The sequence below is a fragment of the Platalea leucorodia genome, assembly GCF_965183815.1.
Source record: "Platalea leucorodia genome assembly, chromosome: 2".
Taxonomy (NCBI): domain Eukaryota; kingdom Metazoa; phylum Chordata; class Aves; order Pelecaniformes; family Threskiornithidae; genus Platalea; species Platalea leucorodia.
This window is the reverse complement of record NC_138824.1, coordinates 29278454-29422632: the sequence shown is the minus strand read 5'-3', so window position 1 is coordinate 29422632 and position 144179 is coordinate 29278454. Positions and strand designations below refer to the sequence as shown.

At 40.7% G+C, this 144179-nt stretch overlaps 6 protein-coding genes across 10 annotated transcripts; 2 read left to right on the top strand and 4 right to left on the bottom strand.

Moving 5' to 3' along the window:
* Window positions 1-14166: 14166 nt before the first annotated feature.
* On the bottom strand, window positions 14167-43664 carry ATP7B (ATPase copper transporting beta; the record flags this gene model as incomplete). Its single annotated transcript, XM_082337633.1, has 21 exons — window positions 14167-14431; window positions 15890-15992; window positions 16765-16882; window positions 16996-17199; window positions 18805-18947; window positions 20278-20448; window positions 21780-21954; window positions 23529-23711; window positions 25247-25441; window positions 26193-26327; window positions 26532-26686; window positions 27758-27885; window positions 28008-28099; window positions 28289-28522; window positions 29102-29276; window positions 29641-29717; window positions 31201-31362; window positions 32255-32418; window positions 33570-33806; window positions 35375-36602; window positions 43416-43664. 21 exons carry the CDS (start codon window positions 43662-43664, stop codon window positions 14167-14169), a joined length of 4593 nt encoding a protein of 1530 aa, XP_082193759.1.
* A 15039-nt stretch (window positions 43665-58703) lies between these two features.
* On the top strand, window positions 58704-64135 carry ALG11 (ALG11 alpha-1,2-mannosyltransferase; the record flags this gene model as incomplete). 2 transcript variants are annotated; one of them, XM_082303945.1, is made up of 4 exons in its annotated part: window positions 58704-58747; window positions 59829-60062; window positions 60779-61710; window positions 63864-64135. In XM_082303945.1, 4 exons carry the CDS (start codon window positions 58710-58712, stop codon window positions 64133-64135), a joined length of 1476 nt encoding a protein of 491 aa, XP_082160071.1. The 2 variants fall into 2 exon arrangements, with proteins under 2 accessions (XP_082160071.1, XP_082160072.1); XM_082303946.1 differs by having other exon boundaries at window positions 58710-58747; window positions 59868-60062.
* A 1583-nt stretch (window positions 64136-65718) lies between these two features.
* On the bottom strand, window positions 65719-92568 carry NEK5 (NIMA related kinase 5; the record flags this gene model as incomplete). Its single annotated transcript, XM_082304978.1, has 22 exons — window positions 65719-65968; window positions 66372-66486; window positions 68095-68232; window positions 69315-69446; window positions 69641-69764; window positions 70586-70654; window positions 71491-71571; window positions 73276-73380; window positions 73485-73568; window positions 74359-74478; window positions 74820-74886; window positions 76224-76423; window positions 79875-80011; window positions 81608-81689; window positions 81778-81978; window positions 83030-83084; window positions 84210-84296; window positions 87217-87287; window positions 87394-87477; window positions 89441-89538; window positions 90580-90676; window positions 92452-92568. 22 exons carry the CDS (start codon window positions 92566-92568, stop codon window positions 65719-65721), a joined length of 2514 nt encoding a protein of 837 aa, XP_082161104.1.
* A 2541-nt stretch (window positions 92569-95109) lies between these two features.
* Window positions 95110-108651, bottom strand: NEK3 (NIMA related kinase 3; the record flags this gene model as incomplete). The annotated part of the gene is made up of 16 exons (XM_082305021.1): window positions 108570-108651; window positions 107225-107454; window positions 106310-106403; window positions 105994-106091; window positions 104893-104976; window positions 104182-104249; window positions 103976-104062; window positions 102809-102863; window positions 100682-100882; window positions 100265-100334; window positions 99617-99663; window positions 98619-98718; window positions 98190-98336; window positions 96924-97058; window positions 96147-96273; window positions 95110-95176 (listed from the first exon to the last, which is right to left on the bottom strand). The coding sequence occupies exons 2-16, from the start codon at window positions 107339-107341 to the stop codon at window positions 95110-95112; spliced, it is 1497 nt and encodes a 498-aa protein (XP_082161147.1). The 5' UTR covers window positions 107342-107454; window positions 108570-108651.
* Window positions 108652-110106: 1455 nt separating this feature from the next.
* CKAP2 (cytoskeleton associated protein 2) lies at window positions 110107-122495 on the bottom strand (the record flags this gene model as incomplete). Its single annotated transcript, XM_082337621.1, has 9 exons — window positions 122418-122495; window positions 120204-120291; window positions 117457-117532; window positions 114844-115667; window positions 113566-113752; window positions 112951-113118; window positions 112329-112401; window positions 111223-111613; window positions 110107-110344 (listed from the first exon to the last, which is right to left on the bottom strand). Exons 1-9 carry the CDS (start codon window positions 122476-122478, stop codon window positions 110107-110109), a joined length of 2106 nt encoding a protein of 701 aa, XP_082193747.1. The 5' UTR covers window positions 122479-122495.
* A 301-nt stretch (window positions 122496-122796) lies between these two features.
* Window positions 122797-143904, top strand: VPS36 (vacuolar protein sorting 36 homolog). 4 transcript variants are annotated; one of them, XM_082304631.1, is made up of 14 exons: window positions 122797-122976; window positions 124231-124299; window positions 127852-127922; window positions 129230-129344; window positions 130820-130909; window positions 132749-132835; window positions 136138-136170; window positions 136255-136332; window positions 136751-136885; window positions 137822-137887; window positions 138471-138535; window positions 138999-139083; window positions 141583-141659; window positions 141743-143904. In XM_082304631.1, exons 1-14 carry the CDS (start codon window positions 122881-122883, stop codon window positions 141834-141836), a joined length of 1161 nt encoding a protein of 386 aa, XP_082160757.1. In that variant the 5' UTR covers window positions 122797-122880; the 3' UTR covers window positions 141837-143904. The 4 variants fall into 4 exon arrangements, with proteins under 4 accessions (XP_082160757.1, XP_082160759.1, XP_082160758.1 ...); XM_082304633.1 differs by lacking the exon at window positions 132749-132835; XM_082304632.1 differs by lacking the exon at window positions 136255-136332 and having other exon boundaries at window positions 136138-136194.
* The last annotated feature ends 275 nt before the right edge of the window (window positions 143905-144179 follow it).

The following is a 144179-nucleotide window of genomic DNA, read 5'->3' as shown; positions in this document are numbered from 1 at the left end:
TTGCCTGAAGTGGGGGGAGAAGGTTGGTACTTACAAGTACTTATTGTGTGGGAAGGTCCAGATGGCAAAATACTACATCAGCAGTAAAGCTGCACCAGTAGTCTACGTGCAACATAGCTGCCCCATGACACACTTAAAAACATAGTGGAACTGGGATCTTACTATGTTTTATGGGTTTTCTCAAATACCTGAGAATGGTAACTATGGGCACAGATAAAGAAAGATTCTAGCAGGGTTTAGACATGGCCTTAAACCACTACTTTTTTCTCAATTTTTTTTAATTCTTAAAAAGGACTTCTGAAGGATTTCAGGAATACTTAGTGCACCATCTGCCTGGGGAGGATGCCCTGAAGGCCTCTGGCAGGTGTTCTCCAGGTCTGGCCATGCCATCTGGAGATGATGCCATCCCAGAGTTGTGCCAGTGGGAAAGACCAGGAGGGCAGATCATTCAAAAAGGGAATAGCTGTGTAAACACTTTCTAAAGCAAGCTGCGTGGTCACCCATAAAAGCATTTCTTTGCTATGCTGGTGAGTGTTAAAGAAAACTTGCAGCGCTCATCATGGCAGTGTCACCTCTTGCTCCTCTGAGCTGTGGTGAGCAAACCCCAAGCCCTTCTGTGCTGCAGCTGGGCTCTGAAAGACGGATGCAACCGAGTGATGCGGCAGAGCACAGGCTGAACTGCGCTGTTTAAAGGCAAACCAGCAGATTCAGGCAAATCTGAAGTAATGCCTGGGAGTTCAAATTAAGACCAAGGGGCTGCACACTCCTCCTAGTGGGAGAAGCACGGCTAAGCTCTGGTGGGAGAAGCACAGATAAGCTCCAGGGTCACCAAGCCTTCAGGAAGCAGGTGTCTCTGCTAGAAGAGGGAGGCCTCCAAGTGTGCTGGAAAGAGCAGAGATGACCAAATCCATATCACTGCATTGCCTCTGCAAAGGGTCATTCTGGATGAAGGGGCAGAGTAACCTTCAGCAAGGTTACTGACGACACGAAACCAGGAGGAGTGGCTGACAGACCAGAGGGTCGTGCTGCCATCCAGAGGGACCACAACAGGCTGGAGAAATGGGCTGACAGGAACTTTGTGAAGTTCAACAAGGAGAAGTGCAAAGTCCTGCAGCTGGGGAGGAACAACCCCAGGCACCAGTACATGCTGGGGGCTGTCCAGCTGGAAAGCAGCTTGGCAGAGAAGGTCCTGGTGGACACCAAGTTGACCATGAGCCAGCAATGGGCCCTTGCTGCAAAGAAGGCAAATGTTATCCTGGGCTGCATTAGACAAAGTATTGCCAGCAGGTCGAGGGAGGTGATCCTTCCCCTCTGCTCAGCACTGGTGAGGCCACACCTGGAGTGCTGTGTCCAGTTCTGCACTCCCCAGTACAAAAGAGACACAGACATACTGATCCAATGAAGAGCCACAAAGATGGTTAAAGGACTGGAGCACTTCTTGTACGAGGAAAGGCTGAAAGAGTTTGGACTGTTAAGCCTAGAGAAGGCTCAGGTGGGATCTAATCAACGTATAGAGATACCTGAAGGGAGGGTGCAAAGAGGATGGAGCCAAGCTCTTTCCAGTGGTGCCCAGTGACAGAACACGAAGCAACGGGCACAGACTGAAATGCAGGAGGTTCCCTCTGAACATCAGGAAACATTTTTTCACTGTGAGGATGCCTGAGCACTGGCACAGGTTGCCTAGAGAGGTTGCAGAGTCTCCCTCCTTGGAGATATTCAAAAGCCGCCTGGACACGGTCCTGGGCAACCAGCTGTAAGTGGCCCTAATTGAGCAGGGAGCTGGACAAGATGACCTCCAGAAGTCCCTTCCCACTTCAACCATTCTGTGATTCTGTGAATCTAATTGCTCCCACCAGCGTGTGCTCTTAACACATTACTCTTTCACATTAAAACTTTCTTAGCAGTGAAGTGACATGGAGAAAGACCGGTAAATGTTGGTTGACATTCATGACCTCTTTCCAATTCTCAGCTTCTAGAGGCAGGGACAAGCAGCGCATTCCCGTACGGCGACAGGAGTGGCTCCGGGAAATGCATGTTCCCAATACGGTGCCACGTGATCCTCGGCACAGGACCAGCGATGATGGGAAGAGCACATCTGACGTGGACAAAGAGACAGGGCATCCGCATGGGCTTTTGTGGCTGAAACGCATTCCCCAGCTCTCCAAGGCCATGGGAAATGCTGGTTCCTGGCTCTTCCTGTAGTCAAGCCAATCTTTTTGAGTAGGAAAGCCATCTCCCCGCTCCCTGGTAATGGCTTTTGTGGTAAATAGAGTTGGGCCTGAATAACACTAACAAGGACAGCTTTTCTGCAATTAATTATTTTCAAAAGGAACTGGGATTCAGCCAAACGCTAATGAAGTCAGAGGGAAATAGGAGCTGTGCCATGCATGAAGCAATGAAAAAGCTTTTGCAGCAGTTTAAGAGAGCTCTATCATTTTCTTCACAAAACCAGATGGATACATCTTTCTGCAGCCCTTTGCAGTCACTTTTCACACTGGAGCTCTCCATTTCTTCTGCAAACGGTATCACTTAAATCCTGCACTAGTATTTTAAAAGAGAAACTAATATAAGATGAAAGACTGGTGTACAGTGGAAAAGCCTGAGCCAGAACTTGAAGATATTAATAGAGTGAATGAGAAATAGCTTTTTAGTCTGAAATAACCTGCTTATTGTGGAAAATAGGATGGGGAGAAAGGCAAAATGGAAAGAAACCCATGCAAGAGGGACTGCCTGATATTTTTTAAGCACCAGATAGAAAAAGAGATGTAGGGACTTGCAGGACTGTAAGTTGTGCTGTCATGATTGGTCTTGGGTGAAATAAATGAGAGGGTCCGGCGTTTTTGACCCTATGCCCACCTCCAAGCCAAGGCCGTGAGAACTGCTCGCTCACACGGAGCTACGGGGGAACAGATGGCGGGGGGAGCAGTACCTGAAATCCCCGTGCTGACACACTGCTAGCGATGGGATCACTGGCAGTCGGTACGTTTGAAAGGAGAACACGCGGCTTGTCGGCTCTTTTTTCCCAAAGGTTTTCAGCCCTGTTTTGGATGCACAGCCAAAGAGTACAGCTCATCCAGCACATGGGTATTTGCTCTCTGGCAGGCCGTATTCTTGAGTTTTTGCTGTATAGAAATATGCCCACCTTGTCTTTATGATCCAAATGATGTTATGTACCTTCTGTTAGGCATGAATAACATCTTCCCTTAAACTTCCACATTCATATGCAAATAAACAACACAGAGGTCTTGCCAATGTCTCCTCTATATTTCAAGAAAGCTCAGCCATCCTCCTCTTTTCCAAATCATCCAGCCTCTATTAGAAACACTTTTTATTTTTAAATGAGTTGTGTGGAATTGCTGTGTTTCAGAATCCAGGAGAGGGTAAGGCAGACAAGCTTGCTGTGGACAAACAGAGGAGAGCTGTAAAGATCAGAAAAGGGAAATGTATAATTGCCTCAATAAAAAGCGTGTTTACAATCGCTACTAAGTTATTGAGAAAAAACTAGTTGTCTTCACGCCCCCTGATGGTGGGCTGCTATTAGCCAGAATGATATAATTCAATTTACTCAAACCAAGCAGTTTGAAAGTCCTTCCCATTCCCCTGCTCCACATCCCCAGCTGTCTCTCTGTCTGAGATTTCCATGTCTGAAATATGTTAAAAGATGCCTTGCAAATGTGCACAAGGTTTGATACAGTATGCGTGGGCTTTACTACACATACAATATCAAGTTGACCTGCAGATGGGCCATGGCCATTTGCCAAGGACATGGCGGTGTCTGGCAGCTGGCTGAGAATTACTTTGAATATCCAGAGGTTCTGGGCAAATGCTCAAAGTCTTCCAATGCCATCCCAAGTTTCTAGGCAGAAAAAGAAACCACCGCGTGTGGAAAAGAAAGACCCAGGCACGTGTCTGGGGATAATACACCCGAGTCCCGCTCTTCTAAACAAGGTCCGCTGGGCCACTTCAACCTTGGCAGGGTGAAGGAAGGGGAGATGGACCCGACGTCAGTGCATGATGGCCCAGGCCAGCAGCGTCAGCATTGCTCCAGTCTGTGTGTCACATGGGACTGAAAAAATAAAGATGATGCTGGGTTCTTCTAAAACTGCACATCACCCGCTGGTGATGGTGGAAGCCACCTTCAGAGGCAGCAAGGCGGCTTTTTCTCTGTTAGTAACACAGGAGAGGTGGTGTAAGACCCTGGTGACTTAGGCTTGGTTTCCCCAGACTCTGCCCTTGAGCTGCTGTGCATGTGCAGCCTCTGTTGCATCTCCGCACACAAATCCCAAAGCGTGTTACACACGGGACACCAGGTAAACTTGTAGGGGGAGATGAGAAACAGAGAAGTAAAGCATTGTCACAAGTGACAAATTTAACTGCCCTGTGTGCGTCCTCCTGCCAGGCCAATGACTTAAGCTTGGAGTGGCCTTATTAAGTAAATGGAAAGATAATTTTCTTTCTGTGGCAATAGAAGACCCTCAGCAGAGAAGAAACCATGGTCATCAAAGGACCGAACTCTGTAAACAAGAACCTTGGGATCAATAGAAAGCCGAGAAGAAAATAAAAAAAAAAGGACTAATGTTCTCTAAAATAACAGAGGATAAAATGGGATAGCAGGTGATGCAGGTGAAGCAGCCCTTGGGGGAAATGTGCTAGCACTTTCTACTTATTGCTTTGGTACTGCCCGGTAGGCAAGCGATGGCGTGAAGAGCTGGAATGGCTTGGAGTATCACAGCTTGCTCTGTGCCCCAGCACCTGTCTGAACAACTAACCAGAATAAAGAGGAGATATCATTCGCCGTGGTTTGCCATTTCTGTCTCTGTTCTTTCGGTTCTTGGGTGTTAAAAGTGCTTTTTTTGCTGAAGTCAGTGTATGCATTGCAAAACCGCTGTCGCCATTCACAGCACCAGTTGTGCATGTGTACAGCATAGTAAATTAAATGGGGAGAGTGCTAATCCTGGTGTACGTGCAGTCATTCTCATTACACCTACTGCCACTTCTAAACGTGTTTTAATTAACAAAGTAGTAAGCGGAAGAAGAGCATTCAGAGGAAGGGCTGTCATTAGCACAGGTGGGTAAATGTGATGCACGGATAACACACACACCTTGGCAGAACTTGTAGTCTGCTCGTTTCATTACTCTTCAGGTCTCCTATTACAGGGTTTTCCAACGTGTCCCTTTTCTGACTTACTCATACAAGACGTTGAAAAAGATGGAAGAGCTGGTGAGGATGGAGAGCGGGAAGAAGTTGTTGCAGAAACAATCATACGTGTCTGAATCGGAGACTAACAACTCGTCTGCTGGTGAGTTATGCTTTTGTTCATTTGTTTTTATGAAGCTAAGTGAGTTCTTTTAAATTCAATTTTTATTTTATTTGGTTTTTTTACAAAACAAGCCAAGCAATCAGGCAAGATGGTGGTGAGGAGGCAGGGCTGAAATGCAAAACGTCCTGGTCCCTGCTGGGGTCAGACACCGCTCAGGTCACTTCAGCTGTGCCTCAGTTCAGCCTTGTGGAGGATGCAATCAACACTTTGCTCGTGGATGTGGCTTGATGTTTTATTGCTGTAAAGCACCTTTATCTCAGGGCTTACATTTAATAAACGTGCAGGGAATTAAATAACAGCAATGGTGGTGCTGCCAAATCAGCAGTGTGCTTTTCTGTAGAATTTAACACGTTTTCCAAGGAAGAAAATAGTGAGGCTGCTTTGGGCTCGGCCTTGGTTCCACCTCCCTTCCCAGCCCTCCCCCTCCGCAGTGCTGTAGAGGCCCTGCCCTCTCTGGGCCAAGACCCCAAGATGAAAGTCTCCGAGCAAAGCTGCTTTTCTTGTTACTTTAAAGATTGCTCAAGACTGAGCCTGTTTTTCTGCTGCCTTACCTTTGTCCAGCCTGCTTATTATTTAAGCAAGAGAATCTTATCCTGCAACCTAATGCACTCAGAAGGGAAAGGTCTCTGTCAAATTCCCATTTCCTTCCTTCTCTTTCGGCACGTGGAGTTGTTGCCGCAGCCATAAATAACTGGTTAATGGCTTCTGCAGGGAAAGGGACTTGATCTGCTGCCTCCTTCACTGCAGAGGTGCTGTGTGAAACCTGCCATGGACTCGCAGGTTTTGGGGTGCTCCCAGCTCCAGCTGTAGGCTGTAGTGGGTGCTGGTCAGACCCTGGCACCCCTCTGAACAGCTGAGGCTCTCCACCCTCTGGGATCCCCCAGCAAAGTGCCCCGGTGGCCTGAAAATCTGGGTGCCCCCTCCCTACAAAAGCAACCCTCACGTCCCAGTTTCTCTCTCTGCTCATCACGGGTCGTGGCGAGCAACTCCTACCCCGTTTAAGGTACCTGTGTCCCTTGCAAATATTTCTCCTCCTTGTAGTTTCCCTTTCCCACCTTATCCAATAGCGCCATATAAGCCCATATTTTATGGTCCATAGACCATTTAAGTCATACTTTCCTGGCTGCACAGCCGTTATCTGTCACAGTAGTCACGAGCAAAAATCAGGCACCCTGTTTTCAGACTAGACAGGAGTCGCCTGGTGACCCTGACCCTGCCAGCGAGGCCAGGAGGGGGCTATAGCAAACTTCCATGAAGGAGGAAAATAAGTTACGGCAGAGGTACTCTGGCCACAGCATCCCTCAGCGAGTGCTGCCCGTTGCGGGAGCTTACACCCAGCACCCAGCGCCGGGTTTCTCAGCCCACCCATCCCGGCGGTGGGTACCTGCACCGGCAGAGGCAGGCAAGTGCAGGCATTTTCCACCAAAACTTCCTTTTCAGCAGCTTCTGGCGAACTACGGGTATAAACTTTCTCACTGCAACATGGCCTTGGCCAGGGTAGCATGGGCCAAGTCACCTTTACAGCCAAAATCTGCCTCTCCCATGGGCATGAAGTAGGCAGCATGCTCCCCAAAAGCCTTTCCTACCTCCCTTTCATCCCTAAGATGATGATACGCTGAATGAGCTCCATGGTCTGTAAAGAGAACGATAAAACAACAGCCTCCAAGTTACTTGTGGCACGAATATATTGGCAGGTGTATGTGGTTTTTTTAATCCTCCTGCCATAGCGAGAGGATAAAATTCCCAACACAAATGGCAACTCTGCAGCAAGTATCTGACATAATTACAGTAATTATATTGTCTCCGCACTCTCTTATAAATCAGTGACAGTATATATTTAATGAGCTCTTTCCTCTTCAGCAGGTTGCTCCCAGCCGCTCAGATTTGCAACTGCAATGCAGAGGTATCTTAAAATACCATTAACCCTTGGAAGCGGTGCCCCGTTCTTCTCTGGTGGAAGGCACAGGCAGGCTTCAGAGCAAGCCCTCACGCAGGTCTGATTTGCCGTGGTGAGTAAAATTTTGCCAGTTCTGCCCGCGTGAGCTGGATGCGGTGGATGCGAGCACTGTCGGGACATAACCTGCTTGTAACCTGTGTGCAGGTTACAAGCGGTTCAGCCCACAGTGATTTATGTTGTATAGTCTGACACCATGTCCTGTAGGAAAGCTAAAGTTTTTCTTGCCTTTTCACAGCAAACAAATATTTTTGCAGCCCCTGGGCTAGCAGGAGATAGTCCATGGGCTTTGCCCATGCAGAGGCACCTCTGGAGGCACAGCAGGACACGTGTGGCAGTGCCAGTGCTCTCTGTGCACGGAGCAGGCACTGGCCCGGGCTGCTCAGCACACCCCATGCATTCCGGTCAATGGGGAGGTAACACGGGTCACTCCGGGGACGTGCCACATCTGAGCCATCTAAAATCCAGCACTCCTCTGTAGAGAAGCCTGTTACATTTCCATGCCAGGGACAAAGGCAAAGCTTATCATGCCTGTCACCGGGAGCACGTGATGAAGCGATCCCCCCACCCCGGCAGGAAAGCCGGCACACACCCGTGCACTAGAGCACCTACACCCGACCTTCACTGCCAACTTGGAAGTCCTCTGCCCTCCGCGGCCAAGAGCCTTAGCTGTGTCCCCTGCTTCAGCCCCATAAACCAGCCCGCTGACATACAGGGAATTTAAAAGCCAGCTCTAAACACTGAAAACGAGTGCACACAGGAGGACCACAGCCAACTCCCCAGTGCCCGGTGCCCCTGGCGCAGCGGGGAGGCCCCCCCCAGCAGCGGGCTGGGCACCAGCCCCGGCTCACACCCCCGCAGCAGGACTGCACCTGGTCCCCCAAGGGGCCTGATTAAATCCATGTGTGCGTTGTGCAGCTGGCCCATGCCTCCGGCACCGTGCGCTGCCCGCTGGGCAAGGGAGAAGTTGCAGAGCTGCAGGACAGCTGGGGAGTACAGGTTTGCTGGGCAGCCCCTCCATGCCTGGCCGGAGGGGACGTGCCATCCTCCTGCCACCCATGGCTGGGGGATAGGGTGCCACCTCCAGCCTTTGCCCTAACGCATCACCCCTGTGCACGGGTAGGAGAAAGGTGGAGAGCTTGGGACACCGACACTCAGCCAGGTGTTCCCAAACAACAGAAATGTCTAAAAAAATAATAGAAGTGGAGAGATAAATGCCAATTTTAAAGCGATTTGCTTTAAGCAGAACTGCCACAAACCATCCCCTACCAACACAGAGTAATCCCACTGAACTTGTGTATCCCTAACAGCATCTTTGGCACTGCCTGGGAACTGCTCCTCTTCCTCTCCAGCAGTCGGTGTCACCTGGGAGCTTCTCACGCTGCTGGGGGCTGAAGGCAAGCAGGGTTACAGAGGTTTAAATAATAATACAGAGCTACAGCGCTTCATGACAGCGGCATTGCTGCTTATCACAGCAGTGACATGCCATCTGCCAACCACACAGACACATCCTGCACCGTGTCCATCTTAAAATGAGGTGACAGTGGAGGAAAACCAGTTTGGTGAACTTCTTTCAAACCCAATCTCTTTATTTATTTTAAAGAAAGTCATTTGAATTTTGGGTAGCTCCCTAAGTGTGTGGAGGCCTCAAATATTCAGATTTATGCCTAAATTTTTTTTTATATCTATCATGAGACACGTGCAGCTGTAGTTCAGGAGAGCATTGAGCATGTGCCTTATCTTCATTGACTTCAAAAGGATTTACGCTTGTGTTTTGGTGCTCTCCTGAACAGAAACACATTCCTGGAGCCTTATGGTGGATCTACACAGTGACTTCCCACACAGTAAGAGTCTGCTTAAAACAAAAACCAACGAAACAAGCAGTCCTGCACCCTCAGCTGCCTGGGGAGTTTAAACTCACATTGCAAAGTGCAGGTTTGTTCTGAGGGCACGGGCGCCATGCTTCACCTTCCTTGAAGCACTGCTTTTCTTCTTGAATCTGAACTTGTCAAAGGAAAGAAAAGCTAACAATAATTTCAGCAGACAGCATATGTGGAGCTCAGGAATTACTTAAGTGTCAAATAATACAAACAAGGTAGCAATTCAGACCTCAATGCAAACAAACACTTGCCTGAATTCTGTTCCCGGGCTACATTACAAGTCAGCCCAAAATTTAGGCACACTATATTATTTGACTTAAACTGCCCCCTTTGCGTTTTTTTCCCCCGCTGCTAACCAGCATTGAATGTATTGGCTATTCAGATGTTTTACAGATTACGGGGATTCTCTGGCTTGGGCTGGCCCCGCAGTGACATCTCGTGGTCCCCCGCAAGGTGAGGTGCTGGTGGCCAGGCGGCACAGGCCCCCGACCTGAACCCCACACCAGTGCCCCTGTACCGCAGCACCGCCCAGCACTGCCCAGCACAAATCTCCCAGGGGACTTTGCCTCCACCTGGGGCGGCTGAATGCCCGAGTCGGGAAACAAACGCCTCCTCCTGCCATATCTCTTCCCCTTCACCTGCAGCACCAGGGGAAACGTCAGAAATCATCCTTTTATGCATGAAGATAAACGAATCGTGAAAATCAGATTGTTGCACAGAGAGCCTGTGGGTGGACCGTGCTTGCCTGCAAAGCCTGGGTGCTTTTAACTCGAGACAAGGAGAGGAATTAATCTGCCTCCTCCCGCCTGTCTGAGACTCACATGCGAGCAGGATGCTTTGCCCTTCACCACTTCTTCTTTTGTTGTGACTCTCAAACGATTTCCCACTGAAAACCAACACGCTTGCTGTTGGCGTCTTAGTAGAGGAAATTAAATCCGACATTTCGGTGTTATCTGATTTCCCATCCCTGTACACCACTGTAAAATTTTACCACCTACTCGTTTGTTTTCTTCACACACAGGTGCCTTTAGAGAAAATACAATCCTTGGAAGAATATTTAGTCAGAGAAAGATTGTAATCAGCTTGGATAGAAATCAGACAGTTAATTTGCTTGAAAAAGGGGGACGGGAGGAGGAAATGAAATGGAATAATTTCTTTCCTGTGAACTTAGGGCACCAAAAAATTTCATGGCAAAACTATAGCATGAGAAGGAAAATAGTTGAAAAGTTTCACGGGAAACACTGCTCCTAAGCTATTGCACTGAAAAAAACATGAAGGTCAAACTAAAGGATCTGATTCATTAGACGTCTTCTGTGTTCATAAAAGAAAAAACAAAAAGTTACAAGAAAAAACTCACGTACTTTTCCCAGGGCAAAATAACTAGACGTCTCATGTAATCATCAGATATATCAACATTTAGGGTGAGACTGGCAGTAACTGCATCATGCCGGGAGAACGTGCAGAATGTAGACCGCTAAGACCAAAACTGGGATTTGAAAAACTCCTCCACACTGTCTAATCCACCAAAATACTCAGTCCTGGGAAAGAGGAGAAGCGTGGTGTACTGGCGAGCAGCCAGGGCACCGAGCTTAGGGATTACCCCACGACCCCGTCCTCTCGGGCACCTTCCTCCAGCCTTTTTACTGGGCCTGGTTCGTAGCACGGAGGAGCAGCAGTCACCTCGCTCTGCCCAGGGCTCTGCCAGCAGACGGTCCCGGTGAAGGCAAGAAAGCTCGGTGAAGGCAAGGAAAGCTCATAATTATGTTATGCAGAAATGCAGATGCTGTCCTCCGTCTTGTACGCCCCTCCAGTGACTCAGCTCAGGTTTAACAAGAGCACATGATCACAAGTGTCAGGACTAGCACTTGTATTTCTTTTTCTTGACTATGTGTAGCTATTCTAACTTCCTTATAGGCATTTATGCAAGTTTCACAGCAGTTTACAGTCTAAGACATTATGCAAATATAGTAAGGAAACCTTAATATATTTTCCAGTTCATTTCAAGTTATTAAATAAAGTCAAAGCCGATATTTCTTCCAGTCCTTTGGGACCTCTTGAGAGCAGGATAGTGTGATCAGTCCTCTACTCCGATAATTTTCCAGTTCACATTACGTTCACAGAAATAAGAGAAAGGCCAGCTGGAGAGAAGGTCAGGAGATTGTCCAGGGCAGTCTCCTGCCCCAAGGGAAGACTCACCTCTGGCTAACGCGTTTTCATCAGATATGTGCCTGATTGCCATGCACATCCGAAGAGCCCCCCTTGGCGATCTCTTCCAGTGCTCCATAATCTTTCCTGTTACACAGTTCTTCCCTAGTGACTAATCCAAATCTTCTTAGATTCAATAAGCCTATTATTTCTTGTTCTAGCCACCACGAACATAAAAGACACTGAAAAGATGAAAGGAATAAATTGTTCTCTTTGTGTTTGGAGACTTGTATTTCCTTTGAGCATTCTGTTGGCAAACCTACTCAAACTCCTTCGATCTTCTTACATTTCTCATTCTCATGTACTTATGTTCTTATGTTTTCTAGATTTCTCTTAAATCTCATTGCTCTTCTCTGAACCATCTCTGGTTTTTGCTAACAAGTATGACATATAAAACTAGACCTGATACTTCAGCTGACGCCTCTCCAGAGCTGCACAGAAAGAGGTATTTTATGTCATATGGATGATATAGTATTTATACATCTCAATGTTTCTGTTCATTTTGCAGCATCGCTATGTTGTTAGAATGGGTCACAAAATGAATGCTAGCCAACTACCTGACCTTTTTCTACCAAGCTGACCTTTAATTCCTCTCTTTCCTGTTTGCAAAGTTTATCAGTTCTGTCCAGTTTCTCAAGATGATTTTGAATCCTAATTCCACCCTTCAACATGCTTGCAACCTCACTTGCCCCAACATACCATACAAAACTGTCTCTATTTTCCCTGCTATATATCCTGCTAGAAATAGATCACAAAGCAGTCACAAAATCTCTCTTGCGCATATGCATCCTGCAATCCAACAATCGCTGCTTATGCTCTTTTTTTTTGCTGTACCTCTCCAAAAAAAGAAAAACAAAGACACAAAGTTATTTGTTTGTTTGTTTGTTTTTAAAAAACACAGTATTTTTACTGTAAGCACTGGTAAGAAAACATAAAACAGTGAAACAGTAGACCATCTTCCCTACAGGGACATGTATAGGAACCTATGGCATGTTTGAAAAGTGTGTGTGCTGTGAAAGTAATCTCTACACACGTAAAGAGATTTTTACAGTTTTAAAACTGATTTGTAATTATATTTAAGACAATGCTGTCGATGTTTGCTAAGGAAAGTTCAAATATAATATTAAGAGGAAAAGAGAATAGGAAGACCTGCTCAATGCTTTAAGCACAGTTCGTTTCCTCTCTGATTTGTTTTTCATTTTTATATTAGGAGGAGCAGGATTTGAACCCATGTTGGAAACAGTTCTGCATTTAAGTCAGTGAAATTAAGTGGTTATTTCACATTGCTTAGCACAGTAATTCCTGTTCTTCCACTTTTTAGACTGTAAAACTCCAGTCTGCTTGCTTCAGAGTCCCACAGCTGAGCAACGCAGCACCCCGGGACTGGATTCAGTGTACCAAAGCCATTGATTCCTACTGTCCTGACTAAAAAGTGTTAAGGGATGAATTTGACATTCACAGTGATAAAGTTACTGCAAGCTTTGGTAAAGACATTAAAGTGAAAAAAGGGTTGTTCAGCACCTTGATTTCTCATGAAACTAGAGCAAAGAAGGAAATTGAAACCAATACAAAACATGAATACAAATTTACATTAAAATTCAAGCTATTACAGATCTTCTTAGTTCAAGTCCTTCTGTCATCAGAAAAGGTTATTTCTATGATAGCAAATAGAAGCCCCATATTTTAAGGCCATTTTTCCACCTTTACCATCTAAACTTTTGGCTCCATTTTAAGCATCCAGCAAGCCGGGGTTAACTTATGCAATAAACTCACTCCATTCAGCCATGCTGGATTCACACCAGTGCTAGTTCTGCTCTCAGTCGCACCATGGTAAATACCACCTTTGCTCACACTGGCGTAAACTCTTCATTCTGTCAGAGGGAAGAGACAGACAACTGCCCAACTGTCAGGAGCTTCACAGGGTCTTGCAAGGTATCCACAGGAAAATGATATGCTAACTTGGACCAGGAATTGCTCTGCCTTTGTGGACTTCGATAGGAATGGAAAAGTTCCTGGTGTCTTAAAGGAGTTTGTCCCAAACAGGAATATGTGTAAACATAATAATAACTCATAGAAGATACCTTGTGCAAAGAAAGGGGAAAGAAGAGTTCATGTGGAGTAAAAGAGAAAATCTAGGAGAGCAATGGGAATGACAGCACAAGTTTAGCAATGGAAATGTGCATCAAAAGGATGCGATACCTGAAAGCAAGTGAAAATCTTTGAAAGAGACCTTTCAGAGAGTTATAGTCAGTGAAACACTGTAGCATTTTTGGTCCAAGAAGATGCACATGAATCCTAAATACAAAATGCTCTCACAGTGATGTGACTAGTTAGGATTCCGTGTAAAAATACAACTTCCAACCACACAGCTCCTTATGCCGTAGCTATTTTCACTTGGACACAGAAATTAATATTTGGCAGCTCTGAAAATACTTTTGCTTCATGTGCTCTTGAAAGAATAAAGTTGGAAAGAGTGAAAAGTATGAAATTTGGTGCCCAGCAAACAGTCTAGAAGAGAGAAACTCTTTTAGACTCTGAAAATTACAATTTTACATTATTTCATTAATTGCTGTGTGCAAAGGAGACAGTTCATTATAGAGCCACAAATTCTTTCCATGACTAGAAACAACTGGTGACCTGAAAAAAATCCACAATCCCTACAGTCCAACATCAAGCTGAGTTGCAATTGTTTTGTGAGCTGAAGGAATGACTTCACTTACAACCTTGAAGCTCTTGATGACGTAAGTTGGTCCCTCCTGTCACTGGTGAGGAGGAACGTTTCCTCCTGTACTAAGAATACAGTGCTTCAGATGTACTGTTCTTCATCTGCTCCATTCATGAGCAATGACCACTTGTCCCCTTCCTCCTCAACAAAACCATTACGTCTCGGCAGCTTGTCTGAAGTCAAGGAAGAGAGAGACACTTGGCTAATTTGATCCCAAGGAGCCAGTCTGGATGAATCCCTCCGCCTATCATCCATTCCAATATGAACACTGATTTGGGAAGGAGTAAGTGGCTTCATGCAGCCTTGAGCTTGTGCTTCGTAACTTTCCGTGTCTGGCTTCTTATAACTAAGAACAGAAAGAGAAAATATGTTTAGTACCAAGAGGTCGATGTGTAGAAGTGTCTTCGGCATTAGAACAAATCAGAAACTTCTGACAACCTAAATGTTACCTGCACTTCAGACACAGTGTTAATGGCTAAGAGTACTGGTCACACGGCATTAAGACATTTCAACAGTAAAAGAGAAGGACTCTCAAACGGAGGGTCTTTAAGAAAAATGATGAGTTTGCTGAATTATGAAAGTGTTTGCAGTAGACAATGGACTTGATGACCCAAAAATCACTTTGTGATTCAATGTATTCTAGGTCAAAAAAAAGCCCAGCAATGGCAAGTATGCATGGTCTTCTTCACATATATGTATTATCATGTTCTTTGGAATCTGAAGTTCTGTTCAGCTGATGTGAAGCTTCAAGAAAGATTATTGTCCTACAGAGTATACTGTAATACAGCTTCCATAAGTCTGAAGCCAAATATGTTTTGGAGGGTTCTCAATATCTAACTACAATGGTGTCTGATACTTAATGTAATCAGCACAAGATCAAAAGAACTGGAAAATAAAGAAATCCCTTTATACAAATTTCTCATCCTTTGGATAACTACACACAGAAAGTTTTTAGGATGAAAAATCTGTAGTGGTAGGGCTGATTCTGCAAACAGACATGAGCATGTATCTAGTTTTTATTCTAGATTGTGGTCTCATTGAGCATTTGCTGCATCAGAATCATGATGCAGCAACAGATTTCCTATATTAGTTTATACTATACTGTACTATACTATACACTACAGAAGACCCCAGCTACAGTAGAAATATTTGAAATTTTGGACTAATTTCAGACACTGTAAAAAGTCTTATTTTGAAAGATGTTTGCTCACAATGCTGTTAAAAACAGGTCCACTCTAACTGCACCCAAAAAGGGCACCCAAAAAATGTAGCATAAAAAAATTAATAGAATTTGAAAAATCTTGTTATATTTCAGAAATTGGTTCGCTTCCAAAAAAACAGAGCAAGATGCTTTATCCGTAGGAAGGTGCAAAAGAATAAACACACTGCTTCTCTGTTTCTCTCTGGCTAAATTAAACAGACAAAAAAATAAAAACAGGTACCAATCTTTTAAAAAACATCTACTGCTACATTATGGTGAACTGTCTTTTGAATGATTTATTCACTTGATATTCACAGCAAAACCAGTGCTGATCATTACCTCACTTGGTATTAAACTAGATCTCCAACACAGGTGCCCAGTCGGCATGCAGTCAGACTTTTAGCTGCTAGTTAAAGAATGCTCAGTACAGTCTTAGTCCAGGTGATATCCGTCTCTTTTGGAGCCAAGGATTAGACAGAAGAACCCCAAGTTAAAGGACTGTCAGGTACTTTTGGGTATACAAAACCCAAAGTAACATCTCACTTGAGTCCCTGCAGCAGTGCTGCCTACGGTTCCCCAATTGATTAGTATAAGACAACTTGCCATTTCAGCTGCAGGGAAGACAGCACGACAGACACAGAAGAAGCTGCCATTGCAGCTGATCCCATCCAAGGCTGAAGCACGAGGCCAACAGGCATGAACACACCTAGAATAAAAACATATAGACGTCAGCCAGAGCCACCTGTCCCAACACAGACGTTTCTGTCTCTGCATATCATAGAACAGATCAGCAGTTCTACAACATGACTTGCTGAGACCTCCATGAACACAACTGGATTGATATATATTTACTCACTTATTTTTAAATATGTCCCTTCCGTTGCAAGGGATGACCTTTGCACCAATTCAGCTACAAGACTGTGGCCACAAGGTAAGGCTATTTGTCCCTTTCAGCTATTCTGCACATATGAAACAAAGCAAAAGCAACAGAAAGACAAGGCAATAGTCTAGGCAAAGGAGGGAGAAGTTACTCATAAAGAAAAAGAGGAATACTTGAAGTAAGTTTTAAGGAGGAATTTGGAGCATGAGAAGATACTGACAGACGCAGACAGAATGCAAGTAGGAGAAAATGTGTGATTCAGGGTGAATAAATGAGGGAGCACCCAGAAGTGGGATAGTATCTCTGATTAGAGCTGGGTTTGAATATACAGAAACTAATGCCCAAGTGCTGCTATGTGAAATAAGAGTATGGTTTTAATTTCATCACATAAAAATTTATTCCTAAGCATTTAAAATTTAGGGAACAAAGATTTTTTTCTACAACATAAAAAAAAAACCCCAAAACCTCCTCCTTCTGCCAAGTTTTAAATACTCTAGGAACCAATCTTTGGTTCCTTGACCAGGAAATCCTGCAAGAGGCACCACAGAGCTCAACTGTGCTGCTGTCTTTGACAAACTGGGCTCTGGCAGTCACATACCTGCTGCTATGGGTATTCCAAGCAGATTATAAATTAAGGCAAGAATGAGATTTATTCGTATTCTTCGAACTGTTCTCTTTGATAAGTGAATACTGGCAACTACATCCAGCAAGTCGTTCTGCAAGACAGAAGAGCATTGAAAGTTTTCCATGTGCAGTCTTCAGAATACCAAACCAAAAAGAGGAGTGTCAGTGATGATGAAAGAGGGCAGGTCAAAACTGTAGTGCTCACTCGGATAAGAACAACATCTGCTGCTTCAATGGCAACATCGGTGCCCGTTCCAATTGCAATTCCAACATCAGCCCTGGCGAGCGCAGGGGAATCATTGACTCCATCACCAACCATCGCAACCTTCCTCCTCCCATTTTGGAGCTCCTGGACCTTTGCAACCTTGTGAGAAGGAAGAACCTCAGCAAAGACTTTTTTGATCCCAACCTATGTAGAAAGAAAGAAACATACCCAGTTGGTGATATGCTTCATGCTAAAAGGAAGAGCCATTTGCTCTTCTGGGTGAAGGGGAAACAAAGGAAGGTCAGCCAAACTGATTCTGGTGCAGGCAACACTTGCAAGCTACACAGAAAGCTGAAGACCAACATGCCTTTGGCATAAGAAAGGTACTGATTACAGCCCCCTCCATCTTTTCTGCAGAGATGCTGGCAAACCATGCTCTTCCCTTAGTGTCATGCCCCGCAGGGCTTCTGAAGTTCTACTGCCCTGGCAATAAAGGTTTGATGGTTAAAAGAGCCAGTTTTTAGTTAATCATGCTGCTTGATGCACCAATAAAGATTTCAGTGAAATGCAACACAGGAACCATGTATGATCAGGTAGTTACATTAGGGGAAACACAGAAATGCGAAGTATGTGCAAGTCTCAGGTAAACTATGAAAATAAAGCAGATGGCTGGCTAAACACTTGTACCCATCCACATCTTGACTAATATGGAGTTGCTACCAATGGCTTTAGCATTGTAGTTGAAAAACAGGTGGGTGTACTAACGAGGGCTGGGATAATGCCCCTGGTTTGGCTGCCTCATCAGGCAGAGGTCAGCTTTTCACTACACAAGGTGGAAGCTCTCTTTTAACCTTTCAAAAGGTAACATTTTAAAAAGTTTTTAGGACTGGCTTACCATTTTTCCATTGGAAAGGAAGTAAGTGCCAAAAATTCAATGAAAATGTAGGTTGGCACAGACTAAGCTTGTTTGAAAACTTCGCTTGAGTGGCTGGAACCATAAATCGAAGCTTGTTTCTGAAAGACTTCTTCTCTTAACAAAGAAAGGTGGGGTGGGAAAGTGCTTTACCACAATTGAACACAAAAGCGAAAGTGTGAGTCAAAGTAGGAGAAGGATTAAAGCATCACACTGAGAAACAAAACAGACCTCACAGCATATGAGAACGTGCATACCACAGTGCTGGCTGAGTCAGCTGCGTGGTGGGATACCTGAGGAAAGCAAGGTGGCACACAGTAGATTAGAAGTAGACCTGATGCAAAGGGAAAGAGGGAAATGGAGAGGATGGAAATGTAGCAAGGTAGAGTGAGAATTTGGCTTTGCCTCTGGAGCAACATTTATAGTTTGAGATCAAGGAAATCTCATATAAACCCAACCTCTTTTAGACTGCTATGCTTCTTAACAATAATTATTATTGTTATTACTGTATTACCCTTAAAGATAATGATAAATCCCCACTTCCTTTATTGGGAACAGGACTGGACTTTAAAGGAACTTTCCTTCATCACTAACCAAACATGGCTGCCCTTCAGTGAAGGGAAGCAGGATACTTCAGTTCAGCAACAGACTAATTACTGTAAGAAACTCTGTACCTCTGGAGAAGTAATGACTGCTTGTCTTCAGTGAGATCTTAATGCAGCCACTGGCCTTTATTATGCCATTGTACCTGACCTGTTTTTCAGTCCAATTCAAGAAAAGTTAGTCTTCATTTAACGTATTCATGGAAACTCAGAGTTCCTGCTCCAAATTCACTAGGGTAACCAGAGTTTTAGAACCTCATTGCATATTTTTTTGAAATGCAAAGAAGCAGATACCTGAGTAGCAATGGCTTTTGCAGTTTTTCTGTTGTCCCCAGTTATCAGCACCACATCTATTCCCATGTTTTTCAGCGCGTGCACAGCAAGGGCTGCCTCCTGCTTGACAGTGTCTGCTATTGCAATCATTCCACACAACACACCTGCACAAAGAAACGTCCGCTGTTAGAGGGAACTGTGGGAGGCAAAGTGGCAGCAAGGGAACAGGACTTCCCCTCCATCGCACCATGGTGGCTCATGAAATAACACATTCTGGGCAATATTGACACTCATCAGCCTGTACAACTGTCTACAGTTTTCTAAGTTATGGTCTCTTTCTTATACACACACACATTTTCTCATTTATATGTTTCAGATTGAACACCAAACACTTTTGATATTTAGGGACTAGGAGGAAGGGGAGAAGAGAAGGGTAGCTTTTAAGTATGCCTGAATCCTAGGGTTTATGGTATGGACAAATAGAATAGTGGGCCAGAGAAAGTTTTGGTATTTGTGCCCAGGTCAGATGTTGAAGCCACTCCTCCAGGAGGAAGTATATGGAGTATCTGGTTTTATGTCCCCTAATCTCTCCGGGTTGGATCTCTGTTATAATTAGTTACTTTCATACAGAAGTGTTGCACCTGCCTTGCAACACATTGACTCAAAGGTGCATCCACATTTTCTTCACGTGACTTACAAAAATCTCACATTGGTTGATTATTGCATGTTACCTTTCAAAACTAAGGACTTAAGTAGGTTTTTCACCCCTGTATCTCTATTTGCCATCACTAGCAGCGATAGGAACGCCAGCTGTACATCAGAGCCCTTTTTTCCATGTTAAGAGCACTTGATTTTGCTGGACTGCTGATGGAGCCCAGGCCGAGACATGCAAATGCCTTTCAAAATTGCTCTGGAGGAGCACCAAGAATATTTATCCAGTAATTGAATCAGAGGCCCCATTTCAAGATCACAGATGCACTGGCAATCTATCACCGTTACAGCAGTTTCTCATATTAAGGTATTGTATGGCACCTCTTTCTGCATAGCACAGAACAGAACCTCTCTGGCAAAACTCATTTAGTCTAATCTTTTATACTTGAATGATCTAATGAATCATTATGTTTATTCATGAAATGTTTTGAAATCAGTGATGCAATAGGTTGGCATGTGATAACCTTAAGTCATGTAAAGTCGGGATGGGACATAGCATTGCACTGGCACTCCTTTTCTGAACAACAGTCCTAGAAAACAGGAGGTTCAGAAAGTAATAGTTAAATTAAAAACTACCCAACAAAATCTTATAAACACTGTTCCTAGGTGAAAGCTTCTTTTAAGACCACCTTGACACTTCGCAGTTCACAAGCGGTTCTGCACTAAAAGATTAGTAGTTTCTTGACATTAAGCCACTAATCAATTGCTCCAGAGTTTGTTTTTATCCATTCCATGGTAGGATCAATTGATGTTTATTAAGTCACTCCAAAGAACAGCAGTTACCATCTATAGCCACCAGTATGGCAGTCTGTCCTTTCGTTTCATGGTCTGTCATTGCATCATTTACGTCATTTGCAATATGCAAGCCATTGCGTCGCATCCATTCACGATTTCCAATCAACACTGAGTATGTATGAGAAGCTGATGGACCTTTGGGCACAGACAAAAAGAAAAATGAGCAACTCAAAAATAGTGAACACAAGCCAGAGATGTTTGAGGATGCCAATGTCAGGCTGCATTAGCTATAGAAAAATATTCTGAAGAGGTTTTCCTAGGGTTTTTTTTGTGTGTGTGTGTTCTGGACTGGAAATGGTCACACCCAAGACACAAACAGAATTAGCCTTGTTGAAGTGCTGCTGTCATGGCCAAGCACAAATGCATAGGCATTACCTGAAGACAGCCTCATAAAACTTTTCTCCTTCAACACCCAGTCTGTGCCTGTTTATATACAGAATTGCGTCATGAACTTAATGGAAGTGTTTGCCTGTATTTGCCTTTGCCAGTTGCCATTGTTTTTCTGGTTAAGTGCAGTATGCACATTTCATAAATGCCATGCTGCTTTGTTCTCACAACTAATGACTTCTTTCAAATATAAAGGCTATTTCTGGTAAGAAAAAAGTAATTCTGTTCTAACAAACAATGAAACAATATGTAGAGCACCTCATTATGAATTCAATCCAATTTCACAAGAGCCGTATGAAGCAGGTGAGAAAATATTACATTAACACCATTCACAAATGGCACAGTTCTGATGACTGAAGTTCTTATTTTATTTAATTCTTCTAATAGCTTTCTCAAAAAGGTCAGAAGAGCCACAGTCTTCTGAAGAGAACTGATGAGCTTCTTAAGAAAGGCTTTAAATACTTTTTCTTTCTCTCCTACACTACAAAAGAGCAAAGTGGCTTCCACAGAGCCTGAAAGAAAAACAAATGTATTGACCTAATCAAAAACGTGAGGCACCGAAACTCAGTTTGCAGATATAACACGCTTCATTGTGCGTCTGCTGAATAGATTTTTTTTTTTTTAAAGTAAGTGCCTTGAGAGATATATGAACAGAAAACAAAAGGCCCAAGTTAATATGGAACTAAAGGGAAGGATATAAAAAGTAGTAGTAAGATGATGCATGTTAAAGGTAACTGCTCTAAAGGGGAAGATAATGCTAACTGGCAAACTTTGCTCTCTGCTGGACCATTCTTATATCCAAAAGGGATATGGCTGGGTATGCCTTATTGCCTATGTATTGCATGGACTTTTCGAGTACCTGTCACGGTAGCATCTAAATTCTTATTTAGATTTCTGAATTGCAGAGAGATCGAGAGTAGGGGAAAGAGTGAGCTTCAATTTTTGTTAAGGCGCATTTTTGTCCCTCATGTTCTTTGCCTCCTTCTGCCATAAATCCGCCTTTCTGTTGTTCCTAGTCCAATAGGTTTGTTTTACAGTGGCTGATGCTATTGATTAATTAGCCCTCTCATTGCGACTGGCAGTCACTTCGGGGGCAGACGTACCCGCGTTATCTCCCAGAGGAGCACTGCTGTCCCTGCTCCTGTCAGCGTCCAGCTTATCGAGACCCTCCTCGGCTGTGCCCAGGATGGCCTCAACACCTCTGACTTTGCAGCTGATGCCACAGCCCGGGACTGCCTGGAAGTCGGTGCAGTATCCTAGGCTCTGAGTGCCAAGCTCCTGTGGACATAACCAGAGTTCATCATCAGTCTGTGCTGCCTACGTGGGGTACAAATATTAGATAACTCCTGCTGAAAAGAGGCCACATTCCTCCTCTTGACAATGACTGACTGACAGAAAAGTAGCATGGAGTATCAGTAACGGAGAACTAAAAATAAGGATGTTCTGGTCATGCTGTGGTTTAGACTTCTATAAAGGGGCAGCCATGCACATCCAGGTTTCAGCCCTAGCAGCAGCAAACAATAAAGGACAGCTTTTCCTGGTAGTTCAAGGACAAAGCAGTTCGTTAGTTACACTGGTGGTTCATGACCACAGCCAAGACCAGGAACTAAAGAGAAATACTATAACAATAAGCCATACAGCTTCTGAAAAGATGCAACTTCTAATTAACCTCACAGACAACTGGCTGTGGGCGATCAGGCCTTTTATGTATGTAAAAGTACAGTGAAAAACTGTATCTCTCTGATTCCTGGAGTGATCTGGCTGGATGATAAGGAAACTGGGTCTTTCTCTTAAGTTAGAGAGAGAAGCCAGTGATTACCTTCAAGATGAGAAAAGGGATTACCAGGACCCTATGAGTTACAAAAAGAATGAAGAAAATATGCATTTATAAAAAAGTTATTCTGGGTTGTCTCTGGAATTTGGAATTACATGTACCTTTCAGTGACCTTCTTACGGCACAGGGATGATAAGGCAGGTGGTAAGAATATTAGCAAACAGTGTAGCATCACAATTCATATAAGCCATGATCCAGTAATAACTGGTGCATGGGATGACTACGGAAGTGTCAGGGAACTAAGACAAATTTGAAAACAGAAAATGTGAAATACGAGAAAGGCAACTGAATCGTTACCCATACTCTCTTTTTCCTTCTAAATTTATATGTTAACTTCCAAATTTTACCCCTGAAAGATCTATCACTAATAAGTTTGATATATTCTTGCCAATGAATTTTTCCATAAATCAATTAATGACTTGTCTTAGCAGAAACAAATTCTTTATTTAAACCAGGCTTCCTATTTTGGTTACTATTTGTGCTTTCATTCTTCCTGAAACATTTGAAGAACACATGCAATATATAAATGACCTTTGAGGATTTGCAAAATTGCAAAGACTTGAGTAATCTATTAATTCATTTGTGGAATTCACAAATATCACAGTTTAATATTCAGGTTTTAAAGCTTTTTGCCTACTCTATTCAGATAAGCAAGTGAGTAATAGAAGTGACTACAGTCAGGTAACATATGAAATGTCACCACACATTTGCTTAACAATGCTATTTTAAGCATAAGTATTCCTCCTGCACATATTCCACAACCCTTATTTTCCCACTACTTCAGGAAAAACTTTGTAAGATCTTGCTTGAGAACTCCACAGCATTACCAGAAAAGCAAAGCTTAGAATATGCCTTCTGGTATTGCCCAGACTAAGATGCACAATCATAAAATCTGCCAGCTTTCCAGCCTGTTACTTTTCAGGTAGGCCTGTCCCTCTGGGGCTTGCTCATTTTATACAACATTGCTGCATTTGCACAGATCCCTTCAGGCCTTAGGTGAAGTAGGAAGGCTAAGTACCTCTCTGCAATATTTAGTGACTGCCACTCCTAAAGGATGCTCACTGCTGGCTTCTGCAGTGCCAACCACCGCCAGTATCTTCTTCAGAGAGAGCACAGCTGTGTCTCCCAGCAATAGCACCCTCATGACTTTAGGAACTCCACAGGTGATGGTCCCAGTTTTATCAAACATCACAGTCTTGATCTGCAAGAAATAAACCAGAGTTACTGCCTAAGCCCTGCAAGCACAGGGATGCTCATATGCTTTAGGCACATAAATAGAGGCAAGACCTTAATAATCAGTTGACTATATACATACCGAGACAGAATACAGGGATTCCTGTGTGTACCTTGAACTGTCTGTACACTAGGTCTCCTTATGCTTTCTTATTCATTCTCCGTACAGTGATTTCACTGAAGCTACAACGTCATCCTGTATCTATATCAGGATCTCAGACAACAGAGTCATTGCAGGACTTGTACTGTCCTTTGTGTGTGCACGCATATGTATTCACATACAGGATTCACGTAATGGCACCTTAATCACTTTTACCACAAGGTATATGATGCAAGGAGGGCTTTTACAAATGCTGTTCTAAACAATTAACAATAGCACTGAGGAAAGAGGACTCAGGAAGTTATTTGGTGATAAGAGCAGGTGGGAAGAGTGCAAGAAGCTGCAACAAGTTCCAGAAACAACAACCTAACCAAACTCAACCTCGTGCTATTCACCAAATTCAGCAATCACTTGTTAGCCAACCCAATGGGTCTTCAGGAATCGGGAATAAATCAAAAAACTCAGCCCCACATACACTGAAACCCAAAGCTAAAGTCAATTCTAATCCTGAAAATAAACACAGCACAGAGAAACACATGAACCAAAAAACTCAACAAAGCAGGCACTATTTCCATGCCCATCTATTCCAACCCACCAACCTTGCAGAATCCAACAGGTCACCTAATTTTCCAAGCCCTGATCCTAGCCTCACTTAGATTCAAAAGGTAAAAAGTCCTGACACTAATTAGCAGTCATTTTTTTGTTTTTTTGCAGAGTCTTGGATAAACTTCTGGTCTATGCTTTATAACGTCCAGTAAGAACAAGAATTATCAGTCTTATTAACTTGTTCTTACCATCCTTTTCACTTAAAACATTCTGTCTATGTCTAATCCAGGCTACCATAGCATGGTTTAAACTTATATTCTTTTCACTGGCTGTGGACATGTCAAACCTCCTCCTCCTTCAATCTCCTCCTCCTCTTTTTGTCAGTTTTCTGTCTTTGAAAAGCTTTTTCTGCCTTCCTTCCATCTTTTCTCTATACACTAAAAGAACTTCAAATCTTTCTGTTTTTCCTTTACATCCTAAATTTTAAACTACTGATCACAAACAAGATGCATTTCACAACAGCCCTCTGAGGAAAGAAGGAAAATACTGGATTATTGGGCTCTTTTGCAGAAGAGGTAAAGACAGTGCAAAAGTCAGAAACCTCTGAGGTCATGCAGAAGACAGCAGCCTCACTGGCATGAGATTGCAGGAACTGTTAGCTCTCAACACTTTGCTGTGACTACTTTGAAGAAAGAAGGTCAGATCTGTCTTCTTTACCTTAATGAGCAGCAACCAATAGAAAAACAAAACAAACAACTTTCCACAGTCTTTCTCCAGACCAGCAGGACTTTGTGGGAAATTATATTTCATGTAGCAACAGCTGGGTAAGCTACAAAAGTACAGAATGAACTATTAACCTTGTGTGCCATTTCCAGGGGTTTTCCACCTTTGATGAGAATACCATTCTGCGCAGCAACTCCTGTGCCCACCATCACAGCTGTGGGGGTAGCCAAGCCTAAAGAACAGGGGCATGCAATGCTCAGCACAGTGATTGAGGTTTGAAATGCAAACCTCAGTATTAGTTCAGCTTTTGAAACGTGTTTGCTCTGATTCTGCAAAAAGAGGGAAGAGAGGGGAAAAAAAAAAAAGAAAAAAAAAAGAGAGAGATGTATGATTGCTCATAGAATATAACACAGATGTACAATCAATCATAGCCATTTCAAAAAACACATTTACCTGGAAACCTCCAGTATAAGAAAGCAATCTATTATTGTCACTGTAGTGGTAGAGAAAGGTCAATGTTATGAATTGTTTATGGCAGTATTTTCTGGCTTTTTTTTCTCTGCTCAAGCACACGTATGCTTGACTCTGCTCTCAGGCTCCCAGATGACAATATAGCTTGCTGACATTTCCTTTACAGTTTAGCAGAGAACCCTATTTCCAGGTACACAGATCCCCCCAGTTTCTGAGCATAGCAAATACACATCCTAAAGATGACAGAGGCTTATCTTCTTTCTAAAGCCAAACCCACTATCTGCCATCAGGAACAAGGATGTCCAAAAAAAATTTCAGGCAATATAGGAGTGGCTCAGCTCCTTGCAATGCAGCTATAGATCATGTTTAGTCCAGAAAGACTGCCAATAATTTCAGTTTGTAGGAACCCCATGCAGAACTAAGGGGTAAATGCAAAGGTATATTTATACCTGCAGATAATTAGTGTAATTATCTGCTCTGTGTAGAAAACACCACATTGTACAAAAGTATTTGCCAGGTTGCAACATCAAACCCTACACAGAGAAGGTATGTTAATTACACTGGAAGAAATCCTAGCACCAAAATCCAGATCTTAATGAAATTACTTACAGGAAAATATTTTTGAATAACATCAAAATTTATAAAACCAATTGTGATCCATACTATCAATGTCACTGTTGAAATGATGATGATAAAGGGAACAAAATATCCACTAAACTTATCTGCCAGTTGCTGGATGGGTGCCTGTAAAAAAGAAAAACATGTATTTGTATGTTTATGATCAAACATGTAAGTATGTAGAGTTCATGAAAATATCTAATATTCTTCATCTGATTCTTTTTTTGAAGTCTGGAAAACACACAGTTCGTTGAACAAGTAAATATATAAAAATATAGAATCTTTTTCTTATATAATCTGTGAATAAGTTTTTCTTTCCTATTTTTTTACCTTCGACATTTGAGCTTCTTCCACCAATTTCACGATTTGTGCCAGAGTGGTATCATTACCAACATGAGTTGCATTAACAAGAACTGAGCCATGTGCATTTATAGAACCAGCAATCACTGTGCTTCCAGGCTTTTTAGTGACTGGCATAGCTTCCCCTAGAAAGAAAAGGTAAGAATAAATGAGGCAATACCCCTAATAATAGTGAACATAGTTCATTAGCACACAGCTCATTGTATGCTTGCAAAATCAGCATGCTGAGCAATAATGACAAGAAATCACATATTGTATATCTCTGTCTAGTGAAGACATGTATAATTGCTGTCATACCTCTATAAACCTTTTTCTAGGTTTAGTTTCAAAGCAAATGCTGTTTCCTTGGTCCTAACCCTCCAGTATGCCATCCCTCAAAAGGGCATAGCCATGGGAGTTTGAGCAATCTGTCTTTATTTCCACCACCCTCAGTTTTCAAAGACTAGAAAAGTTGTCTCTGTGGCAAAGTTCCTGTTCTCACACTGACTTTCCAAGAATACTAACTCCACAAAATCTTTATTTTCTCTGTTTTTAGGGTTAGTGATAATGACTGGTTCTCTTAAACTAAGGGTATCCCTGTTCCCCAAGCAAAGTAAATATGTAACTAAAACAAGTAAGGCAATGCCAATGTAAAGTTTTTTATATCCTTTATTTATAAGAATTGCATGATGCAGTAAATCCTTATTACATTTACAAAATGAAATGAAAATTTCAGAAGCTGTGAAAAAGTCTCATGACCCTTAGCCAGCATCAAGTCGTGAGGCTTTCTTTCCCTCTTCTTGCTCAGTGGGAGATCCCTGTCAGAAGCCCTGTTCAGTGCCCATGCATATACACCCCAAGATCTCAGCAATATTTCCCCATCACCCTTTAGAAATTATTTCTGAGAAGGTACCATCTCTACAAATACATTCCAGGGGAAACTCCCACCAGATCTCTGGAATAATGACAATTGTGTTTAGACTCTACCCATCCCATCATTATGTTAGTAAAAGTGACAAAACTGAGTAGAAATTCTTCAGCTTTTTAGGGTGTGTGCAGACACAGGATTTGGATTCAAGCTCACAAAGGCCAGGCACAGCATCCATTAAGATGGCAGGTTATTCAGACAGCAGCTTTTGGGTTGGGTCTGCTCTCTTTTCTTGTAAGAAAGTGTTCTAGAAGATTGCACTTCTTTGTGTAAGTGTAAGGGAAGTTACCAGTAATGAGAGACTCATCTGCCATAGAACTGCCTTCAATGACCTTTCCATCCACCGGGAACTTTCCACCAGGAACAACCTTTACAATATCACCCCTTTGAACCAGTTCAACAGCTACCTGCTCCTCCCTGCAAAATAGATTATTTACACCATCAGCTTCAAAAGAATAATAATGCTTTCACATTAACTGCATCAAGCCTAGCCTGTGCACCCAGGCAGGCTGAAGGGATTTTGGTTCATAAATACATACCTGACGATAGAGTGGTCAGGTCCGAGAGTCACCACAGTGGCTTCTGTGGCTTGAAGAGATATAAGTTTAGCAAGAGCTTCTGAGGTCTTACTCTAAGAAACAGAGATAAATGTTTAAGATATATTGAGATATAAAAACGCTGATGTCTACTTAACACAATGAACTCTAAATGACCTTGTATAATATAGGCTACATCAGAAACGTCCGACTCAAAATTCCTCTGAAGAGTTTTATTCTACTCTCATCATAAACACACAATAATTAGTGTGAAGATGAGTTACCTTTGCTATGTGTTCCAGCCATCTCCCAAGGGCAATGAACACGAACAGCATCGGAGGAGTGTCAAAGAAAGTGATAGGGCTTTTCTCTGCCTTTTCAATTATCGCTACCATCAGGATCACACACGAATACACATAAGCAATCGTCGTGGCCATTACGATGAGCACATCCATATTAGCCGTCTTGTGCTTCAGCGATTTGTAAGCTTGTACATAAAAATACCATCCACCAAGAAACTGTTGGTGTAAGCATGGACAGACTCATATTAAGATCACAGCAGTGACAGCAGAGAGTACATAATACTGCCTATAGCAGAATTATAAACACGTAGTAGATAAGGGAAGGCATTGCTGTCCCATGCAAATTTTATATTGATATAACTTCAGTGGAGTGGTCTACTAGGAGGCTGGCTACATTGTCGTCCTCTCACTTGCCCTTCCTTGTTCTCAGAACAACCTTGCCAGCTAAATAGCATCCTTTTCCTCAGCAATGCAAAGTAAAAACGCACAGAAGTTGAAGGGATTTACCTATAGCTACCCAATTAGTTTGCAGCTGATCAGGTATTTCTTCATTTTAACACCACCTTCCCCACTCAGAAAACTATCATCTGATGCAACTTTGGCAGAAGTAAGTGCTGTGAGCAATTACAGAATGGATAACTTGCAGAAAAGTGCCACTTAATTCTGCGTAGGTGGTACAGACAAGAGGGCAACGCTAATCCCCTAGACCTTTCCAGTCTCCTGTCTTTATCACATCAGATTACATAAATGGGAGATGAATAGAAAGCAAACCCCTAGGAAGTACTGTGGACATACCTGGACAAAAGTGCACAGGACAAAGAAGAGAAGATTTAAAATAGATAATCCAGGAATGAGATTCCGTTCCAGCACCATAGACCCATGGTGCTCACCGTCGGGTATTAGCATATAAACCATTAGGATTAAGACAGGGATACCAAACAGTAGGCTGCACAAGAAAGATTTCCTCCACCTGAAAAGCAGAAGCTGTAAATCCCTGGTTGTCGTACACCCCTGAGTACCCAGGCCAAACAGTGTGCTCGCAGTGCAGAACTTGTGGTATTAGTATTGTACTAACACACAGCTTTGGGATGTTTGGGAAAGATCCAACACTTGGGGACAGTTTCAGTGTCTCCTACGTGTTTAACTGTATAGACTTCTATCAGTTAAAAACTGAAACTAATGAAAGTAATAAAAGTACTTGAACCAAATGGCAAATTGTAAAATTGAACATGCTTTACACAAGGATAAGCTAAATTAACTGGGAAGGGGGGGAGGTGAGCTAGAAGACATGATCTATACACATTCATTAGTGAGAGAGAAGGAGAAATACTTACTGCTGTATTTCCCTTTTATGATCCAGGTTATGTGCATTTGGAACTCTTCTAGCCACGGAAGCATGAAAGCCAATTTCCTTTTTATTGAAAGGGAAGGAAAGATGAGTTAGTTTTGATTAAACTAACCATATTACTTATAACATATTTAAATGACACTACTTTTAGAAGAAATGTCAGAAAAGGACACTGTTCCATATTTAATAAATGCCAACTTCTTACTTATTTTTAGATCCTGCCAACATGAGAGGATATTTCAGACAGTACTCAAAATGTGGACTGCAAAGGATTTCTGCTACCTATACACAGACACAGTGTATAGATGCAGTAAGTGTCCCAGGTTTCTTAGGTCCAGGAAGCTCCCACTGACAGCTGGAGTTCTGCTGCCCTCCTCCTCAAGGGAAATTTATGCCCTTTCATCTCCACTGGAGTAAGTATGAGAGATGGGAAATACCACAAAGAAAGGTAAAAATATACAAGCCACTGGGCTAGTCAACCTTGCAAGCATCTCCTTATCACAAAGGTTGAGTAGGTACACCTGAAGTTGAAAATCAAAGTGGCTAGAATCAGTTTAAACCTGTAAAACAACAAACTGCAGGGCAAAGCATCCCAGAAACAAATACATGCAAAAAGCCAGTTTTGACTGATGCTTCAGTGAGTTACTGCAGTAGAACCACACGCACCCCCCAAAAAAATCCACAAAAAAACCAAAGCACACTTGCAAGCACAACACATTTAAACTTCATATCTACATCATGAGATTCTCCTGTGGCAAGATGCACTTTACAAAACTACTCGCCAGCCTGAAGAGTCTACTATTTAACATGTTAATCACTGCTGCCGCATCAATTCTGCGGTCCAGGAGCTTTTTTTCTGAGTAAATGCTCTAGAACATGAAAGGCAAACAGCCTCTGCTGTCCTCCTGGCTACTCACTGCATAAATCTCATACAGAAAGTTCTCTTCCCTTCTGGTGGGGCTGAGAAGGAAAAAGTTTTGTCCACACCTGAGCCATGATAATGGCAGATTTTATGAGCTGTGTGGTTACTGGTAAGCCAGGATTTTTTTTCCTTTAGCAGCTGTATCACAAGCTTTTTCGGTTTAAAAAGTTCTTCTCTGAATTGATGTGGGAATAAATGCCAGTGTATACAGAGATGTGTAATACTTGTGGTACGAGCTGTTGCAAAACTTCTTTTACAGCCTTTTTCACTGGCAAGAGAAAGTAGTATTTTTTTCTTAAGTATTACCACTTCACTGAAATGACTGGAAATCAGAGACACATGATTCTACACACAGAACTGCAAAGAATGAATATATGACGCTTTTAACAGATAGAGATAAAAAAGGCTTCTTTTTGTAGTTTTTAGGGTGTGTTTTTAGAGTAACAACCTGGGAGGCTATGCACTACTGTGGAGCACAGCAGCTTTACCGCAAGAGCATAAAACCATATGGCAACTACCATGTCATCTGCAAAAGTCAGTGAAACCTCTCAAATATCAGCTGCTTTACTTAGTTTTTAACTTCACCTTATAATTGTTCATACTTAAAAAATTTCTAAAACCTACCTCAATTGTTTTTATAATATCCCGAGGTCCAGTAATTTCAGGATCAAACTGGATGTGAGCTTTGCAAGTAGCGAGTGCAACTGAGGCATAGAATATGCCATTTGTTCTCATGAGTTTGGACTCAATATTGTGAACACAAGAAGCACAAGTCATCCCTGTAATCTAAAGAAAAGTCAAATTTAGGTACAGTTAGCAGTCCCTCACATTCACTCAATATTTGTGGATGAATTTGAGACAAGGCCTCCCCATGTCACAAAGGTACTAATGACTATTCAAGCTCTGCTGGTACTGACCCAAAGCCTCAGCATGGAGATTTTATAGAGCTGTCTTAAATGAAACAAAGCTGAAAACAAAACTATCCACTTTTATTATAAAATTCTGCAACCAGCAGTTATAGTCACAGCTATATATTTGTATAGCAGCACTCATACATTGTATTAACTGTAATAGTATAGCTAATATAGTTCTGTCAGCAGCTATATTAACATTGCCAAAGTCAAACTCTGCATGTGTAACTTCATCTCTCTTAAATTTTCCTGTGGCTTCAATAAGGCAAGTTCTCACTTTCTGATCTATTAGCACAACTGCAGACTGTTGTTATCTGTCTTCCAGTAGGTATATGTCAGAGAATAAAAATAGACTTTCGAAGAATCTGTCCTTTATATAAACAATTTACTAATTTTACCCAAAGTTCTCAGATCTCTGTACAAAGCCCCAGGCATTATCAATGTGTATTTGGTGATACATTCTCAGTTGCTCAGAGTCTCTACTGCTGACTGAAGTGCCTTCACAGAAAAGTTCTGTTTCATTTCTCCTTGCTAAGAAAAGTCTATTCTGTACATACAATTATCACTTTTTATTTCAGCACCTTTGGACAGGTTCTTCTAAGACAAATTGATTTTGTCTTTTCAGCAATTAAGAAAAAATAGTATCACCAGCCAGAACTGACCTGCTGAAGTCACAACTCCTTATACAAAAGCATTTGCAAGAAGATGATTCTTTCAGACCTGACTTTTCCAAAACCAACATATAATTTCAAATACACATGACTTACAAGAAGCTCCACATTTCCTTCTGTTTCTGCATGATCTTCTATGACAGTAGCTTCAAAACCCAAATTCTGGATCAGCTGTGCTATTTCAAGAGGCTGTATGAATTCTGGCTTGTATTTTATCTCTGCTTTACCTGCCATCAGTGCTACCAACACTGAAACAATTCCTGCGGTGGCAATAATAAAAGATATTAGATAATGTAGCTCCTTTGAGGGGAAGAAAAATATAGTATTACAAGTGATTGCCAGTGAGGGCTGTAACAACTTAGAGATGTTATAAACCTAATTATTTCTCTCTGCCTCCTTCTAGTGTGGTTCCCTAGTCACAACAGCAATGTTTTTACTGAGATACAGCCACACTATGGTTCCCTGTAGCAATGAGAGGAACCTCAAGAGTAACACAGAGAAGGAGGTGAGTTTTGCTGATAAAAGGATGTTCAGAAGCAATCTTTGCACTCATTGCTGCAAGCTCTACCCTGGACTCTCTAAGTTTGGAAAGCCATAAACAAACCCCACAGCACAATGCTAGGCCTTTTTCTTTTCTTGTTTTTCCCTTTGGTGTTTTATTTTCTTCTTTTTTTTTTTTTTTTAATAAATAAAACCACAGAAATCTATATTTAGAATTGAAAAGCAAAACATAAAAATCACAGGCAAAAAAATTGTTCTGAAGTGCTAATGGTTTCTTGGATTTTTAAATCAAGGCAGTGAGGCCAGCACTGGGAGACCGGGGGGGCAGGAATCAATAAGCAAAACCCTCCAAAGGCATGCCTACACAAATTAAAGCAGACAATGCTGGGGCTCATCTGTTCATCTTCTTCTATATTGCCAGAGGAAAGGCAGCTCCAGTCTGCAGGCTTCTAAACTAGTAACTTTTGCTGTACCTAAGCTAATAAAATTACCCAGGCACTGGAGCCATGCATTTGTACCTGCTTGTGCAAATGTGCCCTGAAGGGTAGGTTTCACACCACAAACATGTCAGAGCCCTCAACAGCTCTGGAAGAGATGGATTGCTCTGTAAAGCAATAAGGCCCTGAAAACAAAATGAGAACCATTTCTCTGTTCTTGTCTTGAGCCTTATTTGAAATTTTGATCACATTACAACAACTTACTGTTACAATACAAGTATGTCCATCGGGTTTGTCCACCAGTGCAGTAGGATAGTTAAACAGTGATGTAGTTACCTTAGCACTAAGAAAGAGCATTTAAATCTATTTAACCTCAAGATGTTGTACCACAGCCCCTTCCATTAACCGCATAGAATACCTTTTCCAACCCATAGTCCCTTATGGACTCGTTATAGGAATCTTAAATTTATTACCATCTTCTTTCTGCAAATTTCTTTCAATGGTAGACACACACGACGCACAGGTCATGCCTGTGATTTGTAAAAAACACTTTTCAGCTGTCGCTCCGCTGGGCTGGTTTGGACCATCAAGGTGAGGACTGTCTGGAAGAGCACCCGAGGCACAACCTTGGCGAGAAGGCTCTGGAGCTCGAGGCTGCATGGCAGCGTTGCTGGCATCAGGCCGGTGCCTACGTTCTCCAGCGGCGGTATCTTGAATAAATGCACAATAAACTGAACAAACACTATCATCTACAGTACTACAAGCAGGTCACATTTATCTATCATGCAAAGTCTCTCAGTTGTTTGAAAGGTGACATGGTAATCTTGGTCTCTTCATGGAAATAATATAGATTGTTACTATGCATATAACAATATAAACTCATCAGTAGCACTTGCATGACTATTTAACTCTACAGAACTGGTTTTCCACTTTCAGATGGCAAATGATTCCCTCCAATTTCAGTGCCTAGACCTGACAGCTACCTCCACTCAATAAGGATATATTGGTATCTAGAGGGTCCTTATCCAGCACAGAGAACACAGTCCAGCCTCACGTCTATTCTGTCCTTGTTGTCATCTATGCTGGACTCACATCACTTCATCTCAAACAAGGAAAAGGACAAGTTTCTCAACAGGTTTCTCTTTATGGCACAATATTTACACTGCAAGTACTGCAAAATGAGCAGTGGAAGGATTTGCAGCACCCAGAAGACCTCCACACATACAGGACTGTTGCAATCATTTTTATTCTTTACCACATACTGAACAGACACCCAGCAGCTCCAGCTGCGTTCACAAACAGCGTCCCTTGGGCACAGGTCTGTGTAAAGGACCAAGAGTTGCTTCTGAACATGTTAAACACAGGGGCTCTGCTCCTTTTTGCACAGATGGATCGGGAGGTCTCACACCAACAAATCATAAACCAAACAAATCACAATTAAACACCACATATGGGCTCCTCCTCATCTGTAGCAGTTCCACAGATTCAGAGGGATTGGACCCATGAGAAAATCTAACAGGATGTGGTCTATTGGGATCAAACTAATTCATTCCAGGTAAACTACATCAGTATCTCAAAGCAAATCTGTTGAGTCGAAGCAGATAAATATTGCCGCATTTGAAATTCGCTAGAGAGGAGATTGTGCACCATAGCAACTTCTTAAACATTGAGCACATGTACAAAACGTACAAACTGTGCTGCAGCTGACTGTAAAAGCACCTGCTCCCACCAAAGAGTGCCTGCATCTTGCCACTTGCCTCGTTTAAAGTAAAACTTAGTGAAGTAGTGCTAGTAAAAATACTCAAGAAATAAAGGTCAAAGGATTAGGTCAATAAAAAGAGATTTTAGCTAGGTAAAAAGTGGTATTAAATTAAAGAGATTTCATCAAGTTTGTCATTTTTAGTATTTTGGAACATAAATGAAAACATTTGGTTTGATAGGTCTACTTACAGCAGCCTGTAGACATAGGAGGAAACCTACTTCAGTGGATAAGGGGATCAGCTATTTGAAAGACCTTGTACCAACTTCCAAACCTTTTGGCTTCATAATGTAACAACTCTACTCTTCCACCCACTAGTGCAGTTATTAAGGGCTGAAAGAAGGTGCTTCGCAGCTGAACTCTCTCTCCCTTGCTAAGTGAGGTCAGCCCAGGCCAGTCACTTAGAAAAGACAACGCCAATGTGATGTTCTAAGGGTTTCTCTTCAGAAGAGAGTCTCAGCGCAGGTGTCACATGGCCCAGCTTGGCACGCTACCCACGGAAGAAAAAAACACTGTTACCTGTCAGCACAGAAGCATCAAACCCCATGTCTTCTATGGCAGCTCTTAACTCTTCTCCATTAGTGACAGCTGGATCATAATGTATGGTCCCAGTCCTGTCAGCTAGAGAAACTGCTATACGTTGTACTCCTTGTCTCTGTGATATGGTCCCTTCTATGGACTGTACACAGGAATTGCAGGTCATGCCATCAATCCTAATTACAGCTGTGCATGTTGTGTCTTGCAGTGGCTCTCTGAAGAGATCACATAGCAAAGCAGGTGATCGAGATGCTCCCTTATTAGCTTCTGAATCCTTAAGGAGAAGTACTTTAAAGTTTCCAGGTGGAAGGGATTCAATAGCTTGCTGCAAAGCTGACAGGGTAATTAAATTTGGGGTATACTGTACGACAGCACGTTTATGCTCCAAAGACACTTTAATACTTTGTACGCCAGGAAGATCTGATATATTTCCTTCAATGTTTCTGACACATGATTTGCAGTGCATGCCTTCTATCTGTAGAGCCACCGTAGCTGTGCCACTCATCTTGGTGACCAGTGGATCCACCCCATCATTCTTGAGACTTACTGGTGTCTCCTTGGGGTTTGCATTCTGCAGGCGCCCGAGATCAAAGACACCAAGCTTCAAAGGGGCCAATTTACTTTTAATGGTGCATTCATACCCCAGGTTACTGATATGGCTCTTAAGGTCGTCAGGCTGAATGATGTAAGGATAGTAAGCAATAATTGCTTCCTGGTTACCAAGTGACACCTTGATTTTCGCCACACCATGCAGTTTCCTAATGTTTCCTTCAATGTTGGTGACACAGGACTGGCATGTCATGCCTTCTACCCGAAGCTTAACTACTGCTTCTCTCAAGCACGACAAATTTACGGTGGCTGTTGTCAACCTCTCTTCTGCTATGTTGGCATCAAAGCCCATATCCTGTATTTCCTGGCAAATCTGTTCAGGACTTATTTCCGACAGCAGATACTTTATCACAGCATTGTTCTGTTCAAGGGAGACTTTAATACTCACAATGCCCTTCACCTTGGAAATTCGGCCTTCTATCGACTGCACACAAGATTGGCAAGTCATTCCCACAACGTTGACTGCCACAGTGTGTTCTTGGGAAGATGGAGAGGACACAGTTTCAAAGCTCTCCTCGTAGCCCATGTTGTCAAAAGCAAAATTGTGTTTCATTGTAGGCTCCAGCTCACAGCCAGGAGGAGAATCAGTGTTGGACAAAGCCTAAAGAGCAAGAGGAAAAGTAAAAATAAAATGCATGTGTCTTTAGCCCTGTAAAAGCAGCAATATTCTGCATGTGCTCTCAAGCACATGAGAAGTGCTCTCAAGTCAGTCTATACCGCCAAAACACTTCACAATGTTAACTTACGGTTTCAATATATTACCATTTAGCTATGCCCACAATGATGAATCAGGCCTCTGACACTTCTCTTGAGCAGCAATTTAAAAAACATTCACTAGGGATATAAAAGCAAAATTGTCTCAGTATTTCCAATCCAATCATTTAAAACTTGAGCTCTCTGCAGCCACGGGGCACTTTCACCATGCAGCCCGAGCCCTGCTCTTCAGAGCACACTGTCACCTGCACAAAGGGTCACAGCAGAGTGGGCTGAACGTCTCTCCACAAATGTCAGAAGCCACCTCAGTTTGTCCGACCTGCTATTGTTCAGCAGGAGTTCAAACCAAACCAAACCACCCACGGAAAACAAAATCAAGAATTTCCTGAGAGCCTGAAACCAGCTGGCACAGAGAGGACCAGTTGCATGACGTCTGAAGATCTGTAAGCATGCGCACAAGGGCCTGGGCTGTCTGCATATATACAGATCTTTGAGTTAAAATCTATATCTGACAAAGATTTTAAAAGACGCAGACCTATATGCAGATAATTCCACTATGGTTTAGTTTCATCTACCTCTTTGTGAAGCACCTAAGAAAGACCATATATTGAGCTGCAAGAACTCACTGGTTTGATCCAACACTGATTTTAAGGATGTAATGGCCAGTACTGAAGTAGATTGGCCAGAAGTGGACTATCCCTCAGCCAGATCACGGGTTCCACAGTACTGGGGCTCTACAGTTTAGTGCAATTAAATTGAGTGCAACTCAATTGAAAAGGAAATATTTAAAAAAAAAAAAAAGTGATAAAAGCAATGCTTCTCGCAGAACAGGTAATCAGAGCACGGACTCTGCCATCAAAGGAAATTGCTGGCACCAAGTGATAAGGAAGATTGAGAAGGGGAGGGACAAGTCCCATGTTTTCAGGTTTCATGGAAAGGAGATCAAAATTCATGTCTGTGACTTAAGGAAGCTTTAACTACTAAATATCTAGGTGCGAGCTATTGCAACGAATCTATTCACTCGCCTGCGAAGCCGTGGGCTCTCCACCATTCAATAAAGCATCGAATGCTGGGCATTACAGCTGGGAGGGGGTCACCGGATCAGGCTCAGTACCGCAAATCTTGTTCCTACCATTGAGAAGAAAATTCCGTCCTTGGTACCACAGCATGGATGAAAAGCTTTTAGGCCACTTATTAACACTAGACTGCGTCCAGTTCATTTGATGCAGTACTCAAAATTCATTAACTTGATTTTGTTTCATGCTTAGACAGCTTGGGAGTAATGAGGTCTGGGGTCACGACCAAAACGGCAAAAATTCAATACGAGAAATTGGCTTTCAGCCTTCTCCGTACTGTATTTAATAAAACAGGAGGAGGAATGAGCAACTTCCACTCTTCAGCATTACGGTGCAGCCCCTTGCTATCCTGACCGCAAGCTCTCCCCCCATGCCCCCTCCCTCTCCGCTTGGCCTCAAGGCTACGCTCCGGGGATGCTGGGGAAGAAGAGTCATGGGAATATTTTAGTCCCAACATCCCCTTTTACCTCTCCCTCCCACAGGCCTGGCAGTGCCCGGGGCACGTACCCCTCTCCTTATGCTTTCCTTCCCGGAAGTTACTGAAATCCCCAACATATGTGGAAATGCACAGCCAGGCCCTTCTTTCAAAACAAAATATAAACAGTTAATCGGACCTCCCTGTTCGAGTGCACACAAAGATGACCGCATGCTTATTTCCTCCTGTTTGTACTCTCCCGCACTTCAAAATAATAATATGGCCTCCTATATGGAAAAGAAGCCAGTCTGCAAATGAAAACAGTCTCTCACCCACCACATTTCAAACGCTGCTGAAACTCAAACTTGCCTTTATTGTAAAGCCTACCTCAAGAAATGTTATTTGAATATTGTCCCTTGTCTCCTCTTCCGTATCTCCTGTCCCCAGCCCCCCAAGGACACTTTGCTCACGGTGGCCAGCTCTTCTTATCACAAACATCCGTTAAAGCGAAAATCCGCGTGTGAGTTACAGGAGCTCACCCTGTATGTTTACTTTGGCTCGAATGACAAAGGCATTTGCCTTCTGCATCCTTTGGCAAAACAGAGCATGAGAGACGGGCGAGGCGAACACCCTCCGCTCTCCTGCTCCCCTCACCGCGTTTCTGGCAGCCACTTGCAGATGAAAACCAGGAACCATCACGGGCCTTATGTCCTCCACTGCGTTCCCTCCACCCCCATGCTCACCAACCGTCTCAGTTTTCCTAGGTACCCAGTGGCATAAAAGCAATTCAAATTAAATGTACAAAAACATTAAAGGGTATTTCTCGTCCTCCAGCCTTTTGAAAAACATAAAAGCAAGGACTGATTCTACTATTTCAATGCATTGTAAGCCACAGAAACATCAAAACTTGGCTGCCGCTTTATATTTTGGATAAAAATGTTCAGAAGAATTGCCAAAAATATTTTGTTTGTTATTTGACAAAACCAGATGTTTATGCTCCGCAGGAGAAAAATCCTTGCACACCAATTTTTAAATGATACGGAAAAAATTAGAGAGGGGACGTGGATATAAAAAAAATATTTATTTCCCTTAAAAAAACCCCACAAATGCCGAATCATTGAAGAATCTCCCCCCAAAACCCAGAAATGTGCGCAGGTTCAAATGCAGTATTTACAAAGCCTTTAGTATTGTTTAACAGTTTCAAAAAAAAAAAAAAAGAAGGGGCACAAATACATCTACGTGTGTATTTGTGAGAAGGGGTGTTTCTACACTAGATCAGAGGAAAACAGCAGGTTCACGTAAGGACACAAACATGAGGCATGTAGAAGTGTGCCCATAGTTTTCCTCAGGTACATGCTAGGTCTCAGAAGAGGGTTGCCTGATACCAGCTAACACCCACACATAAAATGGCATATATGAGGCTGTATAGTAATTCAGAGACACCATCTGCAAGAGGATCAGAGAAGCAGTCACCTCCAAAAGTGCCAAAAAAAGGTGCCTGGGATTCCCAGGTGTTGCCCCTCCTACTTCCTTCTGCCTAGAAAGAAATCCCAATGAAATAATGAAAATGCATCTGACTCCACATCCATCCAGGAGTGTTAAAGAACCGGCCGCAGTTACTGACTATTTTGTCTCTCACACCAAAGGAGACCTGCTTACTTTTAAGGGCAGGTGTACACCAAATCTGTTTGCTCTCCCAGTTCACACATATTTTTACAGTGAGTACGTAAAAAATACGTTAATAACATAAAACATGTTAAAACATAAATAACATAAAACATACGTTAAAAACATAAAAACATGAAATTATGACAATTCTTTCCCTCCCTTGTTCTGCACATAAAAGTTGCAACTCAAAATGCACAGCAGAGCGAGGCTCTAGTCTGAAAGCTAAGAAACCCTACCGAAAGCAGTGTTATGAAGCTCATTTAAACAATACAGAAAAAAAAAAAAAGAAGAAAATTAAGAAGAGACCCATTGACACAGAAGCAGCAGTAGCTGGGAAGCTTTAAAAGAAGCACCAGAGCTGGATGGAAAACAATCCCACCTACAAGAGACAGCTCTGCACCAGACCCATGACGAGTAGCAACTGAAACTGTTGATGTGCATGAGCATGGGATCTGAAGCCCAGCTCCCAGTATGAGGATTTCAGAGCAACCCCACTGGCATGAAAAACATCCCTTGCTGGCCCAGACAGGAGCTGGAGCACTCATGCCTGCCCTAGGGCAAAGCAAGGCTTGGGGACAGCAGGAAGAGGCAGAAGCTCCTGCTCCCTATCCTGACTGCCTCTGGCCAGCAGGAAGGAGATCATCCGACAGGAATATGCCCTGGGGCTGGACTAACTTTTTGGGAAAGCATGGAGGTGGAGCAGGGCAGGGAGACACTGCTGGATTGACAGCACCAAGGCTCGAGCCCTAGCGTGGCACACAGCTCTTGGTGTTAGAGCATCCAGAGTTCAGCGGCTGGTCAGGGGGGAAAGGTGGTTCTTGTCCATGGCCTCTGTGACTGGTGGGGTAAAACCACTCCATCAGGGGCTGCTCTCAGAGGCCTGGCATCAGGCTGCCCCACTGTCCCCCAAAATGGACTGTTTCTTTTGGGTACTCCCATTCAGAAGTGCAAAGGCCAAAGGTTTAACACAGCAGTGAGGGGATACAGAATAAATGTAAGAAAATAACTGAACTGGGAAAAAACAACCCAAGGAACAAGAAACCACAGCACTGGGTGAGACCTTCCCGTGCAGCACATGGTGACCGGCTTCCTGACAATGGATGCAACCCCATGGCTGTAAATTCAACAAGGTTTGTGCCCTCCTCAGCTTTGCAGCCCAGCTGCTAGCTGCCCCTCGCTGGGTCCCCATGCTCCCTCCACCCCTGTGCTGCATGGTCACCTTGTGGGGTGGCTTGTCACCAGGAAAGCCATCCCTCACCCCCCCACCTCTCCTTCTGAAGAGGTGCAGCCACCGCCAAAACGCCAGTGTAAAGCTCTTGGCCTCTGCAGCACGAGGCTGAGGCGGTGCCAGGCGCAGCCCGCAGCTCCCCGAGCATCACCCACACCGAGATCCCACACGGCCGCTGCTCCTCTCTGGTGCTCCAGCAAGGCTCTCCCCCCAGGGCTGGCGCTGCCCTCCCACCCTCCTTCACCTGGCCTGCAGGGATGATAATTTTCACATCCTGAAATTCAAGCACTGGACTCCTCACCCCGATGCCAGGCAGTCAGCCAGCAAGGAAACGGGGCCAGCCCATTCAGCGCCTTCCCCTCTGCCTCTCCCCATCTGCTCACCCACGAATGCCGGATCTCGCTGAACCTCTCGCCCAGTATCTCCAGAGGTTTTGGGCTGCTCTTCTCCCTGTACCTCCGCAGGCTGAAACCAGCTATTGCCCTCTCGCCTTCGAGTGCACACAGCAGCCAAAGAACTATCTTATCTGTGTCACTGTTTTACCTTTCCTGCTTTGTTCTTTCACAACCCGCTGATTCATGGCTTTGGATTTAGGCAGGCAGTAACATACAACTGAAGAGCCACATACTACTAATTAAATGCTTCAGATGCTTTCCCAGTTTGTTATAGGCAGCCAGCGAACAACAAAATGAGGGCAGAGCAGCCTCAGGAACATCAAAGGTTCTGAGTCTTCAATTTCGTGCCTATAACATCAGCACTTCTGAGAGGGCAGAAATGCAGTCCTCATCCTCCTTAACAAATTTCAGTGCAACTTGTCCATCCATCTTGTTAGTACATATTGTTTAAATGTATTAGATCTTAACTGGTTGTTCTTCCCTCTTCCCGCAAGCTTAGCGAAGATTAGCAAATGTCGGTAGCTACTATTTTTGGTAACTACTTGTAACACAACTCATCATTATTTTTCAAACAGTTCCTGAGTCTTAAATGAGGGAAAACCCATCCTCTCCACCTATAAATCAAGATTCAATGAAAATATTGCTTTAAAGCAGCCTTGATGGTGCTTTTGTTTTCAAAAGACTAAGTTAGTTGCCCTAATGCTTCTGCCAAGGGACTGCGGTTCTCCATCTGGCAACACGTTTCTCCAAGAGTACAGATGAAGGGGAAAAATTTAGGCAGTTGCGGCTAGTCTTACTGAAAGGATACCTACATACACCGTGATTAACAAACCTTAGAGACCCTAACAGGTACTTTTAAATTAAAGTGAGCTATGTAAACCATGCTTGGCTTAGTGGGAAAAGGGAAAGCCTTGTAAATGGATTGTTTCTAATTTAGAATTGAAGCAAAACACTTTGCGACGTTCTTCACAGCTCCAGTACAAGCAACGTGTAAATCCCAGTGAACTGAATACAGAAAAGAGATCTTTTGGCAGAACAAAGTAATTTATGTCATGATTGTTTTCTAGCAAACATTTATAATATTAGAAGTAACTTGAGGCAGAAAAAGCCTTCAGGTGTATTTGGTCTGTCCTGGTGGTTATTTCATTCCAGTCTGACACTAATTATTTAAGCCATTCTAAGCATACTCAGTTTCAAAGGATACAAAATTTGTTCTGAGAGTTTCTTTTCCTTAAATAGTCACAATATTCATGGATTCAAACTACATTACTGTAATTTACATACCTTTTAAACAGCAAAAACTCTTTTTAAAATAATAAACCTCATCATGTTTTTATCAGCATTGATTTTTCTAAGCCTCTTCTCCACGACAGTTAATCTCCAAAAATACCAGTTATATACAACACTGAATTTAAAAAAAAAAATGTTGCCACAGATATGTTATCAAGAACTTTTGCTAGCATCCACTTAGTAGTTATAAAGAAACTACTTACCTACAAATAGGACCTTTTAATGTTTCTGCAATTTCTATTATTCCAGAGAATAACCTGTTACGAGCTGCTGTCAAACTACTCAAGCAACTGCAGTTTAAAAGAAGAAATATGAATATGTTTCCTTACTAAGAATCGCCACTCTGTATTATTAGAGGTGGAGCTGAAAAAATGCTCATTAGTTACTACAGCATAACTTATTGTTAACATCTGCTTTCATTTCAAGATTACTTTCAGAGGATCTCAAGAGGACTTTGCATTTGTATACTGCTTGTTATGGGGCAGGCATACATACTGGGGATTAGGACGATTTAGATAAAGAAGGTTTAACCTCCTTTAATATACAACTTGCGTCCAACATGCTTTGTTTTAAATTCTCCAGTTCAGAAATACCTCTTCCCTCCCAACACACACACCAGCTCACTGACCTGTCTTTCAACTGTATTGACTTCTGGCATTCCCGTGGAGTAACTCTGCAAAAGTTTCTCTTCTTTCTGCAAGTTACTGCTTGCTTTTACCGGAGATCCTCTGTTGGACTTTTCACCAATAATCAGTAGTTCAGGCACATCATGAGCTGCCTGCCGCTTACGAATAGACACCAGGGTTATGTTTTTGTTGTTTAAAGTAGCTAAGCAGGACAGTTCCCTTTTCATTTTATTGTCCAGTTTTCTCTCCATTATCTTTCTGGGCTTTAAATACGACAATGACAAAGGAAAGCTTTACAAGAGCAGTTATTTGGCGTCTTATCAGCCACACTTCTTTCAGCTACATTTACAACAGCTTGAAGAGTTCTGCCCATCTAATCAACGTGCTCATTAGGCATTCATCATGAAATCCCAGATGTAACCTGTGATCCTTGTGTACACTGCTCGCTGCACTCGGCTACCTGCTCTTCCTGCCAGTTTAAATGCTTCCCACCAATTGGCATCCCTTGCGCTTACCGACCTGCGTTCAGCACTGCTAATCTTTGCACACGGCGTTGCAGCAAGCTCAGCCAAGGCTGCCTTTCACAAGCTAGTCAAACATGACCTGTGAGCAGCAAGCCAGTGCATAATTAACTCAGCCAGCCAGGCATTAGCTCCTTGTGGCCATGTGTATAATCATAGCTCTTACAAAGGGCAATGGTATTCCATTTCCTTTTTCTATGAAATTACCAGGGATTTCTTGGATAAAATGTAGTCCCTTCTAACACTGAAAACATGCCTATGATTATATCATTAGATGAGGTTCCTAGACCAAAGGCCTTTCACTCATTTAGGGCATGAGAACATTCATTCTTTGTTTCAAGAAGGGAAAAAAAGGAGTGAGTACAATATTTATACTTTTTAAAGTGTGCCTCTTTACCATCAGCCAGCTTTACGAAAAACCAGACAAACAAACAAAATTAAACCATCAATTGGTGCCAGAAAGCAAAGGGGAAAAAAAAGATATTCCCTATGGCAAACTCAGTTCCCCTTAAATCCTCTGGGCAACTACAGGGGCATGTAATTTAGACAGCCATATACATGATAGGAACCATCACCAGAAGTGACAGCCATCCACATGATAGGAACCATCACTAGAAGTGCCTTGAGCCAAGCCTGGATACATTTCTCTGGCATTGCCTGCAGCAAATTCACAGCACTCTGCTAGCTGGGTGAGTAGGATCTCAAGTTCCCTAGGCCCACAGTAGTGCAGTCTACTTCTAAAGACACCCCTGAACAGGGACACCTAAAGAATGGCCATGCAGGGAATTTATATAATATAGTCGATGTGTCATCAATGCACACCCTCCCTGGCTATGCAGTAACCTCACTGCACAGGCAAGCCTTAAAATAATTGGTTTACATTTAATCAGAATCTCTTGGACTTGTTGGAAGAAGTCACCAAATTCACTCCTACGCAGAGGGAATAAATCTCAGCATATCTATGTCACATCACAAAAACCTGAGGGAATAGATGACACTCCACCTGTCTGGCAGGACAAATTCAGGTCCTTTTTAACTCCAAAAGCAGAGGTACATCCCTCACACATTTGCCATGAAGACAGTGGTCCAGAAAGCCACCATGCAGGACATTAGCTTCCTGGCTTGTCTTCCTGTCATAACTTCCACACAAAGATGAATCCTCTGCTCTGCTCACACCATCCACTTCTTGACTCCAGAGTTAAGAACCATCTTTGGAAAAAGAAGGTCTTCTGCCAATGAAGTAAAACTCAAAATACTGTTGTAGCACTATTTTGTATCATTGTCTTAATATACAAGATCGGGGATAGTATTAAACTTTAAAAAAGGGTTATTTTGAAAACGTTTTGAGAAATGGCCCTTCTAAAGAGAATTACTACAGAGAGTAACGCATCTGTGTCTGTTCTGTATTTATCAATGAAACCGATTAAAAACACACCTGAATTCAGATGGAACACTTTTCTGAAAAAGAAAACTGTGTTAAAGGCAAACTCTTTTCAGGAATTACTGATTTTAACCGGTTTTGAAACAAGCAATTGAAAATCACACAATTTGACTTATGTGAAAACATTTCATTACAATGTCTTTAAATACTAATGCTACATCTACGTACTAAAGATACATACATATTTAAAATCTGGGTTTTGTCTTTCTAAAACAAAACAATTCTCTAATACCAAATCAAAGGTATTCAGAAATTCAGCTCTGCATCCTAATTCCAAATAATGGAAATTTCAAATTCTAGAATGTCTTAGGGAACAGAAATTCCAGTTTCTGGCCAGCTCTAAAGTATATACTTGGTCCACTCATCTCAGACAGTATCTTTGCTATTAAAAATATCCCAAACCCTACCTAGCATGTTTCCACAAGTAACTAATATTCATGAAATTACCATATGATGAAACATACTGTAAAAACAAGTTGGTTTTTTTTTCTTCCTCATTTCAGGTTCACCAGAAAAGCTCAGCTTAGGCTGACAGAATAAAGAGATGTTTAGTAAGTATCTTCTCTCCAATTCCCCTCACTCATCCTTTTTTTTCCCCAACTTCTGAGCAACTCTAAGGCAAAAATCTATTTGTTTCTAAAAGCAGTGGAGACAAGTTCTTACTTAGTGCTCCATGGTCCCTTGCCTTTTGCAGAGTCCTGAATACTGATCTGGAGGTAGAGAAGAAACACATGAGGCTGTGCTTTGAACACATTCAGTTTACAAGATATTTACCCACATTAAAAGAATTATTTGGCTGAAAAAAAAGTTTGCTCAAGTTCTTCAGATGAAAAGGTCATAAGATATATTTCAACCGGTCTAGCTGAATATAGCTAAAATACATAGTTTAGCTGCAGGCTCAAGCAGAACTATATGGCAATGGCAAGTGAAACCTGTGCAGCTGACTGAGCTACGAGCAGCTCTTGGAGAAGAGGTACCATTCACAAAGCAGAAACCGCTGAGCATCTTGTAAAACCGAACAATTTCCATTTACCTTAATACACCAGACCGAAAGCTCAGAGATCCTGCCCCATCCCCACCACTCTACAAGGCTCCTATGGTTCAGGAAGGGATCCGATGTCAGCACCTCAAGGGTGGCAATGTCTGCCAGGAGAGAGAGGCAGCTACTTGCAGTTAACCGCTGCGATTGCCTGCTGCTGAACTCTGACAGACTCCTACTTTTTTAGCATTTTAGTGAAGGCTGAAATAAGAAAGGCAATGTTGCCCGTCTCATCTGATAACAGTAACATGCCATGGTTCAAAGCTAGATTTTGCACAGCTTAGGAGTTTCGCCAGGAAAAGTCATTCAGGTTTGGTAGCGTGAGGTTTAGATGGCAAACAGAAAATAGGCTTCCTGCCTTTGCAGCTCTCTGCTAGTGTCGGGCAGAGATGTTTGCATTTTCATGTCAGAAAATGCAGAACATCCCAAGAAAATTAAATCCTTTTGACTTAAAGCCTCAAGAGCTGATAAAACATGAGTTTTCCCCTTTACATTACCTGCTACTGTCGGAGAATATGATAAAAACAAGAACCATGTGTCTTCAGGTAAATTATGCTTCCTGGGTGCATTTATCCCTGGCTTTATAGGATGATCTTGCCTGCATCTAATCCCACTGTCTCCTTGCCCAAAGAAAATATCTTAAAATAGTCTTGAATGCCTTGAAAGATGAGAAGCTTGGGTTCAAGGAAAAAAATGGGAGCCTGGAGGTAAGTGGGTCATATTGCCTGAATCTGACAGACAGACAAGAGGAACCAGTTCAGATATGTGCACATCATGTCAATGCAAAGAGGGATGTATTAGTACTAATACATCACTCTAGAAATCCAGCCTGCCTTTGAATGTTAATCGTTTTCCTACTCTCCTCCTCAGATATCATTTTAAACTGCTGAAATACAATCCACCTTGAGGCATACAAACAATGATATGAGGCCAAAACCCAAGCAATTTCACATTTGACAGTGTTTTGAGTTCTTTTTAATTTGTCTTCTGGATGCAGTCAGCTAAAATTTTTTATTTTTTTCCCCATCGTAACAGAGTTAGTTAGATTTACTTTGGTTTTTACACATATAATGCAACAGCAGGAACTGGAGCTTTAAGGAAAAAAAAAAAAGGGGGGAAGAAAGTGAAGTATTGCAAAGCTCCTAGGAGCATCACAAACAACAGTGCTGGTGACTCACAGTTATCAACAAGTTAACAACATTGCTTGGGGGGGGGCGGGGGGGGAACCCGTGAAACACCCAGCCCTTGTGTGAAACAACTATTTCTCCTCTGTCAGTGTTCTCTTTAAGCCAAAAGAGAAGTAGTTAGTAAAGGTATGCACTTTTTCTTCAAGCAAATCCCTGCGCTTGCTCAGCAGTCATTTTTCAGTCCTATTCAGCAAGACAAGCCTCACATTTTCCCCCTGAAGTCAATCAGTTGCAGCTGAAAGTTCAGTGGAAGCTTGGTCAGATTCATGGTACATAACTACGTCCTTGACTTCTCCAAACTAACTGACATACTTATTACAGAAAATAAAAAAAACCCCATACCTTTTTGGCATTGAAGAGGCAACATAAAAACAAAACAAAACAAAAAAACCCAAAACAAAACAAAAAACAAACAAACAAACAAACAAAAAGCCAACACATTCGCTCCTAGTTTTGAGCCATGAAATCAGAAAGATAACTCTGGCTACAGTCCTAAGGAAGCTGGCAGCCGTCAGATACACAAGCATTTCTAGAGCATGAATGATATACATATTTCTTTCATGAATGGTATACATATTTCTTTCAACAGATGAAGAAGCATGATCATAAGTAATATTATTTCTTACACTATAAGAAAAAAGGAAATCGTACATAACTCTGAAATAAAGGAATCGAATTCCTACCTGCCATGAATAAAATTGCTTAAGAGTTGATGGCCTCATTTCAAATCAAATCAGCTCAGACTTTGGCTTCAGTTTTTCAGGAAGCAGACTCAAGCTTCTCTAAATATTTAAAAAAGGTTTGTTTGCTCTAAACCAGCAAAACTCAACGGAGTATCTCTTTTGTAACAGGGCCCCAAAACACATACTAGTTTTTTTCGTTCCATAGCTTCTAATACGATTGGAAATTTTGTGGACTTGGTACTTTGTCTGCTTTTAGCAGTGTTGATTTCATTATGATAATTTCTGTTATCTCTCTATTTATACTGCAGAAATTTGTTTTCAAGTGCCTGGAAACTACCAGGCTGATCATATTACCACAGGAAAAGGCACACCTTTTTGGTCGGGGTTTAAGTGCAAAGAACAATTGCAATCTGCATGAATTAATTTGAGTCCAGATTTCCAGTAACGTTCGTTCACCTCGCAGGTGAAGAAGGCTGGCAGAACTCGTCGGGCAGTGCCACAATGAAACAAGTATTTTCACTTCTGTGTTTCCTACTTAATTTTCTGACGTTGTCCATGATTAGCTCTTGCTCAGAGCTGGTTTTGGCTTGTGAAGTTTGAGCAAAAGCTTTTTTGAATTCCATACAGAGAAAAAGGACCCACATTTTATCCATCTTAACTGCAATATTTCAAATATAACTTGAGAATGAGTAATATTACAAAAGTAACTATTTTTAAAGGCTAATTTGAGAAGACAGAAAAACCTATTCCTTGTGAACTATATCAGTCATTACTAAAGATCATAGCTTTTGTCACCTACACTTGCTATCCACGTTTAGAAATAAGACTCAAGTTCTTAACTTCAGTTTTATTTTGTAAATTTCCCAGTATTTATTGTGGGGTTTTAAAAATATCTTTTACACTTGTTTTGAATAAATAAAGTGGTAAGTTTCTGAATTATGATTTAAGTAAATGGGAAGACTGATTTTTTTTTCCAAAGTAAGCAGCCGTTTACCATGTTGCAGGCAAACTAATAGTAGACCCTAAGGTGCCCTGCCAAATCTGCAATTAGATTTTCCCCTATACAGATCAGGAATGTAAGCCTATGTGTTAAGTGACCTCCATAGATATCCTCTAAACTATCCCCAACTGTAGCATCCACACCATTTAGATTTATTCTTAGTTCCTTGCCAGCACTTGTTTCAAATAATTCTTGTGGTCATGTTCGACAGCCACAGAGATTTCACTTTGATGAGACACCTGACACTATGTAAATAACATAAAGCACGTCATATTTGTAAAGCATCCAAAAAAAGAAAAGTGGCCAAAAAAAAAGAAAAGAAATTTAACTCTGATTTAAGCCTGTATTTCTGGTTCTACAGCCAATGTTTAATCCCAAGTCAAACTGCTTGTCCTCTGAATAAAAGGTTATTTCATCCCATTTCATTTATATACAACATAATCACCTTAATTTCAAGACAAAAAGACAAAACAGCATCTTGTGTTTGCTTTACAGATGCCGTGTCTAAAATACAAACATACTGCCTTTGTTAGGTCAGGCTAGATATGTAAAGGCAAACCAAAATTCAGTTTCTCTTAGCAGTTGTTTCTGGCTATCTTATCCTGGCAGAAACCACCTCTATACAGAAAGAGAGGAGTTTTCAGCAATTGCCAAATCCCTAAGAAAGCTTGAAAGCAGCACTCCTCACCACAGCACCTGGGCTTCTCCAGCATAGAGTCCTGAGCAAAGTCCTGTCTGCTTTCTTGGTTTACACTTTCTACATCATCCGTTTGGTTCTTTTACTCCTTTTTCCTCTCGTCTCCCTGTGGACTGGTTGCAGTTACTGGGGAGAAAAAGGCAGGAGGGTGTTAGGGCCCTTTCTGTGATCTCACCCTTGCAGAGAGGGTGATCTCTCAGGTGACCCTATGGCCACAGGGGCTCAGTCACAGCCCCGCCAGGCTGGCACCAAGGCCCTTCTCACCTGTACTCCACTACTTGCTCTTTTGGACTCTGCCACATGCTGCCAAGACAAGGCTACTGCCCTCCCATGAGCGAACAAACTGGGGCACTGCTCACACGCCACTGACCTTGGCATCACCGTACTCATGGTGGGACTGAAGGGACAGGAGGGGCAGCGGCAGGGGCATCCCTAACTATAGTGCTGCCCTTAGGTGGGTTTTCCTTACCGATTTGGAGATGGATGAAGATCTGCCAGCTCTCTGGCTGACTCCCTCAGCCACAGCAGGCAAGAAGTGAGGAGGGAAACCTCTCATGAGAACATTACAGGCACACGGGGTAGAGGCTTTGCTGTTCCCAGTTGTCAGAGATCCAAACTGCAATGTATGTCAGCTGCTGTTTAGGTAATTTATTTTTCTACAAAAATCCTGTTAATTATTTGCTCTTCAGGGCTAGGAACTATTACAGCACTGCCCTGTCCAGGACTAATACCTCGCATGACCTTGCAGTCAACTCTCAGTCAAGAGCCACGGGCAGGGAGGTGCCAGTTTCTATCAGTGGACAAAACATACTTCCAAGTGACCATGAAAATGCATGGACCATGCCTGGACAGAGCCATACTGATTCACTGCAGAGGCTTACAGAAACTAAGTGGAGAAATAAAAAATAAAGATGAAAACATATTTGCTGTTATTTTTTTCTGCTGGAATACCTGATAATAATCCCCTATTACATCAAATAACACTGGCAGCCTACAACAGGTAGCTGGGAGGAATTCAGGTGGAAATGTCAGAACTAAAGCAACAGTCAGGGATGAAAGTATCAACACAGGAAACTCTGCTACTAATTTTACACAATGTCTCCCTTACAAACAGATGCTTTGAAAAACATCTAAGGGAAATGGCAATAGAGAGTAAACCTCTTTCTGTTAACAAGTATTTTTATCAGAAATGTGTAACACCTGGATTGAAATATGCAGCTAAAATCCTGCTTTCAAATGCAGATGGGTTTTCTCAGGTTGTTTTCTCTGGCATGCATACCGGCTCATCAGGACTCAAACTCACTGTAAAAACAGTGTTTATTGCATGAGCACACAGAGGAAACTAGAGACATTTGACTCCTAAAGAGAGTTCCTGGGAGCCTGCAGTTGTGAGGAAAGGAAAATACAAAAAAAGCTTTCTGACAGTGAAATGGAGGTTTTTTCAGCTCTCAGCAATCCTGTCATTTCCAGAGTTCACCTCAGTCTGTTCTCCAGACAAAGAATGTTTCTTCCAAGGACACGTTTAGTCAAAACCGATGCATTCTGCAGCTCAGTATAAAAGAAGGTAACCATCCTGAGAGTTGCTGAGCAACCTTCTGAGATTTATTAACTGTCCTCAATTCCTGGGAAGCAGAGATGTTAATCCATGGAAATTCAGGCTCAGTTCATTTATCATTCCCTCCTGTTACCTCTGCTTCTTGAAAGAAAAGGTAGTGCAGCAGGGAACTACTTTTAAGCAGCCCTAGTTCACCCCCCAGAAGAGAATCTTTGATTGAATCTACCCCATGGGAAAATCACCGACCTTTCAAGCTCTCATCATCCCCAGAATAGAAATAAGTCAGAGGAGGTGACGAGGCACAGTGTCTGCATCTCTCTGTCTGGACTAGCCAAACAGTCTCCTCCAATAACTGTAACTCCCTTCTGTCCTGCTCCACAGGCAGTTTCTGGCTCCTTTCTCTTTCTTGATCAGTGCCAAGGAGCCAGACGCGAGCACAGAATGCAAATCCTGCCTTGTCCTGGCTTCATGTGAAACAGTTTGGATTTTCATCCGAATAGCACTCTCCCTTGCTTCCTGAAACAGGCAAAGAGAAGCACGCACGAACACATGTGCACAAATGCACCTTGAACAAGTTAGTGCAGGGTGTTTCTTTTTCAGTATGTGAACCCTTTAAAGTTTGACATTGGAGGTGCCTATCTCAGTAAAAATTTCACACTGTAAAGTTTTGCAGCTTCCTGAGCAGTTTCATAGTTGATTTAAACAGACGTTAAGGTACAACTGTGAAGAAGATGGTCCTTCATGATCCCCTTCATGTCCTTGTTGTCCAAAAAGCGGATTCTTTGCCCGGTGTGCTATAGGCCAACAATCACACACTCAGGAGAGACATTGATTATTTATTTCAGGTTTGCACAAGCCTGGGTGCTCGGTGGTTTCCCACAAATCAAGCACACAAGGTTTCTACCAACAGCCCTTTTTACACGGTACAAACGTTAACATACGTAGTCCATTACATAGCCTTTTTGCTACCTGATTGGTACGTGTTAATGCACATTCCTAATTTGGTAACAAGGTAAGTACATCTTTACAGAGCATGCTCAAATAGCGGGGGTCCCCTTAATCAGAGGAGGGTCCCACGGTAGGGGGTGTGATTTTTAGTATTATAACGAGGATAGTTCATAGAAAGGACAGGTATGTTGTCCACTGTTTCCATAGTGTCCTTGGTTAGTTTACATCAAAGAATCCAAAATCAATTATTACTGACATTTCAAAAGGAATCCTGTTTATATTTAAACTTTTAATATACGAACAACATCTATCAGGCTACACTCCTACAAACTACCTATCTAGCTAGCTATTAAGCACATCCTGTTTCCTAATAATGAATTTCTAGTTAACCCTCAACATCCTGATCAGGTGCAGATGGACACAGAGACATTAGTATCTGCATAAGGGAGAAAGAAAAGCAAGAAGGGTTTGGGTCTGCTATCACAGACACTCAAAAATAGTCCCCAGCCCCTCAAGAATCCTAAACTTTCAGCTGAAAAAGCTGGGACATAAGGTGAGTCTACCTGTTATTTTGCAAGCTCAGTGATGTTACCAGTAGGGCTACATCATTTGCCATCTCGTTTCTGCCTGTGCTTCGAGTTGCTTGAATACATTTCCTTTACCCACCCTAAAAAATGGCAGACATTTTGATTTTTCCTGCTGATGACTGTTTAGGAGACCTGATAGAAGAGTCCATGGAAGGTTAAAACACTGGCACAGTCTACAGGATTAAACTCCAACAGTGGAACTGATTTGTTTTCCTACGTGATCCTTGCCCAACTGGGACAATTTGTGTGAAAATAATCTTCTGTTAATCAAAAGCTATGCGTTCAACCTGCTTAAATTGCCTGGTGATACAAATAAACATGGTTTATAGGAGCTCTTGCAAAAATTTTGTGTAGATCCAAGCTGCTTAATTCTTCATTGCTTCTGCCAAAAAAACAGGGCAGCTTTTGCTCACAGATACATGGTTCACCCATGCCCTAGAACATTTAGCTCAAAAGTAAAGATGCTAGTTAAAAGGTTTTTTTACTAGAATTGCTTATATTTAGCAACTTTAATATTACAACACATCAGTAAAAACACCCCCATAGTGTTTTGCCCTAGATGTATTAGTGCCACAATTTATTTCCAATACTTGGTTTTTGCTTCACAAATATTTAGCACACAACTGGTGCAACTTTATTTCTGCCTCCTGTTACTATGCAATGAAGAACAAATGTACTGTAACATTTAACCGGCTATCACAAGACACGTGCAAAAAGGAAAAACTTACTGTATATATGAATGATCTAAGGTTCCTTCTGCTAAAAACTGTCCTAGGCATTTTGGTAGCTAAGACAGCAGCCCTGAATGAGAGACTCAGTACTACACAATGCATGTTTCTGAAAGAAAGTAACCAACAGTACAAGAAAGTATAAAAGACCACATGACTGTCATATGAATATCCTTACACAATATTAATCCAGTTTCGTTGTGCTATTACTTGCCAGTGGTTTTATCTTACCAAGTTACTCCTATGTGGAGTACTCAGCAAGAATGAGAGTTACAAAAATATAGTTTAAAACTGTCTCAAATGCCTTACAGGCTTGCGAAGAACACTGTGAGTAGATTCTGCTATTTGTTCTGAATACCACTTACTTCAGAAGGTCTGTTTGCATGGATTTTCCTTCAGAGCAAGGACCTTAACAAGGAAAACAATTAAAACAGGACAAAGATGCCTGCAGAGGCAGCAAAATATTAAAAACTTGGTACATCTCTGGGAAGGTGGAGACAAAGCCGACTTCATGACAAGACTAGTTTAATTTCGTTGGCATGTCAGCCACATGGAATTTCTACAGATGAGGTTTTTAATAGTGTTCTCACTGCTGGAGTGGGAACACCACAGAGACCTCAGCGCTGCTCTTGCTGAAGTTATTGACAATACCCTAAATGCATGCATACAATATCATCTGCTACATATGCATTAAGGTGGGGAAGTTGTTAAGTGGTGGCAACTCAATTAGTCTGTGTAGGACATTCGCACATTAAAGGTATCCCTTGTGGTCTGTAAGGCTGTCAGCAACGTGGTTTTCATATTGCTCACGTCAGAAGCTGAATACCCTGTGATTAAAGAAAGTTAACAAAGGAACTTTGAAAGTATTAATACATCCGTTTTTTAATTACCACTAGAGGGACTAAGAAAAAATAAAAGAACTAAGACGATCAAGGTATTGGAGCATCCCTCCTATGAGGAAAGACTGAGAGAGCTGAACAGAAGACTGTTCAGCCTAGAGAAGGCTCAGGGAGGATTTCATTAATGTATATAAACACCTGAAGGGAGGGTGCAAAGAGGATGGAGCCAAGCTCTATCAGTGGTGCCCAGTGACAGAACATGAAGCAACAGGCACAAACTGAATCACTAGAGGTTCCCTCTGAATACCAGGAAACACTTTTTCACTGTGAGGGTGACTCAGCACTGGCACAGGTTGCCCAGGGAGGTTGTGGAGTCTCCATCCTTGGAAGTGTTCAAAACTCATCTGGACACAGTCCTGGGCAAGTGGCTCTAGATAAGCCAGCTTGGGCAGGGCGGTTGGACCAGATGGCCTCCAGAGGTCCCTGCCAACCTCAACCACTCTGTAATTCTGTGAACTATAAATTATTAGAACTGAGAAAACTATTTGATACTCCCACCATCACGCAGATTTCTCCCTACAAGCAAGTGAACACTACTTCCAAAATAAAAATAGCCTTCCATGAAAAGGAAGACAGTCTGAGGTGACTACACAACACATAGGAAGAACTGCAGAAGAAACAGGGGCCATCAAACGGAACATCTTCTGACTGAAAAGTACAGGTCTGAGGAATTTGTGCCAGGACTGGGAGGGGTTTCAAAATCATCACTTGAACTTGTGTGACAGTTTATGTCTGTAGCAACTCATGTAGTTTTTGAAACTTAAAAAAAAAAAAAAAAAGACACATCTAAACCAGGCAGAGAGTACAAGCAGATGCACTGCAGCTTTTCTTCACATCCTTTTCTAGTCTGGTTGTCTTGTGAAGAACTCTTCTTTTCCCCTGTTTAGCATTGATAAGGATCTGGAAAAAGTTACCCAGATCCAGAATATCTATTTGTTTATGCAGATGCTTTATTACAATGTGCCTAAGCTACAGCTTATAGGTCATATGCAGCCTGCAAGGACATCATGTTTCTTGGCTTACTTCACTCAAGAAATGAGTGCATATGGTAAGGAAAGGGCCATGAAGTTTAAGAAAAAAAAGGAATATAAATCAGAGAGGGCTGCTCCTACCAAAACAATTCCTCTGGTCTATCTGTTGTTTGCCATGGGAGTGAAAACAAGACAAGCACAGTATCTATGAATTGTCCTCTCAAAAACAACTACCCCAGTTTGCTGTCACAAGGAAGATTATATGACTGTATATGCTGTGTAACACTAACGCTGGACAGTCAATCTGCAGTCACGCAAAACTTTCAGTATTTCAGGGAAGTGCCAGACCTACGTCTCACCCTGGCTATGCTGTGCAGGGAGAGCATGTCTGGCTGTACAGCTAGTTGAATCAAGCCTGAGGCTCACCCTGCCGGTACATTCCTGCACTGCAAATACAGTGTGCTGCCACGAGGCAGCTGTTTCCATTGTGAGTGTGCAAATCAGTCTTTTTTTTCCAGCTGCCAAATGCAAAGACAGATGCATTAGTTAATAGGAGATTTGGGGAACTTCCAAGAAATTGATTAGGTGGTTTCAGGAAAAGCAAGATATTTTGCTGGGCTCAAGCTAAAACATAATTCTGACACTTAGGACTGAAACCCTGAAGAATAGTGTAGGACTTGTGCTGGAAGCTTCATGGGTTAAATCCTGATTTCGGTACAGCTAACCTTGCAATGAGCCTTGACTGGAAAGAACAAGTTGTACTCTTCTAGCCACATGAAGCCAAAGGCTTTTCCAAGTACTTTTGCTGTATGATGTACCGAACAGAGAGCTGAATCTAAACCCAAAACATTTCATCTGCCGTTTATGGCCCAGGCAACTCGAAAGCCAGGTATGTAGGTGACTCCCTCATTAATTATTCTTCTTGCCTCCTGGAACTCTTCAGCATTACTTAAGTCTCATCTTAATTAAGCCATGGCTAACCTGTGATCTTTCAGCTTCATAAAGACACTCGATCTAAGATTCATACCTTCCAAGGGAGTGGCCATAAGCTCCTTTTCAAGTCAGTGCGGAGACACACAAATATCATCATGTGAAACAGGCTGGACTTCTTGTTCCCTAGAAGAACTGTGCCTCTTCTCTGAACCCAGGCAATTACCTTCAAATGCTGACATTACAAGAGAGGTGTTTTGAGTTGAGATGTGAATCCAGCAAAGGTCTTTTCTGCAAACATCCCACATGCTTCTCAGGCAACTGCTCTGTCGGGGAAGAGGAAAAAGATTAAGGGAGAGAAACCAATGCCTGTGGCACCCTACTTATGAGAGCTGTTGGTTCAGAAATGAAATGTTAGGTCATATTTGCTGGAGCTCCCAACAGAACTCTTCCAATTTACCTGCTTACATACAGGCAGAGATGCCCTGGTAAAACCTATAGTCAGTGGTATTTAGGACAGTGAAGATATTTAAACAAAAACACCAGTAAAATAACCAATAAAACTCTAACTCTGAGGGCCTGACACATTTCCAGTTCCATTCCCATATAGTAAGTCCTCGTAAGTGTAGGCAGGCAGGTCAATCAATCCAGAGAGGTCAGAATCAAATAACCATTACTTAAGCTGAACTCTTCTCACTCCCACTACAGTATAGACTTTGTCTCTCTGCTTCGGGCTATAGCAATGGCCAAATATACTAACAATTCAGCATTTTCCAACTAGCACTCTTCTGAGGAAGAAGACACAGGATGACCTTCATAAACATCCCTAACAGCTTCAAGACCTCAAAGTGCACAGGCGGCTATGACATGAAAGAGATCACGCTGACCTCCAAGAGGCTGAAAGATCACAGGTTCTGGAAAGGTCCTGTTCAAAGAAAGAGGGCTTGAAATGCCCTCAAATTTTGGACAACCTAAACTCTGCAAGAGACTGGAGACTGAGTTATCTGGATCAAATTTGCCACATTTCATTATTTTTAAATGGAGAATGTGGTGGGGGAAAAAAAGCACCTAGCGATGTGACAGGAGATCAGAAATGTTTTGGCCTGTTCTGCCTAAGCCCCTCCTCACCTACAGTCTGGCAGTTTCACTCAACACTTCCCAGCATCCAGGAGAGCAGGATGAGTTTCTTACATTGTTCCAAAGGAAGCCATTTCACAAATACAAAGTCTTGCTGTTTACTGGCACATCATTAGTAGCATTTTAAAAAACAGCATTGTTCAGTCTTATCTCTACACTAATCCTCTGGTCTGTGCATATAGTCTCCAATCAAGACAAAACAGGAGACAAAGTATATTAGCCAGAGACAGCCTGGACATCCTCCAGTGGAAATTGTCTCTGGTGAGCGTGTTCATGGGGATCCTGTTAGAGATGGCACCAGGCATGGAGTATTTTGGACATCCTGTCCTCGGCCTCACAGAGTTAACTTGCACACACTCACAGAGAGCAGACAGGTACCTCTCTACAAAGAGGGATTCACTTACAAGCAGGAGGTTAAGGCAGGGCTGGAACACAGGACATCGAATGCCATCCTCTTCTGGCCAAAGAGAGGGGCCAGTATTTACAGAGACAAACTTGGCAGGCGGTGGATGCAGGAGAAGAAACCCCCCGTCCCAGGGAGGCCTCTGCCTCCTCACACACCACGCCGTAATCCAGCCACCGTGCCCCGGGCCCGGGCTCTGCCCGCAGGGACGGGCGGGAAGCGCTGTCCCCTGAGGAGACTCGGCGCCGAGGAGGAGGAGGAGGAGGAGGAGGAGGAGGAGGAAGAGGCGGCAACGGCCACAGCGCCGGCAGCGCCGCTCCCGCCCCTCAGGGGGCGCTGCCAGCCCGCGCCAGGGCCCGCCCCGCCCCCCCGCCCCCTCGGGCACGGCCACGCCCCACTCGCCGCTCCCGCCCACTCGGCAGAGCCGCGCCGCTCCTAGCCCCGCCCCTTCCCCCTCTCCGTCTATCTCCCGCGGGAGCCAATGGGAGGCAGCCAATGCCCGGCTGGTCCCGCCCCCGCCCATCCAGGAGCCACCGCTTCCGGCGGAAAGGCGTGGCGGCGTTGCCCAAGATGGTGGCGGGAGGGTTGTGTGTGTGTGGGCTCATCAGGTACCGGGGGTGCGGGGACCGTGTGTGGGGGCGGCGCGTCCCGGCAGCGGAGAGGGAGGGGAGGAGGAGACCCCGCGCCTCCACGGCCCCCTGCCAAGCCGCGGCCGCGATCCCCCAGCCCCCCCGGGCATCACGCACCCGCCCGCCCCGCTGTGCCCGCCCTGAGGAGAGGCGGCCGCCGGGCAGGGCAGGGCGGGGTGGGACGGGTCCCTGCCCGGCTGCTTCTCGCTCTGCCGCCGGCCTCGGACGGGTTAATGTGCTTTTCCGCTTTTTCATCTCCGAAATGCAAGTGTTTTCTTACCTGACGTGTCCGTCGTGACGCGTGGCTCGCCCTGGGCAACCCCTTTAACGTCGAGTGAATGACGTTTGTCATAACGCGTAGCACAGCATCAGAATCCAGGCGCTGGCGCCTGTGAAGCTCTGTAGGCCTAGGAGAGACGTGTGGGAAACCTCCCCTTCCTGGGTTAGCAGAGCTGTGCAGGGAGGCGGCGGTGAGCAGAGGGCATGCCGCTGTCGGAGAGTGCTTCGGAGGGCTGAGGAAACCGGGCTCTCTAAACAGAGAAACTGCTCAGAGCTTTTCTGGGCAACTGACATAGCTCTTCGGATCTCAGGGGAATGGAAAACGCAGGTTCTGGGTCATCCACTGCAGGCTGCCCCAAGTAGCTGTGCGCCAAAGCCGTTCGCACTAAGGCAGGCCAAACAGGAGCTTGGACTGAAGAAAACTCTTAAAAAACGATTTAGAAATCACTTCGCTGGTTGTGTTTTGCCAGATTGCTAAGGGCATGCAACTTTTATAGTGTATATAGCACATGGAGATACGTATAGATACATGGCATGAATAAACAGTAATAAATGATTGAGAGGTAACAGTAGGAAAAATATCTTTGGCTGAACAGTGTAGAATAGTGATTTTTTTTTTCCGTAATTGTTGAAATGATACACAGATATCGATCATTTCTGAGATTAGAACTCAATAAATTGTTGAACTCCCAGTAGCTCTACCTGTAGGCCCTTCTCTCTCAATTTCATATAGTATTTGTTTAAAGCAATTTTAGATTTTAAAATTTCTGGCTTGTTTCAGATTGCTGTGCTCATTGTTAATCCCTGCATTATTTCTAAGTGGAATTTTATGTGTCTGCTTGGTGATACTACTGTGGGGAATACGGCTCTGGATACAACAAAGGAAAAAACAGTTGACCTCAGCAGGAAAAGATGGGAAGCGGCCATTGCTGGTTGCATTTTTTCACCCATATTGCAATGCAGGTGGTGGAGGCGAGAGAGTCTTGTGGTGTGCCATAAGAACGCTCCAGAAAAAGTAAGCATATATGTTTATCAAATACTGTATTTCATTCTCTGCTACTGATGGTATTACTTATGCACATTTTGGCATTTTACATACTTAAATAGGTATCATTAATCTACTGGTCCTACATCTTTTTTCTGTCTCAGTTTCACCTGGTTGCACCATTCCACTTCATCCCTTTACCCAGATTTTGATCTGTCCTGCTGGGGCATCTCTCACTTCTTTCTGTCCTTGGGAGAACGCCTCCTCCCTCATCAGTTTTGCAGCACTGGTGTGGAACTTTGTTTAGGCATAACTTGTCAGTAGATAACTGATAATCTTGATACTTGCCTCTTGGTGCAGGAGGCAAAACAAGCTAATACTTAAAGTGGATTTAACATTGGCACGTCCACTGGCTTGCAGAGTCTTCTGCATTTTACTCATGCTATGCACCAGACAGACATCTTCTAATATAGGGCAAGGCGTTCTCAAGTTTGTAGAGTAATACTGAGCTCCTTTTATGTTTTACTCAAAAAAAGTATTCCAGTCCTCAGCCATATATTTTTTTGCAAATCAGAAAAAACTGAAAGTATAAGGAAAAGTATAATTGAGTTAAAATCGTTTCAGAGCTAGACCAGACATTTGTTCTCACATACTTCTTGAGTAATTTTGAATGGATAATATTTTAGTTTTGTGTTACAAAATTTCAAGAGAAGAATGTGTGAAATTCTTTTTCTTTACTCTTGCAGGTACAGAAATGTCATGTGCGTTGTTTACACTGGTGATAGAGATGCCACTGGAGAAGAAATAGTAGAAGGTGCTTTCAGAAGATTCAATATTAAATTAACTCATCCTGTGAAGTTTGTATTTCTAGAAAAACGCTACCTTGTGAAAGCTTCTCTTTACCCTCACTTCACTTTGCTGGGACAAAGTTTAGGATCAGTGTTTCTTGGCTGGGAAGCTCTTCTAAAGTGTGTTCCTGATATTTATATTGACTCAATGGGTTATGCCTTCACGCTTCCCCTCTTTAAATATTTAGGAGGCTGTCGCGTTGGATGTTACGTCCATTATCCCACTATCAGCACCGATATGCTTTCTGTTGTTAGGAATCAGGATACCAGGTTTAACAATGCAGCCTTCATTACTAACAATCCTCTTTTGAGCAAATTTAAACTTGTCTACTACTACTTCTTTGCTTTCATGTACGGATTGGTTGGTTCCTGCAGTGATGTGATTATGGTTAATTCTTCTTGGACGCTAAATCACATCCTTTCCCTCTGGAGAGCTGGGGCTTGCACCAGCGTTGTATATCCACCGTGCGATGTTCAGACCTTCCTGGATATTCCCCTGGAAGAGGAAAAGAGCACCTCGGAATATTCCATTGTTTCCGTCAGCCAGTTCAGGCCTGAAAAAGATCATCCTTTGCAAATCAGAGCTTTTGCTAAATTGCTGAAAGAGATGAGACTGGGGCAGCAGCCATCGTTGAAGCTTATCTTAATTGGAGGCTGTCGTAATCAGCAAGATGAAGAGCGTGTAAATAACCTTAAACGTCTTTGTGAAGAGCTGGGAGTTAGTAAGGACGTCACGTTCAGAATAAACATTCCCTTTGAGGAGCTGAAGAGACACCTGTCCGAGGCCACCATCGGCCTCCATACGATGTGGAACGAGCACTTTGGGATTGGTCAGTATCTTTCCTCAGTGTTCAGCCATTTGTCCCAGCTGGGGACATGGTTGGGGAGGGCTTCGGTTCGCGATTAAGGCTCCTCAGTGTTGGTGTCTAAGCATAGAGGTCTGCATGCCAAGCAGGTGTCCAACTCCTGTTCTCGTCAGGTGATCTAGCTGAGGTAGAGCCTGCAGGACCAATTCAGATGGCTAACCACTAGGTACTACTGTAGCGCAAGCTGAAGCGCTGTAGACATTGTAGACTATTAATTGTGGGCATCCTCTAGTCACCTGAAGAGGCAGCTAGTCCCATCTGCGCCGCCCAGGACATTCTGCCTGACCTCCAGCTGTCGCTCTGCAGGGTCACCCTAAGGTCCTGAGTTAGGTTTGCCAGCCTCACGCAGATGCCTTCCATACCCAATGGAGCCTCAAAAGGCACCAGGTACTTCTGTTTGAGCACCTTAGATTGTGCCCTGTTGGCTCTGCTCACTGCAGGGGGAGCTTAGACACAGTTCACGTGTAGACATCCATGTATAGAGATTTTGAGCATGTTTAACCTGCCTCAGCTGCCGTTTGAAATGTCTCCTCTCTGTCACGGGGCTCTAGCTGCTGTTTCAGAGGTGTGAGTCTCCTGCAGATCCTGTGTCTTATTTGTAAGCCCCATGTAGATGCCTCAGGTGCCCTTGGTCATCTCATTGCGCTAGGCACCTGTGCTAAGGCAATCAAGTCCTTAAATCAGTCACCATAGTGTGGAGCAGAATGCCAAAGAGGAGCTGGGACCTGGTTTGCAATGTGCTGTCATACAGAATTAAGGTGCTGGGCTCAGTTTATTGGGATTAGTTGAGTCCTGACTTTGAAAGGGAATCTAAGATTCCCATGTACCCTAAATCTACAACAGAGTAAGTTAGCAGCCAAGCAGATGTATGCCGTAGGTGCCTATAATGTGACTAAACTGCAGTTAATGTCATCAGGCGTTATTAGAATACAAGTTAAGTAAGTATCAGGAGTACTAGTTTATAGTCTGCGGGAACTTGGTATAAAAAAAATTTATTCTGAAGTGTCTCTCAGAAGCAACTGCCACAAAATGGAAATAATGGTTTCCCCTATTTTTCCCCCCATAAAACAGTTTAAGTAAATAAAAAAATATTGTAAAAAAATGATACATTCACACTGTGATTTTGAATTTCAGTATGATTTCACCTTCATCCCCAGTGGCTTTTTACCTGTAAAAGACATGTTCCAAAACTTTGGAGCATTATTTATAGTTGGCAATTTTTGAACTAGGGGAACTTTGTAAAAATCGAATCAGAACTGAGAAGAATCAGCAAGTAAAGTGATTTCTGAGGTCTGTTCAGGAACCATGGAGGAGAGTTGATGTATACATTCTATATTCCTATGCCACTGCTTTTGGCTGAGGAAAGCTTAATACCAGATTCCCCTTTCATTAAAATTTCTTCCGTCAAAAATACAGACGCAGCGATAACAATTTTTACTAGTTTGTCTTGCTGAATTGTCAAAAGCTAGAAAGATTTGTTATTCTGCAAAATACTGAACCTCTGAATATCATCAGATTGAAATGTGCGTGGTCAGCTTTTCTCTCAGTATCTTTCTAAATGTTAAAAATCTTCAGTGTGAATGAGAGAATGAATACAATTACGTTCAACTCTAATTTTTAATTATTTTTTGCAGCTGCCACCATACCATAAAAGCAGTGTTGCAGTGTTCTGTCACAGAGCAGAACAGAACAGTGTTCTGTTACAGAGCAGAACGGAACTATGCAGCGTTCTGTCACAGAGCTACTTTCCATGTTTATCTTTACATTTCTTTCAATATCTAGCTTTTTTTCCAACATATATACTGGCAATATAATCTCCCTCAGGTAAATCAAATATGTTACAAGAACCACAACTTAACCACTTATATCTGATTTCTAATTTCAATTTTATGTGTTTAAGAGAAACTATCATTTCAGTCCTTAGGACTGAAAAACTTAAATTTGTTTTTCTCATGAGACCATTTACTCTGTATTTTTCAAACTGATCTAGAACGGCAGTCTATAGTAACTTGTAATTCTGGGTGAATTTTACTGTGTTTTTAACTTTCCAGTGCCTTACAGAAAGCCAAAGTACGTGATGTGCACATTCCTATCAGCATGTTTTGTGTCTTTTACAGGAGTAGTGGAATGTATGGCAGCTGGCACAGTTATCCTGGCTCACAATTCTGGAGGCCCCAAATTAGATATTGTGGTACCCTATGAAGGACAGATTACAGGCTTCCTAGCAGAAAACGAGGACAATTATGCTGAGACGATGGCTTATATCCTCTCTTTGTCCCCTGAAAAAAGGTTAGAGATCAGAGAAAACGCTCGTCGGTCTGTGCACAGGTTTTCTGACCAGCATTTTGAAGAGACATTCCTGTTATCTGTGGAGCCATTATTTAAATAAATGTATATTAATAAAAATGTATATGAATAAAATTAACTTTTTCTATTTGACTGTGTCACCTGTAAATATATGTAATCTATGAGCCCTTGGTCCTATCTAATAAAGAGATTTTTTTTTTTCTTTTTGTCAGGGTATCTGGTTTATGTAATAGAGATATTTTTACTGGGAAAGAAACGCTCCTGAAAATTTTCTGTGTTGAATACATGACAGTACAGTGCGCTGCAAAACCCTCTGGATTCACAGAACCATCATATTTCCTTGGTAACAGAACTACATCTAGAAGTTCTTTTATTTTTTGAATACTTTACTTTCAGTCTCCACCCATTTCGTGACTCTTCACCTGCAGTCACACTTTTTAAAGTCAACACTGTTGTTTGATAGCTTTTGTATCCAGAAGGTTTTTTCCCAGAATCTGTAGCACATTTCCAATTTGCTGTCCCCCATTGTGTGGCAAAATTCTATTATGTGGGATTTTAATTATGGTTCTGGAGATGTCATTACCTACAGTGATTCCTTTAGGTTAATCATATGATGGTTTTGCTAGCTTGCTTTTCAGTAAGTGTAATAATTGCACTTGTCTATGATCCTTATATTAGCTATTTCCTCATGCCCTTTCGTAGTATGACAACTTAATGGTATTTTTCCAACCCTATTCTATTGCCAGGTTTTCTGTTCCTAGGGAATAGAAGGGTCTAGATTACAGGGCATAATTAAATGCTATACAAACATGAACGTTAAAGCCCTAAGCTACTGCTTATTATAAAACTGAGAACACAGTGAACAAAATGTTCAAAAATTGGACATCTGCTTTTGTATCAAAAATGGAAAAACATCATAGTTTTTTTTGAGCCATCAAAGCAATATTTTATATTTTAGAAAACTAAGAGAAGTGCAAAAAGCTACTGAAATCAGACTTTAGAATGTGGTTTTCCCTCTATTTAAGATGCACCTGGATTATATGAAATTTTGTACATGAAAAAATATGGTTGGAAGAAGCTACTGTTCCATGTTTTATTAGGAATAGGGGAATGCACAGTTCTCATGCTGCTAATAAACCCTTTTACTGCTACTATATAAAACTGCAGAGCAGTTGGTGATACTATGTAGACTCAGTACTGTGTAAATGAAACTATGGATTATAAAGCTGTATTGGCAGTACAGAGATTATGAAAAGCTGTAAGAGCTTCTTAAAACAAGGAGCTGATTGAGCTAGGGAAATACAATATACTGACCAGCTGACTTTCTTACATGATACAGAAATGGTTAAAGAGAGGATGCTATCAGAAATCTGCTCAAGCAAGTGGTGTCAGAGATGTCCCAGGTAGTTTAGAATAATAACGATGAAAGTGCATTTCAGTCTGGATCAGGATTTTTCAACATTCAGACATCTGAAAAGCAGCCTGATTTTTTTCCTTTTAAACAAAATAGCAACAACCTTCTATTAATTTTAACTGAGTGTTTAGCACTGTTGAAAAGCAGTCGATTTACTTGGCATTTAATGTCAGCTATCCTTAAATTTTGTTACTGATGTGGCTGAAATTTCAAGCGAGTTAAAGTTTTGAAACAGTAACTGTGCTCATGTTCTAGGTAGCTCTTGCTTCCTGTTTGACTTTTTCATTGTGTGTGTCAACACTAAATGACCCATGATTATTTTCTAAATCATCAGATTTTCCAAGTAGTCTGTGAGGTAAACTTATCTTTTCTTCATCTGTTTGACCTTTATTTATTGAAAGGATGGGAGACTTCATGGTTCTCTCTGCTGGAGAAGCTGCCACTTTTTCCAGAGATTCTTCCAGCTCATGTCTTAGTTCATCTTCAGAATCTTCAAAATTTCTGTAAAGTAAAACAAGATAATTACATTAATTAAATATATCTTTGTTACAATTCTTTCTCTTTTCAAGGCCTTTGAGACTTTTTTTTAATGACTTTTAGAATATACAAGCTACACACATAATGTGAGCTGTTTCTTCTTTCTCTGTGAGATTGTTTACCTGTATTTATAAGGTAAGACAACAGGAGTTATAAAGCCATGTTAATACTTCTGCGTAACATTTTTAATGGCAGTGTTGACATAACTAAATTACAGAACTAAAAGTTAAATTAGCAGACTCTGTAAAACAAGTGAGTTTTCCTCATGAATTTAAAAGAACAGAAGAAAACCTTTGGGCAATGCAACCTGTCATTTCATCAAAACTGTTCAGTTGTATGGATTTTTCTTCTGATGTGCTTGACTTACGTGTCTTCATCATCTGATCTTGGCTCAAGTCTGCCTTCATCAACAGCAACAGCAGAGCATGCTTCTGAATCATCTTCCTTGTTTTCTTTTGGAAGCAACATAGTTAATCTCCCTTCTGGAAAGGAAGAGAAACATTCCTTTATTTGTATAGTAGCTAACTATAAAAGTGTATGTAAAGTAATAGCAAATAAGTAAATGCTTGAATTTTGTTGTTGTTGTTCCAATTACAACAATGTAAACACCACGCTTCTGTTACTCTTGATCGCAGGTGTTCTAGTCAGTGGTTTGTAACTTGGCTCAGCGGAACCTAGTGTGTTTGTAGACCACAACCAAAGGACTATAAAAGTTAAGTAAGAAAGGTGATCTGTTGTTAGTGGGCTTATGTTCCCAATACAGCAATCTGCATTTGCAGTGGAAAACTTAGGGGAGGGAAAACTTTCCCTGTTTGGGAAAGCCTGAAAATTGCTGCTTGGATATAGCTGTGGTTCCCTAAAAGCGCTGGCTTTCAAGACTGAAGGGCAACCCTAACCTGAAGGTAGGAGAACAATGCTAAGAGTTGTTTTAGTATAAAGACTAAATTCTGCATGTGATCCAAAAGAAATCTGTCAGTTTGGGTAACACTGTGGTCACGACGTCAGCTTGAGTAGCAGGGCAGAACTGGGTACTGAGAGAGTGCCATATTTTAATAAATGTGACTGATAAAACCAGCAGCAGTTAGAATACCTGCGTGACCTTATTCTTGCTTCAGCCCTATGAACTGCTGACATTAGTGAAAAGTGGTTTGAATTTCTTTTTTTTTTTTTTTTTAATGTGTTAGCTATAAAGCTAGTCTTAGGAGCTAGTCTTAGGAATTTACCTGGTACCTTTAGCTGGTTTAGCCTTCAGGATGGGGCAGTTTTAAAAGAGCTTGTTACACTATGAGAAAACATGTATGTATGTGAGGCATAATTAGCATGAGAGTGCTGACTGCACAGTTGCAAATGAAAGGTATTATTTCTCACAATCCATTAAAAATCTTGACACTGGGCATGTACGATTTAGCTGGCTTAAAAGTCCTGTCATCCAACTATATGTTCAGTAGATTGTAAGGTGTGCATAAAAACACAATGTCCGGTTACACTTACTGCATCTTTCTATGGAAAATACTCTGGCTTTTTTGCTAACAGCTTTGATGATACAAAGTAAATGCCATTTTTAAAACAGACTGCTACTTGAGGAAATTGTGCTGCAGTGTAAGCGAGTTCGAATCAATTTCAGTGTCAGCTGTATCAGCATGGACCATGCTGTAAAGTCAGTCACCACTGTAGTTTAAGCCACCATGTACTAAAATTTACAGCTGTTCTAGAGAAATACATGTATTTGTATAAATGTTTTTTACAGGGTTCTTCAACAATTGCAGGGGCTAGATCCAGATCTGTGGTATCTGCCAGCTCGCTGGCAGTAGTAGCTTACCTCCGTCTATGCAAGAAAGGAAAGAATTATATATGAAGGAATAGTTGGTAAGTAGGGCTTGCCCTTTTCCCTGCTATTAAAAACAGCAACGCCCTGAAAGACGCCTTTCACTGCTACAGGGCAGAGAGCAGCGGCTGCTGGGACAGGCTGCCTATGTTTTTCTAGTTTGCCAGCTGCTTCAAAATATCAGTTCCCATCACAGATCCTCTGCCAATGGTAGAAGAAATAACACACTAAAGAAGAACCCGCACAATTTAGAGTAACCACCTACCTACTTCCTCTTCAAGCTCAATGAAGGAGTCCTTAGATAGCTCTGCTTTTGCTAAGATGTCAAGCAGTGTCCCTGGTGGCATTTGTTTCCACTGCTTCCTGTTTTCTGGGATGTCTTCAGGCAGGATAGCATGGTCAGCTGAAGAACAGGAAGGTTCTCAGGTCACGAAAGCATGACTGTGGCTTGGCACTCTTTTGTCAGATTCAGATTTTCTAGTCTTGACACTTATTTCTTCGTTTTGGGTAATGGTGGAATCCTGTTTGGTTTTTTTTTCCTTGTGGAATACTGAATTTTTAATAAGTATTTGGTCTGATTGATGCCATAGATGATAGATAAAAAATAGTTTGGGCTATTGTCACTAAAAATTTTTAACACCATTTTTAATAAAGTAAAAGCTCAAGTAACTGCTTATTAGGCCTGCAATAGACAGGTGCAGCTTCATTGAGCAGTCCTTGGTCTCAAACTTGTTGGCTTCTTGGGGCTGGAAAAGCTTCAAAGAAGTTCCTGTTTCTCTTGTGCCCTATGCTCTTTCATCTAAGGCAGAATGAACAAGAAGTGGCATATTAACAATATTCTGCTTTGTCTTCACTGTCCGTGCAAACTCTTCAGGTTGTTTCTGTGTATCTAGGGTGTTGGGAGCATGCTGGAATGCTGGAAGAGCCCCTCGTTTGCAGCAGCCAGTCACTGGAGATACCTGGCTGCCTGGGAATATACGCACTGGTACTGTAAGAAACACAGCAGTTAGCTGCTTCTGGAAAGGAGCATCGCCACAGCCGCAGCTGTGCGAGGATGCACTTGTGGCTGTGTACCAACACCGGTGTGTGGAGTGGGAAACCCGAGCTCCACCACACTCTGGGATGGTGTTGGCAACTGACTGCCTCAGTTTTTGTGTTTCATCAACTCACGGCCCAAGGAAGTGGTGTTGATTGACTGTCATTTTTAGCCCTTGTTACCCAGGCCACAGAGTGATTCATAAAATGCAGCCCTCAATACATATGAGCAGGACATGATTGCAATATTAGGCAGAGGGGAAAATGATGATTGCGTTCTATGGTTTAACACATACAGTGACCTCAGTTATTATGAAGTCCTGCAATTAAAAGCCTGCCAGATCATGTGAATGCTCTGGTATGGAATTGGTTTGGCAAAGGTCTGTAAGTAGGCTTGCTGAATTTTAGCAGCTATCTACTTTCACTCACCAAAAACCAAAACTTTCTTACCAAGTTCATTTTCAGCCATAGTAGGACATACAGAAGTGACATCAGCATCAGCTAAAAAATTCAGTAGTGTCTGAGGGGCTCCAGGTTGCCAATGTTTTCTGTTTTCTTTGGTATCAGCAGTATCATTGGACTCTAAGGGGAAGAAAAAGAGGAGGTAAGGTTATTTCATTTTTTAAAGTAGATTTCAGTGTGATTATAATATTATGTGATATTATAAAGAGAGAGCTCATCAGATAAACTTGCTATAGCCTGGAGTTACTGAATTTACCTAACTCCTAAGTAATTTTCAGGATTAACACTCAGCGTTGCATTTCCCCAAGAAATACCTGTTTGGTATCCAGATAGCTCTTCCGAAGCTCTGTTCACATGATCTTCATAAACTTCCACCAATTCCTCCTTAAGATTCTCACCATCCACGAAAGTTAAAGTCTCATTGAGTTTATCTAGTACCTGAAAAAACAACAGTTTACTCTGGAAAGAGAAAACAATTATGGGACAATAACTAATCACTTTTCATTTTACTGTGTTTGCCAGCCATTCTCATGTATGCACAGGCAAATTGTGTAACAAAAAGTGAAGCAGCAGAACTCAAAAGTCACATTGCAATTTGTGTATCAGAGGGCTGCATGGGGCTCTGCAGAGGCGTAAAACAACAGAATGACAAAACAGTGCTTTATAAATTAAGAATATATATACTAGAAAGAAATTATATTTTCGATGTTGCTGTTACAAATATTTTAGAATTCTAACATACTAATAAAAATCTTAATAGGTAGCTATTACATGTCGATCAGCTAGAAATGTCATTTTAATAAATGAAATCACATAATGTTGTCTGTAGTCTCACTTCCGCCTTTTCTAAGTAACAGCTAGTTCATCCCAATATTATTCTTGCTTTGTGATACAACACTAGTGAAAAGAAACAGGAATGTACTAAAACAATTTACAAATCAAATTTGGCATTTGCAGACTAACTCAGTTTTGAGATGAGTTCTTCCCCTCAGACCAATTTACAAAATTTAAATATCTGCATTCCTTCATTTTCTACCATGTGAAAGATTGACCCAGATATCATCCAATTTTCTTCTAAGCAATTATCCACTTGAAGAAGGTCAGATATATGCAATATGTCAACAAATCCTCAATAGGAGGCTTCATTATAATGAAGGTAGAGCATGATGGTAGTTGAAATAATTAAACCTTAGATCATGGAGCTACTGTCATGGTGTCAGATTACTAATGTAAATGCTTTGAATGTAACTACAACATACCTCTGCTACTTGAATGCTGTCTTCCTCAGGAACACATACATCTAAATTAATTTCAAACTTTATTCCTCCCTAAAGAAAATTCACACAATTAATTAATTTATTTTATTAAATAAAAACATTTAATTAAATGTACACAGTTTATATGGAACTACAAACTTCAAAAAATTCTTCCATTGAAAATAACTTTTATTTAACAATATTTTTCTTCTATTTAATGGATCATAGTTGAACAAATTGGACAAAACCAGACTTCCCTAAGTATAGTTTAAGGATATTTTCAAATTATTGCATCCACTTTGATATTAAGGAAAGGTGTCTCTGATAATCATTTAATTCAAATCCTTGCAATACACAGAGTTGGTTCTTACAGCTGGTTTTCAACCAGTATTAAAATTTGAATACTCAACTGCTTCTGTGCAATATTTCACAAAAGACCTCTAATACACTTCACAATGATCTTATGGTCAGAAACCTTCCTGATACCTTATGTGCACTTCTGTTCAATTCCCATCCCCTTCTACAATTTAAAAAGCACTATAGAGAATAATTTTTTATAACAAAATGTTAAGAAATTAGCAGCCTGACTTGACTTCACTTAAACTTTGAGTAAACATGAGTTTCCATACACTACTAATGCAGTTTGATATAAAGATGAGTAGGTAGGGATTGATTACTATCTGGGAATATCTAAAGGGAGTCTCTCTCAAATGATCAGAAAAGCTCTGCTATATATTTATTTTCTTAGCGATTCCATCTTCTCATATAAACTTTTAACAAAGAGTAGACCAGCACTCTTAATCAACTCTCAAATAACGTGGTTTCCAGAGCTACCATGGTAATACAATAATTTGAAATGTACAGATATAAGAAGCAAATGGAAAAAATACAACAATAAGGATGGATACCTTTGTGTTATGTTTCTTTTCTAAGATATTTTGGTCTTGCCTATCCTGGAGTCTGACTTGTTTAAAGTTTTCTTCCATGTCCTGGAAGAAGAAAAAAACCCCAACTTAAAATCCACTCTTTGGAACCAGAATATGTGTATACCCTGTAAAAAAAGACTTGTTTAAGTAGTAAATGTAGTCACTGATTTCCTTGTATATATATCTGTAAGAATATTCCATTCATTGCCTTATTTAGACTTTAATACTACAAGACATTATAATTCTGGCTTATGTGGCAAAAAGAAAAATGGGAAACCTTGCATAAAGTACAAACCTCTGATTTTTCAAAAACCTGTGTTTGGAGGATATAGTACTATGTCAAGAAATAAATAATACATCTTTTATTTTTTATGATCATATGCAAGATGAGTCAGGCTGATCTCATTCTAGAAAGCTTTGGAAGTGATGAAAATCAAGGTTATAATGGAAACCTATGGCTGTAGAAAGTATAGCCATGTTTCATAGTATCTTGTTTTCTGGTAACACCTAAAAATTATTTAATTACCCCTTTTCGTATTCCTATATCCTATGTTAGAACCTGTCAGATAAAAGCAAAGTAAATAATTGTATGCAGCACCTTCAGTGATCTGCTGCAATTAGGGCATGCCTCAACCTCAGGTGAAACCACAACAATTCACAGATTTTACTTTTTTAAAATATCTATGCAGTTTCTCCAGTAGATGGAGTACCCATGAACTGAGGTGACATCAAGCAGGTGCAAAATCTAGTGTTTCTTTTTCTTTATCATACATTTCCCATTATATCACTGGGAATATAATTTCTGTCCTGTCGTGGCTCTGGCTGCCTATAACCTACTTTATCCCATCAAGTGATGTGTGAATTCAGTTTAGTAAAAGCCAGATCCAGGATCCATGAAAATCACTGAAGAGAATCCTACTAATATTAGCAGGTTTGGCCCAAGTTTCAGTTGCAACTGGGTAGCAATGTCTGTCACTGGTTTATGTGGAAGTCTGCCCCTTGCTACTGAACAAGTGCAGGAAGTCCTACACCACAAGAGGCAAATCTTGACTGAAGAATCCTAGTAGCTAGATCAGGGCTGTTTTCCCTTCAGGATAGACTGGGAATTCGCACGCTGAGATTAATTTTCATAAATTAAGGTTTTCATTCATTTCACTTGAGGAAAAGTGGACTCGTTGCTGCAGAACTCCATGTGCATGGTCTGGAAACCTCATCTGGTGTTCACAATGCCAATATTGCAAAGCAGAAGTGGAACAATTCTGAAACTCCACTCCAGTAGCTGCTTTGGTAGTATTTGATGAGAAAGAAGCGAAGAAGTCCTGCAGTTGGAAAGCTTTAGCTCTGCCTCTTCCTCCCACTACTCCCAAATTTTTGTTTAAGTAAGGAGTTCACATAAAACTGGATTCTCACTTCCCACACAGTGCTACTCCAGGCTCTGATGAATTGCTGCATCTCTGAAGCCACTGTGAGTGGCTTCTTTACTTCACTCAGAAAGCGAGGAAAAGAAACATACCACAAAAAGAAATTAAGTGAAAGTACATCCTAATAGTTAGAGATGAAAAAGAAATACCAAAACAAGTCAGGACTCAGCCAAGGAAACTTTCCAGGCTGTTCATGAAGGGAACCTAGGGAGACTTTCACATACGGTGCAAGCATCAGGTGAGATTTAAGCTTTACCATTTTTCAGATTTGTCACAGAGAGTGAATCAAAGACCATGTGGGACTTGCATAAAAAGTTCTGTTTAGACTAGGAGATGGTACTGATACCTGAAGTGATTCTTCTTCTGTTCCAGCTGTATCCTTGGTTTCAGACTGCTCCTCAGCTTTCCGTTGCCTCACAAGATAGGTTTTATCTTGTATTTTTTGATTCTCCTAGGGAACATTTTTATAAAATGTTCATTTCAATTTCTAATTAAGTGTACTAGCTTAAAAAAGAAAAAAGAAATATGACTGTGTGTATGTTTGAGCTTTGCTACCTGGAGTACTCCTGCTCTGAATCTGAATTCTTTTATATCGCTGTGGTATTCTTCCCGAATTTTCTGCAATTGTTTCAGGTACTCCTATTAAAGAACCGTAAGTTAGAATACATATGTATTAGAAATACATACAGAAACAACACTAGCTAAACAAAATATTCTATGGATATCAAACTGTGTATATACAAGAAAAAGGGATCAGTGTCCTTTACCACCAATTTTAAAGATCGCCTGATACTTCCTATTACAGGACATTTTGGAGTTACAGCTCTTCCAGACTTTAACCTTTTTGAAGTTTTCTAGACTGTTTCATGCTAGATTTTCCCCAGAATTATATCTAAAACAGCTAATTCCAAGAATAACCTAAGGATTGACTCCCCTCATGTAAGAAAGAAGTATCAGTTTGTCTTCTCTGTCACCTAAGAGCAAAACCAGAAAAGTATATTGCTTCTGTATCAAATAATCTCCAAAAGTTATAACATACCAGGGAAGTAGTATGCATCACGTACTATTATACCACACTCTAAATGTCATAGTATGATTTATGACCAATGAATACACATACATGAATAATGCATGTATGACTATTTTCTCTGATTTGTAAATGTGAGGATCTATCGTCCTCCAACATTGGTTTCTTCAGTGATGTAACTCCTCTAATCTCAACAGAAGTGAAATCAAAATCAAGGCCATGGTTTATGAAATTATTATGGACATCAGCTTTTGTGCAGTTTATGTAAGATGGAACCAGATGAAAACAGCTTGTATTTTACTAGTGGTCAGATGGCAAAGAATTAATTCTTATGTAAACAGTACTACTGTCAAGGAGTGTAAGAAGACAGCTTTAAGCAGATAAGGAAGATATTTCAGTTACCTGTTCTTTCATTTCATTCTTTCTAGACATGTCCTGCTGATGGTTTTTGACATGCTCTTCCTTTATTTTCTGCTGTTGTATCTGGTCATGATTTGGGTCAGCAGAGGATGGTCGCAGTCCCTATCGGTGTACAAATAAATCCCAGAGCAAAGGAATTTTCATTTAGAATCCTTTCCTTCAGTGCTTATTCAATTCACTCACCCTGTTCCACTGAAGAGTGCAGTAAGGCAAGTGTACATTTTTGGAGGAAAAAGTTATAGTAGAATTTTACATTGCTACAGTTTTGTATTAGAAAATAAAACCTCACGATGAACATTGCAGAGCAGATCAATGAATTCGCTAGATCAGAACTTTCTACCTGTCAGTGTTACAGTTTGCTGTTAGAAAGACATCAGTTCATCTTCTGGGTTTTCTTTCAGTTTCTTTTACAGATTTTATTCTATGACTCAGTATTTACTTACCAGCTGTTTTTCCACTTTAATCTTGTACTGTTGGGCTTCAAAACGCCTTTGAAGATATTCTGCAGGCCTGAGAGAAGAAAGTGATGTTCATATACTACATTTTATTTCACAGACCTGCTATCTTTTGCACGAATAATTCTCTATAGGTTCTATCACATATGACAAACAGAGCTCTCTTTTTACTACATGAATATATAAATATGAATAAAATATCTATGAATATGGAACAACAGTAAAATAACAAAACAAACAAACAAACATATCCACTTCAGGCATTCCTCTTTCTATTACTTCAGTTACATTAGCCTTCTGAAGAGTGCAGCAAAGTCCTTCTCCACCTTTTATTTGATAAATGGTATGTGAAAAGTTAACGAAAATAAAATTGGTTTTCCGGATCCTCGAGTGAAAATTGTCAGAATGGAGGTTGTATATTCAACAACTTTTCTATTTCCTTTCTCCTCTGTGCCTAATTCTATCAGCCTAACTTTGTATTTATGTAGTTCTGTGGTTCCTAAACATTTACCTCTTTTTTTGGTGTAAAATAACCAGCAGTCACTTGTAAGCTCCCTGATTTCTATTTATTTCATTTTCTACCTTCAGAATCCACTTGTGCCCCAGGGAGCCAAACTGAATTGACTTTGTCCTTAAATAAAGCACTAGAAACTCAGCTCAGACAAGATGTTCTAAAGCTGATGATCCTTAACTGAAACATTCTAAACGCTGTCGTCACTGAATGAAAATTAATGATTCAGTAAACCTTAAAGGAAGGATCCAAAAGTAAGCAGTATTAAAAATTCCTTACCTTCCTTTCTCAAGATTTTCAAAGCTCATCCACACCTAAAATGGCCAATCATGGAATGGACAGGCAAACTCTAAAGTTATAAAAAGGTTGTACCTCTGGTTTGTAAGAGAAAGGCTTTGAAGTAAATAAACTGCTGGAGAAAGGATCTTTATATCTGAAACCAAAATATAAGCTCTGCAGGAAAAAAAAAAAAACATTTTCATGGCCTGCCTCCCACTCTGTTCCCTCAAGTGGAGAACTGCTTTTGGTCTTTATATCATTCTTATCTTGGTGGGAAGAAAAGACAGTGTTTATCCTTGATATAATCAGAAAGTCTACAAAAAAAATGTGTTTTACTTCTCATCCAATAGAAGGCTGAGATTTGGGAGACATTTTGACAATGAAATGTCAAACATCAGGACAATACATTCAGAAGGAACTTCTGGATACACAGGAACAGGAGTTACGCTGTTGTGTGATAAACATAAAAAAAATTATCAAAGACCAAGCACAGAATGAATTCTACTGAATAAGCCATGTCCAGTGTTACCTAATGAGGAAGGCTGATAACTCAAAACATGCATGACCATTCACTACTAATAAATAGAGTGAGAAAAGTTTACCAGTTGGGTGGCGGGGGTGCAGGTGCAACTTGTCCTTTTAGTTTATAGTATTCCTCAACTCTTTGGCTGATATGAGAAAGGTCATAATATGCATTAGCTTTCCTCTGCAAGTTGTCAAGCTTATCATAGTAATGACCATAATGGCCATGTACTCTAATACTTTCTGGCCTTTCTGCCACCATAAATCTGGAGCTCTGTGGCTGAAAATACAATAAAGGATGTTAATTTACCTGTTCTCATTTGTATCAGTACAAGTTTGAATTAAATTCCTGTCCTCCCCAATCTGAGTTGCATGGTAATATAGGCTGTCTACAGTATAGTTAGTGTAAGTTTTCCAAACCCTTTCACATACAACCCAGAAACTTCCTAACTTCTCATGGCATATGTAATATTACCATTGCCTTTGCCTTTTCCCCTGTTCCATCAGCTCCTGTCATTAAGCAGCAGCCCATATTGTTGTGCAAGTCAACCAGCGTGGAGCTTTGTACCCTGTAGTGTCGTTGCCCTAGAGCCACCTCATTGTTCTGAAGCCTAAAGCACTGAATTAATTCCAGGAGAATCTTATTTTGACATGTGAGAGCAAGGGGAATCTGGGATGTAGTTTTGGGCAGTATACGCATTGACTGCTGCTTTCAGGGGAGCACTGTGCTACTTCATGTCACCATCTCTTTGATTACGTGCCTGTGGGAGCTTGCCTTTCTTTTCCCAAAGTCCTTACTGTGATGAAACGTCCCTGTATTTCTGCTTTGTGACAAGACTGTCTTTTCTATTTCTTATAAAAGCAATGGAAAGAAGGTGATCGTCTAGCTGCCACTGCATGATATAAAAGAAGCGTGGTAAAAGACATTCACAAACTTTTCCATGGTGGGAGACTAAAAACCACTATATGGTGTATAAGAAACATGCTGAATTTGGCTTATTTTCTTACATAAATTAAAAAGCATCTAAGAATCCCTTCCTTAGATGGTAAATACATTAACTATTCTTCCCTGCTTGCCTTCTTAGAAACCCTGAAAATACGCTCATCTACCTACAGCATAATCCAGATTACAGTAGAATACAAATTCATATCTATATAAGAAGAAAAATTTCCACTGACAATAATGTTCCCAAGGAAGAGTTAACCTCAAAATCTTGTCCCTCACTGAAATAAGTTTTACAGTATGGTATCCAGAAGCATGACAATTCCAAGCAACAAGGAGAACAAATAAATGTAAGAGGACAGAGAACTGTGACCAGGGCAGCAGGTGCCCTGCTGACACAGGCCATGAAGAGGCTGAGGTACTGAATGCCTTCTTCACCTCAGTCTTTACAAGCAAGACCAGCCTTCAGGAATCCCAGGCCCTGCGACTAAGGGAAAAGTCTGCAGCAAGGAAGACGTGTCCTTGGTGGAAAAGAATCAGGTTAGAGAATACATAAGCAAACTGGACAAACGTAAGTACACAGGCCCTGATGGGATGCACCCACGAATACTCAGGGAGCTGGCAGATGTCATTGCAAAGCCATTCTCTATTATCTTTGAATGATCATAGCAGTGATTAGGAGAAGTACCCGAGGACTGAAGGAAAGCAAATGTCACTTATATCTTCAAAAAGGGCAGGAAGAACCCAGGGAACTACAGGCTGGTCCGCCTCACTTAATGCCTACCAAGGTGATGGAACAACTAATTCTGGAAACCATTTCCAGGCACATGAAGGACAAGAAAATCATCAGGAGTAGTCAGCATGGATTCACCACGGCTAAGTCAGTCATGCTTGATCAACTTGATAAGCTTCTATGATGACAAAACTGGGAGGAGTGGCTGATACACGAGAGGGTTGTGCTGCCATCTACAGGGACCTCAAGAGGCTGGAGAAATGGGCTGACAGGAACTTTGTGAAGTTCAACAAGGAGAAGTGCAAAAAGTCCTGCACTGTGCACCAGTACATGCTGGGGGCTGTCCAGCTGGAAAGCAGCTTGGCAGAAAAGACCCTGGGGGTCCTGGTGGACACCAAGTTGACCATGAGCCAGCAATGCGCCCTTGCTGCAAAGAAGGTGAATGTTATCCTGGGCTGCATTAGACAAAGTATTGCCAGCAGGTCGAGGGAGGTGATCCTTCCCCTCTGCTCAGCACTGGTGAGGCCACACCTGGAGTGCTGTGTCCAGTTCTGCACTCCCCAGTACAAAAGAGACACAGACATACTGGAGAAAGTGGAGGAAAAGGCTACAATGGTGATTAAGGGACTTGAGTGCTTCTCATATAAGGAAAGGCTGAAAGAGTTTGGACTGTTAAGCCTAGAGAAGGCTCAGGTGGGATCTAATCAACGTATAGAGATACCTGAAGGGAGGGTGCAAAGAGGATGAAGCCAAGCTCTTTCCAGTGGTGCCCAGTGACAGGACCAGAGGCAATGGGAACAAACTGAAACACAGGACGTTCTCTCTGAACATCAGGGAACACTTTTTCACTGTGAGGATGCCTGAGCACTGGCACAGGTTGCCCAGAGAGGTTGCAGAGTCTCCCTCCTTGGAGATATTCAAAAGCCACCCGGACACGGTCCTGGGCAACCAGCTGTAAGTGGCCCTAATTGAGCAGGGAGCTGGACAAAGTGACCTCGAGGTCCCTTCCAGCCTCAACCATTCTATGACTCGTGAAACAACACATTCAAAGTATGACACTATGCAAGTATCCCTACAACCCTGCAAACTGGCTGCTTCATTTGGATGCTGAAAGAATGTGAGAACTTTCCCAGGGTTAATATTAGAGCATGTCTCATAGATCAAAACACTGTGGACAAAATTCTGCCTTTGATTACAGCAGTGCACAGTGAAAGGAAACTTAACCTTCCTAACTTATTACATCTCTGAATTTGCATTGGATATGCACAAATGTAACTATGAGGAAAACTAAGTCCTATATTGTGCACAGGGCCAGTATTATCCATAGGTAGTGTAAGTGATTGCTTGAAGACTGCAGTTCTGGGAACTCCACAATTCCCCACCATCAGTTAATCCACCATAACTGCACTGTGCAATTACTGCTGGGAGCTCCCAGATCCTAAATGTGCTCTGCTCTGTGTTCACCAGCACCCAAGGCAGTACTACATGCTCTTGAAAATAAACATAAAGGTATGAAGTGATGCCAAGGAAGAGGCTGGAGACAGCATACAGCTGATATCCAGCCTGAGGAAAGAAGGAGGTGGGAAACAAGTGAGGGACACAAGTGGTTGTGAAGAATGGGGGCTTTCTGCTGCAGGGTTTGACCCCAGTTTGTTGTTATAGTATCTGAGAAAAGTGCAGTGGGTGCCAGTGGTTTTTGCCCATAAATGGGCTCTCAGAAGGTCTGAGGGAAGAGGATCAGTGTATTTGCTTCTATAACAAAAATGCAAACACTGAGTTTATTTGCCTTTGTGCAAATGTAAATGCAAAGCATGCCTGACTCCTCTTCTTACAGAGGACCACACTGAAGCAGCCTAAATTCGGTGTTTTCCACTTAGGCTTTCTAGAACACCTCTTCTGAGGCTTCAGGAATGCTTAACTGTCTCTACCGACTTAGTGTAGGTGTTAAGCTGAATTTAATACATCTTAATGAGGCCTTTTAAAGGGTCTTTTCTAAGAGCAGTAATTTGCCTTCAGAAGACGATTAAATATTATGAGAATGTGTATGCACACTACCTGAAAAATAGACTGTTGCCCTCTTGAAGGAGGCTTCCAATCATTTCTTTGAAATAATTCCTGTTTCTTGACAGGCACCACCATTCCAGATTCCGGAGAAACTTGATCCTGGACTCTCCTTTTTTGAAGTTTATGTGCTTTTTAACAACAAAAGATTAAAAGGTTACCTTCTGTGCTCTCTACATGATTAACGATCATTTAGTTGCAAACCACAGTAGGGTGCTTACACCTAACACTGAGAGGCTGGGCTCACAAACACTGCTTACATCCTTTCATCACCATCACCGTCGTCACCATATTTCTCACTTCCTAGGCATTCTGCCTCTCCTTTTTACAATGACATGCTTTTGAAAATATTATGATTTGTCACACTCATGTAAAGTGGATCTTATTGACTAGTTTTGCAAAGAAGCACACTGAATAAAAGGGAGATCCCTATAAACTAGAATGCTGATCTGATGCTAGTACCAAAACCAGAAAATAGGAGGTCTGATTCTTAGGCTCAGATTTCATTGGAGGCTAGGTGTCTACCCGATTAGGCATTCCCTTTCTAAACTTAGCCCTCGGTATTCTACAAATCGCTAGACAATTATTTGTGAAATTCGGAAAGAAAGGCTGAAAAGTGAAAAATCTACCTTATCAGTTCCCCATGTAGGAAAAAATAAAAGTACATACCATTCCGGTTTGGTCAGTCAGTATTTTGCAAATACCTTAGCTGCAATACTGAAAAGTACTATCTTTGCTAGGATTAAGTAGCTTCTAAGTGAGTTTTAAATTTTTCCTGAGTAATGATCATGAGAGTATCATGTCTGGGAGATAAAATATATGAAAATTATATGACCACAGATATTTTTTAAAATGCCTAAGTGACTTAGGTGTTCACGTGCCTCTATCCAAATTGCATTAGACCTGAAGACACACAAATCTTATTCAAAGTCATTTCCAAAATAACATGGGTTCCTACACTACTGAAGAACTTTTTTGGGAAAAAAAAAAAGTCGTCCATAGTGTAGTTAAGTAACTACAAAGGTTTATTTTCACAAATCTGTTTAAACTACTTTAATACTTCCAAAGAAGAATCTGTGGAATAATTATGATATACTGAAGAATATAGAATGAGGAAAAGGTTATGCTGCCAGAAACATGCCAGATGTTCAGCAGTTCATACAGAGATACCATTTAGTCTCACTCATGTTTTCTAAGAATGTGCATACACAATCTGACCTATCAATGAGCACTAAATCCAAATAGAGTTCCTTGTCTCTCAGAATTGATCTAAGTTATAATATTTTGTAAAACACATTTTTACTATTTTGTAAAATACCACAGAGCACATTTTGCAAGACTTTTGCATTTTTGCACATAGCTTGTCAAAATGAAGTAAGGATGTTTTTCATGTGATGGACCTAAACCACATCTAGACTCAGTTTTGTAAATTGTTCTTCAAAGAATTAAGATTAATGTTTCAGCACTTTGCTATGGCAGCTTTTCTAGCTGAATGTTGCTAATGAGCTGGTCTTAAAGTTGTCTTTTCCTGAACAGGACAGCGATGCACTGTCTGGGGTGAATGTTTCTGCTGTTGCAGTTCTCTCCTCTTTTTATTTTTAAATTTATGTAAAACTCTTGTATGCAAATGTGCAATAAAGACTGCTGGAGAAAGTTACAGCCATCACATATATCATAACTAACAAATGTTAGCATAGAACTAATGTGAAATATATTATTATCATTACCTTGCATCAGCTCAGCTCCAGGCTGTGCTGCTGAAGGCCTTTTTCCATGTATCACAGTGTGACTGAGTTCTTCCTGTGTTATCTACAAGAAAAAAAGGTATCTGATAGAACTGTTTATACTACTTTGATACGTATTTTTCTCTCAGCGAGCAGCAGTACAAGGCACTTACCTCAGGGGGTAAATACCTGAGAACAAGCTTCTGCAAGAAGGGCTTCCTTAGAATAGAGTTGATAGATGGTCGATCTCTTGGAGATTTTTTAAACAACTGAGAAATTAATATCCTCAGGTCATATGAATAGTTGGGAGACACTGGGTGAAAACGTCCTCTGCAGATCTTCAGCACCAGCTGGTGCAAACTATTGCCTTCAAACTTAATCAATTAAAACAGTAAAAAGAGGACAGTAAGTACTGCTGCTTGAAAATGAGGGACTAGACACCTCAACGTGGAAAAAAAAGGTACGTGCTGACAGAAGCCCTGTACTATGCAATCTCTTCACAAATCCTTTCTCACTATCCATAGTTTGCTGCGGAAAATTAATATCACCAATCTCTGATTGTATTTTCTGGTTACATTCTAGTTGTTTCAGTTGCACAACTCAGCAGGTCCAATAGCTTTTGTACCTGGAAGAGTTTTATTCATACTCTGCTGCCATACAGTAGCAATTTTTCCAGAACAAAACATGATTTATTTTGCCAAACGCTGTTTGGTCTCAGCTCAGCACAATTGCTCTCCCTATCAGTGTTGCTCTGCCTTCTTCCGCATCCAAGCCCAGCAAAAGGTCAACTTCTGCTGGGCCCAGGAATCTGATCTGTTTCCTGTTGTTGGGATTAGTCTCTGCTGTGTTCTCTTCTCCACATAATACTCACAGGCTGAGGCTTAACTGAGGCTCAGATCAGGCTGAGAACAACACAGCTTCCTGAAGATGCTATCTCAGTTATCTTCTGGCATGAATGTGCTTCCAAACAAAATGAAACCTTTAGGAAAATGCTTCTGGGGACTCAAACTGCTTGCTAAGAAAACGTGGGTTTCAAATTCTTTAGTAAGTATAGGTTGGTGTTTTCAAATAGAAATGAGTAAAATTATACGCCTAAAGCCTAACTTTGAAGTTTGGCTTTAATTCTTTAAATTGTTCATCTGCCTTTTGAAAAAGTTTTGTACTTTTTAAAGAGTAAATGTATGTTTGATGTGTGTGTGTACATATATATAAATTGTAGAAATACAACGTAATACATTGTATTTTAGTATGTACAAAGCAGATACAACACAAAAATTAAACACTGTCAGTCATTCTTTAATATCAGTAGGTAAATCGAAAATAATTCCAGCAGCTGCCTATGAATACTATTACTACTACAGTTTTTGCAGGCTGCCCGCTATCTGTTTTAATAATATGATATTGATATGATTCTATGGTACTTACAGGATGCTTTAGTGCACATAGCTCGTAAAGCACACAGCCAAGAGACCAAATATCTCTGTGAATAAAAAGTAATGAAAGTTTCAGGGAAAAGACTATGATATTTTCATACATGTCATCAGTACCTATTCTCAGCTCTCAAACTTATTAACATTATTCCGTCACATATTAATATTGGTGAACTTTCAATTTTTCTTAAGATGCACTGAAAAGAAGAACATAACATTTCTTTCTAGTTGTGGTACCAATGCTTCTATGATATCTAACTAGGTACTACAATTATCATTGGAAAAGGCACATGACATAAAGAATGCCTGCTTAATATTCCTAGCAGGATGAAGGGCAAAGCTATCTCTGGCTGACTTGATAAGTAAGGAGACAATAAGGGAGTAAACTTGTGTGAATAGCACCTTAGAGCTGAGATGCTAGTCTGGGCTTCAGGATATTTGGTGTTGACCACATCCCACACACAGAAAATGGGGTCAAGCTCATTCAGCTCCTGACTTTTCTGTGCTTCTCAACTTGTTATTTTGGTATTTTGTGTTAAGCCCAAGTGAGCCTTTACAATTCTTAGACCTATTTATCTTTCCTGCAGGTGGCTACTGCAAAGTTCCAGAATTGCCAACCTAGCAGCTTTCATTTTAGTGTATTTTTATAAATCACAAATAAGTGTATCAAAAATTCATAAATGTGGAACTGAAAAGATCCATACTTGCATTGGTTATTACATGTTGGAAACATAGATAGAAATTTAGTATTTGATGGAGAACCCAATAAAGCAAAGGAAAAAAAAATCTATTTTACATTTCATGCCACTACTAACAAGGAGTATTAAAAGAGAATGAGATTGAACTTTAAGTTTAAAGTACAAGTTATTTTATAAAAACAAAAAAAATAATTATGTTAAGCCTGTAGATGAATCACAACAAATTCATGACTGCTATACTCTGGACACTGTGAGTCGAAATACAACTGACAGTGTTGTATAGTGTAACATAGTTGTTGTATATGATTGATGCACCTAATTATTGTACACAATAATATAAAACTTCACAAAGGGTGACACGTGAAATTTCTGGTGCCCTGCAGAAATACTGATTTAAACCATGATATTACTAAAATAAGTTCCCTCGTGCCTGCATGCCCTCATGCACAAGCGTATGAAGGAAAGACAGAGACTTACGTTTTATTGTTATATGGTCGATTTTCACAGATCTCAGGTGACAGATAATAGGGGGTCCCTACACACGTATGGGCAAACTCCATAGTGCTAATGAAACACAATGAACAAAAAGGCTTACGCAATGGAAAAGTTTATAAGCAATTGAACTAGACGCTTCTCTGCCCCAGGTGAAAAGGCCATGGGGGACATTATTTCTGCTTTCCAAATAGGTGACTAATGGAACACCCCAAGAAAAACTGAAGTATTTCCCAGTTCTGTGTAAAAATGACCAACTATTTTAATAGTGGAGAGTGTTTGCACTTCAACAGAAAGCACAAGAATTCTCTTTTCCCCACTTTCTACCAGTATTGTAATCAACATTTTCAAGGAATGTTTATCATTAACACAGAATTCTGAAAGCTGTCAAAGACACTGCAAAATATTAGAAGTCTCCAACATACTCATTGAAGTAACAATATGGGAGGTGGTAGTCAGTCACGCAAGCCAGAAACAGCGGAAGGAGGAAGTGCTGTCCAGAAATTAAAGGAGGAGTAAATGAATTCTAGTTCCGTCTTTGGTACTGACTTGTGAAGGTGTAGCCAAATAGCACCAGCTGGATTCATTTCACTTGCTTTTAGGTATCTACTCTGTGGATGTCATCAAGAGTCACTGGGAAGTCAGTAGAGAGAAACGGGTACTCACGGAGTGTGATTCCTCTCACTCTATACTAGATGTCAATAAAGTTTAAGTTACACTCTGTTGTGGTTTAACACCAGTCGGCCACCAAGCACCACACAGCCACTCGCTCACCCTTCTCCCACCTCCGGTGGGATGGGGAAGAGAATCGGAAGGGCAAAAGTAAGAAAACTTGTGAGTTGAGATAAGCACAGTTTAATAATTGAAATAAAATAAAACATAATCATAGTAGTAGTAATGAAAAGGAAAACAATAAAAAAGAGAGAGAGAAACAAAACCCAGGAAAAAAAGTGATGCAACCGCTCACCACCCGCCGACTGATGCCCAGCCAGTGCCCGAGCAGTGATTGCTGCCCCCCGGCCAACTCCCCCCAGTTTATATGCTGAACATAATGTTATATGGTACGGAACGGCCCTTTGGCCGGTTTGGGTCAGCTGTCCTGGCTGTGCTCCCTCCCAGCTTCTTGTGCACCTGCCAGAGCATGGGAAGCTGAAAAGTCCTTGACTTAGCATAAGCACTGCTTAGTAACGACTAAAACATCAGTGTGTTATCAACATTATTCTCATGTTAAATCCAACACACAGCCCTATACCAGCTACTAGGAGGAAAATTAACTCTAACCCAGCTGAAACCAGGACACAGTCTTTATAGAATATATGAAGTATGAGTGCCAGAGGTGCCACAGACACCTAACTGCAAGTAAAAGTATTGGACACTGTCTTGCATTTTGGAGAATGGAGATGAAAATGCCTTTGTATACCCCAGGAGAGGGGGAAAAGAGAGCCTGAGAAACTTAATTCACTTGTTATATGAGGAAAAGTACTAGCAAGCTCCAATTATTTTGTTGTAAAAGCCTATTAAATACTCTTTAAAATGTCTGTACTTGGACATTCGAATTCTGAGGTTTACTTCCTATTTTCTGCTGTGTAGGAGCAATCCTTAAAGCAATTATCCCCAGAACATTTCCAAAGGTAGGCACTTTCTGCATAAGTAGTTTACATGTGGAGAGCTGAGGCACTGACAGTAGGTCTATGCTTCACAAAGGAACACAACCACAAAGGTACAAGAGCTGGCAGAGACTGCACCTAGAACAGCGACATGGCGTATCCCTGGAGAAGAGCAAGCCTGGATCAAGGTACTCCCCAAACATGCTGATCCAATATACTCCAACTCTCAGCAAGACTTCCTAGCTCTGTTGCACCACTGAACTGGCAAGGCTATGTAGGCCTACATCCAAAGCCACCCTGATGGGGCCTTGACAGAAATGACATGGGCTGTATGTCCATGTGAAGAATGCATAAAGGTACCTAATACAGCTACACAGTTAAGTACAACTGAAGAGAATGAGCAAAATGTCTGTTTTGGTTAAAGCTATCTGTTCTCTTTACTGATGCTGTGTAGACAGAAATGTGCTTAAACTTACACTGACTTAATTTAGGGATAGGAAAAGTTTTAACAAGTGAGTTGCAGCAGGTGGAGTACAAAGCAACTGAGAAGGACTAATACTAGAGGGACAATCTGCAAAATGATCAACAGAGAAAATTACCTTTCCACACATTACCTAATTAAATTGTGGCCCTTCTTTGCCACAATATCCTGCCAAGGTCAAAGATAATCAAGCGGCTCAAAAAGAGATCAAATTCAAGCATTGTTCTGTTGCTAGCATGCCCCCTGGCATGTTTTGGCCACACCAAAAAGCACTCTCCTAGACAACACCTGGCCACTATGCAGGATAGGCCAACCTGGCCCCCAAAGTCAGTAAAGATAAGCCCACCCTCTTTGAGAGAACAGAGCTTAGCCGTACGGATGCAAGCCATGCCATGCCATTTATTCTCAGGCCCCGAGAGTAGGTTCTGGCCCTTTTTTTAAAAATTAATATGGGCAGAGTCTTGGAAGACATACAAAGAAAATCTGTAAAAACTCTTTTCTTATACTCTTTCCTAATTTTTTAAGGCTCTTCACTACGTTTTTAATGCTCTTCACTTTCTTTTTTATGAAGGACCAGAAGTGATTATCAACACCTGCAAGAGCAGGAGCTGTGCCTCCAGAGTCTCTTTATGTCAGTTCCACAGAGGACAGAGGAAGACTGGGGTTTCCCCACCCTACGTCCTATACATAACAGAAGTCCAGTTACTAGGCTAGGTACATCTGTGGTTCCGTGGAAGATGGCATGTTTTAGGATAACAGAAAAAAATGTAGTGTCAGACCCTTTGTATCCCAGATCTCTTGAACAAGCAGAATCCACAAACAATTTGCACATTCAGGTTGCATTCTGAACATTCAGAAACAGCTATTTGGTGTAGGTCATGGACTAATTAAAAAAGTTGCTTACCTGTCCAACTGTCTTGCTACGCCAAAGTCCCCAAGCTTTGCTACCTTTCCATTATTGCTAAGAAAAATGTTCTGCAAATAAAAACAAAATCGGTATGCGAAAATGAAACATGGCAGAGCTTCTTAAGCATATTTTTACAAGACAAAATCACCCCCTCTCCTGTACCAGTTTTACTACCTGTGCTTTTACATCTCTGTGTAAAATCTTCTTGTCATGAATATGCTTCAAGCCCAAGGAGATCTGCACAAACCAACTCAGAATCTGCAGTGAAAGTTAAAGGGAACAGATATCTCTAAATTTGTGTGACTCTAATGTCCAATGGGGCATCTTACTGAAATATATAAAATAAAGACAATAAAAAAATTTAAAATATGTAGAGCATGTACAATATAAAATAGTAAGAAATAATATTTTTAAAATTAATGCCATAGACTTTTCCTTTCCTTTTTTAGTGCTATCACAAAACTAAATGGAAATAGGTACCTGCTCCACTTTCCTCATCCCCATCAAGTTTTCACTGACTGTGACAGGATGAGTACTTGAACAAGGACTGAAGAATCACGTCAAAGGATGCTAAGAATACTAGACCTTTATTTAGAAATTAATGAGTTCAAATAACAACTAAGACAGAATTGGGAAGTGTCTTCTTAATCCTCAGTGGTGAAAGTCATACCACCCAGTTATAATATCTGTAGTCTTACTGAATGTGGTCCAGAAAAAAACAGAAACAAAGGATGAAGGACTGAAATGTGGTGAAGAACGGACCTATGAAGAAACTTGCATAATAAGGAAGCACACAGGTTTATCCTTTATCCTTAACCCAGTACAGCTCTTAAACATATATTTAACTTCAAATATACATGTGTTTTATTTAATAAGGGCCTTTGGACTTAATTCAGAAACAAAAGTAGAATGTGCTTATATGCTTCTCTATTTAGGAAAATTGATGGTCATGAAAGACTTTCATTCAAGTAATAATCTTCTATTTAGTAATGCTTCACATTAGGAAAATGATTTCCTGAATAGGGCTGATGCCACAAATGAGGCTTTCTTAGGCATACATTTGAAAATATGAAGATATTTTCATGACGTTATGTTAAATTGGGCAATTTGCTTTCCTTTCGTGATTGGCAGATGTGTCTTTAGTTTCTATAACCCACTCTTCTAGCTGTACTTCCTTTGCCTTTCTTTAGATATGTATTATTCTGTCTTGTTGTCAAGGGGGTTGTGTGTGTTGGTTCTCTCTTTTGTGTTTTCATGATCTGTGGTTTTGTCATCTCTTTATTTTCTCTCATGTTCTCTCTACCACTAGTATGACTCCCAATAGGATCTTAAAATTCATTATTACTGAACCAGTAATTCACTTCCAACTGACTTCTACACTAAGGAGTTCCTCTTTTACTACTAAAGCAAAAAGAAAAGTCACAATACTTTTTTTCCACTTTTATGCTTTAGAGTATATTTCCATTAACAGGTTGGATACTATCTATCTAGTTTCTAGGTAAGTTTTCATTGTACCTGCAAAAGTGGAAGACTACACGATTAAATAACCTCACAGTTCAGTACACTCAGTCCAATATATAAGAGAAAATTTCCTTCAGAAAGCCAGAAGTTAGTAAAAAAATTAAGGAGTAGGTAAGGAATAGTGGGAAATTCTGTTTCTGTGAATTGTAATACCTATCATACTCACCTATTTACAAAATAAATGTGAACATGGTTCAAAAGCGGTCAGATGTCTGGGCTTGTTTCTCTGTGCTGGTTTAACAATTTAAATGGCATCAGAGAAGTCTTGACCCAAATGAAATGCATGAGAGATTTACCATTGACTTCAGTATAAAGCAGGATATGCCATGATGCAAACAGCATAAACAAATGAAGAATTTGTCTATAATATATCCCCCCACAATTCTAAAACACCATTTAAAAGAAAGTCTTTACAGCTTAGGAGGTATACTACTAATACAAAGAAAAAGTGCATCCACAATGGAAGGAGCAATGGGAGGGAGGGGGGATAAAAATGGCATCAAAATACTGCTAATGAATTAATTTAAGATCTTAAAGTAGTGTAAAAAGCAAACTCTAAACTCCCATTAAAATTACCAAAGTTTCTTTAAAACGTTCCATTATTTTAACAGGCCAGAAAAGAAACAGTAGCTAGTACCAGATAATTCAAACCATGTGCTTTACGTAATATGTCCTTTCCTCTAAAGATAACTTCTTTCACCTGGTCCTCGTCAAACAGCACTCCATGCTGCATATTTATCCGCTTCATTAAATCTCCACCATCACAGTATTCCATCACAATATATAGCTTGTTCTTTTCTGAAAGGAAAAGTATAATTTTTCCTTTATTCCTTTACTATTCATTAATACAGCAATAAATTATTTTTATTTTTATATGGTCCTTCTTTCAAAAGGTAGTAGTTAATCCTCTACCTGCTCCTCTGTTTCAAAGAGTAACTGAGGGAAAAACTGGATACTTCCAGTGAAACCTGATGCAAAACTAAGACATGAAAATATATTTAAAAGGAGATTCACCAAAATATTAAATACATGAGAAAACCCTCAAGAGACCACACTGATAGAAAGACAGATGTTCTTAGAGGTAATGCTTAGCAGAATGCTTCATAGTTGGGATTGTTCCCCAATAATAACTAAGTATACAGTTAGGCTTAGGGAAAAGGTTAAAAGTAGACAGTGTCCAAACAGTAGAAATAAACAGCAGGGGCTACATAATACAGAAACTCACCCTATTCTCACCTCTCTGGGGTCCAGAAGACTACCAGATTTACGTGTCCCTTAAAACATTTACAGTCCTGATCACAGAAAGCAATTTGAACACAAGCTGTAACTACAGCATTCATTACATATGGCATTGCTTATGACAGATGTCAGTAGGAAAAATAAATATAGGGAATTAGCTTTCATGGAGAACAGACTTCCTTCTGTCTCTTTTGGTCCTGAAGAATTCTGTATCCTTGAGTGATACCTCAAAATAGGGCTCACGACAAAAGGGCAACATGACCTATTTCTTGCTACACTGAAAAGCTCTCTTATTCTATTGAAACTCCTAGAAAAGTCTCATTAAACTCTGGACTCCTATTGAAGATAAAGTTCAACTTAAGCAATGCAGACACCCCAGCATCTAGCATTCATGCCACAGTGCCTTAGGTCCCACACACATGAAGAGGGCAAGTGATGACAGAACTCGATACCTCATGTTCATTTTTAGCAGCTGGGAGCTGTCCCCACTGGTAAGTAAGGGGCTGGGGACAGGCTTAAGGTTGGGCAATATTAACAAGCTAGGTTTTTCTGCCTTCCACTCCTATAATCACAAATGAAACAAAAATGTTAAAAGTAAACCTTGCAAAGAAGCATAGAAGGTTACGATATTTGCATGCTTCATCTTGGCCAGAAGAATGACTTCTTTCTGAGAGGCTTCCTTTTCTTTCACAGGCATCTACAAAGAATTAAGAAACTCTATGCTAGCAATGATATATTTAGCTCTTTTCAAAAATAGTTATATCATTATCAAACCATTCCCACAAAACCAAAAAGACTGTGTACCAAGGTGATGTAGAAATGTTATAAAATATGATGTACATATAATGTAAAACATCAATTTGCAGTGTATGCTTGGAAATATATTGGAATGTTATTAAAGTCAAACCGCATTATGACATTTTACAAACAGGCAGATTTACACCTTTAAACTGTTTACACAAATGCTATTGCTAAGCCAGCTGATGAATAGAGTTAAACTATAAAGTTAAACTTCCCTTAAGTACTGGAAGAGTAAAGGTCTAGATGATTCTGTATCCTCAATATGGGTGATCTTGAAAGAATAAAGTAAAAAGAAAGAAGTCCTTCGTTTTACTGGTGTTATGAGTTCTTGCAACATTTCGGGGAACCTCTTTGTCCTGTTACATTAAATGGAAAACTTCTATATTTGGTTCATTGTGATCACACTTTCATCAATATTACTTCTTAAAAATTCATGTCTGATTATCCATCCATCAAAATGTCGTCTTTTATTTATAAAAAGTTTCTTACCTTCATTCTTAAGAAATAATTTTGAAATGTAATCCTGAACGATTCAAAAATCAGAAAGTGAATGAAACACACTCTACCATATAAAAAAATCTTATGACTTCAAAGTAGTAATTTTCTGTATCCAGCTCCTGATTTTTGAACAAGTGGGATCCACAATAATATTTTATTAACTTCCATTTTTCTATTTTGCGTACATCAAAATCTAAGATTAGAAATGCATGGTTTTTATTGGTCATGAGCATAGAGAGACTTTTTTTTATTATTTAGCTGTTTTTACTAGCATATCAATTTTTCTGGGTTTGAATCTGGAAGTTACACAGCTCCTTCTAGAACTGATTTATAAAAAATCATTCTCTAATTCAATTCTCTAATATATTAGAAATTCCCTAGTGTGGCCCAGAATAGCAAAGGACGTGTCAAAAGCCTGTAGGCACTCATTGAAATTGAGTGTTGAAACCCCTCTATTGAAATCACAGGGATTTTAATTGCCTGTCTTGCTGGAACTAGATATAGGAGTGGTATTCCTCTCATATCCGAGCTAGTCACCCGAACCTGCCTCTGCAGTCAACAGAACGAAAGAGAGCGCTTTTATGGCCCGATTCAGCTCATTCTAAAACAGAAGTCTAAAACACACATGATCAAATGCTTCCTAAAAATACGTATTTCTCTTGTTCTCCTAGAAAGGGAGTCTAGCCAAGCAGCTCAGATGCTGACAGCTACAGAATGGAAATTTAAAATTAGACGAGATGAATCAAACTCCCATAAACATAAATGAGAATTGGAAAGACTCCGTTGTGAATTACTTACATCTGAAAATATGGATGTGGAAAAAAAAAGGAAATGAAAAAGTTTAGAGAAATGTATCTCAGTGGCAACAGTGTCATTGTAGCTGAATCATCTATTATAAAATTTGAATTAGGTAGTGTCACGCATTGTACGTAGAGAGAAGTTTTGAAAAGAACAAATATGCAGTAAAAGGTAAACACTTAATATCAAAATACATATTTCATCTATGCTTGTAAAATCACTTAATTAGCAAAGAGTACAGTCTTCAGAAAGTTTAAGTCTATATAATCCAGACAGAACTACAAAGGAGATAAAACATAACCCAAGCTCATACCCTAGCTAAATGCAATTAGCGCAAGCAGGTAAACAGCTACCATTCAGGTTTTGTGGTTTTACCTTAGTCAAATTGATCTCTTTGATAACACACTGCTCATTATCCACTTTTCCTTTTGCCAAGAATATTTTGCCAAAAGATCCTTCTCCAATTTTTTTAATGATTTCATATTTATCCATGATGTCTTCGTCTTAAAGCAATGTCTAAAATAAAAAAGTCCCCAAATTAGTATTGCACGTAGCCAGTGCTGTAACATCTGAGTTTGTACTACTGAAATAGACACTACCTTTTAAGACTCCCATTTTTATCACATTTTATTACATTTTTATTACCGATGATGATTCTTCCTACAAATGTCATCTCCTGGAAGTCTGCAAATTATTGCAGATCTGAACTTTCAACAAGCAGCAAGTTTATGAGTGTCTCATAAAGAAGAGCTTGAAGCTTAGTCCTAGTACACCATAAAGTTAAAATATGAGAATTTTAACTCAGAAGTACTGTAGGAATGTAAGATTATAATATGATTTTGGAAAGTCTGACTCATTATTTCCTGAAGTTAACAATACTACAGCCTTGTTCTTTTAATGGAAAAAAATAAAATTATAATCTATTTCATGTTGATTTAGTTTAAACTAGTGTGACTTGATGTTGGCAGCAAGAAGAAAAGCCACTGCATTTTGCCGGAGACCACATCCAAGCGCAGTCAGGCATCCGCAGCCATCTGGAAACCTCGGGCAGAAACGGTCATGTCACGGGGTACCTGCAACGTGTCCGTAAGGAAACTTACACAGCTAAATACGAGAAAACACTGTAAAACTGTTGTTATTAGTTGGCTTGAGTTGTGGCAAGGGAGGTTCGCTGAGATACGAGGCTTTCCCTGTCAGGAGGGGCAGACAAGCTCTGTCGCAGGCCACCTGGGGAGCCCGGGCTCCATGACTGGCAGCCCGAGGACCACTTCGACAGCGCACGCAGGGCCACCTTCGGGCATTTGTAATTTAGGTATCTGGGTCACAGCCAGCTCCTGTTCGTACTCACTGGCGAGAAGCAGCCCGGCGGGAACGGTGGGCCCCACGCGCGGGCGTGACGAGCGGCCCCGGCGCTCCCCGCCAGGGCCCGGCGCCCTCACCCACCGGGCCGCCCCCGGCCTGCGGGCCGCCCGGGCCTCCCACCCCCGGGGCCTCGCCTCCGCCGGCCGGCGGGGCGCTGGGCAGGCGGAGGCGGCAGGGCCGGACCTGGGGCGGGGTGGTGGGCCTCGACCGCCTCCCTCGCAGCGGGACCTACGGAAAGCCGCGGGTGGCGGCTGACAGCCTCCCGCTCGGGGGCTGGCGGAGGCGCCTGAGGTGGCGCGGGGAGGGGAAGCCGGCGGGACTGCCGCTCCGCCCGCCGCGCCGGGGCAGCGCTCTCCGCCGCCCTTCCCGCCACGGCTGTGGTGCCGTCGCCAGGGCGACGGGGCGCGCCAGGCGGGCAGCCCTACCCGGGGCCTCCCTCCCCTGCCGCCCGGCCCGGCCCGGCTCGGCTCGGCTCGGCTGGGCCAGACCAGACCCGGCCCGGCCCGCCGCCGGGGGACGCGATACCTGCGTGCGCCCCGCCGCCTCCGCAGCCCCCGCGGGCAGGAGGAGGAGCCCGGCCCGGGCTCCGCACCCCCCGGCGGAGGTGTGGCGTTTGAAGCCCCGGAGCGGCGGCAGCCGCCCTTCCCTCCGGCAGACCGCACCTTCCTCCCGCGGCCAGCGTCTCCTGCGCTGGGTGGTCAGTGACAGGAGTGGGGCGGCCCAAAACAAAACTCGGCTGCCTCGAGTTCTTGAATCCTTGGCAGAGCCTCGAGTACCAGCCGAGCCTTGGGTACCAGCCTGTGTGCAGCACGGGAGGCGCGGTACGAAATGGCTCCGTACCAAAACTACGAATTTCCTAAAGCTTCTCGCATTTATTATTCTCTAATATTATCTATTACAGGGACGCCATCCAGAACAGCTTCCCCAGGAGAAGTCTGCTGAGAGCGTTTCTGCTCTCCCCTGCCATGCTCCTCTTGTACAATGAATGTTCAGTACCCAGTCGCCAGCGCAGAGGCCAAACACGATGTTGCCCATAACGCTGTCTGCAGCAGAAGTGTGGCTCCTTACCAACATCGGAAAATTCGTCCTTATTTATGAACAAATCAGCTGCTTTCACACATGCAACGGCATCTATAAAAACCTTTTTACGGAAGTAATTAAGGCAAACTCTCAGCCGCCAGAGTTTTCAGAGAATTAATAACTGCATGAACTAAAGCTTCAAACATTTAGCATAGCTAGTAGCATAGCTAAATGTTTTCCATAATATGCCCGTCAGGCGAGATCAGTTACTCCTACTACGTAGTATTTCAGTATGCAGTCAGGAAGAAAAGCGTTACAGGCTCTCATAGCGTTAACACCATCTCTTTGAAATATGACAAGGGGGCAATGTGAACAATGCTATTAGCACTAATGCTTTTGACTGAACATTTCTACAAAATTACCAACTCCAAATACATTTAGTATGTAGACTTCTTTAGTTATTTGCAGGTGTTCTAGCTAAAAAGGTTTGTTAAGCATTTTTCACCCACAGTTTTGTGATAAAGAAAACATGCACACTCAGAATTTTTTGACTGAAATAATTTTATTAATAACTACAACTATTAACAACAATGATGTGGATTATAAATATTGGTAAGCCTAAGTTCAGTTATTATAGGTAAATTCAAGTTTTCAGTCACAGTGTTTCAATACCGTTTTCAGTTCCGACACCCAGTCTGGGTCATCTTCCTCAAAGTCCCTAAAAATAGATTTCAGAATATTATTTTGCAAAGCAAAATACAACTTTATAAATCTTTGTTTGCTTTTTTCCCCCCCTAAAATTACCCTACAACTAGGAGAAATTACGTTAAAAATATCAACACGAGAGACTTATTTCCTGCACCATTGTGATTAAGGAACCAATAGGATTTCTCTTTTGAATTTACCCAAATAAGTTTTATCAAAAGCAAAACCAAACGCATACACTAAAAGACTGCAAATGTGTTGATACTAACAGCTTGCAGCTGAACTGCAGTAATACATGCCTAAGTAGTTCATCTCCCAAGTGCCACAAAAATAAACGATGACATAAACTGAGATTCTGAGATTCCAAGAAACCCCCCCAAAACATACACACCATCTACAAAATACAGTATTTCTGTTCAGAATCTGTTGATGCACACTCTGCTCTTTCAAAAACAGGCAAAGTGGGTCACTAACATAAACAGAACATAGAAGTTAAAAAGTTTCTACAAATATGTCTCAATAAGTAGGTACCAGAGTGATTTTGTTGCGCTATGCATGAAAGAGCAGGAAGAATAATACGCAAATACAGCAAACATACCGCTAGGCCAGTGGATTTGCCACTGGTTAGCTGATTTCAAGGTCAGAGTACAACGACGTTTCACGCAAGAAGGTTTTGCGCTGTGGATCTAATTTCATCTCATGCTTTCACTTTTGCAAAGTCATCAGCAAAAACAATCTGCTGATAACAAGCAACCTGTTTAATCTCAACACCATCAATAACTATAAATATAGCAAAGAAAACCTGATATCAAATCAGATATCAGATATCAAATGTTACTAAATTTTAAAGTCATTATGTAAGAGAGGGATGGATTTAGATGCTGAAAAAAATACTGATTTTTTTTTTCAGGGGAATGTCTTTTGGAAAAATCACTTTAAGGAACCAAAGAGAACAAACATGCAAGGATGTCATTTGGACATACGTGTCATCTTCATCAGATCTAGGCTCAAGTCTCTCAGGATCTATGACAATAGCTTCATGTTCACCATCTACTTCATCAGATGCTTCAGTTTCATCAGAAAGCGGACCTCTAAATATATTTTCAGAAGCTTTGAAAGTATAAAAGTGAAAATGTCACCAAAATCCTTTAATTTTAAAAATAAAATTATTAAGAATAGAAAGACTATATTGTATTTATAATTTGTCCCCAGTTCTTAGCAGATTCCAGTACAAGCTGTGATCTATTTTAACAGGGGAGATAAACTAATAACGCAACCGAAGTGCAGAACCAGTATTTATGACTGTGGCCATGCACATCGAAAGACTACAGTTATCTTTTGCTGTGCCATCTTACCATCTTGTCTTCAAAGGAGGGCAGTACCGACTTAGTGAAGGTGGATTTACCCGATGGGGCTACAGCCTATTTATTGCACCTCCCTAACGCATGCAGCAGGCCGCTTAGCAGGATGGAGGCTGCATGGCTCTGCCGTCGCTGCATTTACGTCACAACCTCGTTCAGCTATTGAGCTGCAAGTGAAAGTTCTTCATAAAGAGATGTACAATCGCTCATAAATTCTCAGCTTGGATTTTTGTAAACCCACATTTCATTTGGCAAACTTTAAAAAAACCAAAACAGCCTGTTGTGACATAAACTCAAGTGCACAAGCTCTACACATAGGGGCTATGTATGGAAAAAAAAAAAAAGCCTTTATTAATAAACCTGTTTGCAAAAATGTTTCCCTGCAAACTGGGGATTTACCTGTTTTATAAATCGTGTATGTTTTAAATGCTAAGCTGACATCTGCGTTACTGAGAATGTTCATCAGAGTCTGAGGAGTTTCCTTGTTCCACTGCTTACGGGGCTTATTTTCACTGTAGTTTATAACGCGGCCACCTAGGTATAAAATCATTAATAAATACTACTTAGACAAAATTACAGTAGCAGTGTGGATTGCAAAGATCACATTCAAGAGAGAAATACAGGAAGAGTCCAGCTGTTTCCACCTGTAGCACTGCTGACCTCTCAACATGCTGAGGTTGACACTATCAGCATCAACAGGAAAGAAAATTACAGAAGGCCACAGTGGAGCCTTCTGCTAGCAGGGAGCCAGCAGAAACCGGCTGAGGGGTGTGCAGAGTCAGAGTCTCTGCAAGCTTATTTGGTGGCTCTGTAAATCTCACAAAATGGAGCCTGTGGCCATTTTTGTGCCTTTTAATAGCAGAACGCCTAAATACCTAAACACGTTTAATAGCAAAACACCTAAATACCTAAATGCCTTTAATAGCAGATCACCTAAATACATGCATTCTTCTGTCCTCTTCCCTTGCCCTGCATATAATTATCATGTAACATTCCTACCACAGCTTGGGAATTTTCTGACTACTCACATCTTGATTATTTATTTCAATAGCATCTATTCATATTTAGTTAGAATGCATACCCATAATCACATGAAATAATTGTAACAATCGCATACAGCGTGGGGCATTTTAAAATTGAAACGTTTTTCAGAAGAAACCCTATGTTAAGTGTTCTAATTAAAAGCTGTTGATGTGGAAGAAGAATGTCTGCCTCACATCTGAGGTACATCATTAATAGTTCTCCTCAGTGGCATTATCTGTATGTTAAATGACAACAGAAGTAGAGGTATGGATGTTATATGCTCCCAATAGTACGCCGTACCTGAAAGACACGCAGCTGCATTCTGCATCAAATGAATTCCTCAGTGTTACCCCCACAAATGGCATATTAAGAGGAGGGTTGATAGGATAATTTCTTAGCGATGATTATCATTTTAGGGTTGTTAATATTATCGGTGGCTTTCATCACTCTGCAATCTTTCTGTCACACAAGACCACTAAGAAATTATCTTCAACACAGTGGACTTTTTGAGTGTCTGTTAATGAAATTTTTAAAAATTATTTTTACATCATTTTAAATATGCCCTGTGAAGTTTTGGCTTTTGAAACCTGTAAAGAACCACTGATATTACGTGAATTAAAACCACATTTAATTAACTCTTACTTTTAGCCTCTTCAGCTGTAAAACTGGAAGAAAGCAAGGGCGCATTTTCCAGGACATCCACTACAGTATTGGATATCCTCTTTTCCCATTGCCTCCTATGGGGATGTGACAGATCAGTAATTCCTGGGAGGACGTTAGAAGTTTCTGCTGTAATTGCAACAAAAAAAAAGATGATAACCAGCATCTAACTTTATTCTCTGTCCATGCAAACTAGTTCTAAGCGTACAGCACTTCACTAACAGTGACATTTGATTCTGTGGGTACAAGTCTGAACTTGGTAAGAGTTCCCCATACATTTCCTCTATACCAAATGTTTTCAAACAGTTATTTTTTAACACTTTGGCCAAGATTTTTTTTTTTTTAAATCTCAGATGAGCAGTAAGAAACAATATACTGCAGAAATAACAGACAGCGGCATGGTTTTCTTACCCTCTTCATCAGATTTCCTTTCTTCCTTCGTGCTTTCACTCAAATCCTTAGTAGGTTTTTTCCTTTCTAAGGGGCTGTGCTTGCTTTCATCTTTACTTTGCTTTAAAAGAATAAAGACTGTATTAGTCATTACCCTTATTGTCGAGAAAAACAGAGCAGTAGTATTAACATGGCATTAATTATTTTAGTTTTGCTATTAAATGGCTGGCCTAAGGATCTGAAAACTAAAGCACTGACACCATGAAGCCAATTGCAATTGCACTGTATCTATTATTGCACTGCATTTCACAGTGTGCCCTTTTTTGACAGACAATCTCAGTTTTTGAAGCTAAGCACATATGTAGTCACTTGATACAATTTGTGGTTTTATTTTTTTACATTTAAGAACAGTAGCAATATAAATAAGTCCTATTCCCAGGGAAAACAAGATGCACCCAAATATGAAGCTTCTCAGATTGACAGGTCTATTAAAAGAAAAAAAATATGCCCTACTGGCAGCATGTTTTGAAAAATATACTCAATCTGGTTGAGCCAGGCTGTGCTATAATGTACCCACAGGTGACTTCTTGGCCACCTGTGACTTAATTCTCCTCACCTGAAATCTCAACATGGGCCCTAAAACCTAGTGAGAATTATGTCCAGACTAGACTGTTTCCACAGCAGCCTGTTCAAAATGTGTCCCTAAAGCAAAGAAAATGCATCAATTTTTTGCAGTATCCCAAAACTTAGAAAAACAGGAGAAGGCTTTTTTTGGGTCATTTTTTGAGAGGGCTCCAAGGAAATCCACTTTGGGACTAAACTAAATGTGGGAAGCACCAAAAAGTTACAGTGGTGGGAAATGCACAGGAAAACTCTGCGATTTGAAGACAGATGACAGCTGACCTAGTAGGCTGCTCTATGGTTTAGCAAACTAATAATTTTCCACATGAACTTTTCTATAATACAGAACATTCTAAATTACTAAGATACAAATATTATATTTATATTTGAATACTTACCCTATTTTCTTTCTTATTATTTGAGCTTCCACCAGCCATGACATTACCTGATACATTAAGGAACAGGTTCAAGAGTTAATACATTTAGCAAACATTTGTGGTGAAGTGATATTCCAGAAGTATGACAGCAATGTCACTGAACAAGCAATGAAAATTATGGGAAAGCTTCTTCACACTTCTGTCAACACAGCTGATTCTCAACAGGGAGTCCCTCTACTATTCAGTTCCAAATGTGCACAAATTTTGGTGTAGCTATATTTATGCAGAAGAAAAAATCCAACATTCTCTCTAAAAATTAAATAATGAAAATAACTTGCTTCACCATATTCTGGGAAAGAAAGCTCTGTCATATTTAAAATATACGCAACAGCTAAAAGTTTTGCTTATTTTAAAATCCAAATGTTTAATTCTAGCACAAGTCTTGAGACTTACAATGTATGTATTGCAGCTCTGCACTGTACTTCTCGTGCTGGAATATAATTTACGCCCTTCAAGCATTTTTCCATACAAGTTCAATAATATTAGATTTTGAAATAATTAGAAGTAGATTTAAACATATAATACTAATGCTTTATAGCAGTATTTAAGATCGTACAATTCCTAGTCATTTTGTCACTCCTTACATCAAGAAAAATGTTGCCAACTTACCCTTTGGTCTTGCTGCATTGCCTTCATGTTTCTTGGCTTCCCTTAATACCTGCTCAAACTCATCTGTCATCTGGAATGTGTATGAAGAGATGCAAGTACTGTACCATTTTAAACTTTCTCAAATTATTGTATATGCTATTTGTTAAAAATAGACTTACTACGCAAAAGCACTCGTACAGCTAACAATATCTAATTTTAGCAACGTCATGTCAATATTCAACTTTTATTTTCAAAACAAACCCTTCTAAAAACTCAGTTTTCTGAGAAGTCTACAATGGTGTTTATGGTTTTCAGAGTAGGACCTACACAACACTACATTTCATATTGTTAAACACTAACAAACAACAAAAGAAACTGATTTGGTATCTAAAATGTAGATACTACTGTTTAAATCTAGAGACAAAGAATATACCGTACCTCAGAAGGCAAACAATTTTTTATAAGCTTGGTTAAGTAACCTCTTGCAAGAATAGTATTGGCTGATGGACGATTCTGGGGATTTCTCTTAAACATCTGTTTTATTAAGTAATGAAGTTCATAGGAATAGTGAGATGGTAGTGGATTGTAGGACCCTTTGCATATCTTAAGGATGAGATGTTTCCAGCTATTGGCTTGAAACTGCATTAAAAACAAATGAACATTAGAGCAGAGAGTTTAAGCATAAGGTAAAAAGAAGCTGACATAATTTAAGAGCAACTTTAACATTTAGTATATAACAATGCATGGTAGGTATCTATGTAGGCTCCCTATTACCGTACTGATTTGGCTCCCAGTTTGACAGTTTCAGGGCTCTAGTTCAGAGGTGTGGAATAATGACCCTGAGTGAACACATCAGTAACTTTCTTTTACATTTTGTAGGGCTAATACATAAGCATTTATTTATATTAACAATGACAGAAACAGAATTCGCTGAGAATGAAAACATCACAGTTTGCATACAAAGTTTGACTAAAAACAGATCATAATGGGCATTGCAAACAATAACCTGTACAACTGGAAAGCAGGTGGGAGTTACTCCTGTAAATTTAGGATTGTTCAAATTTTATTTTTGTAGGAATATAGCATTGAGAAAATTTGGATCATCTTAGTGTCCTTTACTTCATATACTTGAGATCAGAATCAAACTGCAAGAGTGAAATCGTAAGCCAGGAAAGATGCAGACTTCGATTTAAAAAAAAATAATCGTCAAAAGTAGCCTAGCAAGGCACAAATATCCTCTTGCAAATCTACATGAAATGGCTGAAGTTGTTACTTTTCTCAGCTAACTGTTAACCAATCTTCAGTCAGGAATCACTGCTTCCAAGTACAAATCATCAGAGGCTGCAATGTCAGCGGGGACAGCTATAACCATGGATGGAAACAGCCTGAGCTAAAATGGCTGAGAACTTCTATCTCCATGGAAAACCAGCTTTCTTTTGGTACCCGCAACTGGCTTGGCTGCAGAGTGCCAAGCATCTGCGGCGTGTGGCATCCTTTTGTATCACCTCCGACAGATTATGCAAGAACATATGTGACCATCACATGAAAACAGACACATCATAACGTTTCATTGCCACTGAAAAGGGAAGAATGCTCCACTCCTTGGGATCCCAGCTCCGAGTACTGCCTGAATAGCTGTGACGCTGCCAAAGCCTTGCCACAGACCTGCTTAGGCTAACACACACCTATGCACAGACTCCTTTATCACTCAGTCACGTACAGTATAGACTCCTAAACTCTTGTACTGCTAGCAGTTGCAGCTGCATTAGCTGAGATAAAATGAATCTGCTGCTTATAAAAAACTAAGACAAAATGACCTCAAATTAGGATGATCTCATTTTCTTGCAAAACAAACATATCCTGACAAAGGCTCTCGTGTTAGCCACGTGTCTCTATACAGAAGCCAGAGGAAGTTAACACATAGGAAACATAGCATCAACACTGCAAAAGACAGTGTCCCAGAAATAACAGAGAGACAGAACCATCCATCAAGGTTCCCACTGTCCCAACAGGACAGTACTTGGACTTTGATTTGAAGAATAAGCAAACAGGTGTATCACTGATGCGAGGTACAAAACTGCTTATTGCTTACTATATTTTGCTATACTTGCATACAACGTATGCTCTTTAGCAAAGATTTTGAGTATCCTTGCCTCCATCTTTAGTGATCATCTTGACGCTGTAAAACACAATGTTTATTGCAACATCCCTGCAGATATCTGGAACCAGACTGGCACCTGCTGGACTCCTTAAAAAAGCCCCAGATCACCTCACTAATATTGAAGAAAATGGACCAAGAAAGAAAAAAAATATTTTTTTCTAACAATTTAGAAAATTGAGTGTTTCACAGAAGGGTCCAAGAGGTCCAAGAGCTACTGAAAAAACAGAAGGCATGTAGTGGAGGAGGGATGGGAAGGGTGGAGCAATACTTCCGTCTTTCAGAAGCAGCAGTGAACACGTCAGTCAAATAAATAATTGGCTGTGAATCCATCAAACTACAGCTAACTGCTACTTAAATTTTAAGGAATTCCAAAACTTTTCTCATAGCAATGCAGCTATACTTACTGGATGTCTAAGAGTGCACAGCTCATATAGAATACATCCCAGAGACCATATATCGCTGTAGGTATAAAGATGAGAAATTTTGAGCCAAAAATTACAATTTAATATCCTGCCTAGAAAACATTAAATTCATTATGTGTACATAAATGAACTGAAGAAACTAAAAATAAACGTAAGTAACCATAAAAGACAATAAAATTATGTGCTTAACCTCTCCAGTGGAATGATCTTGCTTATTTTATCCCACCCTGATGCAAAAAAGGATGATTGTCATACAGTTGTAGTTGGCGTTTTATTCCCAGAATGTCTCCTAAGCAATTTGCTGCAATAATATTTATCCTTCCATGCTTCAAAGACTTTCTATTCCATGGCCCTTAACATCAGATGGCAGACACACGATCCTAATTCTGAGAGTTGGAATTCTGGCCTTGCCAATGACAATTCTCCTACTGAGAAAAAAACTCTCATCTTCCACCCAAAGTAAGTACCGCCACCTGCACAAGAAGCTTCTCTTTCTTGCAAGAGAAGCAGAAAAAACTTAAGCGCTAGAAGGTTTCTTCCCTCCTGCGGAAAATGAGTCACTTGGTTCAGGTACAAGTTAGGGTCACAGAACAGATCTAGGGGAGGAGACATAAAATGGCTTAGTATTTTGGAGTCTGGGAGGAAGCTGTAAACACCATACTATCAAGATGCTCTCAGAAGTTCTTGCGTAAGGACCGTAATAACTGGGCTCTATAAATCCAAGTCATCAGTTCTGTAGCCATTATCCCTACATTATCATCAGGACTGGCAAGAAGAGCTTAAAAAATAAGACCAGCCAAAAAAACAAGACCAGCCGAAAGACACAAACACATACGTACATATGTGCATACATACATACATACGCATGTGTGTACCTGTATGTATATATTTACCCTCCCAGATGCACAGAGGTCTGCACACCAGTTTTCAAACTTCTAAGACTAAAGATATTATACACTCAGTTACCTAACGGAAGAGGAATTTAGGCCTGCTCATCTTAAAAAAAATGTAATTACCTCTTTCTAAATGTTCCTCAGCTCAATATCTTCACCAGCCCAAACATGGATAAGTCACAAAGCCAGATTGAGGCAACAATAAAAAGACATACATCAGTCAGGCATTATTTGTGACCGTTGAAAACACGAATACCTTTTGTTGTTGTATGGCATGCTTTCCCATATTTCTGGAGGTACGTAATAAGGAGTTCCCACATATGTGCAAGCATATGACACTGGACTATTGAAATGACAAAGAAGAAACACCAGATGAAAAGTAACTATTTAAGAGATCTGTACTATTTATCAATAGTAAAATAAAACTTTACACCACTGAGATCAGCAGAGATATCCACATACTGTGCAAGAAGGCGCGCAGATCCAAAATCTCCCAATTTGACTTTTCCATTTTGAGTGAGGAAGACGTTCTGTATTTCAAAAGAAGGACATACTTAAATATTCTTTTAGGAAACATTTCTGTAGTTTGTATATACAAAAACACAGTGACAATCACTTCTGATATTTTATATTTCCTTTTATTTGCTTCTCCTAATATCTATCAAAAAAAAGTTAAGAACTATGTTGTGTTTAAAGGGAGATGGAAAGGTTATATGGACCTAAAGCCCCAGCATCAGTAGCAGAGGAAGAATCAGAGCTTAGAAATGCCTTTATCTCTATACTGTACTCAAACTACTAAGGTCACGCTTTCTTCTGAATTTCTATCTTTCTGCTAGGAAAAGAGTAAAAAAGAAAAAATGAGAGGCAAGGTATTTACAAACTGCATACTCCATACACGTTCTATACTTTTGTTATTGTTTTAAATTATAAGTAGTCTGTCACAAGCAATTGGCGCTATCAGCAGTGTGGATATGAAGGGTATAGCTATACTTAGATGACGTTTACACCCACAATATTACATCATCCCACACACTCAACAATTTAATTTACTTCATATTCTTAAGCCTAAATGAAAAACACAGCATGTAGCAGTAACAGGAAATTATGAAAGAGAGAGCTGAACTTTTGCATGCAGAAGAGTTTATTAATGGCAACAAAACTTGCTGTGTTCACCTTGGATTTGATATCCCTGTGCAATACACGTTTATCATGAATGTGCTTCACACCCAGGCACATCTGCACAAACCAGTGAAGGATCTGAAAAAAGTAACTAAAAGTTACAACAGCTCAATGCTGTATATAATGAATACTTTACTAATAGATAAAAAACATCAAGAAAGGAAAAAAAAGCATGTTCAGAATATCTGGGAGTTAAAAGTTAACTCTAGCACAATGGCCTCCAGTCAGCATGAAAGACTGAATTCTTTAAGATAAAGTATATTTTAACATGGCAGAAGGAATGTTTGCTACCTGTGTCTAGAAAACCCTAATAATACATAACAATAGCGATGCTAGGGAGTCACTACATGGCACTTTATCTGATGGACATTTTAAAAGCATGTCAATTACAATTCCATAGTAAATTCTCAAATTAAAAACCAAAAAAATCCACACTGAGATAACAGACTGTTTCTAAAAGGAAATGTGCTCTTTTTAGAAGTACAAAATAAAGTTCTTAAAGATGCTTGGCCAATCTAAATATTGGATTAGGTAAGGATTCTGGTCTTTTCATTTCAATTATGGAGATGCTTCTAACTGGCAGGAAGTAGTCTGGACCTTCTCCCAAGTAATTTTATAGCCTCTGTGATAAAAGGAATTAATGCCTGCTGAATGGTTTAAACATTTAATTGCTACATAAAATGCAAGCATTTAGCTTCCTGGCTAGTTTCATTTATCTTACCAGAGTGCTTTATTTACTTTTCATTTGCAGTACCTCTTACTGTGCTTTAAATTCTGGCTGAAGTTTGTGTTAAATTCTTACTTAATTGCATAAATTTATGCATGCAAACCTGACTCTGTTTTTCACACTGCCTGCACAATTCTCAGATATAGGCAGCAATTTCTTTTGTATTCCTTTCAGTCCAATTCTCATCTTGTTCTGCTGGAAATTATCAAAGAAATAATGCTTCTATTCTACCTGTAAGTGTCTTTGTTTCATTTAAGGTACTTCAAGGTGTTTGTATATCTATAATTTGTTTTATGCGATGCAGGGTGCTTCAGTTTACATGAAAAAGGATTCCTAGGTCCTTGCTTCAAAACAATGTCTTTTCTTACCGTATCTTCAGGGAACAACTTTCCTCTTTGCTGTTTAATCTTTTGCATTAGGTCTCCATCATCACAATATTCCATCACTATATACAGATGTCCACCAGCTAAATTTTAGGTAATTTAAGAATAATTAGTATTTTCATTAGCGGTGTAAGTGTATTATTTTTACTATAAAGCTCCAACTACATGCTATGTGTTATATATTACAATAAACATGTTTTTGTTTATAACATGTATTATAAACAAACAAAAAAAGTAATCTTGATCCCTCAGGAGTATGCAACTTTAAACAAATAAAGATATTTTAAGTTTTTATATTTACCTTCAAATGATTCTTTATATGCAACGATATTTGGATGTTTCATTTTAGCCAAAAGAACTGCTTCCTTTCTAGAGTTTTCTACATCAGATGAAGACTGAAAATGTAAGTACACTTATATAAATGTCACACTAACGGATTTTCATATATACACATGATGCACCTCACTTTCCAAAAGGAAAATATTTTTAAGAATTGTTCTTCTGTTATTTTAAGAAGTCATTTAGAACCTTGAAAACCCCATCATTTTTTAATCTATGGTTTATTACTAGCTGAAGACTTCTTCGTTTTTTTTGGGATTTGTTGGGTTTTTTTTTTTGAGAGGCTCTTTTCCTACTTCAGATAATTACTTTTTCCGTTTTAAAAATGCAGAACTATATAACAAAGCAGCACATACTGACTTTGGAACAGCTGACGGTCTACACTGCATGAACTCGGTATAAAGCCAAGTGCCCAGGTATTAACTGAGCTTCAGCCTTGATAAAGCCAGCGTCCCCCGTTTTGTGATTTTTTGGTTAGCTAAGTGCAGAGAAGGTAACCTGAATATCTGATTACCAGCCATAATATGAGGCTAATTTCCTCATTAGGCATTGCAGATGAAATCTGCGTTCTAGTGAAATCAACAGGAATCCAGCCAAGGGCATCGGAGGAACAGGGGTTTCATTCTAAGTGTCTTCCTATGTGCTATACTTCCCAAAATGTAACCACACACTTTCTGAAACAGATCAGATTTTGCTACTTTACTTATTATCAACAACATAGACTCAGACATAGTTATATAGTAGCCATACCATACAACTGTCTAATACACAAAACTCTCAGCAAAAGTGTTCAGCGTTTCAAAAATATATCCGGAACTATGATTTTTTTTTTAAAAAATTTAAGTGGTGGGTGAGGTGATGTACGCATCATGATTACCATAGGAAGTCTTATTTCCTTCATTGCATACTTCTGGTCACTGATTCTATGATGAACTAGGAGAGCTCTGCCAAAGGATCCCTCTCCTAGTACTTTCAACACTTTGTATCCTTCCATGCTTTATAAGCCTAGGTCCAACACTTCTCTTCAAACACTCTCTTGCACAGGATGATCTTCTAAACTTTGTCATGACCTTGATTCATTTTTTTGAAATTTGTTGTTAATATAATCTGCATGAGAAAAAAAAAACAAACCACGAAATAACGAGAATGGGTGATAAGTGTGGGTACCTACAACTGTTCAGCATTACCATAAATACAATTCCAACCACTGTTACTGTGATTTTGCTGAAAATGAGGCCTACAGAAAGTTCAACGCAAAGTACCGTATAGCGTAGCTCTGCAATTTTTTTTTTTTTTATTTTGAATACTAAAGCTCTTTGAAAATGTAAATTATAGCCCTACAACTCAGCATCTTCTTTTTGTTACCTGCACTTCTGCAGGTGGCTTCGTAACACTAAACAAAACTCACAGGCACAACAATATAAACAATAAGCTTCGAGTTTCCAGTGACAATTCTCACCTAAAACAGCATAAGCAGGATCAAGCTGGAAAAAGTTACCAGTGTTTATGTGTAAAAAAACTCAAAAACTGGCAGATTTAGAGTAGAATAGAACAGAATAGTTCAGTTGGAAGGGACCTACAACTCACCTGGTCCAACTGCCTGAGCACTGCAGGGCTGACCAACAGTTAACGCATGTTATTACGGGCATTGCCCAAATGCCCCTTAAACACCGACAGGCTTGGGGCATCGACCCCCTCTCTAGGAAGCCTGTTCCAGTGTTTGACCACCCTCTCTGTAAAGAAATGCTTCCTAATATCCAGTCTAAACCTCCCCGGGCGCAGCTTTGAACCACTCCCGCGCATCCTATCACTGGATTTACAGACTGTGTGCTTTCTTTAAAACGCTGGTACTTTTAAGTTAGTTATCCACGATTCAAATATCACTTTATGCATATACTTGTGTGCACACAGCGTTTTAATGGGCTGATGAGTTGTTTTTAGAAAGCATCTCAGGGCTTAACAGTTTCTGAAAACATGCCGATTTACTCTGAGCCTGCAAAACACACACGTCGATTGACTTGAAAACTCTGAAAGCACCTAAGTAGTGACTAAAAATGGTGGTTTTCAGGGGAACGGGCACACTCGGTGTGTGCTTCGCATGAATAGCGGTTACACCTGGTGGCTACGGCTCTGTTTCCCTGCAGAGGGGAAGCCGAAACCCGCCCTGAGCCCCTCAAGCCCCGCCGGGCCCTCAAGGCGTAGGGCGCGGAGGCGCTACTCACCTCAGAGGCCCGCGCAAACCGCCGAGGCCTCCGCCCGGCGCCTGAGGAAAGACCCTCGGGGAGGACCGGCGATCGCTCCGCCGCCGAGCCCGGGCAGCACCGCCAGCCTCCCAACGCGGGGCTGGGGGCGGAGGGTCGGGAAGGAGGACGGCGCTGCTTCAGAGGCCGGGCGGGACCGGGGGCGCGGGCGGGGCGATTGCCCCGCCCGCGCCCCCGGTCCCGCCCGGCCTCTGAAGCAGCGCCATTTGCGGTGCTGGCGGCCCGGCGCTTCCTGGAGGCTTCTCCCCTTTTGTTCCTCAGAGCAAGCAAATGGGGCTTATACCCGGTATTTATTAACAATAAACTGTCACGACACAGATGCCCCGAGCAGCACACGCTCCCTGAGATGCAGCGGAGTTGAATCTTTCACAACAAAGAAACAGAAATGTCTGCCTAGACCATGTCCTGACTGGGACGTGTTTGATCCTGTGTTACTCCTTGTAGTACAAGCGGATACTGGGACTTGCTCAGGAGGGTTCTTTGAAGAAAACATAGTGCAATAGTACACTTAAAGTTTGGTCTCACGTTAGATGCCTCTTGTTAGATGCAAAGAGCACACCCCTTCTGCAAACATAAGATTCTAGCTAGCCGTAAGGACCAGTCTGTTTAACACCAAATCTGAATGCTCAGATACAGCTCACGGTTCACGTAAACTCTGCATACTGAAGATATGGAAACACTCGGCTTCTGCTGAAAGTGAAAAATTTCACAATGTACAATATTTCGCTTCCAAGAACAGACTAAAATAATTTTCATTATTCCAGTCTCAGGCCTACAGCCATGTTCTACAATTAATTTCCAGCCTAAAGCCCATAAATAAAGAACAAATACAACTCAGTTGATTAGTTTAATAAGTCTACCATATTACAGACAAATGCAAACCAACATTAGAACAGTCACATAGTAATTAGTGTATCAGACCTCATCTAAGGGAGATTACTTGAGTATGAATAATCCCAGTAACTAAAGAGATTAAAATCAGTTTTGTTGAAATACTCCCTAAAAATGGATACAACAGTTTAAACTTAGTGTAAACCTTGCCAGTTGGTTTCAGTTTTCAAAACTAAATATTGCTGTAGTAGACATTGCCCTTTTGGAATGCCTATGTTATTTTTGTTTCTTAAACTAAAAGTTAGATTGTGTGATTCTAGAGAATTTATACGAATTGCAACAGGAAAACAGTAGATATTAGCAATATACTACAATCAAACTGTTATATGAAGTGTTAAACCTAGTCCCTAATTCAGTAGTCAATCATATTTAACATGAAGACACTGATGTTTGAGTACTAAAACAGACCACATTTACCACAATTTTGAAAAGGCAGAAACTTATAAATTCAAAGGTTTAGTGACTCAGGCAGTCAAATTTCATCTTAAGCCATCCATGCAAGTTTTAGATAGCTGCTCTCTCAAAGCTGCTAAAAACCCCCACCCCCTCAACTCTCCTTAAAAAGGATCCAATCTTTAACCCTCATGTGTAGCATTAATGCTACTTTTTACTCTTCTACTTCAGCACTTGCTTCTTTGAGCTCATTGCTCTGTTTGTGGATAAATGCAGTGGCTTTTGATTCCAATTCTCCCAGCTGTTCAAATGAGGAGACAGATGGATCTTGATCTTTAAGAGTATTCGACAGCTTGCACATCTTCTCTCGAATGCGTTGAGAATATCGCAAAGGGGTTACAATTGTCGGGTCTTTAGCACTGGCGTCATTTGCCTCATGGTGCATCTTCACACTTAGGAAAAGAAAAAAAAAACCCAACACTAAACATAGGCACGCTATCATACAAGTTACCTCTGTAGCATCTGGCAGAAACAGCAAGTTGTGATTCCTATTCAACTCCTTCCCATTTCCATAGCCAAAGGAGACAGGAAACAGGCCCTTTCCCATTCATACAGTTAAAACCAGATGTACAACTCTTTTCTTGGGCAAAATATTTTAATCTGGAGAACCTCCTGAAAAGAGTTTCCAAAGGAAGATTCCCCCCATTCCATCAGAGGGAAAATGTTCTTCCTGCTATGAGGGACAGCGGACAGCTGCCAGGAGTCCAGCTTCATCAGATGCCAAAGCTGAGCACAACTTTAAGTCTGCTATCTTAGAAGAAACTTCGTGGCAAAAAAGAATTGAAGTGTTATCTGTTTTGTCCTGAGATTACTACTCAGATTTTTGCCTCAAGATACAATTAAAATAATCTTTACAGGACAGTTACATCTTGTTCACTTCTTCTGTGTTGTATGACATACAACCACATCTACATTTGAAAAGGGAAGACTAGAGACACCTACTTTCTCTCTTTACCTAGCTCAGTGTAGAACTGCTACTGCCATGTGGGCTGTGGGAGGGGATCCTAAGACTGGAACTTGGGTCTCTGCCAAAAGTGGTTTGATTACTCTGTAGTGAGGCATTCAAAAAGCAAACTAGTTTGAGTAAATAGAGGAATTTAAAAAAAAATTCCTTCTGAAGGAAGAGGAAGCAATCCTAAAAAAACCTAAGTTCTTGAGAGCTTTTAACTAGATGTTCACAAATGCAGTGCCTCCCTGTTTCAACAGGACACAAACATTACTGCTGCCCCAGACACTGCAGACTTCCCATAGTTACCTGAAGTAACCATACCTTTCCAAGCATGGTGTGGCAGATGGATTGTATCTCATTAAATAGGATGTATCATTCTTCTCAGGAGAATTAACTGCTTGGGCTATATCTTTCACCCCACCATCATTCTGCTCTTCTGTTTCACATTTTCCTTTCTTCTTTTTGTGTTCTTTAGTCTTGTGCTTTTTATTCTTTTTTGGCAAGATCTCTTCTCTCTGTTTCAAGTCTAAATCCATTTCTTCTTTTTTGATCACTTCAGTGCTAGTCTCTGCCTTCTTGTCATCACTCTCTGCTTTTTGGTCATCCTCAGAGCAGAGATCCTTGAAGGCCTCCTGAGCCAGCTCTACATATGAATTTGGTTCCTTGTTGACTTCCACTACCTCACATAAATGAGCTTCTATCACAGTTCCCCCTAAAATTGAAATATTGAAGAAAGTACAGCTGTGATTAGTTACAACTAAAGATAAGTTAATGTCTTAGATCTCTGAAATCTTAAAACTTTACGTGAGAATGAAAGTTTAATATGTGTTGAGTTTGAGCCACAGCAATTTAAGTTGCTAATAATTTTAGTCACCTTCAAGAACCTTCAACCTGAAAACTCAGGCTAAGTACATCCTGAGAAGTCACGCAGCAGCTCTGAACAAGTATTTCAGTCAGTCATTTTCTGGGATCAAATACTTGTCAGGTTATGTTATATTGAACAGGAACGTATATGGCTACTTTGCTTCCAAAATTGGAATATTTACCCCCTTTAATTGATGCCATGCCATAACATGATCATGCATCTGCTAGTGAAGGAGTTTGTGTCAGAGGCAACTGATTTTTAGCTCCCAAGAATGTTTTTATTTACACTTTGATTATTAGGCTAAAATAGCTCGACAACATTGCTTTCATAGAGTTTAAGTAAAAAGTCTGAATATGAAAGCATCTCCACTACTCATTTTAACGTGCCCACAACTGAAAAGTATTAGTTTAGTCAAGGTTGTTTTCAAAGATGGTCGAGTACAAAACGATCGCAGAAAAGTTTCCATGAAATAGAATTTAATATAGGCACAAATAGTTTAAACAGCTAGCTTGTGTTGCCTGTCAAGCCTGACATTTAACTAGAATAGAGTACTCAGACTTACCATCCTCAGACTTAAAAAGGTTTTCAGTATTTTTCATAGTCTCTATTAGTGTGTGTCGTAGTTCATCTTTAGGCTGGAAAAAAGTTATATTGTTTTAGAAAAACAATTCCAAAATTAATCATTTCAGCTTCTTTGGTATAAGTTACAGGGAAAGTGGTACAGACCACCTGATGTTCATGTTACAAACCCTTTATTTAATGCTGTTCAGACATAAGTCAGAACACAAGTGAATCCTGTATTTTCTGTATTTGGTGCACTAAGGCTATATTTGATGCCCTGAAATCTTGCTGATATTAAAGCACAGGAATTAAGTCCATCAATAAATGTAAAATTAAGTTCTGTTTTGGGTTTCTAGTGACACTAGAAGTCTCAGTCCTTAATTTCCTCTAGGCAGAACATCATATGTTATTCTGATGATCCTAAACCTTTCTTCTTGAAAGTAGTTAAGTATCTACAGTGGTTACAGAACAAACCAAATCCAATTTTCTTATGTTCAAGTAGGTCACATGGCTCTCCTTCTACTAAAAAAGGATTTATTAAAATCAGAAGTAGTTGTATTTTATATACCATGCTTCCATGCCTTTATATTTGTTAATCTCAAACTTCAAGGCAAGCTGCTCACCACTGCTCCTGCCAAAATGGCCTCCTCATAGACTGCAATAAGTTTTTCAAGAGGGCCCATCTGTTCAAGACGCAAACAGCAGATCCAATATTTCGCAAGCTTTTTAGCTCCAGGAATGCTCTGTATCAGATCTTCTAACATGGCACGTACTTCATCGCCTTGACATCCCTAAAGTCAACAGAAGAGCAGAGAGATTTAAATGCAGTGAACACTTTGAGGTGCTGTATTTTAGCTGGTTTTGAACTAGAAAGCAAGTATTTTTTCTTTCTTTGAAGAATAACCCTGAAAGTTGAAGATGGCAAGTATTTCCAAGACTGAACTAGGCACTTGAGCAGAAGAATTGTCATTCACCTATTCTTCCAAATAAGAATTATTTACACAGTAATGTAAGCAGAAGGGATAGTAGAATGCAGACATCTTCAGAACTACTTGAAACAGACTTTTTCAGAAGTCCAGGCAAGTTTCTGCAAATGCAAACTTGCAAAAAGCTATGATATTGCTTAACTTGGGAGCAATTAGTTCCCTGCATCCAATTCACAGGTGCAGCACACCTGTAGGACTCACATGTTGTAAGGACCTATATGATTAGAACTTAGTAGGCAAGGGACTGAATACCTGTTCGGTTAACTGCAGACATTCTGCGAGAGTCTTGTTGACCTTTTCGCTATGTAATACTTGCTCTAAAGAATCACCAGAAGAGAATTCTTGTTCTTTGCTTTTAGACTGGGGTCCCAGAAGCACATATCTAGGAGGTCTCCTCATCACTTTTCCTCTAGATGACCTCCATTCATCCAGGCGAGCTCTGTATTTAAAATATTATTCGCTGAAGTGACAGATGTTTTATCATTTTTTACATTGACTGACACTAACTCGGATAAGTCATGCAAAGATATACTTTCCAGATAGTCCTCACGTCCTCTCCCTTTAATCCTAAAAGAAATACAGCTGCCATTTAGACCTGGCATGGAAATTTCAGAACCATGCATATCACTACCTGCTTTAGGTATCTATCAGGTCAGAACACTTTTTTCTCTCCCTTTCCAGCAACAACAAGAGACTTAGGCTACAGACCTTTTTTTCCAAGAGGGTAAAAAAAAAAAAAACACTTCTGATTTATTAATCTGTGCCACCTCTCTTCCCTAACCCCACTTCAAACCATAAAACTAGAAACTGTCTCTAAAGACACAAAGCATGGAGAGCAGCCCAGAACAACCCTATCACACAGCTTTTAAAAATCCGGAACTGATATTTAAGTGTAATTCAGTCTTTATATACATTTCATTTCAACTCAAACCCCCTAGACCACCAATTTTTAGTAAATGTGACTTTCTACAAGGAGCTCTACCACGAATACTAAATAACTTTTAGATGCTGAATCTTCACCCCATTGTCTAAGCTGCATTCACCAAGTTGAAAAATATGTCATTGACAAGTGCTCTCCTTCAGTCTATAAACATGCTCACTTCTATATACATCCTGCATCAGTCTTTTGTTTGTTTGTTTTTTGTTTGTTTGTTGGGTTTTTTTTTTTTTTTTTTTTTTTTTTTAAAGCAGTGGTATGCATGTGCAATTCACTTACAGGATTATCTGTCATGCTTAAGGCTGTCACAACACTTAACCTAAAAACCAGAGAACTCGAGCAATATACATCTGCTATTTATAACCGCACAGGACAAGCCGTAAGCCTGAGGAGCTGCTGCAATTAGTCTGAATCCTGATTTCTCAGCATCAAGTCTACAGTTTTAGTCTGCTGCCCTTGGGCATCAAGTTCAAACAGCCAGTTGTCTTATTTTTCAGCGCATCTACAGCAAGAAATAGATGAAAATAAATATCTATATATAAAGGTCTAAATACCTCCCAAGATCAAGCTATGACAGTGAGTAGTTCAGTTACCTTCTCTCTTCTGCTGACTCTTTTGGCAGAGCAGATTTTCTGTTGCCATTAGTTTTAGAATCCAGTCCTGACTTTGTACCAGGAACAACAGAAATTAGTTTTGCTGGAGCTTCTGGTCTTGCATCTTCACAAAAATCTGCACATTTCTTCACTCCTAGTGCTCTGCGGTCAGAATTGTTAGAAGCAGCCTTCAGTGGCTGTGGTCCCCTTCCACTAATCATTTTTTGGACTGTTACTTTCTTTGGTGCCACAGCAGATGTTGGTTGCCGTTTCTTCAGACTGGACTGTGACTTAATAGCAGCTTTGTCAGATGGTTTGCTCTGGAATGGGAGGACACCATTTGGTTTTACAGAATTAGGGTAGTTTTTGACTTTGACGGTCTTCAGAAATACACCACAGCTGCTCGTGGACAAAGAACTTGCTGCTGGTTTGGTGGCAAGAGGAAGAAGCTTCTTGTCTGGCAAAGAATTCTTTTCCCCCTCACTTTTTGGTGCTTTTCGGAAGGAGTTTATCTTGGATTGGATAACTTTGCCACGATACGTACCAAGTACTGGTTTCTTTGGTAGGCTGACACTTGAATTTTGTTTTTCTGCTATCAATTGCTTCTCTTTTATGCTTTTTATTTGCAAGAAGGACTTGCTAAGTGACACAGGCTGAGATTTTATTTCAGTGACTTCATCCTTGGAAGCATGATCTTCAGGATTGCAGTTTGTGCCTGATACGGAATTTGTCAGTGTCACTGTGGAAGAGTTTAAAATAACATTTTTTCTTGAGGTTCCACTTGATTGGTCCCATGACACTTTATTAGTATTCTCTTTATTTTCCTGAAATCAAAAGCATATCCATGGATATGTTAGAAGTACATTCATGCTGCATGTTACTTTTTTCCAAAGAGGCTTTCACTCATTTACAGGACTAAAGTGATTAACAGTAAATGTCACTTTAAAAGTATCTACAAAAGTAGTGTATATATACTGAGTAGAATATTTGTCAACTATTACTGCAGAATTCATGTTAAAAAAAAAATAAATCAAATAAGGACCATTTAAACTCTGCCTTGGAAGTAAGAAGGCCTAACCTGAGGGCTACACTCTTCTCAGAGAAGCAACTCCCAAAGCAACCGCTGGCTTTTAACTGCCAAAATCACCTTCTAAGAAGAGCCATAAAGTAGAAACTTGCTTTAGGCTGTATGTAGTCAAAAGCAGTATCTCAGTTTGCATACCCTATCACTTAATGGCAGCACCATTCCTCCGCTTAGTGTGGATACCCTACTAACACAAGGTAGTGAGTAAAGCCTTTAATTGGGGCATTAGGATATGTTACCAGAAGAGGGAAAATTTTTCTTACTAATGAGCTGTAGGATGCTGGAGTTAAGAACAGAGACGCGAGTTTTACATGGCCTTACTAGTCCCTGGAACTCTCAACCATATGTTCTCAACATAACCCTAGGCCAAAGGCCATGAGAAGTGGGACCTAGTCTTTTCCTCCAAAGATGATGCTCTGCAGCAACTAATTCAGCATTGTCCAAGCAGCAGCTTATGGAAGAGTGACAGATCCAAAGGCGGGGCGGGGGGGAAGTGAGTGACACATGGAAGTCTGCAGAAGCTGATACTCTCCTTTAAGGAAGATGCCCTTGGATTGTAAAAAAGCTACACTGCATCTCATTTCCTGACCTGTCATTCAGGCTTAGAAGTTAGATTTGACCAAGCCAATAACTAGAGCTAGAGCGCAAGGGCTGCTGGTTAAGGAAGCTATGTAGTTTAACTCAACTTTAAAAATCACACGAGACATTAAGACTGACCAAAATATCTCCCTTCAGGAAATTTCTAAAATAACTTTGTTCTCGCTTTTGGAATTTTTCTCCTCACTACTCAGTTTTGAAGTTTTAAGGTTTTTGCTTTCCTCCTCAAATAACCCCAAGTCTCTCAAATCCTTCAGAACCCAAACTCAAAACCACCTAATACAAACACAGATTTTGTGTCTATTCTTTTCCTCTCACCTTTCCCTGAGAACAGGTCTAGAGAAGAATCTGTATTTTGCTATTTCTAAGTAGCACAACCATGTACATCTTAATTCCGGAAAAGTGACACAAAATGATATAGGGAAAACATTCCCTTGAACTCTGGCTAGGTATTAGCATCTGATTATGTGAGATTTGCCAGCATCACCATACATTCAACAGTTTTGTTAGTAGGGTTTTTTCCCAAGTAACAGAGTACAATAGAAGAATTCTCTACTCTGACAGAAGACCTTGCTCAGATTTTAAATAACTTTCCTGAAGACTAAAAATATATCCGAAAAGTTCCAAGAGTCTCAAGAAAAGTTGTTAAATTTTAATCATTATTTCAGCAATAATGGTATCCTCTTTAACCTCCTCTCCAGTCAGGTACAAACTGAATATCAATATGAACCATTACATACAGTAATGAGATAGCTCTCTAAAAAGCATATATTAAACAGTCACTGAGTAAAGTTTTAACAAACTGCACTTCTGTACCTGCAAACTTCTCATGCTCTGGAAGTTGTATAACTTAAATACAGTTTAAGTGAGTGGAACATTGTAGCCACAGAAACAGAGTGCCGTCGATATTTGAGTATTAGTCAAAAACTCACCATTCCTGGCTTTGGAGATGTTGAGAGCTGTATTTTGTCTTGCAGTTTATTGCTAGTTGCTCTCCTAGTTCTGCTGCTGCTTAAAAAAAAAAAAAAAAAAAAAAAAAAAAAAAAGAGAGAGACATCTTACATCAACCTGTAACCTAACAAAGGAATGTATTTTTAGAGTAAGTTCACACGGTCCAGGCGGCAGTCTGAATTCACACTGAAGCATTTCTGTTCAGCTTGTACTCTTCCTCCAGAAAAAAATAAATGGCTAAGCCACCACTGATCAGGGCCCAGGCTGCGAAACATCCCTTCTTGCACCATAAAGAGCTGGCTAACAGAGGGGAAGAAAAGAGAACAGACCCTATTTACTGCAGGTGCCATTCTCATGTTTAAGGATGAGCACCAACCTGTCTGGCCTGATGCCTCTGCTACAGAAGGTCAAGTTTCTAAATGCTGTAGTTAAGGGGGAAGGGGGAGCAGCACATGGAGTTGAAGCCCAGCTACTGCAGTCATCAGAGGCGAGTCTGAACAAGGATACATAGTTCCTACCACACTGGCAGGTTCCAAAACCTGTAGTCGGGCATCAGATCTGGCATCAGACTACCCAGTGAGTAACCAAACCACCAAGACCAGTATTGTCTCCTAGCAACTATGAAAATGTATTGACAGCTCAGAAGAAAAACATCTTATTTTAAAGTTACAAATCCAAATTCTTCCTCAAATGCTTCATGATGCATTCACATATGAAACATGTGGCAGTATCGCATGTGACTGAAAATTAACATTCCAGTTAGCAACTGGTATCTTTGCACCAGATGATCTTCTGGAAGCTAGCTGAGTTGAAAATGAAGGTACATTAGTGAAAATAAAGATAGATACATTAGTGACTTTGAAATGCTGGAGAAAGCAGTGTGCAGCACACTACCACCTCTGTGTCATCTATGCTAGAGAATACATATTAAGGGAACTGATCAGAAGTCAGCAGTGTAGAACAGTGACAGCCTCACAAAAGGGAAATATCTGCAAAATAAAAGCACTAGTCATACTCACATACATGATGGCTCTAAACAATGATTTCACTGAAGACTATAAAAAGCCCTGGAATTTAATAGCCAGAGAAGAAACTGAAAGCAAGGAAAAGTAAAGTAGGATAAATGCTAAATTAAGATTATTGCTACAATGAAAGTAGTTGGCACTGATTTTCTAACACAAGATAGCTTTCTACAACATGAAAGCGCTTACCTTTTCCTGCTACACAGAGATTAAATGTAATCTCTGACAGATTATATTTACCCTTGTCATTTATGCATATTTTATATTCATAGGTCATTGTTCAGTTAGATTTGTACTACCAAGTAGTTCTGTGCTGTTGAACATGGAACCACGGCACCTCAAGAATACAAAATGGCAAGCAATACTTCCCATTTAGATGGGAACAAATTTCAGACAAATTTACCATTTGCAAAAACATTAAAATAAGTCAGAAAGCTGCACCATGGACTAATGTTAGAGCTAGAACCCTTTGTATTCCTTCACACCACTGTCTTCTCTAGAGAAACTTCTGTTGCTTATTGGAAGGTGTCCGGGTTTCGGCTGGGATTAGAGTTAATTTTTATTTTTTTGGAGGGAGCTGGTGTAGTGCTGTGTTTTGGATCTAGGATGAAAATAATGTTGATGACACACTGATGTTTTAGTTGTTGCTGAGCAGCGCTTACACTAAGTCAAGGACTTTGCAGCTTCTCATACTGCCCTGCCAGCAAGGAGGCTGGAGGTGCACAGGAACCTGGGAGGGGGCACTAGCCAGGACAGCTGACCCAAACTGGCCAAAGGGATATTCCATACCATATGATGTCATGCTCAGTGTATGAACTGGGGGGAGTTGGCTGGGGCGGGGGGGGGGGCGGGGAGGAGGGGCACAGCACAGCTGGTCGGGAGCTAGCTGGGCATCAGTCAGCGATTGGTGAGCAATTGCATTGTGCACCACTTGTTTTGTATGTTCTTTTATCATTATTATTAGTTTTCCTTCCTTTTCTGTCCTATTAAATTATCTTTATTTCAACCCACGAGTTTTACCTTTTTTCTGATTCTCTCCTCCATCCCACTGGCAGGGGGAGTGAGCAAACACCTGTGTGGTGTTTAGCTGCCCGCCAGGTTAAACCACAACAGAAGGTTTTATACCAGATGTCCACACTTTAGACGACAGCAGGAAGACTTAAATACAAGTCAATAGAAAGAAGCACTGCTAATTGGTGATAGGTGCCCACATTACAGAACATTATGCCTACCTGCTGGCCATCACACAGGGTGGGTTTTATTACAGAATATTTGCTTTTAGCAGAAAACAGTGAGTTAGTAACTACAAAAATACAATGAAACTAGATCAAGTGGATTGTGAACACATACAGCATAGTCTGAGTAGGAAGTGGAGGAAAAAAATGTTATTTGCAGAAGGAAGGTTATAGTAGCAAAGAGCAAAGTGGCATCTGAAATAAGAACTCCACGATGAAGGTATCCTGTCCTGTCTCAGTCTCCAGAGGAGCAGATAATATACTTCATGAATTGCATCTACTACGCATTTGCTTAACAAAAACTTTTAGTATTTGCTGACAATAAAAGGACTTTAGGAAATCCACGTGGTCACCAGTCTCATTGCATGGTGTCAACTTTTGGTTGAGGTTCTCTGCAAGAACTGCTATTTACGTCTTTCCCACCAACCATGGACCTTTCTAAAGCAATGTAAGCCATAGCAGAAACACTACCTGATCGATGCCTCATTTTCTTGAATGGGCACACCAGAAAAGGTCTTTTTTCTTGATAGATATTCTTCAACTTTTTGTCGTCTTTGTTCTAGTGGGTTTAAAGAAAACAGACATTACATTTTCAGCTGAAACAGTAATGCCAGACAAACTTTATGTCTTAGAAAAAAGGAAGTGCAATTAGAAAAGCATCAAGACATTATAAAACATAGACACTGTGGGTTAAGAAAGTCTTTAGTTTAATATTCACATCTTATGATGTCTTACACATTCTCTCATTTCTTGAGAAAGGCTATATTTAAGAGGTGGTTGAATGTAATTTCACAGCTATACAAGATGGCTGTTTTGCTGCACTAAGCTAAAAGAAATATGATTTTGTGATCTGAAGAACTGAGGCTCTTTCTTTTACCTTCTGGATGCCTGTCCAGTATTTCACATACTTACTGTTGGTTCAGCAAGCACACTTTTCACTTGTGACAGTAGCGAGGTAGGTATAGCACACATGAAAAACACCACGCACATGAACCCAACTGACCATTTGTAAAATCATCTGCTTCTCTTCTGTTATCATCTGGACATCTGCACAAATGTTGGACCAATGGAGTGTTAATAACAGCATAAAACAATCCTGAAAAGGTCTTAAGCCAGCTGTCACTGTCTTAATACAGAAAGTCATTCCAGAAGAGGATACTATTTCCCATGTTTTTGCTGGTTGACTGCACACCAGAGACTGATGTCCTTCACAGGACTACATCGCTTGTCTTTTTCAGGACCTTTCCTCATTCGCGTAGGGAGCTAGTGACCTTGGCTTGCTGGAAGCAGCTGGGATAAGATGGTCCTGCCACACAAAGCAAACTCAAGCATCCACACAGCCAGTCTAGACAGTTAAGACTCCAAGTCTTACAACTGTTTCACATGCAGTGGGATGCAAGAGCAAGTAGTTAAAGCATTATCTTTGACTGAGAACAACAATTGCTTTATGGCATTCAGGAACTCATGGCATTGTGCCATCCTCCATCATAGACAGGCTCATTCAGCAGTGGAAGTCTTCAATGAACTTGCATATAAAACCCATCTTCTGCCCCTTCTAGGCAGGCATGAATCTTCTTTTGAATCTGTTTGCACATGTTCTTTATCTTTCATATTTTGTCTTGCCCGTTGTTCTTGACTCACACTTCAGAAATCTCTGTGAGGTCCATCAACATGTTCCCTCATTGCTGAGATATTTCTGTGTTGCTGAAGTTCAGATAGTAAAAATTGCTAAAACATTATTGCCTTTGAGGACCTGAATGTTAATCCTGAAAAGAAGCAAGCACTTGATTGCACGCTCTCCATGGTAAAAAGCTGTCAACACACAGGATGGAGTAATTACTCTCAGAACCTCCTCCTAGCATGGGAGAGCTGAAAAAGGCAAGTTCTTTCTCACACACTGATACACCAAAGCCAGCAGAGTGGACTGAGACTTAGACTTGCGGCAAAACTGCGTTTCATGTAGGATATAGCGCTTTTTTAGCGCAGCTGTCCAAGCCTACGCTGAATGAAGCCCGAGAGACAGTATACGTCAGCTGCCTCTAAAGGAGTGTACACCAGCTAGTACAGAGCTGTGCCTGCCAAAAGATGCTGCGCAGCAGCCAGCTCAGCCTGCATCCTAGAGCTTCACAGGCACCTTCTGCTTCAGAAACTCAGGTCTCACCAACTCCAAACAGCAAAGCCCCATCAAAGCAATTCAGTTCGTTTAACTTGCAAAAGTCAAACCGGTCAGAAAGTAATAAAGAGAAGAGTGCAGGTTTAGATCGGAGCATTTCCTTGTTTCAATAGGATGCTCTTAAGTTAAGGCGTACCTTCTATCACGAAGAAGGACTTTCAGGCCGGAAGGCCTGCCGGGGGCGCGGAGAGCACCGGCCCCAGCCCCTGAGGGGAGGGCGAGTCTCGTCGACCCGCTCGCACCGGTCAGAAGATCTAAGGCGACGATCGCGGGCGCTGCTGTCAAGACCTGCCCGGTCCCCGACCCCACCTGAGGCGCTTGCCCTCGTCTCCCGCTTCCCGGGAAGAGCGCCCAGCTCCCCTCTCCCACCGCCTCCTCCCCTACCCGCCGCTACGCGGGGCGGTAACGACGGACAGCCCCGGCAGCGAGCGCCTCGGCCCCGCGCCGCCGGGAGCGGAGGGCGGCTCAGCCCCTCGGGGCTTTGACTGCCGGTGCCCGCCCCTCAGCCTTACCTCGGTACGCCGGCTCGGACCTGCGGCTGGCGGGCAGCTGAGGAGGGGAGCAAGCCGCCATGGCCAGCCACGGCAAGAAGGCGGTTGCGAGGGTTTGAATCACCCGCCGCACCGCGCCTCCCTGATTGGGCCGGCCGCGGGGCTTGAACTGGCCAATGGCGAGCGGGAGGGCCGCGCCGGCTGCGCCTGCTGCGGGGTGGGCGGGGCTTTTCCCGCGGGGTGGGCAGGGCTGCCCCGGGTGGGCGGGGCTACCCGCTGTGTGGGCGGGGCTGCCCCGGGTGGGCGGGGCGGGCGTCGGAGGGAGCCGCGGCGGGAAGATGGCGGCCGCTCCTCAGGCCGCCGCTAGAGGGCGCGGGGCGGGCGGGGATGGGGCCTGCTCGCCCGGCGACTGCGGGCGGGGAGCGGCGGCTGCGGCCTGGTCTGCCGGCGGCAGCGAGGGAGGGGAAGGGGCTCCGCGCCCGCCATGGACAGGTTCGCGTGGACCAGCGGGTTGCTGGAGCTGGGGGAGACGCTGGTGGTCCAGCAGCGCGGCGTGCGCCTCTGCGACGGGGAGGAGAAGGTGAGGGGAGCGGCCCTGCGCGGGGCCTGGCGGCGCGGCGGGGGCCGGGGGACCGGGGCCGAGGGGGGGCGAGGAGGGAAGGGCACGGCCGTGGGCCCCAGCCAAGGGGGGCGGCAGGGGACGCGACGCTGGGTGGTATGGGACAGGGGGTGCGGGGGGGTGCGAAGGGGCCTGGGCTGCAGGAGGGGCATCGGCCGGAGGCCTGGGAGGACGGGCGCGTTTTGCTCCGGGGTGTGGCGGGGCTTGGCTCCGTGAGAAGGTGCTTTGGGAGGAGGCCCAGGCGTTGTGGGAGAAGGGCCTTGGACGGCGTGCGCCACACGGAGGGCGGGCGGGCGTCCCCGCAGGGCGCGGGTAGCCGGTGTCGCTGTCATGAAACTTGACGTCCACCGCTTGGGCTGTCACTGCCTGCGTCAGGGGCTGAGCACCCCCCGTGCTGCTGCGCACAGCGAGCGCTGCTCCTGGGCGGTGAGGCCGGGTGCAGGGCATGCCAGACAATTCACGCTTGAGTCACCCTGGTAGCTGTAAAATGCTCTTCGGCTCTGGTCCTGAAGGGTGCTCTCTTCCCTCTGCGCTCAGCTGAGCCTGCTCAGTTACCGTTTTGCATCACGGCTGGGCTAACTCCTGATCTCTCTTCATTTTTCCTCACCAGAGTAGGTGCATACCCTCATACAAAGCTGCAAAAACGTGCCTCCAGTTTTACAAGTAGGAAGCAGTTTTACAAGTAGGAAGTAATTTGCTAACACAGGTTTTTCCAAATACCGATGGCTATCTGATAAAGAACTTTTCAACAACAAAATGGATAGAAACAATGCTTCTGTGTGAGAGGCTGGAAAATTTTTAGACTGTGCATAGCATCTTCTTATTGGGTTGCTTTGCTTTTTTGCATAACTTTTACTTTCTTTGTCAGCAAATAGTGTTCCAAAGCCAATAGCCTTGTGTAAAATATGATATTTAGGAACACTTGTATATCTTGCACAGCATATGGAGGGAGGATCCTTCAGGATTTCCTGGGGGAAAGTTTATACAGTTGAAAAAGGAAGTTTGTGTATATCCATCTGATCTTAGTATACTAATTTTCTCCATTGTTTCCTAAACTTCATTTATTGTGTTTTCTGAAAAAAGAGAGTGTTCTCAAAATATTGGCTGGTTGAATCTGATTGCCATGTTGTGGTAACGTGTAATGTTTCCAAGATCAGTATTTACGCAACTTACTGGTTAAATTTGGTTTTGATCTGTTTTATTTTTCCCACTTAGGTGAAATTTGATAGTGGAGTATTACTGCTTAGCACACACAGACTAATCTGGAGGGATCAGAAGAATCATGTAAGTCCCACTTCTGTCTCTTTTATGTCATTCAATTGTAAATTCCATAATAAACAAGAGGTAGCTTGCAATTAAAAGACTGCACACGCAGAGGAGATTCTTCTTTCCTTTGTGTGTATTTTGTTTTACAAATACTGTCCATTTTTTGGCTCACAGTGGAAACAAAATTATGTACGGGAATGTTCTTTCGCCCAATTCTGCTTTAAGAAAATAATCGTGCAGAGATGAGGAGGGATGGGAATGAATCACATAAATTTTCCTTTTCTACAGCACAAAAATAGAGGAGAAAAGAGTCTGGCACTAAAAAACATCGGTTTGAGACTAAAGTTGAATGTATCAGGCAAATCATAATGTAAACTCCTCTCCCATGCTCCTTGTCTAGCAAGACCTTTTCTTCCTCACTGTTTTCAAGTCCAAGCTTCCCCGTCTTCTGCTCCCAGCATATAGTCCCAGATTGTGATTTGATAATAGGATGTGTTCGGTGGCAGTACTCTTTTGTACGGGTCTTGCCCTCCCAACTGCCTGTTCTTGTGCTGAACCATCCCTTCAATAAGCCAGAACATTTGTACCGCTATGGAGAATTCACTCAGAGGTTAAGTGGCAGTGGCAGAACGACAGTGTAATATGGCTGCTGAAGGCTTTGTATCATCAAGCCACAGCCTGAGATTGCAGTCTAGAAATGGGTGGGAAAGACTACAGACACATACAAAGCTCTAAGCACAGACTGTGACAGCGTGCACCACTTTGCAGCTGCAATTGAAGGAGAAGTCCTCCTCAGAACCAGGTTGGATTATGCTTATTTTGGACACAATCTTTTAGAAATTTAGCCCTGGAAGCCAAAGTTTAGACAGAGCACGTGCAGATGACAACTCTTCAAAGACGTATTATATTCCACTGGACTAGTTTTGTGCAAGGATAGCTGAAGCACCTCTCGCACCCGAAGGCCATTCCCTACCAAATATCACATCCTTGCTCCAAAGCAGGGAGCTACTAAGAACATTCTAAAGGTAAAGTCACCAAGGATGTTCTTAATTTGGCAAAGCAATATATTTTTTCCTTAGAGTTTGTTTGCAGGAACAGCAGAACTATTTTTAGTACAAATTTTTCAAAATGTTTTGAGAGCTGGTCACCAGGGTGGGGTTACTGTTAAAGAAGTCAGGGGTTGATTGTCCAGATCATGAACTATTCTGTATAAATTAACTTTGGGGTTTTTTTGGCACAGTCAGCGTGAGATAATTTAGTTGTGCTAAACTATCTGTGTAATTCATCTCTTATTTCTTCACCAGCATCTCTTCTTGACAGGTGGGCATGTACTGCAACGTGCACCGCTTCTAATCTTCTCACTTGGACATTTTACTTGCTTGGAGTAACATTAAGTGTTATGGCTTCAGCAAGTCTAACAACTGTCCCTATCCCCATTCTCTCCTTCCCAACAAGAGGATGACATTCATCTCTTGTCCCTGACTTCCCCTGCTCCTTGGCTACCAGATTCCTTGTATCAAGCTCATTGAATTTGCTTAATCAGCAGAGAAGAAACTTGGGGAATAAGAAAAATAGTTTTCTTTTAACAAATTATTTTAACTCAGCAAAGATTCTGACAAGCTCCAGGCTTGATTAAGGGAAGGGGCAGAAACATATGGCCAGGAGATGGGCAAAAATTACCCAGTTCTGATCTAATACAGAACAATTCTGTCTCAGCAGAGCCAGGTTATGTTTTTAATTTTAAATCTATGGTACACAAATAACTTTGTTAGTGCAGTAAATGAAGCTGATTCTTTCTCAAGCTCTTAGGATTGAAACATGAGGAGCACAGTGCCGTTTTATTTTCACGGTGAGTTGTTGGCTGAGCTCAGCTGTGATATAACATCAGCCTTAGAAACCTTAGCTAGCTTACCTAGAATAAACTTGTAGAGAGAGTCCCCTTTTGTTGTGTCAGCAAACTTTAGTAATAAATGGGGCACTTGTCATTAGGTTAACATAGCAAACCTTTTTACAAAAACAGACAGCTGTGTTTTATAGCTGCTGTTGTTACATACCATCTGCAGTTGAACAGTGTAGAAAATACAGTGATTTCCAAAGGAAAAAAAACATGTAATTCTTTTGTTACATAGCTAGATTTGTACAACATTTTAAATCATAAAATCATGCATAATGTGAGAATGAGATATTAGAAAAAAAAATCCAAATAAACTCACAGCATTTTTAACACATCTCTTTTTGTATCCCTTCCTCTTGCTTCTCTCACCAGGAAGGGGTGATTCTAAGTCCTTGTGCTTACAATAAGTTCATAACTTTCTGTGAACTAAATGAATCAATCATTTTGACAGGGTACATACTATATATAGTTGGACTCTTTTGTCATTTTCTTTTCTTTTTTTTTTTATTACAGAAGTATCATTTTGCCTATATTTAAAGTGTCCAGAGCTATGTTGGTGTTTTACAAACAGTAACCTGTTTTATGTAACGGCTGTAGAATCTGAACCCGTAGAAGAATCTCAATAGCTTGTATTAAGAGCTTTTAGAACAGGAAGTACAACCCATGTTTTTTCCCAATGAGAGGTTTACTCAGTCCGAGTTCCTGCATGTGTATTTCCCTAATCTCCAATTTAATGAGTAATCATTTCATGCAAAGAGGAACAATTTTGGTAGTAGGGATTGAGAGGGCCCTGTAACAGTGTTCATTGTAACCTGGCGTGAGGCACACACTCGTGGCAGATGGAAGAGCGGTTCAAAGAGGGAATGTAACCTGTGTTTCCTGTATTCTGGGTGACGGTGGCGATCACCAAGCTATTGTGTAGAAGACAACATTCACCAAAGGACACTCATCAAAACAAGACCAGACGCCTAATTAGATGCTTTGAATGGCTCCCTCGAGCAATTTCTGTCTCAAATGCATATAGAAAGAGTTTAGCCTGAGTAGGTTAGTTTCCCACAGATGGATACAGTCTTCTTTCTTGCTCTGCTTTGTTTTGTCTAAAGCACAGTCCAATAAACATGTATTGAGATGCATCAACTGCTGGATTAAATCCTTGGGTGTGGGATAGATGGAGAAATTTCTATTCCGCTCAGAGGACAGTCTAGTTTTTTAGACCTTCAACGCTTAAAAGACTGGTGCTTTTGGGTATTGTTTTAGCTCCCAAAGTAGCATCAGTGCAAAAATGTTAAGAATCTGTGAGCATTGTGCACCTACAGGGATAAGCTGCAGTAGTGTGGAACTTTTAGTGTTTAAATTTTGAACTTAGATACTAAAGATTTGTTAAATTCCGAAGTCCTTCTATGAATCTAGCTTGAGCTGACTAAAGTCAACACATTGACACTTAAGTTTGTTTTTTTGATTATCTAGACCTCAGTTTCGACTTTAAGTTTTCTACTTACATTTCTCTTTACTAGATTGTTTCTATCGTTACCATCATATTTCATATGGAGTGCCTCAGGCAGCACCCGTAGGAATCTGTACTGTTTGTGAAATGGAGAAAGAGAGCACTTGGCTTTAGAGAACGAATAGTCAGGATATGGCTTTAATTTCACTTGTGTTTGCATTGATTATTCCAGGAATGCTGCATGGCTATACCTCTGTCTCAGATTGTCTTTATTGAAGAGCAAGCAGCTGGGATAGGAAAAAGGTAAGGTGATACTCATTGTCTTTTTCAGATGGACAGTTTGCTCGTGCATGTCGCGTGAGGTACCCAAGATTATATATTAATTCATGGTAGGTTCCATTTGCAGTCCAGGTTTCCTGATTGACAGCCACAAGGACCTGCTTTCCTGATTTGAGATCAGATGTGTAAGAGTCATGACAAAGCAGTGTTTGATGTGATTTGTTAAATAACTGTCTTGTAATCACTAAACAAGTATGTGTTCTAGCTTGCCATTTTTATTTGATTAGTCATAAATGACAACAGTGATTTTGCTGGATCTAAATTTGAAAGCTAATTTTCCTCCTTTGTGCCACAGAACTGGTTGGGGATAGAAAACTCTGCCAGATCCCATACTATATAACTTTTCATGACCATATCATTGTTTTTGAGCATGGAAATGCTAGCAATGGTTAGAAGGAACTCAAGTGTTTCCACTCACTTGAATAACTAACTCAGTATGGTATGTGTGTAAAGAAGTTTCACAACAAAAAGAGAAAAAAATATTAACTGGAGAAATAGATATGTAGTTGACATCTGCTTGCAGCCTACAGTCAGATGGGTAAGGTAATATGCTGGGGGTACCCAGAAGAAATGAGGTAATTCACTAATGCTGGAGAAGTCAAGCAAATAAAGACCCATGAAAAAAAGTATCAGTAAAATGAAATGGGAATGGCAGACTTGCAGTCATGCTGTGATACCAGTCTGTTATGTTCCTAAAATAATGCTATCTCAGGGTTTGTTTTGGTGGTAGGTGTCATTTTAGACTGTTATTTCCAAGCATGTTACCTTTGAATGTTGGTTTTGGACAAATTCACATACAGTGTTTGCAAGTGACATATACAAGTGGGATAGATTAAACATAATATTGAGAGCTTTTGTTTTCCTGTGACCAAGATAGGGTATTTTGGCAGTAGTTATTGCAAGTCAAAAGCCAAATCAAATGACTACTTGATGATTAGTTTTTATCTTAACTAAAAGATTTTTCAGAAATTATTGCGTGAAATGTTAAAATTTGTTATGTTTATTTCTTAAGAATTGATGGTAAGTACATTTTAAATTTGTGAGATGTTGCTGTTTTAGAGGTTATAGTAGTTTTTATGCAAAATCTACTATAATCTTGAGTCAAAATACGTAAATGTTGATGCACAAACGTAAAGCATTATTTGATGTACTTTAGCTCTTACGTGAGATAAAGTTAATAGAGGTTTTGATTAAATTGTTAACTTCGGAGAAATATGTTTTTTAGATATTACAGAAATCTGCCTCTTTTCTTCCCTTTAACTTTTTCTTAGTGCCAAAATAGTAGTTCATCTTCATCCTGCTTCTTCAAACAAAGAGCCTGGTCCATTCCAAAGCAGCAAATATTCCTACATCAAACTTTCTTTCAAAGAACATGGGCAGATTGAGGTAAGTTTTGTGCCATGCAAGCCCAGCACATCAGATCTTTGGACATGTTTTTCTCCTCTTGCTGTGTTAGTGATAATTTTCCATGATCTTTCCATGTTTACTTTTGAGGTGGAGCTTTTTCAATACATCCTTTTTAAAGACAAACACTATGAGCCTTCAGGGTTCTGTACTTTGGTTAAATAACGCAAATAGAGTTCCAAAAATGTCAAGAGGCATTATTAGGCTTTGTCCTTATTTTAATAGTTTTAATATAATCTTATACTTCCTTTTTTAATCTTTTAAATTGAACATGGAATTTTCCAAAATGACATCTCTGAAATCTGTTAAATGTAAACAGAGTAAAAGATGGTTCTTCGTAGCTAACCCTCTACTGAATAGGAACCAGCAACTTATTCCTAATCATCTCTCTAATTTTATTGCTGAACACTTTTTGTTGCCTCAGACCTTTGTTTCATTTTATGTTTTATAAATCTTTATTTTTTTTTTTACCTACGCCAAATCTCAAAGGCTTTGAGCATTCTAAAAAAAGGTAATATATTTTTAAAAGAAGGCTTATCCTGAAAAAACGAAGAAATTGCACTCTGTAAAGAAATTTCACGGTATAAGATCCTCACTTGAAGAGACTGAGAACTTTAACTTTGAACAATGAAAAAAGCCGTACCTGTTCATTGCAGAAAATCAGATTTTCAACTTGAATTAGTTATAAATGCCTTACAAATGCGTGTGCTTGATCAGACTCACTTTCATTTCTTTGTGAGCAGTTTTCAGCTTAGGATGAGTGTAGATTTATGCCTAGTTATAATTGTATAGGTGTTTTGCCTAACCATAACTTTATTTATTTTAATGTTAGTGTTCATGTCTGAAAATCAAACTTACTATGCTTACTGGTTACCTAGCGTATCAGTTACACTCCAGATCTTTACTTTATGACTTCAGAATGCTTTCCTGTGAACTCTGAACAACCATAAGAATGGAATAAATTTTCTTTCTGGATTTTGGTCAGTGGGATGCACTTACTGTTAACTAATTAACTAATGCCACCTTCTGGTACTAGCAATAAACAAATAAGTGTAATTGATCTGTGTGTTTGTCTTTATATTGTTGAATTAACAGATCAATAGTAATTGGATTGTTCAACTTGCCTTCCTTTTAAAAGCATGCCTTTGAGCAAACCTCAACATTTTTAACTTTAGCATGTTTTGGAACATTTTGAATATCTGAAAAAAATAATTTACAATAGAAGTACTCACGCTAGTTTAAGTAGTAACTACATGGCTCCTCCGCCACTGTGTATATTTTTGAAGACTGGACATTAAGAATTTCCAGATAATGAATGTTGTACTGTGGATGTGTAGGTGTTACCATGCTTTGTCTTACAGTGACGTTTATTTCATCTACCACCAGGATACTAAAAATACCCAGAGGTACTCTGCACAGTTTATGAAACGTCTGTTGTCACTCTTTACTGTTTGCAGTTCTATAGACGATTATCAGAAGAAATCACGCAGAGGAGATGGGAGAACATGCCTACTGGTCAGACCATTCAAGTTAACAAGGATCCACGGGTATGTGCAGAGCTTCTGAGCAGAATCTACATGTAATCTCTTGTTTCTACTTCTTGCTGCCCCCGTATACTGCATCTGGCATGCCTCCCTAACCAACACCAGGGGCATGTGGGAATGCAGCTTTACTTTGCCTATTTCTTCATGGGCATAAATTAGTTTCTCCTTTGCAGTTTTCACCTGATATAGAATACTGTGGCATCTCTTCCTTGAGTGTGTTTAGATTTGGATAGTTGATAATGAGCTCCATTTTTTTAATGTAGTCAGACACACACACATATGATTATGCAAATATATATACATTTGCATATAATTTTATTCAGCATGAGAGATCTAATGAAGCTGAAAGATTTTTGGTCTTAATTGTGATTTCTGTTTTATTTTTTGTGGCTGGAAGTCAAATATATCTGATCTGAATTCTCTCAGTGCCAGGAGGCACACAAGGCGCGAACATCGTTCTTCCACTTCGATCGGTCTGCGGCTGCGTGCTCTGGAGTCACCCAAGGGCCACAGCGCAGTCTTCTGTTGGTTTTTTCCTCAGGACACAACCGATCCAGTTCCATCTCCTCCTCCTCACTTCATTACTGATTTTCTCCATCTCCGAGTTGATGCTCGTCGTTTCTGCAACTTTTTTTTTTTTTTTTTCCCCGGGAGGAGGTAGTTGGCCTCCTGCCCAACCCCCATGACTTGGAGGGCCAGTGGTTTTTCTGTCAGGGTGGCCTTCCCTTAGGCTGCGTTGGTTCGCGGCACCTTCTTCAATTTTATCCGGTGCACCCTCCAGAGAGGGATCCCCTATCCGCCACCCAGGGGACGCGCCTTCTAGCCGTGCAGCCCCAGCTGAAGGAAGTCAAATATATAACATGTAACTTTTACATAACTCTGTGGAACCTCTATATGTTTGATTTAAATGTATATTCTAAATAGACAGTTGTTATGGAGAATCTCTTTGTCATATGTTAGATTGCCTTCTTTGCATACTTCTAGGTTATAAACTCTGATAAACATGTAGATGTTGTTTCTGTATATGAATATGTTGAATGTATGAATATATTGAATGTATGAATATGTTGAACATATAGTACTATATGAATGAAATAGGATGATTTAAAGATTGTTCAACGTCAAATCACATATGTCCTACTTTGTAAATATAGTACCTGTAAACAAAGATAGTTTCATTTGGACTAATGGGGAAGCCTGTACCCTGCGTCAAGAATCACTTAATGAAAATGTCCTGTTCTTATTCTTAAGTCATAGCAAATCAGTAACACCAGTGCTAAGCTTTGCAGTCAGAGATTTGAGGGCTGGCACCACTGCCACTTCGGTACCAGCCTTTCTAAAACACGTTTGGCATCAAATGAAAGGTTCCCCATCACCTCTGTTCTGCTACTTCTCAGCAAGGTCAGTTAGACTGCACTTAGCATTGTGTTTCTGTGGCTGTGTTTCTTCAGGCTAGATTTCTTGAGGTAATGATGTTTAGATACACTCACACATTTCCACAACTCTCGTATAGATGTTCACATGGACTCGGGAGGCTTTAACTGAGATAAGCTGGAATGCTTAGTCTGGATCAGGCTATTAAACATATTCATATCAACAGCTTCAATATAATAATCTTATAATCTGTCTACTACAGCAAATTCATACATGCTTTACACTTATTGTTTATTTTTTTACACTGGTTTAAAAAATAATTTCAAGAAATATGTGAAATATTGTATGCATGATATCAGTTCTTTGGGGGAACGTTTCCTGTCTTCTAATGTAAAGTTTTTCACAGTGAGGCGGATGAGAAAACTGAGCATTTCCTATTTTGATTCCTTTCATTATTTTCTTTTGCAGGCAGGAAGAATAAGGGCTGTAGGAATTGTAGGGATCGAGAGGAAATTAGAGGAAAAAAGAAAAGAGACAGACAAAAACATTTCCGAGGTAAATACTACTGAAGTTTCAAGGTCAACCACCTGTCTGAGCCATTTACATTCATTCACACTTTCTTTTAGGGGCAGCTGAGACTATTTATTGCTTTTGCTGAGAAGTCTGAATTGATTAAGAGTATATAATTTACAGTTATTTACTTTGTTGAACTGGCTTTTCAATATATGTAAAGGTACTTCATTTAAACAGTTCCTTTCAAGAAGACTGTTCTTTGAAACTAACGTGTATTTATGAAATTAATTTTGGTAGAATTAGAAATCTGAGTTCAGTGACTTTTCATCAGGGGAAGCAGAACACAAAGGCATCTGCAGAAAGAGACTATTACAAGTTTGGGAGTTTTCTTCATTTTTTTTACAGCTAATTTTGGTTTCAGTTGAAAATTTAATATATATTAAGAAGAATACGCTGATCTAAGTGTCTGCACATAACTGTGGTCAAGTTAGGTTTCGTCTTATTCAGTTTTTAAATGTTAGATTTAGGCTTTAATTACAGTAAAGTGTTCTGCAGTCTAGGCATTGGCAGGATGTTACAAGTATATTTGCGAAATACTTGGGCTAGATGGAGATGATCCTTTTCCCCAGAAACAGCACAATAGTTGAGTTCCAGATATTAATACTGATGGAAACAGAGGCAACTAATTTCTTCATGTATACCTGGGAGCAATATCCTCAAAAATAATCTGGTTCTGTCTTGGTAGCAGAGATTAATACAGAAGTACTCATAAACTACATGCAGCAGATTCTTTCTTGTGGCAAAGCATTATGGGATTCAGTGTGCAACAATAAAAAAGGTGTTGACTGCTCTGATACGTAAGAAAATCGTAGTACCTTTGCAGGCTGCGTGCTGTTGCAGATACTGGTAGCATTAAACTTTTTCTTTTCTGTTCATGAGGAACGTAATGAATGAAGTCCTGTGTGTAGTTCAAAAGGTATTGTGGTTACATTCGTGTGTATATAGTTCAAAAGGTATTGTCTGGTTATTTTTTCCTTTAGTAGCTTTGTCAGAGAGTAAAAGAAATCCATTTATACGTGTTGTATGAACGGAGGAAAACCATGACTTGTAAAATCCTGCCTTCCTCCAGCTTTAAATGTTATAAATGACTTAATTTAAAAAATGGTGCCCTGGCTTCCAGGAAAAGGCTTCCTGCATCTGCTGTTCACTGCTGATAAGAATCCAGTTCTTTAGCCTTTTGTTTATCTGAGGAAGTTCCTGTTAGGTGTGTGCACATTCCCCTTTGTTTCCAGGCCTGCCCTCGGTGAGTCAGGCAGAGGGGGAGTTAGACACAGCAGGCTGTTTATTTAGCTAAATCAAGGGTTCTTTTGATGAATGATGTTTTCATGCAGGTTATAGAGATTAGAAATAAGCTGGGAAAAGCCTTGTCAGAAAACTCTTTCTTGATATCATATACAAGTACAGTAGAAGGACTTTGATTTACACTAGAGACTGGGAAATCTATTGTAAATTATTGAATTTGGCAGATTAGGGAGTAAGAAGAAATATTCCAAAGAGAAGCTTTTGTTCTGATAGTGGTAGATTATTGTTATGCGGTGGTATATTTTCTTTTCTCCCCTTGGACCGAGCTTTGTCCCACTTAATTTTGGATACCTAACTTAGGTGCTAAGCGTTAGGACACTAGGCTTCTCCAGTCAGTGAAGAAACTGGCACCATTAGGAGAGATTCAGATGAAAAGCAAACCCTGCCCCTTCCTGGTGGCATCTCTTTCTCTTCCTTCCATGTTGAATCTCAGACCAATAAGCTTCTAAGTAAGGCGCCTAAATGTAGATGGGAACAATTGGGTCTTCCTGCACAAATTCTGCTAAAATGTGTCTTTCTAGGGGGGGATTAGTCAGAATAAGCTAGGAATCACATAGAAACAATTGCTAGAAGCTGTGGGCAAGATGTATCTCTGGTCATTTGACAGACTCTAACTGAACAACCTTCTTGACTTGCGGCTGGAGGGGCTGGGTGCTGCTGTCAGGCAAGCATTAGCTGAAAAGGTTCAGCAATTTTTCTCACACCGGATGTTCAAAAGAGGTTGGTTGAAAAGGTTGACCACCTGAGCATGTTGTCATGTATTTGAGAGAAGCAGGTGAGAAGGCTGAATGTGTGTTGCTGAGGATGGGAGAAATGAGAGTTGCTTTTTAATATAGTTGCATTAATATAGTTGCTAACTCTTTTTTTTTTTTTTTTACATTAATTTTTTAGTGCTAGTTAGTTATCAGACTAGAACTTTTGAATTTCAGTATACTTTCAGCTTTTTTTAACGTATGTTTTACTTAAGCCTAAAAATGCCCTTTGTGGGTTGTTGTAGAATTGCTGTATTTGAGAACGTAGCAGTTTACTAAGCTTAATAGACTTGATATAATTGTGGTCCTATGATGCATGTCCAGTTTATTACGTATTTTTTTGTGGAAACAAAATAAAAGGTTTCTTAGACTAGAAAAAAACCTGGTTTGTAGAAATAATTTTTTCCCTTGCTCTAGCAGGTATCTTGGTTTTTAGGTCCAACAACTAGAGTTTTCAGAGGATGCTTTTTATCTAGTTTTTATCTTAATTTATTTAAATCTGATCATTTGTCTCGTGGACCTTATTTCATTCATTTTTAAACTGTTTTTTCTTTATTATGGTAGCACCACTGTTCCTATGTATGCAGTACTTAAATGAAGAGATGTTGCCGCACATTTTCAGAGGTTTTGTCTCTTCAGTTAAGCATACATGTGAAAGCATATACCCTCTTCCTTGCTCATTTGAAATGACTGTTTCTTACTAACTTGGTAACATCTACTGATGAAAGTGAAATTGTCTTGTCAGGAGGAGTACTTCTGTAGCTTTAGAGCTGGCTTGCTGCTGGCCAGAAACAATAGATCTCTTCAAGAGAGGGTTAACTGCTGGAAGAAAACCTACCATCACCAACAAGGAACCTTCCCCCAGCTTTTAGGAGAGCATAAGAAACTTGGACAGTTTAATCTCTTCTGGGCCTCAGTATCTCATTGTTCCTTCCTATCATATGGACTTCATAAATCATATCAAACTAGTGTTCACATACTAGAAAAGTGTGTGATTGATTCTTTTCTTCATTCTTTGTTGTTTACAGATTGTATAATTTAGATTTTAAGACCTAATATAGAACAGATATATCAACCAATTATATATAATATCTCACATTGTAACATACTCATCTAAAGCGACAGCAGCTCTTAGGAATAGCTTGGGTAGGTGGGCAAAGGCAGCTCACTGTATCCATGAAGCTGAATGCTGTAATTATACTGATCTGCAGTGTCTGCTTTTCATTTCAGGCTTTTGAGGATCTTAGCAAACTAATGGAGAAGGTATGGCATGTGTCACTTACCCAGGTAAGCTTGCTTTTCTCTGTTGAGCTGAAAGTTGACTTATCCATGTGTCTTTCTTGATAGGCTAAGGAAATGGTGGAGTTATCCAAGTCAATAGCTAATAAGATTAAAGAAAAACAGGGTGACATCACTGAGGATGAGGTAAATGAATTTTGTTTTTAAAGTCAACGGAAATGTTCTTATGCAAAGCAAAAAGCTATCTGTTTAATACATGTAATGTTAATAAAGAACACTTCATGGGTGAGGTTTTTTGTGTTTTAATTCTACATAAAGTAAAAGTGACTTACTTGTTCAGTGATAGCTATTCTTTTGGCCCTTTCTTAAAAGCAAAGATATTACTGCCTTTGTGTAAATTTTTGTATTTTTGACCTCTGCTGGTCAAAAATAAATTGTATTAAGTCTTGCCTTCTCTTTTCTAGTAATTGACCTTATTGGTAGTAAACTGAATGGATTTATTCACCAAAACTGTCTTATAGTAATAACATCAAAGACTTTTAAAAACCAGAATCATTCACTAGCTGATGTACTTTTAAATGTATTTATTTACGTGTTTGTTTAGACTATTAGGTTCAAGTCCTATCTACTGAGTATGGGTATAGCTAATCCAGTTACTAGGGAAACATATGGATCTGGTACACATTACCACATGCAACTGGCGAAGCAACTAGCTGGAATGCTGCAGACACCATTAGAGGTAAAGTATCTGATTTTGCACCAGCATTTTCCTTGTGTTGCTGAATTTTGATGTAAATGTGTTTTGGCTGTAATACTGTGCCTCTTTTTAAAGTCTCAGATTTTGCAGCACCACCTCATATTCAGTGTTTATGGAAGGAATATATATCCTTTTTCTGAATAAGAAAGTTTAAATATAAGTAAGAATCTTTCTTTGGAGTAATGGCATCTCAACTTCTAATTTCTGAAATATCAGTGATATTTAGAAAATCATACTAGCAGTCTTTTTCTATTTGAAAAGCCCTGTATTCATCCCTTGGTGCAGAATGTTACTTCTTTAAAGAGTGAAACAACACTGACTTTGAAAATATAAGAAGTCAGTCTTTAAACTGCTTAAAAACTACATGTTTTGCAAATATAGCACAGTTGTTACATGGATTACGCCCCCTTACTAATATCTCGTATTTTAATTTCTCTGAAGCTATTACAGAATTCAGGATTCTCACCAAAAAGTTAGATTTCACGTTGCAACTCATAAGGCTATGTGTCTGCTAAAAAGCATACGTATTACAGTATTTTTGTGAAAGCTATGTGCTACCTACTATAATCAGAATGGAGAATGAGTGTGTCTGAAAGCAAAAAGCAAAAATGGTAAATTGATTGATAGATGTAATATACTGAAATTCGTTGTTCCTGTGATTTATTCTCTGCTTTAAAATCAAAATAATGCACAGTCTTTGGATGTAGTGTCAGTGTTTTGCATTTTAAAATGATTAGAGAAAGATATAATAACATCTTACCTCCCATGCTAGAAATACATGGTATTGCCTGGGTAGTTTTTTTCATTAAGGCCCATCAATTAGCTCTGTTTTACCTGTTTAATCAGTCAAATGCAAATTGAGATACTGTGTTTGCTAGATTAATGCTATTTCTCTTACCAGTCTTGTGCTTAACACAGGAGCGAGGAGGGATCATGTCACTTACAGAAGTGTACTGCCTGGTAAATCGCGCACGAGGATTAGAGGTGAGAAATTGGTTTTATTAAATACTTTATAAAATGTACTTCAGTGATAAGGTAATTAAAGAAAAAGGGTAAAAATGTTCCCTACCAATTGCTCACTCCACCTGTCTAGCAGCATGAAGTGATCAGCCCTTTATTAAAATGAGGGTTTTTTACCTTTTTCCTTTCTCCTTCTTCCATGTAATGTTTATGTATCCTCTGTAAGTTGTCATAACGTATGCTTCTTTTTATAATACCATATAAAAGGGAAAATCCATCCTTATCTGGAAAGAAAACTGAAAGGACAGAGAACACTAAAGAATGGTGAATGTTTTGGTTTATTTGTTTGGTTTTTTTGTTTTTTTTTTTACAAAATACATCAATTCTTTCTGTAAACAGGGCAAGAAGGATTATTATAGAACACATAGTAAGGGAACAGAAAGGAGCATAGAGGTCAAGAAAATAGACTGGACAATAGAAGGGAAGAAAATTAACAATATTGCATAGCCTGGTGTATTTTATAGCTGTAGTTATTAAAACTGTTTTGATGTTATGCCGTATACTTGAAATGCAAGCTGTGAATAAATATATTTTACTATTTTAATAGTTGCTGTCACCAGAAGATTTAGTAAATGCTTGTAAGATGCTGGAGTCACTGAAATTACCACTAAGGTAAGCGCTGTACAAATGTATTTATAAAACATAGCACTTGCAAATCAGACCATGGTGCTTGGATAACTTAATATTTTACCTGCAGTAGATTTTTTTGTTTTTTTAAACAAAGTCGTCCTTTGCTTAAAGGATGCTGCTGAATGCACCAACATCCATTCTACATTAAAATATTTAATTTTTTAACCATGGTTCACTTGCTAGGAAGACAATATTCTTTTCACTTCCAATACAGTTTTTTCAGACTGGGGAAAAGTGTTTAACTAAGCCCAGACATATGCCCTGCTCTTTTCAGTCTTTTCAGATTTTGAAGATGCTTTTAATGTTAAGTTCATTTTACAGAGCTTTTTTTTTTCCCCCTTGTGTAACGTGGTTATAGGTGTGGAGGTGTGGATGCATTAGAAATGTGGCCATAGGTGATGTGCACAGGTTTTTTAGTTACTTTGACTGTCTCTTTTGATTTTAGGCTTCGGATATTTGACAGTGGTGTGATGGTGATTGAACTCCAGTCTCATAACGAAGAGGAAATGGTAGCTTCTGCTTTAGAGACAGTAAGTGTACTTCACTTCCTTCAGTGTTCTGACCGTGATGGGGAAATTTAAACGCATTAGGTATAAAAACTTGAGGCACAGGATTTCCTTTTGAGGTTTTGAAATACAAAATATTCCACTTCCAAATCTTCTAACAGTAATACTTAAATAGGACTTCTCATCTTCAAAGTGCTGTGCAGGCAATAATCTTAGTCATTGCTTTCTCCTTAAGGAATAAATCATTTTTCCATCTCTTTTCAAACTTCATTAACCTTCAACCTTCCTCCAAATCTTTTGCGCTGTAGGATGAAATTCATGGCATGTATTAAGCACTTAATTTAACAGAAGTGGACTTCAGACACTGTACACAACGTGCTTGAAGGCAGTGAAAGTAGCTCTTAAATGTTGATATAGGCAGTTGTTTGGTTTGGGTTTATTTCATAAAATAGCACATTGTATGTGTAACATCTTGTACTGAGTTTGCTGCTGTGAAGAGCACTCGGAGAGTAGTGCATATAGAATTAAGCTAGCTTCATCAAGAAAAAAAAATAGTATAAATTGCTCAGTGTGGTAAACCTTCATGGTCCTGCTACCTCTGGACTCTTTTAAAGTCCTGATATCCAATTATTTGATGCGTTTTCCTGTGTCTGTTTCAGTGGGATGTAACTTTTTGTTTTTCATAAAGTTGAGTAAAGGCTGATTGAGTGTATCCGAAGTTGAACATCAAAGTCAAAGAGGACTTTGACTTGGGCAGTCAAGAAAACGTAGAGCTACCACAGACACCTTCTCATTTGATACATGAGGTAGACTCTTCAGTGCATTTTGCATGATTGTTACTGTATAGCTTTCTCTCATCAAAAAGATTTTTAGATAAGAGAAATGTATATAGCTGTCTAAAAGATTCCATCCTAAATTTTCAAAACTAAAATGCTTAAATCTTTCAGTATATGTTAATCCTTTCAGTTTATTTTCTTATATTTACAGAAAAATACCTAGTCCATTTCAGGTTTTTTCTGATTATTTTTGGTTTCTAATTAATTTGTTGCCGTCAGTAAGAGTGCTTATCTCTTTGAAAGGAAAGGAGAAACCTTTTCTTGATAACAAATGAGGTCAACTGCAAAAAGCAACAGATGGTGAATTTATTACTGAAGTGCCTTTTTTCTTTTATTTTCATAATATGAGACTTTGACTCCATAGAAAAATGTAAGGGAGGGGCTTTGATTGAGGAAGGCTAGCCCATAAGGGAAAGGGAAGATGAGATCAGACTTGTGGCCAAAAGCACCCTGTACTTAGTATATAATGTACAGTAACATGAAACTTCTAAGAAGTGGTGAAAGGAAGTCACAGGGTTTCAGACAGGAGAGAGATGTGGTTTTGCACGGCTGGTGAAGAGAGGAAATGACATGGAAGTCAAAGGAACCCAAAGTCATCCTTGATGAGAGTCGTGGTTTGGGAAGGAAAGATCATTCATCACCCATATGCATATTAGATTGTATAGCTGACTTCCATTACTCAGATTTGGTCACTTAGCTTCATAAATCTCAAGTTAGGACTAACTTAATCTGAGTTTCTGTGAAAAGACTACTGCTGAGCATGATGCAGAATAGAACCCTCCCCACCCAGTTATGTGGGAAGCAGGAAATGGCAACTACACCTGGATTTACAAGTTTCCTTGAATCTGAAGCAATGGAGAAATGGAAGAATTATTAGCTTGTAGGGTAATAAAACATGCTTATCTGGGAAATTCAATGTAGTAATAAGTCTGGACTTCATATCGAATATTTTAAGCATCCACATGTCCAACCTGTGTGAGAAGGTGTCATTTTAGCATGTATTAACTAGCGTGGTTGAGACAATGGGATCGAAGTTTTGAGTCCCAAGACTGAACCTATCTTTTCTGTTAACTGAATGTGATGGTAGCTTTTACTGATCCCTCTAGTATGCCATCATATAGGGTGGAGTACTAAGGTTTGGGGATTTTTCTATAGGAAATAGGGATGTTTTAAATCCCATTAAACTCGAATTCTCATCTTCCATCTGAGATGACTTAAATTTCTAAATCAATCACCTGCCCTGAACAGGTCTTTTATTTCCTCACTTAGGCTTCACTGTTTGCAGAATCACTTAGTACAGTTGGGCTGTGTAAATACTGATTGTGACAGTATACTGCTCTCTGAGCTATTCTAATTTTTCCACTCATTTTGTCCCAAGGCATCTTTTAAAAAAATGTGAAGGAAAGGGTACCACGTGATTTTTTTTTTTTTTTTAACAGATTTAACTTTTTTGTACATTCCTTTTTTTATACTTGGCAATTTTCCCAGGACACAGAAGAGGTATTCTTAAGGGGAAATACTCATAATTATTTGTCCTTTTTTTAAACGCAAACAAACTAGTTGTCTTCACAAGGGATTTGCTACCAATTTATCACTTCACAAGGTTAGACCAGATTCAGTAGCTGAGAGAACTTCGTTGTGCTTTTAATGCCATAGTTTGTTTATTTTTGTGTTTGTTTTTTGACAGGTATCTGAAAAGGGTTCTCTGACAGCTGATGAGTTTGCTAAGCTGGTGGGGATGTCTGTTCTCTTAGCCAAAGAAAGGTAAGTAATAAATGCCGTGTTTAATACCTTTTTTATCGTGTTGTCCTCAAGTAATACAGCACGTCTTCTTTTGCTTTGTCTAGGCTGCTTCTTGCTGAAAAGATGGGCCATCTTTGCAGAGATGATTCAGTGGAAGGCTTGAGATTCTACCCAAATTTATTTCTGACACAAAGCTAATGTAGTTTCTGTACAATTTGTTACGTAACCGTTGAACAAGAAAGCAGAGGGCAGAACCCTTCCAACAACTGACTTTAAAATTTTTATTTTGTTAATCAGCTGCGACAGTGATGAACATTGCAATGTGTTACAGTTCTCAGGTATTTCAAGTGCTGAATCCTCGTACGCGGAACTGAAAGGAAATAGGAATCATTAAGTCAGAAGCATGTTAATTGTCTCAAGCCGGCTAGCTCATGTTTCAAGTTTTATTTGATGTACTCTGTAGTTTCTCATTTCAAGAGAAGTCAGACGAAGATTCCACACAAGTGAAAGTGGAGAGAATATCCCTGTAGTCTGCCGTAAGGGCTGGCACCCAGAAGACAGGTTACTGCATACTCTAATTTCAGTTTGTTTATGTCTAGAGCAACAAAGCGGACAGATGTATCCGTAGTGATAAGAAAAGTGACTTTGGTGTGTACTGAGGTAGAAGGAACAAACCAGTGTAGAATAACGCCTTCTCCCTGAAGTGATGAACAGTTTTCTAAGAGAGGATCATGGGGTTCTTGTACTTTGAGACAGAAAGAACCTGCTGCAGGAGAGATTAACATGTTATGTGAATCTAGAAAACACGGTGTTTATTTTGTCATGTCTTATGCTAATATCTCAGATAGAAGCATTGTTAGCACAGACTTCCTCCCTTCTCTCTCCCTGCCATCTTCCTTCCTGTCCCATTATGTTGCACTTTGGGTGCCCTTTCTCTGTCCTCGCTGTAGGTAGCAGACTGTAGTAGCCTCCTGTCACTCTACGAGACTCTGTGCTTTAATGTGCTTGTTTTTTATCTTGTACTTCTAATGAAAAATCGTTTGTTTCATCAGTCTATCACCTGTTTTGGAGAGACGGTTCATTTGCTTATATCTCACGTGAAGATTAATATGCTTTCAATATTGGAGGGAGGAAGAAGACTATCACCCTGTGTTTAACAGTCACGAGGTATCATATTGTTTGGTATTCCTCACCCTGTGTTCACACTGAATGCAATTTGATAGTCTTAGTTTTCGTAACTCCAGTGGAGTTGTTACATTACTTGAAGATCTGTTGTCATGGTAATAACAGTAAGTGGATGTTTGCAATCCACATCACTTAAATTTTTGGTGTTTTGAAGTGACCAGTTTTAATAAATAACAAAATTCAGTCAAGGTATGGGCAAGGACAACATATAGGTAACTGCGTTGTGGTTGTAATGGCCAAGTCGACATTACAAAAAAGGAGAAAAAGGCTTTTAAGAGCCTGAAAATATTTTCAGAACTATTTTACCAGAGCTTAGACGAGGGTTAAGAGCATGCCAGTAAGGAGTTCAGTGCAGAGATCCCTACTGTGATGATGCTTTTGGTTTGTAGGATGCTCATTTAGATTCGGGGAATTGTGTCCTCTTATCTTTGTCATGAGCAAACTCTTATGCAGTGCTTTCTTTCGGGCAGTTTTCCTCTGTTTCATGAGGGTGCTAAAGCTCGTGTGTTTGACACAGCTGAAGGAACCAGTTCCACACGGTTCTTGCTGTGTTAACCATCTAGTGTCATCTCTTCAGGAGCCTTATGGCTTTGCTGCTTTTCTTCATCCTTCCCACAACCCACAGAAGAGATCTGTGCGAGGTACGCCAAGCATCACGCGTCTAAGGAGGGACTGAAAAGTGAGAAATTCAGAAGTAAAAAGCTGGTTTGTGCAACTGTTTCTTTTGCCTGATACCCAAACCTGTCAAGGGAGACCAGTGGTTTGTGGGCCCGAACCTCTCCCCACAAGGGGGCATGTCTTCTGCAGAAAGAACAAAATCAGAAAGGCAATGCCAAGTATAAACTCCCAGTCTTCGTTGATCCAACCCTGAGCATTTCATTATCTTAATTAAGCAATAACAATACAGCCTGTTTAGAATGATGGTACCTTCTCAAGCTTTTCTTTCCCAAGATTTTTCCTTGACTTTTTTTTCTACAGGGAAGAAATCTATAGGGTAAATTGTATAGCTGGTTTAGAATTTAAACATTCACATGAGAAAATGACTACTAGAAAGTAATAAAAATTAAAAGATTTTCTTAAATAGACTCTTCTGTCAGTTTTTTTCTTCCTGAATGTTTTGGGCAGCTTTAAAATCTTTGAGCATCAAAATCTTATGGTTCTGTGAGGCAGGTTTTTAAAGTACTTCATATTTTTGCTGTCTCATTTTGTAGCTAAAAGGGTACAGGATAGTTTTGATTTAAAATTAAAAGGCGGAATGAAATGTAATTAGAATACCCTGGTTCTGTTGCCGAGTAGCCTGTGACCCATCCTAGCCAGAATCGCAAAACTATCGATGTCTACACAAGCACCAGTTTC

Coding starts and splice junctions, on each gene's coding strand:
- VPS36 (XM_082304631.1), top strand. CDS start 122,881: ATGGACAGGTTCGCGTGGACCAGCGGGTTGCTGGAGCTGGGGGAGACG. Junction 132,836..136,137: donor CAGACAAAAACATTTCCGAG/GTAAATACTACT, acceptor TTTTCATTTCAG/GCTTTTGAGGATCTTAGCAA. Junction 136,333..136,750: donor GTGACATCACTGAGGATGAG/GTAAATGAATTT, acceptor GTGTTTGTTTAG/ACTATTAGGTTCAAGTCCTA.